The sequence below is a fragment of the Amborella trichopoda genome, chromosome 1 (genome assembly GCF_054954075.1).
Source record: "Amborella trichopoda isolate Santa Cruz 75 chromosome 1, AtrichopodaSantaCruz75HAP2 v2.0, whole genome shotgun sequence".
NCBI classification, from domain to species: domain Eukaryota; kingdom Viridiplantae; phylum Streptophyta; class Magnoliopsida; order Amborellales; family Amborellaceae; genus Amborella; species Amborella trichopoda.
In genome coordinates, this window is record NC_142336.1 from 42,782,274 (window position 1) to 42,926,452 (window position 144,179).

Sequence of the window (144,179 nt, forward strand, 5' to 3'; positions counted from 1 at the left end):
CAGGCTGTAATTGAGTAAATTAAATAAAATTGAATATCGTAAATGATAAAAGAAACGATAAAGATTTAAAACCCTATAATTTTAACTGATTATTTTCAAAATATGGACTGAAATTGATCAAATGGCGGGAAAAAAAAAAAAACGTAGAGTTCTTACCTGGTTTCGTGAACCCGTGGCTTCAATCTCCAAATTAATCTGTTTTTCTCAAAGATAATCACAAATTCGTAATAGAAATTTCTAATGAACACATTTACGATCAATATGCCTCAAACTTTTCACAGATTCATGCCCCTATTTGGCATGAAACAAAACGAAAAGCAGAAACCGTAAAATCCGCAACTTTCATGATCCAAAAAATTTTAATTTTTCCACCATTTTGGCCTAGATATCGACTGGTAAGGACTCGCTCGGTTCGACTCGGGAATCGGTATTGGACGTGCCGATTCGAGCAAATTATACGGAATCGCCCGGTTCCAAAGAGAACTGGGCGATTCTGTACAGTGACTCACCGATTCACTGTACAGAATCGGCGAGTCTCGTGAACAACACGGGCTGCACAGTGTTCTTCATGGGATTCTTCAAAATTTATCATTTTTTGATCATTTTTCTTATTTTTTGTGCCATGTGATCGAATATACACGCTTTATGCGGCTTTTTTCATCTTTTCATGGATTAAATGGTGGAGAAATTTCATGTTTTTGGATCATAAAAGTTGCGTTTTTAGGGTTTCCGCCTTTCCTTGTGTTTCATGCCAAATAGGGCATGAATCTGTGAAAATTTGTAGGCATTTTGATCGTAAAGTTGTTCATCAAAAAATTCTGTCACGAATTTGTGATAATCGTTGATAAAAACAGAGTAATTTGGAGATTGAAGGCTCGGGTTCACGAAACCAGGTAAGAACTTTGGGTTTTTTTTTTTTTCCGCCATATGATCAATTTCACTGCATATTTTGAAAATAATGAGTTATATTTGTAGGGTTTTTAATCTTTATTGTGTCTTTTATATTGTGTCTTTTATCATTTAACATATTCAATTTTATTTAATTTGCTCAATTACAGCCTGATTGTTTAGATGAACACAGTGATGTCTGTGAAAAAAATTTCTGCTGTTTTTTTTTTTTTTTTTTTGCCGCTTTTCGATTTTTTGTTCACGATATATTACAAATAATGTGTTAGATTTCTAGGGTTTTTAATCGTTATAGTCTTGTTTATAATCAAATGTATTCAATTTGATCTGATTTATTCAATTTGAGCTTCATTTTTTAGATTCAATGACTGTTATCTGTGAAGAACTACGTTTTTTTTTTTTTTTGCTCAATTTAATCGATTTGATTTGATTTATCGATGATAATGTGTTCATAAATTAGGGTTTTGATTCACTATATTGTTATTTATCAAAAACTGTACTCAATTGGATGTAATTTATTCGCTTGGTGGTGGATTTTTGAGTTAAAATGGCTGATGTAAGGTGGCTCTGTGAAGAATAGATTTTATTTTTATTTTTTCTTTTGTAATCCATGATCGAATTTTTTTTGTAATCCATGATCGAATTTTTTGTAATCCATGATCGAATTGGTTTTTTTTTTTGTAATCCCTGATCGATTTTTTTTTTTTTTTTTTTTTTTTTTTTTTGTAATCCATGATCGAATTTATTGTTTTTTTTGTCATCCATGATCGAATTTTTTGAAAATTTGTTTTTTTTTTTGTAATCCATGATCGAATTTATTGTTTTTTTTGTCATCCATGATCGAATTTTTTGAAAATTTGTTTTTTTTTTGTAATCCATGATCGAATTTTTTGTAATCATTGATCGAACTTTTTGTAATCCATGATCGAATTTTTTGTAATCCATAATCGAATTTTTTGTAATCCATAATCCATGATCGAATTTTTTGTAATCCATGATCGAATTTTTTGTAATCCATCATCGAATTTTTTGTAATCCATAATCCATGATCGAATTTTTTGTAATCCATGATCGAATTTTTTGAAAATTTGTGGTTTTTTTTTTCTAATCCATGATGGAATTTTTTTTTGTAATCCATGATTGAATTTTTTGAAAATTTGCTGTACTTTTTTGTTTTTATCCATGATTGAATTTTTTGAAAATTTGCTGTACTGTTTTGTTTTTATCCATGATCGAATTTTTTGAAAAATAATGATTTTTCGAAAAGATGTAAAAATCGTGACAAGGTTTTGATTATCATGAGGTATTAAACCATATTTTTAATTTTTATTGTTAAAGTTTATGTTGAAATGTTTTTTATGTTGATAGATTATTTATGCAAAAAAATGCATGTTATTATATTTTTAATGCAAAATTGTATTTTTTTAATTTGTTGTTAATACATTTTTGAGTTGGAATGACTGATGTTAGGTGGCTTTGTGAAGAATTGTTTTTATTTGTTTTTTTTTTAGTACATGATCGATTTTTTTTAAGAATCGTTATTTTTTGAAAAGATGTGAAAATAGTGACCAGGTTTTGATTATCATGAGGTATTAAACCATATTTTTAATTTTTATTGTTAAAGTTTTTGTTGAAAGAATTGCATGTTGATAGAATATTTTGGCTAAAAACATACATGTTATTATTCTAATGCAAAACTGTATTATATTTTTAATGTAGGTTTGCATTAAAAATGTATTTTCAATTTTTAAAATTTTGAACGCAAAAAATACATGTTGTTAAAGTGTATTCCATGATAATTCTATGTTTAGCCTTTTGTGTGACATAAATTAAATGGTAAATAGTAGTAGTTCATGCAGGGAAAGAACATATCAATATTCGCATATTCATGCAAAAAAATAAAAATTCTTAATGGAGTACCCTCATTTTTTATTGAATTCCTAAAAAAAATATTTGTAATGAATTTTAATAATTTTTACGGAGTTTTTTGAATCTTTAATCCGACTGATTCACTCGATTCTCGATCCGGATCGCCGATTCACCGATCCGGATCGGTTTTTGAGGTGCCCGATTTGGGTCACCGATCCGCTTTTTAAACCATTGGTGAGAACACTAACATCACAAACGTCATTAGAGAAATTAATTCCGAAAGAGTTTTGGTGCGTTCACGCCTTTCCAAATCCATGGATTTCGAACTTAGTTTTTGGAGCCAATAATCTCGGCTACCAAATAATGAATTTTAAAAAATAAAGCAAAATTTAAAACCTAAAAAGCAGAATTTCTTTTGGCAAAATGTTCAAGTAAATTATTTCAAAAAATTTAAAATGTATGCTTTAAAAAAGTTCTAAGTCTAAAGTATAAAATCAATCTATTTTAATTCTTAATTTTTTTCCTTTTTTTTTCAAATTCATCATCATCATTATCATGGTCGAGAGTAGCAGTGTGTGCCCATTGGATTCATCTCTAACACATCCCGAATTATTAAGGTTAGTTAGTAAATACCATCAAACAACCCTCTCTTTGCATCCTACCTCTTGATTTATTCTTTATTTTTTCTGTTGCATTGCTGTTTTTTTCTTGTGATTAGTGTTTAGACGACTTTTTTTTTTGGTCTTATAATTGAGATAAGGCTATGATGATGACGATGATGATGATGATTATGATGATGATGGTGATGAACAATTACAAAAGGCCACTGATGATGATGATATTGTAACGCTTCTAGAGTCACTTCACTCTCTTATGCCTCTTTTTTTTGAAAGCATAAAGTCTTTAGCCCTCTCTCTTATGCAATCAGGAGGATGTGTTACTGCGAGAAAACAAGATAGTAAGCCTCGTGCAGTGTTATACTCCTTGTAACTCTTCCTCAAGCCTGGCTTTGATGGAATAGTTGAGCAATAGTATCGCAAAGACTCCTAACCAATGGCCTATGGGCATCAGAAGGCAAGCCAAATATGTTAGTGCCGCGAAGATTTCTAACCGTCAGCCTACGGGCATCAAAAGGAATGCCAAGCATGTTAGTGTCGCGAATACTCCTAAAAGTTGGTCTACGGGCATCAGAAGGTGAGCCAAGCGTGTTAATGTCGCGAGGACTCCTAACCACCAGTCTATGGGCATTAGAAGGCAAGCCAAGCGTGTTAGTGTCGTGAAGACTCCTAACCGTCGGCCTATGAGTATCAGAAGACGAGCTAAACGTGTTAATGTCGCGAAGACTTTGAACCTCCAGCCTACAACAATCAAAAGACGAGCTCGGAATCCGTATGGTCAAGGGCAAGAGCCAAGGACTTTGCTATGGGGCACCCGAAATGTCAATGGGTTGTGGTCTTCACTTGGACACCCCATGAGCTCTTGGGTTACGTTTCTCCTCCACAGATGTTGTGAACTTTGAGGGATATCGTGAGCTCCCTTGCTTCAAAGAGGTTTTGACAACACATGCCAAAAGTTTGTTAGCAGACCTCCCCTCACAATGCTTGAGATGACAATTGCTGCTCACAACTTGTCAATGAAAACTGAGATAAGTCAAAACCACTTGAAGTGGTCTACTGCCCAGAATGAGATCGACTTCGGGTTGAGACGTGAGCCTCATCTTGGCCTTGGACGGTTGCGGTCTGTATTTTTGTACCACAACCATTTTCCCCAGTGTGCTTGGGTTAGCCAGCGTTGTACTAAGGGAAGACTGGCCTATCAGCATGAAGTACGTGAATGCGACGTCCATAGTCTCGACTATGAAAGATGTTGTAACAACAACCATCTAAAAATGATACCTTTGACAACCTGTGAAGAAAAACAAAGTGGATCGCTTGTCAAGGCAGATGTATAATAGTGAATAGCGAGAGTAAATGAGAGAGAGAGTGATTGTGACATAGGGTAATTCCTAAAGAGAGAGATGTTATTTATTTTCTTAAACCCAACTCAAGATGAAAGGTGAACTGTTCCCCAGTGGAGTTGCTAGAGATTTGGACACTTCGAAAAGTGCGACGATTATATTGATTGAAATGTTTAAATAAACATTAGACTCAAAACAATGACAATAGGGCATCACACTCGGGGGCCAAATTCACCTGTGCATTCCATATCATAGAAACACATGTTTTTATATTATATATTGAGAACAAAACAGTTCCAGAGGTTTAATCGTCTGTTATAATTTACATCAGTCTAGATCTAGAACAAATACTCTTGATTTGGGCCTTGAAACCTATACATTCTTTTCTAGGAAAGAAAATATACAGACATATGAAAGAAATGAACAATACCAATAGGCACATCGGCCGATACACCTGAATTTAAACATAGGAATGCCATTCCTTGGGTTTGCTCCTTCTTCAAGAACAGGCTTCAAGTCAGTCAAAAGCAAAGTAAGATAAAACCGTATCTCTCTATCTCTCTCTCTCTCTCTCTCTCTCTCTCTCTTTATTCACACCCTGTATACATAATTAATCTTTCTCTCTCTCTGTCTCTCTTATGCTAAATGCAGTGATTCAATCTAACAGAGTCTAAACTCAAAAAAATTAAGACTGATGCGAACCCCTCTTTGATTGAAAGATGAGTTTATATAATTGTCCTTAATAGATAATGATGAATTTTTAATTGATAAGCACGATAATCTTCAACATCTATCCATCTGTTAATCTGCATCCTACACCTTCAGGTGTTGATGTTTACTACGCTGCTTCAATTGGATAACCATATATTTAAAATGAATTTGGGTGCACCCATATCTTGGTCAATGCTCATCTTTATAGTATTTCAAAATTTGAACTTGTGGACTTCAGTTTTAGCAAAGATATGACATGAGCAAAATCTGGAATATGTTATTTCTTGTTACCCGTCAGTTAGGCTTCTGCAGCGCAGCTCTGATACATATTTGTAGTTCTCCAATCTCTTTCTGATGATGAATCCTTTGATCATGAAATATGGATAAATGAGAGAGGACTCAGAGACAAACCCAATGGTTCAAGTCTCGTTTCAAATGGACTACAGATGGGCGAGATAGCGTCTGCCAAAGTTACTATGTTTTGTCAAAATTGCGTCAACAATACCAATGTATTGTGGATGTAACCGCTTCCTTCATATAAATCAGAGAATGCCACACCTTTTAAGGGCGATAGGATATCGAGTCAAGAATTCAATTATTTTGGTCTCATGAGAAAATCCCTCATATCAAAAGAGAAATATAAATTTTGGTGATCAGGGGTCTTCCTGGCTATGGCATACGAAGTATAAAGCTTTTAAGGCTTTAACCGTCGAGGTATATGGATGATGGCTTAAGCCATATCAAAATGATATAAAAATTCAAGGGGAGGGATGTCATGCCTCAAATATGATTCCTTGAGAGTCTTTGCTCAATCACAAATCATAAAGTTTTGGGACATTGGTCAAGGCATATCTTGACTGATGGTGGATATGGACACTGTGTTCAGCCAATTTTCAAATTATGCCCAATTTGTATAGTCCTTAGACATAGAGGCATATCAAGCCTCATAGTATATATAAGGATTCACCTCATCATGACATCATATAGCGAGGTATTCTTATTCTTTATTAGTTAAGCCTTATCTCCTTAACTAGATTAGTAGAATTATTTCACTCACAATTTAATAAATGGAGAAAAAAGGAAAATAGAGGAAAATGTTTCTTTGATTGGTTAAGGGACACCTTAAGCCAACATAATATCCCTATTCCTGACTTCGAAATAAATACATTAGAAACTCAATATACAGTATTCAATACTACAGAAGGAAATACTATCAAATCTATACATCCTTCTGAACAAAGCTTGAAAATACAAGGAGTTGCTACTACAGTACCAACTGCAAAAACTCCAGAACAAACTGTAGGATCCTCATCCACAACAACCCAAATGGTTGTATATGAAACTGTGGCCACACCATATAAACTTAATAATGCCAATATAGCTCGTGTAGAATTACTCCCACACATAATTGAACAAAATAATTATACAAATCTTTGTCTTCATACGCTTGGGCAACAAACTAATAGAATAGAAAATTTATTACAACCTCCCACCTACAAGGAGAAAAAACAATTATTTTTTAAACCACCTCCTGACCTGAATAAAGATAAATTTCATATTGGTGATGATAATACAACACTTATGGGTCAACTAATCTCTAAATTATCTAAATTAGAAATAAAAGATCCCAAACCAACAATCATCCTATCAGATAATGATAAAGGAAAAACAAAGATCCCTGAACATGATAATATGACTCTACAAGAAGAAATACTTTTCCAAACTACTGAAATAGAGGAACCACCAATTGCCAATACAATACAAAATATACAAACAGCTTTTTCCGAAATACAACTTACTCCTGATAGTATAAATCGTATCAATTATAATAAAAACTGGCAACCAATAAATGCCCGACCATATTATAAAAGACCAACCCCAGTTGATATCCAATTAGAAGAAGATCTAACAAGTCATACTTCTACATATACAGGTCGAACAATTATAGATTGGAATATTGATGGAATTTTCGATCACCGAATACTAGATACAATGAAACACATGACTATGTATGCTTCAGCATGTAAAATGACTGGTAGTCATGACCAAGAAATAGCAAAAGCTATAGTTTCAGGATTCACCGGATGGCTAAGAGGATGGTGGGATTCCTATCTTAATGAACAAACAAAACAACAAATATTAACAAATATTCGACAATGGACAGCAAAAAATGAACATAACCAAGATATGGTATATTCTGAAAGTGATGCTGTCAATTCTTTAATATATACGATTGCCCTTCATTTTATAGGAAATACTTCAATACTTGCAGCACGAACTGCTGATCTTTTATCTAATCTACGATGTCCTACACTATCATACTATAAATGGTATAAAGACGTATTTTTCTCTCGATTACTTATTCGAGAAGATAGTCATCTTGACCACTGGAAAGAAAAGTTCGTAGCAGGACTACCCTACCTATTTGCAGAAAAGGTCAAAGAACGTCTAAAAAATAAGAAAAGTGGTGTAATAAATTATTCCCAATATACATTAGGAGAATTATCCTAAAAAATTTGTGCTGAAGGCCTAGCCCTATGTATAGATCTGAAACTCAAAAAACAACTTGATAAACAAAATCTAAGTGGTAAAAAAGAATTAGGAGATTTCTGCTAACAATTTGGCTATTATATGGACCAAGGTCATATAGATAAAACTAAACCACATAAAATCCATAAAGTATATAAAAAGAAAAAACATCGAAATAAACCAGACAAAACATATAAGTCTTTTCCAACCAAACAGAAAAAATATAAGAAATTTACAAAACGTTTTGCTTCCAAAACATCTCTGAATAAAAAGAAATTACCTGTCTGTTATAAATGTGGCAAAGTAGGCCATTATAAAAGTCAATGCAAGGTTAAGCAAAAATTAGACTCTATTACATTAGATGAATCTATCAGAAATAAAATCTATAATATTATTCAATTATATGATTCGTCCGATAGTTCAGATTCAGATACTACTTCTTCCAGTAGTGATACTTCCTTTATAGGAACAATACATAATGACGAATTTTATTGGTCTGATAGTTCGGATACAGAAAATGAAATATGTCAATGTCCTATTACATCTTCTGATATTCATACATTAACAAGAGAAGACAATCTTATCTTAGATTTAATAGAAAAAATACCTAACTCTAATGAGAAAAGAGAAATAATTACTCAATTTATCAATTTAACTAAAACAAAAACAAAACATACACCATTAGTTAAACCTCCTGATAATTATAATTTCTCTTATATCATGAAACGAATCAGTCAGCATGAAGCCACCCAAAAGGAACCTACTATTACTGACCTCAAAGCTGAAGTTAATACAGTAAAAGTAGAATTAGCTCAATTAAAAACAAGGATTCAAATCCTTGAACTTCATGATAATACTTCCGAACCACATACTGAAGAAAACATAGTAGAATTCAATCATTTACTCAAATCATATCATCCCAATGATTATTTAGATCAAATGGATCAAGGCGAATCATCAAATAGACATTCAGTAAATGTTTTAAATAGAGTAATAACACAAAAATGGTTTGTATTAATAACCATAGTAATAAATGATGAATATGAATTCCAATCCCTAGCACTAGTAGACTCAGGTGCTGATTTGAATTGTCTTAATGAAGGATTAGTCCCTACAAAATACTTTGATAAGACTACACAAATCCTTAATACAGCTGATGATAGTAGACTATTTATTAAATACAAATTATCCAATGCCAAAATTTGTACAGAAGGACATTGTTTTCTTACACCATTCATAATGGTTAAAGGATTAAGTCAAGCTGTAATTCTTGGCGTACCTTTTCTTACTTTGTTATATCCAATTATAATTTCTCATACATGTATTGAAACAAATACTCATGGTACTCCTATCATATTTGAATTCCTTGATAAGCCAAAAATTAAAGAAATTAATACTGTTAAACAAGATATGAAAAATAAAGAAAATTTCTTAGGATCTTTACAACTTGAAATCAAACACAAACTTATCAGTGAAAATCTCCAAACTCCTGAGATAGTACAAAACATACAACATCTCAAAAGTTTTATTGAAAAGGAAATATGCAATGACTTACCAAATGCTTTTTGGCATAGAAAACAACATATTGTTGGACTACCATATGAACCAAGTTTTAGTGAAACAAAGATACCAACAAAAGCTAGACCAATTCAGATGAATACAGAATTATTACAAACATGTCAGCTTGAAATAAAAGATTTACCCCAAAAGAAGCTTATACGTCCTAGTTCATCTCCCTAGAGTTGTTTTGCTTTTTATGTCAATAAAAATGCTGCACAGGAACGAGGAGTTCCACGATTAGTCATTAATTATAAACCTCTTAATAAAGTCTTACAATGGATTAGATATCCCATTCCAAATAAAACAGATTTACTTGATAGACTTTTACATGCTGTAATCTTCTCCAAATTTGATTTAAAATCTGGTTTTTGGCAAATCCAAATAAAAGAAGAAGATAAATATAAAACAGCCTTCAATGTCCCTTTTGGACAATACGAATGGAACGTTATGCCTTTCGGTCTTAAAAACGCTCCATCTGAATTTCATAAAATAATGAATGATATTTTTAATCCCTTTTATAAATTCATGATCGTCTATATTGATGATGTTTTGGTCTTTTCTGAATCACTTGAACAACATTTCAAGCATCTTCATACTTTTATTCACACAGTAAAAACAGCTGGGTTAGTTGTTTTTGCTAAAAAGATAAATCTGTTCCAAACAAAAATAAGATTCCTAGGACATAATATCAATTAAGGAACAATCATTCCAATTGATAGATCTATTCTTTTTGTTGATAAATTTCCTGATAAAATTTTAGATAAAACTGAATTACAACGATTTTTAGGATGTCTAAATTATATAAGTGATTTTTACCAAAATCTAGCCTTAGATGCTAAACCATTATATGATGGATTAAAAAAGAATCCTCCACCCTGGACTGATATTCATACTTTGGCTGTACAACGACTTAAACTCAAAGCCAAAGAGCTTCCATGTTTAACTTTATCTGATCCAACAGCTTTTAAAATTATTGAATGCGATGCTTCTGAAATAGGACTAGGAGGTATATTAAAGCAATCAATTGATTCTAAAGAACAATTAATACGTTTTACTTCCAAGGCTTGGAATCCGACCCAAAAGAATTACTCTACTGTGAAAAAAGAATTACTTGCAATTATTCATTGTGTCTGCAAATTTCAAACTGATATTCTCAATCAATCTTTTTTAATTCGCACCGATTGTAAGGCAGCCAAAGACATTCTGCAAAAGGATGTCCAAAATCTTGTGTCAAAGCAAATATTTGCCCGATGGCAGGCTATTCTATTTGCTTTTGATTTTTCTATTGAACATCTTCACGGCTCTTCTAATTCTTTGCCTGACTTTTTGACCCGTGAATTTTTGCAGGGGGGACCATATAACACAACTTAAGGACGATACAATCTCCTCCTACGGTTTTTCCTCCTACGGTTTGCAACTCTTTCTTTCTAATAAGAATATCAATAAGAATATCAATATGAATCCTCAGTCTTCAAATACCAAAGGAAAACAACCAATGGATTTAGTCCCAAGCAACAGGTATGGGCCTCTTATGCCCATCCATTCCTCTCTCAATTTAACACCCATGTCGCCTCTTCGATCCTCAAACGTACCTGAATATTTAATACAGATTCCTCCACAAAGTCCAATATCTACTCCAAGTCCGGCGTTTTCCCCGGCAACATACCCACATAAACAGACCTCAACCTCTGCCAAGTCAATTTATATAGACACTACTTTTCTACCAGATATAACCATTTCTGATGCTCATGCACAACTCGACCCAAATAAAATAGCTCCCCTTTATCTTGTAAATCACTTGAATCCATCTTATGGCATCAAAACCCGTGAATGGTATGAAGCCATTCTCATGGAAACCGGTTCAGTCTCTATTGTCCATTTTTACCAAGGTACGACTAAATTATATGCTTACTCTAAATTTCAAATCAAAAAATTTCTTTCTTATGAGGATTGGGGATGTAATCCCCTTCAAGGGAAAAAATTATTAAATCCGGAATTCCAATATAAATATTATAAATATTCTGAATACATTGATGCATGGCATAAAGTATTTTCTTATCAAAATCCAAATAATACTCATTCCTGGTACCTCCAATTCAAACTCCCTGTCCTAGAAAGATTCCCTAGTTGGTTTCGTCATTGGTTTTAGTATGGGGATCTCAGACTCAAATATTGCCTGATACTTTCCAGACTTTACAGACAAAATTTACACATTATAATACTTGCACAGACCAAGATGATTACCATCTTTACTTCATGGCAATCTATCAAATACCTTGGATTTTAAAATGGGAATACTCTATTTCCAAAAATAATACTAATAACCATGAGTATATTCCCACGCTAGGAAAAACCCTTAAAACCAAATGGTGGGATATTTTCAGTACCAATCCTGCCACTTTACCTCTGAAGAGAATACCTCAGCAAACCAATATCCTCACTCCACCATCAAATAATACAGTTAGTCTACCTACATTTTCAGCCTATCTAAAAAAGTTGAAACAGATACATCCTAATGCTACTTTTGAAGAAATAGAGCAAACACTTCTTCATGTATTTGCTCCTGATACTATTGCACCAGCAACAGCCGAAGAAACTGTCCAATCAGGTAATCCCTTATTGGATGATTTCAGCCAAAGGCCCACAGAATAACTCAGCCCGAACCTAGCCCGATACAGTCCAAAAATCCGACAAAATATTCCCTTTCTCCCTTTTATTATCTACTGATATGACCCCATCAGAAAAAGAAAGATGCTCGATAGAAGACGACAATATCCTCCAATAATTTCGACAGCAAACGACAAAAGGCGAAATATTCCCTTCGACAGAAAAGACAAGAAGGCTCAACAGTAATATGCTCGTTGAACGATGTGACTAATTTAGAGTCACATCAGCTCCCATCAACCGATAATCATTCGTACAAACGAAGCACAACCATCGTCGATCACACGTATTCCAACTATTCAAGATTCCCCATCACATCATCGACCTCCTGGCAGCTTCCCACGTCTACTCCGTCGTACAACATTCTTATTCCCTTACTCCTCGCAGAGTGCCACGTATCCTTCATCGATCCTTCATCATCACGTTAACCAATTTCAACCACAAGTTCCTTCTGGCCAATCCGAAGATTCCTTCGTCAACAAGGCTTCATCCTGAACCACTCATTTTAGGAGGCTTTGCTCTATAAATACCCAGGTAACCGAATGAAGAGGCAACGCATCAAGGATAGACACAGCAGCAGTATAACAGAAGCCGAATTTCTCAAAAGCTCTCAATAGTTCTATATTACTCTCTTCTCTTCTCCTTCTCTTCCTTTCTTCACTTTCTTTCTTTCTTTCTTTCTTTCTGTAGCAGTAAGATAGTTACTTCAGCCACTTGTACATCGATAAAAGTCGGTAACGTTCATATGACTTTTATATTTTCAAATGTGTGATTGTCATCTCTCTGCTTTACCTTCTTACTATCCTAACGAATGGAGAAAGTTTGCCAGCCTTTGTATATGTAATCAGTAAGTAGTTATGCAATTCAAATTTGTGTTTACAATCAAAATTAGAGAATATACTCATACTTCGTGGATCGTATTTGATATTTCTTTGTTTCCTGTTTTCATTATTATATTTGCTTTTTTATATTATGTTACTCTATTGCAACAATTAGTAGCTGCGAACTCTGCAATCTTCTCATATTTAATATAAATAGTAGTAAAATTAGTAGTAACAGCTTAGGGTAGATCTTAGGCCGAAAATGGTATCAGGGCAATCCCATCCCCTCCTAGCCGACCTCCCATATCAAGGTCCCAAAGGGCACAAATCCCACGTTACGCTCGAGGCATTAATCCATACAAGAGCTGACGTTATGAAGGTCATCCAAGCCAACGATAATCTCGAGGACTCAATAGCCCGAATCAATAAAACCCTTAGTCAGATCATGGAAAGGCTCAAGGAGTTCGATAATGCTAGGCGACCTGGGAGTTCATCTTATCATGAGTGCAGCTCACCCCTCATACCAGCATCCATGGAAGAGGTGAGAAGACCACCAACTCCTCAACCGACACAGACTCCTCCCCCTCAAGCCATGCCAAGTGCTCAGGCTGCTTCTCCCATAGTCACCCAAGGGAACATTCAATCCATGGTTAGCCGAAGCCTTTGGGGCATGCAAATCTCAAGGATGCAAGAGACGATCTCATACAGAAAGCCATATTCGGCTTCCATTGATCAATTGCCGTTTCCCTCCACTTACCAAAAGGGAATGTTATCAGTCTTCAATGGCACTAGTTCACCTCAACAACATGTGGCACACTTCGTCTCTGCATGTCAAGAATCAGCGTCAGATAGTAGACTCTTCCTTTGTCAATTTGTGGAGACCTTGGATGGGTCAGCTTTTAAATGATATGCTCGCATGCCATCAAATTCTATCCACTCTTAGGACGAAATGGAGCACTTGTTCTACAAGTGCTTCTATGAAGTCGAAAGAGAGGTTGAGGCTATAGAATTTCTCATATGACCCAAGGGCCAAATGAGTGGGTTGACAAAGTCATCAAAAGATGGAGGGAGCTAGCCGTTAATCAAAGCAATCCTATGCCTGAGGCTAATGCAGTCCAAATCTACGTTCGAAATATCAGACCAGAGATCTGAATGCATGTCGAGGCATCAAATCCTCTCACCTTCTCCGACATGATCTCTAAAGCAGTACGCATCAAGAGCCTGTTTAAACACCATTATTATACCCAGCTGCAACCCTCGAATGGAGGGACGAACCAAAGTTCTAATAACATTTGGCCTAACCCATGCATGAACTAACAAAAGGATGTGGTTAGCACGATAGTCACAACCACACCAACTGATCCCCAAACACCCGCTGGTCAGACGCCTCTTAAAACTATGGAAACCTCTTGTGAAATGCCACAGTTGAGAGCTCAAGGGGAGCCTCACCCAAAGCAGCAGAGCTTCAAGTGTATAATCGGGTACCTCCGCCCCCAAACCTTTATCGATCTAAGTACTTTGAAGAAAGAATGAACAAGCAGTATACTTTCGATAAGGATTGGGTCTCGACTATTCTGCAAATGTTGTTGGAACAAGGGACGATAGCCCTTCCAGAACAAAAGGCCGGATGAGGTGGGCCTCACCAACAATAAGAGATAGTGCATTTATCATCAGATGGTGAGTCAACCCAGTCCAAATTGCTTTCGCCTTAAAGACCACATCGAAGCTCTGTTCCAAAAGGGGCAAATTCACTTGGGCAATCTTAAGAAAGCATTTGTGGCAATTAAGGCCCTCCCATATGATTGTAGTCGAGGAAGGACAACCTCAAGGCATGCATCTAAGAGAAGGGTCACTTGATATTTTCCCCGTTGTATTTGCGATACTCATAAAAGAAGAAATGTTCCTCTCACACCCATCCAAAGAGCTAAGGACTATGGCTCAAGGGTGTGAGAACCTCTGGTGCCCATATCACCAGTTGAGAGGTCACAACATATCTTAATGCTTGGGTTTCAGGTCCATTATGGAAGAACTCAAGACAAAGGGGCGAGTGATTGTAGCAATACCTGCACCCACGCACGAAGAGCCCGACCAAGTGCTCGACCCTACAGACTACAAAGCCAGCAAGGAAGCACCACCATGTGAAGATGTACCTCTTGAATCCTGCAACCCTCCAACATCTAAACCTTGGCAGGTCTACCATGGGTGTAGTAGGACGAAAGCCCTTAAGAGAGAGGCAATTCGGCAAGCAAACTTGGCACCAAGGCCATACCACCCTCACTAACCTGCCATGTCAATAAGAAGGGGAGTGAGCTTCAAGAGTCGCTCGTCAAAAGAGAAGGATACCGCAATCCCCCATGTTAAAGCGGTATTTCTTCCTCCGGTGCCTCCACTTCCTACTCTATATGTCTTCATCCCACAACAAGTTCTTTTGTTCGAAGGTGACCAAGCCTAAAACATGGGTGGTCATCCTTAATGTGACACCTACTCATGCCATTATGTAGAAGTCCGATATGGGTGACGACTCTAAAAGCACCCCTCAACGGTCTATTTGGGGTAAAGACCTAAAAGATCCTCTATATCAGTCTAACAAGGGTGAGGACTTTAAAAGAACCCCTTAATGATCCATTAAGGGTAAAGACCTAAAAGATCCCCTATATCACTCTAACAAGGGTGATGACTTTAAAACCATCACTCAACGGTCCATTCGGGGTAGAGACTATAAAGTTCCCATGTATCCGTCCAACAATGGGTTATGACATTACGAGATCATCCATTACGTCCAATGAGAGTGAGTACGTTAAAAGCCTCTTTGAGTCAAAGACAGGTGAGGACCCCAAAAGCTACCTGGTTCAGTCCAATGTGAGCGATGACCCTAAAACCTCTCCCCCTTTTTCAATCCCTAATTCTTCAAACCCTTCTTCTCCTAACACATCTCTCTCAAAACTTACCCTCGAATGCCAAGATTTTGAGGCTGTTGATGAAGAGCTCGAACATTGCAACAACAACAGAAGGCATCGTCAACAATTAAGAAAGATGGTGGCTCAAATGTCTGGTTTCCTGAGTGCTGGTGATGCCTTAGCCTTCGCCGCCAAAAAGAAAAAACCAAGCCCTACTAAGGAGGAGTTAATCGAGGGCTTCTAAATCTTGAAGCTCAAAAAGTCTCGTTGGCCCCCAGAACCAGACAGGGAGCATCAATGGAAGGATATGAGGGGAGAAACTTCCTCTTCTCATGAGGCATGCTACATGGTGCTCATCACTATGGGAAACATGACAATAGGGGTTGGCCAACTAGAGTTAAGATCGGGAAAAAGACTCCAGCCCACTTGAAACCCAAAACGGCCAAAGCTCTTGAAGTACCCAAGTCTGCCACTGGTTCCTTACCCAAACACACCATCCACACAATCCAAACATCCACCTTCCCTAAAATATCCAGGCCCCCCACCATTTGTCCCTTATCCAAATCCATCTTATTCAAAAACCCTGAAGCATCACGATCCACAACTTATCCTATCCTACCAACACCTACCCCGACTGTGCAAACTAGCCAGGCATGTCTTGCTCCTCCTATAGCTGCAGGTGATCCTCCCCCACCGAGAGCTGCTCCACTACCCCCTGTACCTCCAAGAATAGTGGTAATCCAAGGAGCTGCGCATTCCGATGATGATAATGTCAAATATGATGTAATGGGAAATCTAAGGAGACTTTGAACCTTGTTGAGCATCTATAATGCTCTCATACTCTCGAATGATTTTCGTATGGCTTTCATTCAAGCTCTTTTCTGGCCTGAAGTGTATGAGACCGAGATTGAGCGAGTTGGAGTGGATCTTGCAATTCTCAATAATTGCATGGCTATCACCTTTTCAGATTATGATCTCCAGTTGAGGGAAAATTTCCATAACTGACCTTTGTTCAAAAAACCATTTTTTGACATACTTCATAAATGATAAGTAATCAAATGGACTCCAAATCAAGGGTTTTTTGTTGCAAAACGATCACAATGACTTCCCCTTCGATTAGTGATAAAAAATATGACCAAGAATGACACAAAGCATGCAAGATCCAATATAAAAAATCTCAAGTTTATGAGTTTGGTTGGATTTTGGAACGAAGGTCAGAAGTTCGATTGAAGACTCAAAACTTATATCAAAACAATCACCTTGTGATATTTTACACTTCTATGGAATTAGAGCGCTCAGAATGTTGTCGGAATGCACCAAAAATAGGCCTGAACCATGGCAAAGGCAAGAGGCCCCTTTGAAGGGATGGTTTTGTCATTTGCACATTTCTATGGAGGGGCAAAATGGTCATTTTTTCTTAAAAACGAAATTCCTTTTTATTCATTTTAATTGTATTTTTTGTCAACTAGGTTTCGTTTTGCACATCCATCCATGTTTTTGGATGACTCTGTATAAGCATTTTTACTTCATTTTGTAATAAAGCTAGTTAAGTTGATATTAAAATCAAGCATTTCCTTTTTTGAGCTTGTGTTTTTTCCTTCCTTCTCAATTCAAGAGAGGGGAGAGAGAATACTTTCCCCATTAAGCTCCCAACCCCTTGGACCATCAATCTCTCTCCTCTTGCTCTTCTCTCTCTTTCTCTCTCGCCCTCCCCCTTCTCTTCCTCTCTCTCTTTCTCCCCCTTCTTTCTCTCTCTCTCTCTCTCTCTCTCTCTCTCTCCCCTCACCCTTTCTCTCTCTCTTTCCCTGATTCTCTCTTCTTCTTCTACTCTCCCCTCCCCTCTTATCTTCTCTCTTCTTTCTCCTACTCTCACTTGTTCTCTTCTCTTTTCTTATCCTTCACCCTTCTTTTCATCTCACTCCAACTCTCTCGCTTATACTACTCTTAGGGGGACCTTCTAAGGTGTATGATGACGTGGGCTTGTCCCCCAACATAGCGACCTTAAGAATCCTCTAGGTATTTAGGCCTCAGCTTGATACTCTTTCTGTCGACCCCGGTAATACCTCATGGGGGATGGGATGCCGGAAGACTGTCCAAGTCTTGAGAGTCCTTATTTGTTTCTCATATCTTCTTCCTTATTCTTCTTCACTCGCTTCCCTTTCTTTCTTGTTTTAGCCACTCCTCACATCTTCACTTATTACTCGACTGTTTTTAAGGGGACCTTTTTGAGCCCCCAACATAGTGACTTTAAGAATCCCCTGGGGTATTGAGGCTTCGGCTTAATACTTATGTCACTGTTTTCAATAATACCTCTTGGGGGAGGTAGCACCGGAAGGCTATAAAACTGACGAGTGATCTCCTCCCCTTCTCTCTTTTTCTCGTCTCTTCTCCTTCTTCACTTTCCCCCTTACTCTTGAACCCCTTTAACCCTCAAACCGAACCTTTTAACACTCAAACCTAACCTCTTAATCCTTAAACCTATCCCCCACCACTCTCAATCCTATAAGGACGAGCCAACATGTGATTCAAGGCACAACGCAGTACAAGGGAGCCAGAGCTAAACTGAGCTAAGAAGGTAGGGAGGCTTTCCGCATTGTGGTCTAAGAGGGCTCAGTACCTTAGTGTGTCTCGACCCCAAATAAGCGAGGTAAGCCTTACCTCATGCTTCTTTTATTTTGTTGGTTCGAACCGTACTTACCATACACCTGACCCTTATCCTAGTGTGGACACCTTGATCTCGATTCCGTAAACCATGGCGAACTAAAATACCCTGGGCAAGCCACCTCGATGCTTGAGCCACTCACATTCAACTTAACCCATCCGTAAACTGGCCCTTATGAGCCTCAAATCGCTTGACAGAGCTCAAAATACTGAAAAATTCCACTGAAAGGTGAAACACGCAGATTATAACCAAGAACTACCAAGTTGGAAGTAGTTTGGAAGAATGAAGTTTTGGTTAGGAAGCAGAATGTTCTAGTCAGGAAGCAGAACGTTTTGGATAGGAAGCAGAAAGTTCTGAAGCCAATGCCAATGGTGCCAGTGCCACTTCCAGTTATGAAGCAGAACGTTCCAGTAAGCAGTTTGTTCTGAAGCCAGTGCCAGTGCTAGCACCACTTCCACGGGCATCAGTAAGCAGAAACTTCCTGTTATGAAGCAGAAAGTTTTATGGGCTAAAATCAACACAAGGGGAACGCAAAAACAAGTGGATCGCATAGAGGTTACATAACGTTTTTGAATCTCATTTTCCTCTTGCGATTGGTGTGGCTCTTTTAGCTCCTTTTGTGCATGGTGTCTCTGGGTGGAGCGTTTGAAGCCTCATGCCGACTTTTAATTAGGATAACCGCATAAATCCCAACCTTTGGTGGAATGCCTGATAGTTATTGAATCACCAATATGAGTTTTTTTATTCTTGGATTTCTAGAGAGAGAACACTAGGTGGAGAGCAAAGAAATGCTCCCTTTTGAGAGGTATGCGACTCTTTAGAAGACTTCTAAGTTTTTTTTTCTTACCTTGATTCTTTCTTATAGGAATGTCCAATGAAAAAATCTATCCAAAAAAGAAATCTTTTTATTGTGGATAATATTCAATCTAGCTAACTTTACGCCCTTTGAAAAGCCATATCATATAGGATTCCCTTCTCTTATCTCGTTAACGCGAATAAATCTAGTAATACCATAGATTCCATCCTCTCTATTAACCAATAAAAAACATAAAACATACAATGGAGTTCCTTACACCAATAAGGGGCGGACTCCAAATCTGACAGTGAGAAATTGGAGACATGGAGAGTCCTATTGAACATGTACTCACTCTCATTTGCACATAGAAAGACACGGTTAATATGGTGGCATGCCCCATGAGAATATCTAAGACTAAAATCTTTTGTTAAATATCATCTTAAAGTAACCAATAATGGGAAACCAAGAAGGAAAAACCCTTTTGTTGACAATCTTAAATTAATCGCTCACTTGTTGTCTTGTGCAACCAGCCTCATATTTTATAGGACACAAAATTTTACTTAGTAGGAGTTTATTTGTTTATTGATGAATTCCTACCTTTGAAAGAGAGAGAATTTGTTTCACACCATGAAGTAGAGGACTGATGGAGCTCTTAGTTGTCTTTTAAATTTCTTTATTCTCAACATGAGTCATTGTTCCAACTATAATTTGGAAATGTCATCTCATGAAAGCTTTTATTTTCACTTAATTATTCATTAGCTAAGGACCACAAGAAGACCCTGTTTGTTTACATGCAACTACTCGAACCTCAGCCGTACACGTGTCCCTTCATTAGAGGGTGGGCGACCAAGTGGGCCTTGACATCTCACGTGAGAGGTGGAAATAATAAGCGGAAGCACAAAGAAGGAATTTATGTCTGGACTTAGGGAATGGGTTTAAATTTTGATGAGGAATTTTTCGTAATCCTAAAATCCATATTAAAGACTAAGTAAGAGAAATTAAAGGATATTAAGACGAGTAGGAGAGGGGCAATGCCCGGGAAAAGGGGCATGTGAGTGAAGCGTGGTCGCATTAAATGCCTGTGTTCCCGCCGATTCTTTCGCCTCAAAGAATCTATTTATGGCAAAGCATGGTATATTAACAATTGGGCTTTGTTGGACCTTGGTCTTACTAGGTTTCATTATAAAAAATTAAGATTTTTGGAGCCTGTCTCTCTAAAAATAAGGCTTATATAAAAACCCATCAAAAATATTATTGTCACATTAAAAGGATTTAATCTTCCAATTGATCAATCTTTGACCATGGCAAATCCACCCAAGTAGATATATTATACTTCTATGAGACTGTAGTATACGCTAGTTATTTACGTTTTTCTCTTGTTTAAGTTATTTAGTTATTTACTTTTGGGCACCGGAAAAAGGAAATCAAAATAAGCATAATAATTTAATTTTTTTTAAAATATTGATAAGGTTTGCCCAATTTTATTTAACATGTCGGAAGAACAAAATCAGCTGATTAAACTGATTACTACTAGTCAAACACTAACCATGACTGATTTTAATAAAATATAGTTTTTTTCATAGACTAAACTCGCTAAGGAAACTCGACCGCCGGTTTGGCGGTAACTACGGTTTTGGTTACCAAAAAAGATTGTGGAAATTAAGAAAATTAGCAATTCAAGCTAAGCAGCCCTTTAAAATATGATTGTTGTAGTTTTGCATGCAGGGACGTCACCGATATAATTAAATTCCGTGCAAGAATCTTTGGCCCATTAAAGGATTTCTTTTTTATTTATTTTTAATTTTCTGAGCCATTAAAGAAATTGAAGGTCAACTCTCATGCGGACCACACGACAAAAAGACGTACTTTGATTACACCATACACTAGACAATAAGCATGAGACTGATGCCCTCCCAAAGAAGAGCATAGTTATTTATATAAGGATACCTCACCCTTTTTCAAGATTGACCAAAGCAACCCTCACCCTCTCATTAAACCGTTTTTAACCTTTTTATCAAAATCCTACCTAATATAAATAACTTTTCATTACAAAAACAATAAATTGAAAAAGGATGGATTATTTTGTGAAAGAATCTTTAGCCTTATTTTAGTTAGTGGTCGCTAGTAGATATATCAATATATATATATATCTAGGGTGCGGTTAGTATAGACTCGATGCTCTAAACAATTAAAGTAGATCACACCTTCAAATAATGTCGAGAAATGTACTTGCAATGCTAAAAATATTTGTGATATCTTTAAAACATATTTTTTATATTTAATTATAAAATTTAAAGCTTAAAAAAAAAGTGTAAATTGAGCAGATCTATGAAAACTTAAAAATCTTGAAAGTTGACGGTTTGAAAAAGCATTACAATATGCACTATTTCCAAAATTCGAAATCCATATTTTTCTCATGTCCATGCATCTTGATATCGAGATGATCAATTGGAAGATATTTGGGCATCAAAACAACTTCTTCTAGTAAAATCTTTTAAGAGCACTCTAATTTGATTGTTTAGAGCCTCGGCTCTATGTGAACTTTATATATATATATATATATACCTCAACTTTATACCACGAAAATAAGGCATGTACCTCAAAAACCCATAAAAATTATTATTCTAACATTAAAAGAATCCTCCAATCGTTCATCTAATAAATCCACCCAAATAGGACTTTTGATTGAGGGAGTAGACACATGGTATATGCTAGTTATTTACCCTTTTTTTTATTTAGTTATTTAGTTATTTACTTTCTGAATCTGTGGAAAAGGAAAGTTGCTGAAAGGATCACAAATCTTGTAACAATAACTCCATGCAACATTATCTTATACGAGAAAGGGTTGATCGACCAGTACAATATTTAAGGATACAACCACACCAAGATTATCCAGCTTATCTGCAAAGCTGTTGGGCTTTCTCTTTCAATGAAAAGGAAGTGCGTTCTTCACAAGAATAATTTGAGTTGTTCCACTTTACAACATTAATTTGGTAGACTTCATCTAAACTTGTTAGGAAGTAGTTTTTTTTTTTTTTTTTTCTTTTTTGGAATTAATTTTGCAATTTTTAATTGATTTTTTAGCCATATGAGTTTTTGTGGATAAAAAAACAACAGATTTTTCGTCAAAATTCAATGCAATCAGTACCAATTTGATTCAATGATGTTGGTGGAGAGTAGTGATCTATTTTTTTTGTTTTATTATGCTTTCAATTGGTTAAAGCCATTTTTAGGTAGGCTTTTTGGCGTTCAAGAGGGAAATCATCGCAACCAAAAAACATATGAAATTTTCTTTATTTGTGTTGGTATAGGGGGTAAATCTTTTATTAAAGATGTGAAAGAAGTAATCTCTATTCAAAATCTTGCACAGTTCTAGGTGATTTTCTACAACATTTAACCTGTGAACAGTGCCATCTGCCTCCCCATGACTTACTTTTTATCTTTCCCACAAGCTTTCCCATTGTTGAGTCTAGTATTCCAAACCCTTGCTTTTCCCATTCAATAAAGTTAAAAGGAAAAAGAAAATAGTTGGATAGGGCTTCAACCCTATCAAAACAAATAAAGCTTCACCTTATAATTCATCAAAAATTACAATTCAAGCATTGGAAAACCTTTACATCGATCATCTCAACTTAAAAATATTAGTTGTAAAAAAAAAAAAAAAAAGGATTTTAAACTCTAAAAATTATATAGATTATAACAAATTATCTAGACTGTCCCTTTAACCCTAAAACTAAGTGCTTATAGATGCTCAAGATTTGGACCATTTTTTATTTTCAAATTTTATTTATCGGTGATTGGAAATTGATTTAAATCCATTATGGAGATTTCCGCTTAAAGTGCTTTCAAAACAAGGATTTGAGATAAGGCTTTATTTTGTTTGCATAAAGCGTAGACTTTATAGAAACTTCATCCAAAAAAAATAAACACTTAAAGATATGATGTGGGGTACTTTTCCAAGTAAAATTCTCCCGTGAAAAAGAAAAGAAATTCGGGTGACCAAGCTGTCCCTCACGAGATTGCACAGGACCCCACGTCTTCTACAAAAGACTTGGTGCATTAGTTTAGTCCTTCGAATATATGTCTTCATCCCCATGGGAATCTCCAACAAGGAAGGTTGGTGCTCGTTGTTTTTGCAAAACCCTAATGTCAGAACTGTGTGTCCTTTAGCTTACCACCTAATATCGACACCGATTCCCACTGTTTGACCTCTTCTTCTCACACCGATCTCAAGGCCCTCCTGCCCTTTATTATTTCACATGAAGACGCAACCACCAATTCCTTGCCCTGTCTTTCTAGCTTTCCATGTAAAGTAAATGCTTGGATGCTAGGGAAAAAGATGGAGATGGGGACAATGTCTTAGAATAAGATTGTAGGGAGACAAGCCATTCTCTTGTGGATCACAATTCTTTTTTTTTTTTTCTCTTTTTTACGTGCATTTGGGCCAGCAGACTGCATGGCATAGTGACCTTCTAGGTAGGGGCAATGAGCTAGGTGGCCTAGCCTGATCTTTAAAAACTAGGGTTTGGGCCACAAAATGTTGCCCAGGGCTAAGCTTGGGCTAGGCCCAGATAGGCCGGCCCTTATTTTTGCATCCGTTTGTCTTTGTTTTCCTTTGATTCTACCCGGTCCGGCCCTAAGGGGAATGGGGCCAAACTAGGGCTAGGGTTGGCCTTGCCCATTGCCAGCCTTACAAAACTGCTCATATTCTCTTCAAGCCTACTTTTTTTTATTTCTTAGTTTTGAGTTGGTGAGTTGGGTTTGAATAGAGCCTTAAGGGTGAGACAAGAAGTGCCTTTCAATTGGAGCTTTTAGGGTTTTACTTGACTTCCCCTACTCGAGTGGCGTGTAAGGAGCGGACTACTATTCTATATTTCAATCCTCTGCAATTCCTTCTTCCATGTTGAAGCACAATGGAAAGTGAAATGACAAATTTTTTAGGATTTTTCTATTAAAAAAAGGGAATGGAAACTCAATTGCCCATGAAATTCCATGTTTTCTTTGGGTATTATTATCCTAGTACTTTTAAAGGTCTTCTAAAAGCCGGCGTATGCCCCCCCAATGAATATGATTCTCTATATATGGAATTCCATTTACTTCAAAATGGTCATATTAATTAATATATGAGACATGGAATTAGGAAGGGCCGTCCCTATCAATAAGGAAAATAATAATTTCTTGTAGTTAGAGTATAGGGGGGACAGCAAATGGCGTCTATTGTTTATGAAGAAACTATGACCATTCCTTTTGACTAATGTAATAACTTCAACCCTCTATCAATTCCAATCTTGAATTTATTTACTTGCTAATAATCGATTGTAGTTTCTGTCCAAAGCCTGGACTGGAAAAACCAGTCTTCGAAAAATCTTGACTCGGCCGAGTTACTCGAGCTCCAGCCCTTGCGGAGCCTGAGTTGGAGGTCCAACGTGGGATTCTTCACAAATATTTCAAAAACATTTTAAAAATCGCAAAAAATATTTGTAACATGTTTATTTATGTTTTCTATCATTCTGAAAAATATTGGAAAGTATTTTTGCAATGGCTACTTATTTTATATTTTCTAATCTTTTTTGGAAATGTTTGAAAATACCCCTAGTCACAATCTCAGTTTTAAAAATATGGTTTTTTTGCTAAATTTTTAACCACAATTAGTTGTGTTTAGTTAAATTTTACTTTGAATATATTTTTCCTATTTTTCCTATTTTGAGATTTTGAGATTTTTTAATTTTAATAGTTTTTAGGTGCGCTAAGTTACTCAGACTCACCGAGTACTCAACTAGGGCATTGGCTAAGTAGTTGGCCTGAGCCGACATTTGAACAATGGGAAAAATATACAAAATAGCTTTAGCTTAAGCAAGAGGAATCACCTATCTCCATGATAGATTCTTTCTCTCTTCGTATAATGCATAAGAGATTGTTAGTAGTTTTGGTTTGAAAAATACTTGTGTGTACTTTAAAACAATAATATGGTTGTGGTTCCTTCTTAAACTATTTTGTAGAGTGACAATGATGTGGGTTTGAGTTCCACATTGAAGATGAGAGAGTTTATTGAGCTGTATTTAAGAGAATACATTCCCATGCATTATACTCTTAGTACAGAGGTGAAAGAGATGGTGCATGTGCGGAGCACGAGAAGCGTGTGATGTGCGTGTGTGAGGGTGCATGGTATTTGATAGCGCACTTTGCACTTCGCTCGCATCGGCACGAGAGGGTATGGGTTAGGGTTGAAGCTCGATCTCTTTTTGTGAGCCAGCTAAAGCTCGATCTCTTTTTGTGAGCCAGCTCATGTGGGATAGCCAACAGTCATGTAGTCGTTGATACGTGTGGGATATCCAACTATTATCCAGCCGTTGATGAGATGAAGGCTAGTAACAACAACCATCAAATGCATGTAACTTGTAGCTGTTGGTGGTGCATGTTACCTCCACTACACTAAATGAGTAAGTGTATGTAACTTGTAGCTATTGGTGATGCATGTAACTACCACTACACTAAATGGGCAGCCTCTTGGTGCTTTATAATAAAGGCACTCCTACCCATACGAGTTACACACTTAAAACATATTTTTGAGCCTCTCAACGTCACAACTTTCTCTGCAATTCCAGGGAGAAAAAATAGTGGGCTAACCCCTCTCTCTCTAATCGATTTTGTCTCTTTCTCTATATAAACTATTGAGACTTTGGGTCTAGTGTGTGGGTTCCAAGCTCGGGTACATAGAGCTTAGGAACATCAAAGAAACCTCTTTGTTTTCCTGTATCTTAGGGACGAATTGCCCTCCTTATGCATATCACATATAGTATCGAATGTGGCAAATATCGTCTTGAGATAGCGCTCATGAGTGCCTGAAAACATGAAGAGTTCAAGCTTATAATTTTTCAAAATTATACCGTCTTTCCCCCATTTTAACTACTAAATTTCCAACTGAGATTACCCTAGATTGTATAATCCATTGTCATACCAACCAAGAGAACATCTTTAAACCATGATTTCGCTGCAAGGTTATCAGATTTTAGTTTAGCATTGCCAAGCTTTTTGGTAAAGAAATAAAGAAATTATCCTCCACAACTAGATGAACCAGAAAATGTTTAGCACCAAAACCGTAGCTGGTATTCCTTCCAGCCGATAGTTAAAGCTACCGGCATGATGCTTTAGGAGATCATTTTAGGGCGCCAAGAATTTCAGAGGAGTGATTTCCTGGTTCTGATTCGCCTTCCTCGGTGTCCTTTTTGAGGTGGGGGAGGGTTCTGCAACTTCTCTCCTACGTAAAAGAAAAGGAGAAAGACAGAGAGATTACATGAGTTAAGGCACACATGGACATGGCCAATTAAAGTGGTCATATCTTGGAAAAAGAAAAATGGCAAATGGAATAGGGTCCAAGAAAAATATGATTAAACTGTAGGGCCACCTCAAATGAAAAAGAAAGGGGGAGGCTTCTTGTAAGTAGACAGTTATATGATAACTTCTCTAATATATTAATGGACGTATAGCATTAACCTCAACCTGCATTTTCTTCAAATCCAATATGTGTTGGAGAGAGACACTACATAAAACTCAAGGTCAAACTTTTTGACCCGGTTTCTATGTGGTCAAGCCCGTAAGTGTAGAAATGCAGGCCTCTTGATAAATTTATTTTTGAGATGGATTTTAAGGCTTGATTTTTAAAGACATGTAATCACTAACACGGAGATCATGAATATGAAAAAAAAAAAAAAAAAAATTTAAATACTAAAAATAATAATTCTAATAAAAAAAACATGGGCAAGCTTTCTATGCTTCCCCTACAACAGAAAACTTATATACTTCCCCTTATCCAACCGTCCATTCTGAATGGAGGGCTAAGATTGCCCCAATCACAATGGCACGTCTTTACACTATTTTATTTTTAAATTTTTTCTATAAACTATTTTGACAATAAATTTTGTATGTCTAGTCCTCTATTAAACTTGCACTAGTAAAAAATATAAAAAACATATTTCCAATAAAATAAAATGACCAAAATACCTCTGAAAAATTTGAGGGGTATTTTGGTCATTATATTTATCGAAAAATTATTTTTATTATTTTTTATAGGTGCGCCCCAATGAGAAGATGGCACGTACCAAATTTTATATTCATACAATTTGTATAAAAAAACTAAAAATAAAATACTTTGAGACGTTGGATCTAGGATCTAACGATGAGTGGCTCTCTTGATAAAAATTGGATGGCTAGATGGTAGGGGAAGCATAGATCTTTTATGCTATAGGGGAAATATAGAAACTTTTCCCAAAAAACATTTGGATAGTTAGTTTTCATTGTTTTTAGATGGAACACCTACTTGCATCCACCTTTAAGATGAGTGCTTTACACGTTTTGGACCACATATACGGAAATGTGGTCCAGCCCGCATGAAACAATTTTTCAAATTTTTTTGCATTGAATTAGTTACAACAGAGTGGTGGTCTTTCAAAACGACCATGGTATTATTTGGTGGCAATAGAAAAAGCAAAATGTTTTGATAGGGCTCTAGCCCAATGACAATAACAAACACTGCAGTCCTCCACGCCGTCAATTAATTTGAATGGTCGATATCTTTTTCGTGAGTAAATTAGAGAAACCGGGACACCCAACGCCCCGGTTACCACTGTGTTTTATAAAGTGTTTTTCTTTTTTTTTTTTGCTCTTAAAACCTTCTACCATCCCGCAGAATCGCTTTCCCTCTAAATATCCCCTCTGGTTATCTCTATGCCTCTCTCCCCCTTTAACTACCTCTCTGATTCTGATATTCTTATTTTCTCTCTCTCCTCTCCCTGCCTACCTCTCTATCTCCATACTTCTCTCTTCCTCTCTCTTCCAACTGGCAAGCTTTAGCTATGGGTTTGTTTCTCTCTTCGCACTGGACATACACCTGCAAAGAAGTTTAGCTCTCTAAGAACAAAATTACTTTTTCTTTGTGCACGTGATACTCCTTGTTGGAGAGAGAATTTTAATACCTCTCAAAAATACTCTATGTTTCTCTCACAAAAATCAATTAGTTGACAGGATTCTATAAATTTCAAGTGTCTATCTAGAGATTATAACTCTCTAAGAATTTGGAAGTCCCCTTCATTACGGATGGGAGGCTCTTTCATCTGCAATTGAAATTCGAATTATGTCGTGGTGTAGGGTGAAAATCATCGCAAGTCACCTTCATTAAGGATGGGAGGCTCTTGCATCTTCAATTGAAATTCGAATTATATCGTGGTTCTGTAAGGTGAAATCATGGCACTAACAACGTCTCCTATGCTCATCAACACTCAATAATAGAGCTACAGCCCTATAGAAACTGCATCCATATAAAAATGGTTACTTTCTTAAGTTAAAAGACCGCACAGTGACAATCTTTCATTGAGAATTTTTATTTTTTTTAAAATACTTTTAGTTTTATTTAAAATAAACATTTAATTAATCAGTCGTGATGAAGATGGTGATTATAGCCATGATCATAATGACGTGATACAGATCTCCATGATCTTCATTGTGGTCCTCCTTAGGCCTAAGTACTTAGGCAACATGATTATCACGCAGAAATGAGTAAGAATGCGCAATATAGTAAAACTTTGATTCGACGAGTGAAGTACGACTTTGATTCGACAAGTGAAGTACGCGTGTATGAAGCAAAGAGTTTATATTTCCCCAAAAAAGGTCAATTTGTAATTTAGAATGTCATTTTAGAATAATTGATGAATTTGAATTTGGCAGAGATATGTTTTTTATTTTCTACTCCTTGATGTTAAAGAATGTCAAATATATCATTCAGGGTTTGTAGAGGAAGGATTTTTAGAGGAAAAATATCTTTATTGGGTTGTAGCTCTATCAGAATAAGTAAAGCCTCACCTCAAAACTAATTGAAAATGCAGTTCTAGCATGGTTAAATCAAGCATATGATCCTTGACTATTATGGTTGTGAAAAATAATTAGGATTTGAAGCCCTAAAAATAATATCTAGATCGTCTATTTTGCCTTAAAGTAAGTGTTCATGGATCCGCTAGATCTGTACTATTTTTTGAAGTTCAAATTTCATATTTAATGTTGGAAACTGGTTTTAGAGATATCAATACCTAAAGTCCTTTTCGGATAAGGATTTGTGGTGAGGCTTTGCTTTGTTTTTATAAAGCCTAGGTCTTATAGAAACTGCATCCTTTCTAGAACATCAAAATTATTAGCAAAAGATGGTCGGTAATTGGTAAGTATTAGGATACAAATATATTTCATATATAGGGAGATGGCAATTGTTAGAATAAAAAAATTCATTAACAAGAGAATGTTTCCATGTGAAATTGATAGAAGAGGAATAATTGCCGAGTATATGGCAAGAGATACATAAAATTGTTGTTTACATCATGTATAAAATTTGAGAGAATGAACAATAAATTATTAGAGGAGTAGTTTTCTTGCCTACCATGTGGAATACGTTACTATAAACATGTGAACACAAAGGGAACCAAATTAATGATGAATCTGGGAGAAATATCAATGGCGCCCAAACTTGAAGATGCAGTGATGTTCAATCTTGAAGTCACCATAACCGTGATATTCCAATGAATTCCTAGAAATTCTCTTAAAAATAATTTAAAGATTGAATGGGTCAAGAAGGTATTTGAGTCTTTTCCAGGGCATGGGTCAAGCGTATATTTATATATAGGTATGTTTTCGAGTAAATTTATATTAGCAAAGCATAAGGGATCTTTACCTGCTCCACCTATAATACTGCTATTTATTACGTTACGTGTTCGAATCCTAAAATTAAGTTCTCTCTCTCTCTCTCTCTCACTCTGCTGTTTTCGAATCCTAAAATTAAGCTCTCTCTGCCTCTCTCTATTATGCCTGTACTGTGTATAAATATGGAAAATAAGGTCGTATACAATTTTATGGCAATATTACGCGCAAGTACTGATCCTGCTGGCTTTTGTGTCAAACACCTATAGGGTGTTGTTTTGTTTTTTTTCTCCCATTTATAGCCCTAATTTTGCACACACATTTTTTTCATCCTCATAATCAATCCTACAAAAAAAAAAAAAAAAAAAAAAAAAAAAAAATATCTCCATATCCCCTATATTTAAGTTTCATTTTACGTTAGACCCAATATTTTAAAAGATATATTGGAGCTTAAAAATTATATATTTTATTTTTTCTAACCCCCTGAGCTAATTTAAACTTGTATTTTAGACCAAACAAATATAAAAAGACATGCTTTTTTTAAAGTCATCCTCCCACACTTTTAGAGAGAAAGGCTTTATGGATGCGAGAGGTTATCGGGAGGAGAGAGAAGTGCTTGAAGAAACACAAGAGGAGTGAAGAGAGAGAAAGATAGAAGTTTGAGATATGTAAGTGAAGAGAGAGAAATGATTGGGTTTAAAAAGAGTATGTCTTTTTCACATTTGTTTAGGTTAAACAATAGATTTAAAGTGTTCAGGGTTAAAAGAAGCGCTCTTTTAAAACGTTGGAATTATCAATAAAAGAAATTTAAAAATAGGGGATACGGAGATATTTTTTTTAAAAAAAATCAATTTGCATTTTAGATATGGTCAAAATTAGTACCCATCTAACAATGAATCTCGACCATCCATTTGGTGAATTTCAATATCTAGGCCTTAACAAATACAAAATCTTTTTTTTTTTTTTTTAGCATTATTAATCTAATGATGATAATACTATATAAAAATTTTGGAAATAAAAAAATGCTTTCGAAGCATATATCTAACCATCTCAATAAAATGGGTGTAGGATGCATGATTAGAAGGCCAGGAATAAATTTTTTGGCATAACAAATTAAGGAGCCCTTTATGGTTACAAAACTCAGGCCTCTGGTTTTCATGGCGGAAATTAAGCGTTTGTTGAAAGGGGACTCAATACTGTAACATCTTCAGACCCCCAGTCTGGTTTGATGGGGTTTCTGGGTCCCGTTTTGCTCTGTCACAGGCCAACCAAAGAGAGATGGATCAGAAGAAGCATTCATAATGAATGATTCTATGCATTTCTGAACAATATTGCTGGCTAACTCTCTGTAAAATGGCCCCGTTTTGCTCTAGTTTGATGGGGTTTTGGGTGGGTTTGGGATTTGCTTGTTGCTGGGTTATGAGCCTGTGAAGCCTTCCGCTTCTTGACAACCACAGGAACTTTAGAGAGAGAGAGTTGGTAAAGTTTCTTTTGATTTTGAAAAGACTTAACGGTTTGTGCCCAACGAATTCAAAAACTTTAGAGAGAGAAAGTACTTCCTTGGATTTTTTATTTTGAATTTTGCAGAATGATCCTTTCTAAATGCTGAAATTGTACATGTAGAGAGAGACATAGAAAGAAAAAGGGAGGGGTGGGTCGAGAAAGAGGGCGGGTAGAGAGATAAAAAGGCCTGGTACAGAGAGAGAGAGTGAGAGAGAAAGCAGGTAGAGAGAGAAAGAGAGTGAGAGGGTAGGTTGAGAGACTGAGAGAGAAGTGCATTTTCATTTTAATTTTGTTAACTTTTGGACTGAAGAGTATATACAAGAAAAACAGTATTGAGGTCTAGGGTGATACTAAAAAGTATTGGGGAGACGCTGTCGACAAAATTCTTTTCAGCATGTGTATAGTTTTCTAATATTTTTTTAATTATGTTGTGTGTGGAGTAGGAGGTCCGATGTTTCAAATCTTGAGGGAAATGATCTTATGAGACCCTCTCAGACTCATGTGTGTAGGACCTAAAAAGATCACTACTAAATTTGGTATAGATTTTTAGAAAAGTAAAGTCCCATACCGATGTTATGACTTTTCTAAAAATCTATCTAAATTTAATAATAATATTTTTGAAGTCCTACCCATATAGGCGCTTTTATAAAAATCTATCCAAATTTAATAATAATCTTTTTGAAGTCCTACATAGGCGTTGAAAGGTCTCATATGATCATTATTCAAACCTTGGACGTGTCTTGATATAAGTTGTTCGAGACTTGAAATTGACCGTGACTTCACTCTCTATCGCCCAAAACAACCGGCCTGAGATAAAGAACCATGGACCGCTAACACTTAGAATATTACCTAATAAGAAGTTGCAAACTTTTAACTACTCAGGATATAGCTGTGTGAAAACCAGCGGCAGATATAGTTTTGTGAAAAACAGCGGGCCAAGATTATAAATCTTGACTGCTTTGGAAAATACATCAAACTTGCAAGATCGTGGCCCAATACTTAGGCTATCCGATGTTTTGAACATCAAATAGCCCTATATATATATATATATATATATATATATATATATGCTTTTCCCAACATCCTGAGAGCCCTACGGATCCCTACCTTTTATATATATATATATATATATATATATATACACTGTACTATTGGACTTAGGGACAAATTTGTCAAAACAAGAGTAGACATCCGCATAATTTTCACATAAAATTGAATGAAACTGTAGATTGAAATAATGTGGTATGGATGCCATTTTTCATATATATATATATAGAAACACACTACAAAACACCTATAGGTGAAGTTCTAAATAACTTTACATAAAGAAACACATTATTCGGACTATTCATTTTCAAGATTTCCGTGTATTTATAGATCTACTTAATTTGATCCATTTTGAAAGTTTAAAATTCTATAACTTGAGATAAAATAATACTTGGGCCATCTTAAAACGTTTTGACACCCGAATTGTATCTCATGACAGTTTGAAATTGCATTGTTTAGGGCTGTAACCTTTTGCAAACCTCTCCTGTATATCTATATACAGACATAAGGGGAGTGATATCGATGGTTGTATACTAACATAACAAAACAATATTCAAAAATTATATTAGGGTTATTTGTTTGATCCCAAATTTTTTATATACACTCAATCCATTCCACTAAACGAACACAAGAAAATAAAATTTGAAAATACATCTTAGAATGTGTTTTGTAACCCAATTAACATAGGTCTTCTATTATGGTAAGATGCTTAAATCTATGCCAATTCTTTCTATCCAATATTTTTGGATGGCTTTATTGTCATTAGATGAACAATAGTAAAACAGAAAAAAATGATGTTGAGTCTTAGATCTTGAAATTCACCAAATGGATGGTCTGGACTCATTCTTGGAGGGGGACTCATTTTGACTGTATTAAATTGATGTTTTTTTCATATTGATTTTTAGGATGACGAGAAGGTGTATGCAAATTTTAAGATCACACAAATACCACAAATATGATTTTTCTAGAAGTATAATTTTATTATATTACAATAACATGAAATCGCTCCGTTATGTAAAAAGCTAGAATGATTTACATAAAGACCCTATTTTTTCCCCTAAAATACGAAATACTCCATTGTAGGTAGAAATTACCAAGAAGCTCGGTCAACCACCTTTTTTTTATTTTTTTCAAAATTGCCCCTCGATCCGAGGGCATTCTCGAACCATTTTTTTTTTTCCGTTAAAGGGCACTACCCTAAAGCTTGGGGCACTGCCTTACTAACAAAAAAACCTAAAAAAAATAACAATAAATTAAAATTCGGATTGAGGATTCTATCCTCAGACGGAAGGACAATTAAAAAAAAAAAAAAAATAAATAAATAAATAAATGCAGATTTACCAACCTTCTTTGTAATTTCTACCTATTAACCAAACATTTTGTATTTTAGAAAATATTTTAAGGGTTCATATGTAAATCACTCAAGAAGCTATACTCCCTCTTCTTTTCTTTTCTTTTTTTTTTTTTTTTTTTTTTTTTTTTAAGAGAAAAAAGCTATCCTCCTTTTCTCTTTCCAACAAGCAAATGATAAAACTGCCATGCGCCCTCTGTCCACACATATACATTTCACAAAAACAAAAAAAGAAAAGGCCCAAATGGTAAGTAAATGGTGATGAGTTTATAGGGGAAACTTAAGGTTAAAACTCTCTCAATCTCTCTAGCCACCAAAACAGAAAGGACTGGAGAAGGAATATATTTCAATGCTCATTTCCTCTACATGTGTGGAAGGATGAATACGCTGCATGGTGGCCGGACCCAAAAAGGAAGAGAAGAATTAAAAGTTGGGAAGAGAATAAGCCATAACCCGTGCAATCAGAATCGCCTACTCACGGACATGCTGCACAGAATTAGATAGGGCGCATCCGTCTTTCTTTCTCTCTCTAAGCAAACACATACTCTCTTTCTCTCTCTACAACATTTACAACGAACACCGACAAGTCGAAATATTCACCAAAAGCTACAAACATTCACGTGTTCATCTCAATTCCCCTCCTCACATTACATTTTAGAGTGGTATTTCTCGTCAATGGGGGCAATTTAAAAAAAAAATAAAAATAAAAAAAATAAACAAAAAACAAAAAACAAACAAACGACGGTAGACCGACCTTCTTTTGTTATTTTTGCATATAAATAAAGTATTTCGTATTTTACCTAAATTTTAAGGTCGGTACGTAAATCACTCTTATATTTTTTCCCTCTACTTACCCTCCATCATCCGGGTAATGAAGGGAGACTGCCATCTCTCTCTCTAAGGCTGTAAAATTAAATGAAAAATAAAGATGAAAAAATTAGAACCAGGGCTGATCGGGATGGGCCTGTATTGGCCTAAGCCCGCCCTCGGGCCGTATTTGTTACCCATGCCCTAATTTGTTTTTAGGGCCGGGCTGAGCCACCCTACCGTTGCTACCCCCTATCCCTCTCTTTCCCCTATCCGTTTCTCATAGTTGCCCAAGAACTTCGTCTGGGTTTGAGGGAAAATATGTGACCATTTCTTTGTCATAGAAAAAAGAAGATATGTGACCATTTAGCTGTGGAGGATTCCTGTTTGCATATATATATATTTCATAAAAAAAATGTCAACAGAAAAAGTTTATAGTAGATGAATACACAGAGCCAACCAGTATAGCACAGAGTGGTATGCTTATTTATTTATCAATCTTTCCAGCTCTGTCATGCTTCTCCAACCCTTTTTTTTTCTCTCGCTTGTTGTCCTTGCTCCAGAAGTCGTACATGAGTTCATTTTTAAACTGTATTTCTCATCTCAATTTCATCTTGGGACTACACACAGGAATTTACAGCCGTGACAATCAGTGAATTTTCTCACTGTTCGTTGTTAGTTCAAAATTTTAGTTGCTCCTACTTCTTTTGAGCTCTTCAGCAGTACCTACACAAACTTTTTAATCTCCCACTCCCCACCCCCTCTCTCAATCTTCAACTCGTTTACACACATGTAGTCCAGAAAAACCAAGTGCCAATACTTGGAACCCAATGAAAACTAATCAATATTATTTTTCATTACTATTATATGATAAATAAACACAGGCACTGGTGCTCGATCTTTGGACATTCAGCGTCTAGCTAAAAACAAAATAAACATAAAAATTGCATCGATTTCCTGCAACTTCGCAGAGATTTTCTTATTTACGTGAACCTAGAGAGAGAGTCCTAAAGGAAAGAGAGAGAAAGTAATAAAAGATTACGTATAAAGAGAGTAGTGTTAATGAAACTGAGCGATCTAACGGCTAATCGTTTGGTTAGATTGGAATCGGCTACTGGCTGGTTTCAGTTTTGGTCGCTTTCGAAGCTATGTCCGGTCAACCCTTTCAGTTCGATTCCAAGAACTCTGAGACCGAGAGAGAGGGTAAGAGAGCGTAAAAAAGAGAGAGAGAGAGAGAGAGAGAGGAGAAAAGTGGTGAAAAAGGGTGGGAGGTTAGGCGGACTGAACGTGAGAGGAGTGTGACGTCATGCCTCGCCAGCAATCTTGATGGTCGGGTTTATCGGCAATCCTCATCCGTACGATTATTATACTGTGGTGGACCTTTTTCTTTAACGCACCCCATTTTACTGAAAATATCGGAACTACCCATTGAGTTGAAGGGTTTAGAACTTCCCCCATTACGATATCGAATCCTTCATTTTCACCGTGTTGTAAACTTAATTACATGAAGAATTCAAACTTATAAGTATAATGCAGTAGAGAGAAATCAGATAAATTCTAGCGTTTAATCGAGTTGCAAGTGTATTATTTGAACGAGGATTCACGTATATTATCAAAGTTTTATTTTAATTATAAAAGATCGGCTGCACGAATCTTGTTATGTCATTATCTTCTATCAAATACGAGATGTTATAAAAACAACCAGACAACTGAGTTTTTCAAACATTTCTTGTAATTTAATAAAAAGAGAGAAACATTTGAACTTCGGAGTCAAAATGGGTTCGGGCCAATGCGCTAGTGGAGTGTTCTTCTTGTCGTGACATAAACCTTTCAAAGTTAACAAGGGCAGTTTAGTTATTTCAGAAAATGATGCTGATTACAAGGGCACAAAGGTCAATTCTAGAACCATAAAGGACGGGCAATATGGATATTTCTCCATGAGTCGTGGCCTAAGGACAATATGGAAATTTTTGGATGAGTCACGGCCCAATTCATGCACCCATCCTCCTGAATTCAACCATCCCATTCCATAGTTACAGAGGCCAATCAATGTAGCATACACTCGTTAGCCTCCCTCTTAATTATTTCTACTACCTGCCTCCTACTCTCTCTCTCTCTCTCTCAGCCCTAATCTCTCTCCTCTTTCCCGTCCTTTAAATGGCCGGAAGAAGTGTTCCCGTCAAATTTCCGGCGTATAGCTCTCAGGTTTAATGCAATGGAGCTCGGAGAAGAGAGAAGTGGAAGCAGTAGCAACGATTCCTCTGGAGAGAGGTTTCCATCAAATTCCAGAAAGAGGTCAGTGGATTCCTGCGACCAGAATTCAGAAAGCTGGGTCAAAGAGAGAGACATGAAACCAGCAACGACCGGAGGAGTGAGGCAATATGTGAGATCGAAAATGCCTCGGCTTCGATGGACACCTGATCTACATCTTTGCTTTGTCCATGCGGTAGAGAGACTTGGTGGCCAAGATAGTGAGTGATCACAGAGCTTATTTTCTATAAATTTGTATATTTAACAATAAAAAAGTGAGATCTCAGAATTTTAACAAAGATAAATGTTGGGTTTTTTGCGTAGAATCTTATTGAATGTTTGATCCATTTTAGATAATTATTTGTAATTAATTTAATTTTTTTGGTGGTGCAGGAGCAACGCCTAAGTTGGTTTTACAGCTGATGAATGTGAAAGGACTTAGTATTGCTCACGTAAAAAGCCATCTTCAGGTATGAGAATGCTTGGATCATCTTCAGGGCGTTTAAGTGAAGAGATCTTGGTTCTTAGACTTTTTAGTGTGAAGCTAAAAGGCTGGTTTTTTTAAATTTTTCTAATAAAATTTGATTTCGGGTTTTTCGGGTTTCAGATGTATAGGAGCAAGAAGGTCGACGATTCTGGGCAAGGTGAGGCACTCAAAATTTTTCCTTTTCCTTTTTCTTTTTTAAAAAATAAAAAAAACCAATTCAATCATTTTCCTAAGATAAAAAGGACACCTTTATTTCATAATGTTTAACAAACAATCTCAAAAAAGTACAACATGGAAATACAGTGCAATTTTAGAGAGTTAATAAGAAGAATAAGAGATCATTTGATATTATATACAGTTGCTCACCAGTTTACAGAAACCCTAGCTAATGATCCATGTTTCCACTGAGTAAATGCTAAAGAAGAGTCATATTTGGTTCTCTTCTTCTCTGTTGTACTATTTCTGATAAATTGGGGTTGGTGCTCGTGTTTTACACAGTCATATCGCAGCCGGACAGGCTGATACCGGGGGAGGATCACTACTATGCAAGAGGCAGCAGTCTGCAGATGCAGCAGCAGTTCAGTAAGGACAACGGTACCCTTTTTGCAGCAGGAGGAGGCAAGAATATTCACGATCCTGATCATCTCTACGGCCTCCTCCATCGACCAATCCTCCACTCCTACGATCACAGAAGCAACAATTTCAGGTATCTCTCTCTCTCTCTGTCTCTCTCTCTCTCTCTCTCTCTTTCACACACACTCTCTCTCTCTCCAGTATTCATCTGCTCACAGGACCAACTCTCTCAGGTTTTGCATTATTGTGGTTTCAAAACCTCTCTCTCTCTCTCTCTCTAGGCCCAATCTCATTTTTTCTGATTTTGACATTAAAGGCAGCATGATTGGGTATTCAAACCATATGGATTCCAAGGTATAGGTGATAATCATGGGGGATCAAGATCAACCTTTCATGTCCTAGGCAACAATATGGTACAAAATACAGTGTTCAGAGAGAATGGCAACAGGTCAATGCAAGAGTTGTTTGCAATAAGGGGAGCAGCCACCTCAGGTGGGCCTCTTAAATTAAACCACAGCATAGAAGAGAGAAGATACCCCAACATTCAGAGAGAGACAGGAATTGGGTACAGGAGTGAAGGAATTGGAGTGCAAGGGTTTGATAGGCAAATTCCTCCAAATTTTGAGTGGAATTGTTCGGGCCAAGCTCGAGCAAATGTCGTGGGTTCTTGTCAAAGCTCCATTGTTGCAACCATGGATCAGTCGATTTTTGGAAGGAGTATTGCTCATAATACTATGCTCACAAATAGATCCCATGAGGCTTTAACTGCTTCTGATAGGCATGGATCGCAATTTGAGCTCTCTTTGCAGCTCCCGGTAAATACTCTCCCCTCCCCCCCCTTTCTCTCTCTCTTCCCCCTCAGAAACACAAAGACATGCACTTGTTTCAACTGATTTAAATATATAAAGAAAATTATAATTCTTGTTGACCTTGCTAGCCAAATGTATCTGTATTTGCTTTCACTGATTGATCTACAAATTTACAGTTGCAGCAACATGGAAATGACAACCTTGGTATGAACCTTCTGGATAAACCATGCGAGGATACGAGTCCAGATGGGAAGAGATTGAACACTTCTGAGCTTGATTTGCAATTAACCCTAAACCCGAGTTTGCAGAAACCTCACGCTGAGGATATTGACAGTAGTCTCTCATTATCCTTATGCACCCCCCCTTCTTCTTCAAAGGAAAACCCACAAGAAAGTGGGCAACCTAGAGATACCATGAAAACTGATTTAAGACTCTTAGAAAAAGATAGCAGTGGGCAGGCCCCCAGGAGGCTGAGTACTTTAGATCTGACCATGTCAATTCGGGCATTGGAGTGAGATCTTCAAAGTACTTGTCTCAGAGGCCTATGTTACTTCTCAATTTATGTACTTCTCAATAAGGTAATTATCATTTCCCTGTGATCATTTTCTCTTCTGCGACATTCTGAAGTAATTTGTGTAGGGAATGAAGATTTTGTCGGTCTGGTTATAAACCATCGGTAGTGGTTTCTCTTTGGCATTTCAGATTGCTAGCCATTGAGTTACTGGTGACACTCTTCGATATTCTTACAATAAAAACCTGACCAAAAATTCTTTGAAATTAGGGTAATATCATTGAAGATTCTAGCTTGGGTACACAAAATTTCTTAAATAATTCTCTCTCTCTCTCTCTCTCTCTCTCTCTCTCTCTCTCATTAGACACTCCGGCTAAGAAATGGTTCATTTCTATTCAGTTTGTAGCGAAGTACAAAGTGGAGTTTACAAAGTATATAAATAGTGTGCTACTTGTTGTTTATCAGCAGCGTATCACATGTAGTGCAGTGTGCAATCATCTCTTCTTTGCTGGTCTTTTTGAGAAACATCTCTTCAGAGGTTGCAATGCTGCTGCAGATTAGTTATCAAAATTTAAGATGTTTGGTATAGGTTTGCAGAGCATTTGTGTTTAAATTAGCCTTGCTTGTTTGGGTGTGCCTCTTGTGTGTGTAACACTAAAGTGCATGTATAGTATGCTCCTGCGCGAGCATAATGTATATGTATGTTGAGAGACCTCCTGGAATCACTAGACGATTATTCTCAAAAGAAAAAAAAAAAAAATTGAAATTTTAGTTTTCTAGCACTTAAATATCACCCTCTAATAATTGGACGGTCTCTATTCAATCTTGAGATATTATTTTTTTCAAGTGTATAGAGGGTGCAATTATAAGATATATATATATATATATATATATATATATATATATATATAGTCTTGTAGCATACTAAAGTTCACACACATTTGCATGCACGCATATGTACATGAAGGCACATATTCCTCGAAGTAATTTGGAGAATGCTTCTTGAGTTTACCATGACTACAGATTTTGTAGGTCAATTTATGTTTGGGGTTGATTTAATTTTCTTAAACATCTTAGATTATTCTCTTGCTTTACCGATTTGTGTGCTTATATGCACTAGTATTAGCGTAAAGTGAGCATATTCGAAATATATTTTTTTGTGAACAATTTTCTCCAGTACCATAAATTTCTTTTTCTTAAGCTCTACTACTTTTGCTTATTTAGTGTTAACACAAGCAAAATATCTTTAATGTACATTATTAATTACGTAAGCATAAGAGCAGAATGGCAGACCAAGATTCATGTAGCTAACCTCAAATAGTTGGAAAAAAAATATGATGATGATGATTATTATTATATGAGTAAAATGCCACTCACTCTTCAACCACAGTCTATTTTGAGATCCATATCCTAAGCAGGGTAATATTGCTTTAGATTGGTTGGCAAGTTAGGGATATCTTTGATAGGCATCTAGGACTTCTTCAACGCCTCAAAGTAATGTGTCCATCAACCAAAATGACTTCTAGCGAAGGGAAAGTTTGCTCTAGCTCTACTTTGCTCTGTTTGCAATTAAGGTACACAACTTTGACATACATGTGTGTGAGCAGGTTTCTCCATCATCACATAATTTCACAAGCTCTACCGTTTTGTGTGTCATTATTTGTTCATCTTAGCTCAAAGGACAAAAATCTGATACAGTCAAGTATGAACCCGAAGGCATTCTTCTTACGTGTTCTGTGAACAATATACGTGGGGATGATAATATAATTGGAGATGGGTTGGCAAATTAATTATTTCCCAAATATGAGTTTCAAATTTTCCCCAAAACTTCTATATTTCTTGCTCTGTACCACTTATTTACGTATGCTTCTTCGTGTGTATTAGAACGACATAGACATATTTTCTGCACATGGATTGTATGAGCATGAATGCACATATTGCACATATCCTCTTTCTTTTTTTTCTTTTTTTTTTTTTTTTTGGAGAATGTGTGGGGGAGATGGGGGGCGGTTAGGGTTGGCGGGGGCGAGGGGTTTGGCAGATTCTAGCCAGCGTTCTGGTGCTGCAATTGTAAACACCCTAAAACTTCAAGACCCGTGCATTCATTCTTCATGCTCAATCTATTTTTGGAAACATAGTAATGTGGCTAAAGATTGCTTGGCAAATATGTAAAGTCTTTCTTGGGGGTTCCTCAAATTTCTCTAGCATTTAAGAATATTTTTCCCCAGTTCGGTTGGGCCACAACAATTCTCAATGCCCTAAAATTTTAAGACCCATCCATGTATCTTCACACTCAATTTATGTTGGGAGCCTGATGAAGCTAAGCAATGGAGGTACCACAACTTAGTGAGAAAAAAACAACCATAAAGAGAGAATGTAGAGAGAGAAAATAGGTAGGAGACAAGCTCTACTAAACGCTATAAGCAAATTGCTATATTTTTTAAAAGAAAATTATATAATTTGAATTGAAAATGGCGCACCATATCCTTTTTATACATGTTGTTTCCACATTTTAATGGCCTTTTAAAAGCCACTTGATTTCCTACCAAAAAATCAGAAGTTCCGAAGTTTATTCCCACTCCCAAATCTAGAAATTAAAGTTCATTGCGACTCTCTTTCCCCCATTCAAAGCTTATGGGAACTAGTAGTCTATGTTGGACTTTTGGGTCTCCGGCATATCCTCCCCGGGATCGAGAGAACTCGCCTTCGTGTTTGTATTCGAAACACCATAATACTCAATGAGATCTTTCACATTGAAGGGGGGTTGTAGGAGTTATCATTGATCCTCTCAAGCATGCGACATGGTCCAACCTTCTTTTCTTTGAGCTTGTGGTGGTCACCTATTGGAAAATTTTCTTTCTTTGAGTATACCCACATAAAATCTCCTTTATTAAAGACCTTTTTGTGCCGATTGGTGTCAGCCATTTTTTTGTATATTGTATTACTTTCTTCAAACCTTTGGTGAACATTTTTATGAATTGATCTGATACCACAACCTAAGCTTGCTGACAAATGGACCTCTCAACGATCACCCAAATAGATGGGTTTAGCTCACTTCCAGGACTCAGAGACCATAGGCACCATTAGTTGACTATTGTAAGATATTCTAGCAAAACATTCTCCTTCGAATCTTTTTGTTCAACCCTGTATTTCTAGGACTCTATGCCTTAGGTGTCTACTTGTTTGCCGCCTGTTTCACCCAAAGTGTGTGACATGAGTGACAAAGAGAGGCAACTGTAGACACCCCATTCTCAATTGAAGGACTTCCTGAACCAAGACCATGGAAACCTTGAGTATAGGCCTAAACTTTTCCTAGACCAACCCCTAATCAAAACCCTGAAATTCACCCCACAGAGAACCTATCTTTCAGCCTAAAACTAGACTAGGGACCATATTATTTCAATACGCCTTAGGACCACTATTCCCCATACACCATAGCTCATAGAATGAACTCCCACATTTAAAACTTAACTGAATTAGTTCAACTAGCTTAGTCCACTAAACCATCTTAAACCTTGCTAAATGAGCACTTGACCTCCCTAAGCCTTCCTAATCAAGCCTAAATAATCTTTAAACTTGATAAAAGAAGCCTAAACCTACCTAAAATGGCCTGAACCAATCTAAAACTTACCTAAATTAGTTTAAACATGGGCCAACACCTTTAATCCTAGGTCAAACCCTAATAACACTATAACCCCTACTAAACCTTAGTTTGACCTCACTCTTATGACCCTTAAAACTCCTTATTTAAACCCATTACCACCACTAAAATGCACCTAAAATGACTCATTTACATGTTGAAAGATCCCAACAAACACAACATGCCAGGTGACAAGAAACCGCAAAATTGTGGGGTCCACCGTGTCTGTGTAACACTTATTTACGAACGCATTTGAGATATTTACTTTAGTGTAATCTTGTGTTTCGTTGTTGATCAACGGACCAGATTGCGTCGCCACTTGTAGGAGCCATTAGGTCCTAGCCTATAAATATAGACCCTCACCCATAGCATTAGGGATCCAAACTTTAGAGAATTAGGCGAAGCCCTTCCACTCTACACACTTAATTCCAAACCCTTAGAAACCCTAAAGCCAAGAACCTTAATTTTCCCTCTTATAGACCCTTGAGCCTACTTTGAACATCTGAAATCTTATCCTAGTCAATATATATCACAAGCCACTAATCAAATTATAGATTCTCAGTTGCATACATGGACCCTAGGCTTAGTATCCAATTCAAATAAAAGTTAGTACCAACTCAACCTTACCACTGTTCAATCTCAATTAGCGAACTCTAAGAGGTGAAATAGGTTGTCGCAACAATCTCAGGTATGAGCTAGACCACCAACACAGGGTCTCGGGTCTGTGGGTCCGGTTTCTATGTAAGTTCATCTCTTTTGCTTTTCTTTGCATTTTCATTTGCATAATTAGTGTAGTTTAATCCTAATTCCCTATTTCAAAACCATTTCTTAAATCAAAACTTCTTTCTGTTCGTGAATTAGCCCGCAACTATCAGTGGTTCATGAGAGAGAGCAGTTCTTATGCCTACCTCACGTTTGGATAATAATTTGACGAAGCTCCAATATTTTTTTGGTATTGTTTTGCCTTCCAAATTCTGCATATTCTCATGCTATCTGTTTTGTTTCCTCTTCAATCATGCCTTCTTCTTTAATTACTTTATATCATTTCATTGAAAAAAAGGGGAAAAGAAAAAGAGAAACTCCAATCACTCAAAATTCGGCACATGTATTCTCCAGTTCAAAAGTCTTAAGGTCAGTCAAACACAACTACCCAAACTTCCTCAACATTCCAACAGGTAATCAACTACAAGTACCCAAAAGTTCCTTAACCTTCCAACAGGCTATCAAATACAGGTATCCAAAACTTTTTTAAGCCTTCCAAATGATAACATTCCACTTCTCAGAAAAGAAGAACTTCCTGTTTCCAAAAAGCATTTATCTTCCAATAAACAATTGTTCCCTTATAGAATTCTTTAACCATGATATCTCCAGATGACGCCCCTTGATGTCTTTGGGCACCAAAGTAGTATTGACTTGAGACTTCTAACATTGTCGTACTTTTCTTTGGGATATTGGACCCTTATTTCTTGACATTCGAGAAATTTTGAGCGCCTTATGTTTTTTTTTAGAAATTGTTGATCTCCTTTAACTTTTTGGGATATTTTTTTCCGTCACTCGCATAGGATTCCTTTCAGCTTTTCATTCTCATGGATGCTCAGGGATCCCTTTGGATTGTCAGCCGGGTGGAATATATTTTTTGTCCACAGGCGGCTGAAGCATTTGACTTGAAACTTTAGCCGGCTTTACCCTTTTGACGTTTTGCTTGAAGATGAGGTCATTTTTTTACTTTCTCCTTTCTTTAAGGATTGAGGATGCTTGTTTATTGTGGCACTTTGCCATAGGACTCGAACAAAGCTTCCTTGTATCCCCTTGGGAATGTGATCATCTTACTCATTCTTCAAATGGCAGAGTGGTTCTAATCGTATTTACCCTCAAATTTCCTTTGCCTGTAGTTGATATCCAATAACTCTTTGGTGATGGTTTCCAAATACCTGTTGAATCCTATTTGAATTTCTCATTTGAAACTCAAGTTGTCTGATTTGGAATCACTCGTACTTTCTTAGTCATTCATTCTCTTTGATGGGTGGCTAAGCTCATCAATTTTATGCGCTTTTTAAAAGGTGATCAATGATTTCTTAGGCATTAACGCTCTGGAGTATTGTGCCTAAGAAGGGCTTGAATGCCTCATTTGGCTTAAAAGGTGCAAGTCGTCAACCTAGTCCTTTTCGATGGTATATTTCGGTTAGAACTTCATGTTACTCTTATGAAAATAATTTCATAATAGGCTCCTCTTCAATACTTGTGTAGACACCCTCACAAAATTCTGGCTAAAAGAACTACTAAAAGCCCCAATTTTGAACCTGTAAAACCACAAAAACCCTAGTAGACCATAGGAAACTTAGACCCCAATATAATTGCCCCAAAACTTCCCAAAACATATCTCAAATTGAATTAGACCTTAAGAGCTTTCCAACGGTTTGCGATTGCCTGAATCGGACCTACAGATAAAAAGATTCAACAAATAACAATTTAGTCCATATGAGACTCAAGTGTCAGGCCGCAGACCACCATGACGTGGCATGATGACGTAGTAAACATGTTTTCTTTAATTAGATAAGGATAAAACTTCAAGATAAATCCAAAAAACTCCGCAAAATTCCAAAAAAATCAAACAAATTACAAATTGAATCCTATAAATACCCCCCCTCTATAACCCAAAAATAGATAAAGAGGAAGAAAACCCTTGAAAGTACCCAAATTAGGAAAATAACCCAAACATAGCCAAAAATAGGAGAAACCCCTAGAAAATTCTTAAAAAATTTAAAAACAAATCCCAAAAAAAATCCCCAAAAATCATAGAAAATTCCAAAATTCATATTCAACCTTAGGAGATCCCAAAACCCTTGAAAACTAAGGAAATTCTCATCCACTACTAAAAAAAAGCCTATGTAGACCCTACCTAAAATTTCCAGATTTTCCCCTACCATAGGAACCCTAGATCTAGGGAAAAGAACCTTAGATCTACCAACTTCAGCAATCAAAGGCATCCAAAAAAATGGAGGCCCAAATAGGAAGAGTGGCCTGATCTAAGCTCGAAACTTCAGGTTTCGGGTCCCTAGAGGCAAGTATCTCGTTATTTGCTTAATTTAGTTTGTTTTTATGTATTTAATCTTTTATTTTATTTTTTTTAAGAAATTAATTTATTATTAGATTTAATTAAATTTAAAAGTGTTTTTTTCAGTCAAACTACGGATTTGAACTGGGGCTACCATTGGACTCAGAAAAAGACTAGATCTATATAGATCTGGGATTTTTCTGAGCCCATAATTCAAGCAACCCCACTTTCTCTATCTTTTTAAAAAATAAACCAGTTTTGTAAAGATTTGAGTGGATCTCATCCAAAAGATCAGCATAGATCAGAGTATAAACAACTTGCATCTTGGTGAGACACTTGTATGAGAAGAGTGGTGGAGTTAACACCTAATAGCATATTGGGATTCATTGAATAAGGCCATGATCTCAACTATTGTCCCTGTTATATTATCTTCTTCAAATGAGGCTTCCTTAATCTTCATCAGACGGGAAGGCCTCTTTGAATTTTCTTCAATTGTGGGGATGTGTTTCACTAGGTGAATCATCTTAAATATGGGTTTCCCAATTAACGGATTCATGCAACTACCCCTGTTGAGTTTTGAGAGTAATTTTTTATTTTATGATCCTCTTAAGTTTGTCCTCCATTGGACTTTCCTCAAAAGTTAACTTAATATGATCTTTAAGATTTGGCTTTTCATCCTAGAAAATCTTGTGAAAGCGGTGCTGGTGGTCCCATTAGAATTTCTAAGCGATCAAATTTTTCTGTCGCTTGTGGAGGCGGTGAGATCGAATCTTTAGGAGTCATCAAATTCATTTATGTCACCTCTTCATTATAAACAGCCATGCTAGCCTTAACGGGTTGAATCCTCTTGGCTTGGCTCCTCATCCCAAACAGGTGGGTCCGCTAGAAAATCTGATGAAGTTGGCCTAAGTGGACCTCCATTGTATTTTTTTATATTTTTGTGGTTAATAGAGAGAAGGACATCTATAATATTACTAGATTTGTTCATGTTAAAGAAGGAGAAGAGAATATGATATGATATGGATTTTCAAAGAGCATAAAGTTGGCTAGATGAAATACTATCCAAATAAAAGGATAACTTCTCTTTTGGATAGATTCCTTCATGGGACCTTCCTATAAGAAGGAGTCAAAATAAGAGAAAAAAACTTAGGAGTCTTCTAAAGAGTCACATACCTCTCAAAAGGGAGCCTTTCTCTATTTACCATAAGAAGGCTCCCCTCTCTCTCCACCTAGTATTCTCTCTCTGAAAATCCAAGAACAAAAAAATTCATATTGATGATTCAATAACTCTCAAGTCTTCCATCGAAGGTTGGGATTTGTATAATGCATATAACACTTTTAGTTATCGTAATTTAAAGTTGGCATAAGGCTTCCAACTCTCCACACATGTATCAACATCACTGATCTAAAATCTGTGTGATAAAATAATTTTATTAAATTTTTCATGCCATTGTTTGGGTGCTTGCTTCAGACCATATACGAATTTCACAAGTTTATAAACTTTGTGCTCTAGTCACTCAAAGATAAATCCCTCAGGTTGCTCAACATAAATTTATTTATCTAGTTCACCATAGAGAAAAGAAGTTTAGATATCCATCCGGTGAATTTCTAGATGGTATATAGAAGCCAAGGAAAAAAGTACTCGAATGGTAGCTATTTGTGCGACTGAAGTATAAGTGTCAAAGAAATCAACACCTTTTTGTTTAAAACTGTTTGCAACCAGTCTAGCTTTATATTTTCAATAGTACCATCTGTATTAATTTTCTTTCTGAAAAACTATTTACATCTTAAGGGCTTATGATTAGAAGGTAAATCCACCAATATCCAAGTATTATTTTCCAAGGATTTCATCTCATCGTTAATAGCATCCCTCCACAAAGGAGCATCACGTGAGGACATGGCATCTTGAAAAATTTTAGGATCTTCTTCCAAAAGATACATTTGAAAATCAAGACCAAAATCTATTGGTTCCTAATTCTCTTACTTCTCTCGGGTTCTAAATCCTCAAGGCTCCTATGCACATCAATCTTACGTTCATTGCATTGTTCTTCATATTCATTATCTTGCTTACCAATAAATGTGTGTTAAAAAAACTTTGCATCCCTGGATTCTATAATTACATTAAATTCCAAGTCCAACAATCTATACGCTTTGTTGTATTTAGCATAGCCCTCATAACCACACTTTACAGCTCTAGGTACAATTTTGGGCCATTTAAGAGCCTTACTTAGGCCGCACAACCCCAAACCTTGAGGAATCCTAAATGAGGTTTTCTTCCTTTCCAAAGTTCATATGGTATAGCATAAAATTTTAAATATAGTATCCAATTTAAAGTGAGCCTCTCCCCAAAGATTTGCATAGAGGTTTGAATTGATGAGCATGACATTCACCATATCCATAAGAGTGTGCGATTTTTCCTTTCAGCTAAACCATTATGTTGTGGTATGTATGGGGCAGTAACCTGGTGAATTATTCCATTTTCTTTACAGAGATTAGTGAAGTCAGTGGAACTATATTCACCACCTCTATCACTTCTAAAAACCTTAATTCTTATATTTAGCTTGTTTTCAACTTATGTTTCGTAAATCTTGAATTTTTCAAATACTTCATTTTTAGTTTTGATAAAATATACATAAATAAATTTTGAGAAATCATCTATGCAAGTGACAAAGTATTTCTTCTCACCACTGGTCTATAGGTCTCTCAAATCACAAACATCTCTATGTGTCAAGTCCAGTAGCTTGGAACTTCTTTCCACTTTAGAAAAGGGTTTTCTTGTGATCTTAGACCGTACAAATACGCCACACAGAGTCTTTTTAAATTCGTACACTTAGGAATTAGATCTAAATTACTCATTCTTCTTAATGATAATTAACATGACCTAATCTACCGTGCCATAAAGAAAATGAGTCAAGCATATACACAGAAGAAGATGTACTTGTTTCGTTATATATACTGAGCTTGAACATGCCTTCCGAGGTACACCCCATTCCTACAAAGGCTTCATTTTTTGATAAGATAAACTTGTTAGACTCAAAGACAAGTTTGAAACCCTTCTTGTTCAAAATGTATGCACACACCAAATTTTTCCGGACTTCAGGGGCTGTGAATTTTACTTCAACTATCCCTTTATCAAATACCTTACAAGATGAAGAATTGCCCATATAAAGGACAATATCCTCCCCCACAATTTCATAGGTCCTAAACGTTTTTGTTATTACAAACATGTCTGGTAGCTCTAGTGTCCGCCCACCATTTTGTAGTGCCCCCTAATGCATTTACTTAGGAAATCATAGCGACTAGTCTTTCTTCGCTCACATTAGCATGAGCCTGCTGTCTCATTCTGATTCTACAAAAAAAATTCATATGGTCGGCTTTGCCGCAAAAATTACATACCATGGGTTTCTTACCCTTATCCTAAGATGTCTTTGTATCTAAAGGTTTTGGGTCCTTCTTTTCTTCAAATTTTATTCCTCTTTCAATATTCGGCTTCTTCTTTCTCGGACGTTCTATTGCATGGGCTTTGACGACCATCTGAGACTTATATTCTTTCTTATCTCGGAGTCTGGTTTCCTTTCAATCCTCAGATGGGTCATCAACTGTTCAAGACTAAAGTCTTCTGACTTGTGCATCAAAGTGTTTCTATAGTCTTTCTAAGAGGGCGACAATTTATCAATTATTGCCCTGATATGGAATAACTCATCAAATTTCATGATATTAGATGCTAATTCATTGGCTATGATTTGGAAATCATGAATTTGAGCCAATACCGATTTTTCTTCTATAATTTTGAAATTTAAATATCCACTAATGAGATAGTTCTTTCTACAAGCATCTTCTACTTTATATTTGGCTTCTACAGCCTCCCAAAGTTCGTTTGCTATTGACCTTTCGGAGTAGAGATCAAATAATAGATCACTTAGTGTATTCAGAATATATCATATGTAATCATTTTCTTCCCATGCTTCAATTTCTTCATAAATCAAAAATATGATCTGAATTAGTCTGATCACCAGTATTTTTCGAGGGGCAATTGGAGCAACGAGACGTGCATTCCTTAGTACATACTCAACTTTTAAGGATTTTAGCGAAAATATGACTTTAGATTGCTATCTTCTGAAATTAATTCCTTCAAAACGAACCAGCATTACAAAATCCTAAGTCATTGCTTTCAGCAAGCTTCCAACGACCATTTCGTAATAGTTAAACACTTCAAAGTTGTTATTTCGAGATACTAAATATATCTAGGGTCTGGAGGGACGAGAGGAGTTCACTTTATTCAAAGTGTTTAACGCCCCTGACTCAATTAGAAAACCGATATGCAAACGGTACCAGCAAGAACACTCTCAAGATACAACTAGATCAACAAGAAATTCTTGAATTGCACGCTCAAAGATTAGGACAAAATCACATAACTACTAATCATGCTCCCTAAGAGTCGAATGCGGTCTCCTTTTTCTTAATTTTATTAAAGCTATTCTCTCCGGTATTTCGCAGGAAAAAAACTCCTTGTACTTACTCTTCTCTTTTTAATTTTAAAAGCATCCGTTTTTTTACTCTCTATTCCTCATTCTTCACTTCTTCTCTTTTATATGAAAGAGAGAATAAAATATTCAATATAATCTTAAATGAGATGAGGTGGTAAAAGAGAGTTAGCTAACGTGAAGGAGGTGAAAGAGTAACTAGCATAAAGCCACATCAATAGGACGTGGCATAAAACGAAACCAGGATAAAACGTGTGGGGCCCACAATAAGATGAAGAGATATTAATGTAAAAGAACAAGATGATGGTCCATAGAGACCATTAAATTAAAGTGGACCATCAAACAAAAGGAATAAATAAATGTTTTGAAACTAAAAACTTAAATTATCAATTAATTTAATAAACAATTCCAATTGAATATCCAAACACATTGGTTCTTCATCAAACTTAACTACATCACACTCTGGATCATGAGACTCCCGACATGGAGCATTGGTTTGGAACGAGTTCACAAAAAATAGCGCCCAACTCACTACCGTCATCATAATGTGTCGGAGCTGAATTTTGCACCAAGCGCTGGGTCAATTATTCCACTTGTTTTTTCAAATTTTCGTTTTCTATATCACGGAGGTCCTGCTTTCGCTAGATTGACTCATTCGTGACACCTTATTGTTGAAGACATCCATGAACCATGATGCCTTTTTGATGAGCGCCGCGATCGCACAAGAATCAAAGCTTTGATACCACCTAACGCAGTATAAAATTACCAGCGACTAACACCCGATAAAAATAACTATGTTTGGGAGAGAAATAAAAATAAAATAAAAAATTGTAAAGATCCAAGTGACATGCTATGAGCCCAAAAGTACAACAAGAAAGAAAGTACCCACAAAAAGGCCACTCTCGACTCTACACGATCTATAAAGATCGATTTATGTTTTACGAACCAAAAATCGTCGTTTTACAACAACCTCCTGTTCTATAACTTCTCCAACACCTTTTCCTCACGCAGCTTCCAAAAGATTACTACTCTTCCCCTTATGATCACAGGATAAGCAACGTCTAGCAGCTTGCACGTCCTTATCACAAGGACAAATCTTCTAAAACGCAATCTTTCCTAAAAATCAACTTTATCTCTTTAATAACCTAATTTATATCTTTTCTTGAAATAAATTCAAATCCATGTGCCTACTCACTACCCACAAGATAGGAATCCCTTTAAGTTTAAAAGACGATTAAAATAAAAATACGCTAAAAATAAAGAAAAGATATTTCTTAAAATAAAAACATTATCAAACTAACCCAAAACAAATTCTTATTAATCCTATTTTTAAAAATTCATTCTAATAAAATAAATAAAAAATCTACCCACTTTCTTAAAAAAATTAAAATATAAAAAATAAAATTAGATTATGAAGCAACCCGTTTTTTATCTACATCACTTGTATCAGTTTTCATGGTATCTCTAAGCAGTTTTCATGGTATCTCTAAGTAGCCCACTCTCTTGCAGGTTTTCCTCAGTTTTCATGGTATCTCTAAGTAGCCCACTTTCTTGCAGGTTTTCTTTTGAAGAAGAATGGGGTTGAATAAGGATAGTGAGAGATTACTCTCCGGTTCTTTAATATCCTAAGTGTGAGCTTTCTGCAAACTTGGGTTTAGAGTGTATTTCAAGTCAAGCTCAACAGTATGCAATCTCTTCTCATCTGGAATCGTATCTTCGCTTAGTTTATCCAGCAGGTTCATACCAAGATTGTTATTTCCATGTTGCAGCAACTGTAAATTTGTAGATCGATCGGTGAGAGCAAATACAGATATCTATGGCAAGCGAGATCAACAAGATTTACAATTTCAATTTATTTTTAAGTTTATGATTCATCGAAACCGCTGCTTAACTAAAATCAGTTGAAACAAGTGCATGTCTGTGTGATTTTTAGGGGGTAGAGAGAAAGGAAGGGGGAAAATATTTACAGGAAGCTGCAAGGAGAGCTCAAATTGTGATCCATGCCTATCAGAAGCAGTTGAAGCCTCATGCGATCTATTTGTGAGCATAGTACTATGAGCAATACTCCTTCCAAAAATTGACTGATCCATGGATATAACAATGGAGCTTTGACAAGAACCCACGACATTTGATCGAGCTTGGCCAATTCCACTCAAAATTCAGAGGAATTTGCCTATGAATGTTGGGGTATCTTCTCTCTTCTATCCTTCATTCCTTACCCAATTCCTGTCTCTCTCTGAATGTTGGGGTATCTTCTCTCTTCTATGCCGTGGTTTAACCTAAAAGGCCCACCAGAGGTGGCTGCTCCCTTATTGCAAGCCACTCTTGCATTGACCTCTTGCCATTCTCTCTGAACACTGTATTTTGTATGGCATGAAAGCTTGATATCGATGCCCCATGATTATCACCTATATACCTTGGAATCCATATGGTTTGAATACCCAATCATGCTGCCTTTAAAGACCAAATGAGAAAAAATGAGATTGGGCCTAGAGAGAGAGAGGTTCTGCAACCACAATAATGCAAAACATGAGAGAGTTGGTCCTTTCTGAATTACTGCTGCATCTGCAGACTGCTGCCTCTTGCGTAGTAGTGATCCTCCCCCGGTATCAGCCTGTCCAGCTGCGATGCGACTGTGTAAAACACGAGCACCAACCCCAATTTATCAGAAATAATACAACAGAGAAGAAGAGAATAACCAAATATGATTCCTCTTTAGCTTTTACTCATGGGAAACATAGATCATTAGCTAGGGTTTCTGTAAACTGTTGAGCAACTCGTTTTAATGTCAAATGATCTCTTCTTATTCTTCTTATTATCTCTCTAAAATTGCACTGTATTTCCATGTTGCACTTTTCCATTGTATGAGATTGTTTGTTAGACGTTATGAATTTAAAGTGTCCTTTTTATCTTAGGAAATGGTTGAATTGTTTTTTTTTCTTTGTTAAAAAAGCAAAAGGAAAAGGAAAACTTTCAAGTGCCTCACCTTGCCCAGAATCGTCCACCTTCTTGCTCCTATAAATCTGAAACCCGAAAAACCCGAAATCAAATTTTATTAGAAAAATTTAAAAAAACCAGCCTTTTAGCTTCACACTAAAAAGTCTAAGAACCAAGATCTCTTCACTTAAACGCCCTCAAGATGATCCAAGCATTCTCATACCAGCACATGTTTCACATTCATCAGCTGTAAAACCAACTTAGGCGTTGCTCCTACACCACCAAAAAAAATTTTAATTAATTACAAATAATTATCTGAAATGTATCAAACATTCAATAAGATTCTACGCAAAAAAACCGATCATTTATCTTTTTTAAAATTTTTGAGATCTCACTTTTTTATTGGTAGATATACAAATTTATAGTACACAAGTTCTGTGATCACTCACTATCTTGGGCTCCAAGTCTCTCTACCGCTTGGACAAAGCAAAGATGTAGATCAGGTGTCCATTGAAGCCAAGGCATTTTCGATCTCACGTATTGCCTCAGCGCTCCAGTCGTTGCGGGTTTCATGTTCTCTCTTCGACCCAGCTTTCCGAATTCCGGTCGCAGGAATCCACTGACCTCTTTCTGGAATATGCTGGAAACCTCTCTCCAGAATCATCGTTGCTACTGCTTCCACTTCTCTCTTCTCCGAGCTGCATTGCATTAAACCTGAGAGCTATTTGCCGGAAATTTGATGGGAATTGCCGGTAAATGGCCTTCTTCCGGCCATTTGAAAGGAAGGGAAAGAGGAGAGAGAGAGTAGGAGGCAAGCGGTAGAAATAATTAATAATTAAAAGGTGGGCTAATGAGTATATGCTCCATTGACTGTTCTTTGCAACAAGGGAGTGGGATGGTTGAATTTGGATTAATAGGAGGATGGGTGCATGAATTGGGCCATGACTCATGGAGAAATATCGATATTGCCCTTTCTATATGGTTCGAGGATTAGTGTTTGACCTTTGTGACCTTGTAGTAGCAATATTTTTAGAAATGACTAAACCGCCCTTGTTAACTTTGAAAGGTCGATGTCAAGACAAGAAGAACACCCCACTAGGGCATGGGCCCGAACCCATTTGAATCTGGAGTTCTCTCTATCAAATTCCAATAAATCCTTGAAGACAACACTCAATAGAAATATTGGTTGCTAGGTTGTTTTGCAAGTAGTATGGCATTTGATAGACTAGAATGACAGAATAAAACACGTGTAGCCAATCCCAGGTTAGAACAGAAATGAAGATGATGAGAAAGAATTTTCATGCAAGTAATACACTTGTATTCTCTCTTTATATGTGTAAGTTTGAAGTCCTCAAGTAATGGGTACTCAGCTACTAAAAAAGGCTTTCGAGTTTTCCGGGGTGACGTTTGAATTCTTCAAGTAATGGGTACTTAGCTACTATAGAAGGCTTTGGAGTTTTCCGGGGTGATATCTTCACCCCTAAAAAACTTGTGGCCTTTAATAATTCTCTTAAGAAAATACATGGTGGTGATTGGAACCCTCCGCCAGAGAGCTCCTTAAAATTCAACTCCGATGGAAGCTCTCTTAGAAATCCAAAGAAAACGGGTATAGAAGGGATCTAAAGGAATCATGAAACATATCTTATGCTAGACTCTATAGGCTGGCAACTACAAAGTTTGCAAAAATGAGTGCTCTCCTACAAGGCTTGGAGATCATTCGAAGTAAAAGGTCTAATGGGGGCTATCTTAGTAGAGGGAGACTCTTTAAATGTTATTAAATGACGTAAAAAAAGACAAAGGGTTCTTTAGTCTCTTGGACATTTCTTCAAGAACCGGTCTTCACCTTTTATTTGATCTAACCTTACAGATCGACTTGCTAATTTATCTTCCTTGTACGCTCCTTATTATTTAATTTCTTCTATGTAACTCTATGCTACTACAGTCTTTATCAATAAACGTTACTTGATCTTCTAAAAGAGAAAAAAAATAAGGAAAAAAAGAAAAAGAAAAGGAAAGAAAAGAGAAGAGAAGAGAGGTTCACGACCACCGGTCGAAATGAAGGCTTCCATGCAAGTTCGATACCTTTCAACTTTGGGGTCGTTCAGATATTTCCAGAAAACTCGGGTGCGTTAAAGAAAAAGGTCCACCACAGTCCCTGTGTTTATTTACCATATATAGTAATGAAAATAATAATATATTGGGACTTCCTTTTTCCTGGACTTTATCTATGTAAAAGAGTTGAAGATAGAGAGAGGGGTTGGGAAGTGGGAGATTAAAAGGTTTGTGGAGTTACTGAAGAAGAAGTGCTAAAAATAACTACATGAACTCAAATTTTGTACTAACAAAAAACAGTGAGAAAATTCACAAAACTCACTTATTTGCTTGGCTGTAAATTCCTGTGTGTAGTCCCAAGATGAAATTGAGATGAGAAATACAGTTTAAAAATGGACTCATGTATGACTTCTGGAACAAAGACAACAAGCAAGAGAAAAAACAATTCAGAACATAGGTAACAAAATATGGCCCGAGGCCGGGGTTGGGCCAAGACTGGCCCATCCCGGTCCACCTTATTTGGCCCTTATCTTTCAATCTTTGTTTTCCTTTAATTTTACTTGGCCCGGCTCAGGTTTCCAGCCCTAGAGAGAGAGGGGGGTCTCTCTCCATTACTGGATGATGGAGGGGTAAGCAACTAGGGGAAAAAAATATATATAAAAAGTGTTTTGCCCATTGACGAGAAATTCCATGAGGGTGGTGTTTTTCTCCTTCTTTTGAGTAATGTGAGGAGGGGATTTGAGATGAACACGTGAATGTTGTAGCTTTTGGTGAATCTTTCGACTTGTCGGTGTTCGTTGTAAATATTGTAGAGAGAGAAAGAGACTGTGTTTTTTTAGAGAGAGAATGAAAGACGGATGCTTTAATGTGCCGGCTGGGGTGATGAGAGAGTAAACCCCCCATCTAATTCTGTGCAGCGTGCCCGTGAGTAAGCCCTTCTCATTGAGAGAAAGTAAGCCTTTGGGTGTGGTTTCTATAAGGCTGCAACCTTAAACAATCCAATTAAGGTGCACCTTTAAAGTTTATCATAATATGTAATTTTGATGTAATAAATTGTTAGGTTATCTGAAAATCTATTTGCATTCTAATTATAAAAAGTTATACTTCAAAAATAGCTAAAATCAAATAGATCTATAAACATATGAAAATCTTGAAAATTGACGGTCTAGATAATATTTTACAGGATGCACTATTTTTGGGACTCAAAATCTTTTTTTTTCATATTCATATATCTCGATATCGAGATGATCAACAAGAGTGTTTTTCAATATTAAAACAACATTTTCCGATGGATTTTTGAGGTGTATCTATAATTCTACATTTTAAGGTTACAACCTTATATAAACTTTTTCCTTTATTTTTTTGTTTGTGTGAATGTATATTTGTGGATATGGAAGTCTATGTTAGAGAGAGAGAGAGAGAGAGGGATTATATGCCAAAAGATAATTTACCGTTGATACAAAGAGATCACAAGTACTTATAGCCTGGTTTTTGAAGTACAACCATTGCACGAGATCACTCCCCTTATCTATATATATAGATATACATATAGGGGAAACGTTTACATAAAGTTACGACTCTAAATAATCAAAATAAGGCGCAATTTCAACTTTGTTGTAAGATACAATTTGGGTTTCAAAACTTTTTAAGATAGTACAAGAATCTACTTTTATCTCACGTTATAAAATTTTAAACTCTAAAAATAGTTCAAATCAAATAGATCTATAAAAGCACAAAAATCTTGAAAAATGACAATCCGAAAAATGTGTTTCTATATATACAATTTTTTAGACCTAAAATCATTCCTTTTCCCACATTCATACATCTCGATTTCGAGATGATCAATTAGTTGGTTTTCCAACCTCAAAACAGCTTTTTCCGGGTTTATGAGGATCACCTTTTTACAATTTAAGGTGTCAACCTTATATGAAAGTTTTGTAATAAATAGCCGTATAATAAGTGGAGCGGTTAAAAATGCAGTATGGTTTGCTAATATAAATTTACTCGAAAACATACCTCTCTGCCTATTTATAAATATACGCTTGACCCATGGCGTGGAAAAGACTCAAATACCTTCTTGACCTATTCAATGTTTAAATTATTTTTACAAGAATTTCTTGGAATTCATTCGAATATGACGGTCATGGTGAGTTCAAGATTGAAGATCACTCCATCTTCAATCATGGGTATTATTAATATTTCTCCCAGATTCATCATTAATTTGGGTTGCCTCTGCTTTCAAATGTTTATTCCACATGGTAGGCAAGAAAACTACTCTAAAAATTTATTGTTCATTCTCTCAAATTCTATGCATGATGTAAACAACAACAATACTTATCTCTTCCCATATAAACATCAATTATGCCTCCTCTATCAATTTCACATAGAAACATTCTCTTGTCAATGGAATTTTTTATTCTAACAATTGCCATCTTCCTATATATGTTATATATTTCTATCCTGATACTTACCAATTACCAACCATGTTTTGTTAATAATGTTGCAAGGATGCAGTTTTTATAAGGCCTAGGCTTTATGAAAACAAAGCAAAGCCTCACCATGAATCCTTGTCCGAAAAGTACTTGGGTATTGTCTATGATGTTTCTAAATCAGTTTCAAACACTGAATATGAAATTTGAAGCTAGAACAATGGCACAGATCTTGCGGATCTATGAACACTTATTTTTAGAGAGAAATAGACAGTCTAGATGTATTGCAATATACATTATTTTTAGGGATTGAAATCCTAATTTTCTTCACAACCATAATAATTAAGAACAAGATGATTGATTTAAAGGTTTTCCGATGCTAGAACTGCAGTTTTGGTGAGTTTTGAGGTGAAGCCTGACTGCAGCCCTATCAAAACATTTTTCCTTCTAGAAATCCTTCCTCTACAAGCCCATAATAATAAATTAGACATTATTTAACATCAAGAATAGAAAATATAGATGCACACCTACATATAGATCATATCTTTATCAAATTCAAATTCATCAATTTTTCTAAAATGAAATTCGAGATTACAAATTGACCTTTTTTTGAGTAAACTATTAAATATAAATTGACCTAATAGTTATATAGCCCAACTCTTCTTCATGCAGGCATACTACACTTATCGAATCAAGATCTGACCATATTGTGCTTTTTTATTCATTTCTGCCGAATAATCCTGTGGCCTATGTGCAATGGCCTAAGGAGGACCACAATGACGATCATGGCGATTTCTATTATGTCATCGTCATGGCTATAATCACCATCTTCATCATGGCATCAGTGATTAGTTAAATATTTATTCTAAGTAAAATCAAAAGTATCTTGAGGGGAAAAAAAAAAAAGTATTGTTAATGAAAAGATTGCCAATGTTGAAGCGGTTTTAACTAAGGAAGGAAAAATACCACCACTCTGTTAGTGAAATTATCATATAATTACCAACTGCCTACTTGCAAGAAGCCTCCCCTTTTTTTTCATTTGAGGCGGCCCTAAAGTTTTATCATATTTTTTCCATTTGCCAATTTTCGTTTTCCAAGATATGACCACTTTAATTTTCCATGTCCATGTGTGCCCTAACTCATGTAATCTCTCTGTCTTTCTCATTTTCTTTCACGCAGGAGAGAAGTTGCAGAACCCTCTCCCACCTCAGAAAGCACACCGAGGAAGACAAATCAGAACCAGGAAATCACTCCCTCTGATATTTTTGGCCACCTGAAATTATCTCCGAAAGAATCATGCCGGTAGCTTCAACCATCGGCCGTGAGGAATGCCAGCTACGGTTTTGGTTCTTTAACATTTTCTAGTTCATACAGTTGTGGTGGCTAATTTCCTTATTTCTTGACCCAAAAGCTTGGCAATGCAAAAGTAAAATCTGATAGCTTTGGAGTGAAGTCATGGTTTAAAGATATTATCTTGGTTTGATATGACGATGGATTATACAATCTAGGATAATCTCTTGTGCATCATAGAGAGAGAGAGAGAGAGAGAGAGAGAGCTATTTTGTATTTTTTTGTCCCAGTAATAAAAATGTCAGCTCGAGCCGATTACTCGACCATTGCCCCAGCCGCGCGAGTCCGAGTAACTTGGACCCAGTGCTGTACCAGCTGAAAACTTTTAAAAAATAAATAATAAAAAAAGGCCCGAAAAATAGGGAAAATATATTCAAAGTAAAATTTTATAAAACACAACTAATTGTGGTTAAAAAATAACAAAAAAATAGATACTGAAAAATGAGGTTGCAACTAGGAGTATTTTCAAAACATTCCATAAAAAGATCACAAAATATAAAAATAAATATTCATGCCCAAAATATTTTTCAATCTTTGTCAAAATGATAGAAAACATAAATAAACATGTTAGAAATAAATTTCATTTTTCTTTAGATTTTTTATAATTTTTTTAAAATTGTTTTTAAGATCCCTGAGTTGGATTTCCAGCTCAGGACAACTCGGGCTCAGCAAGGGCTAGACACAAGCAACTCGGAACTCGGCGAACTCTTCGAATAATGATTTTTCCGGTCCAAGCTTTGGACAAAAACTACAATAGGTTATTAGCAAGTAAATAAATCAAGATTGGAATTGATAGAGGGTTGAAGTCATTACATTAGTCAAAAGGAATGGTCATAGTTTTTTCATAAACAATAGACACCATTTGCATTCCCCTATTGCAAGAAATTATTATTTTCCTTATTGATAGAGACGACCCTTCCTAATTCTATGTCTCTTATGGCATTTATTATGGCCTTTTAGAAGTAAATGGAATTCCTAATGTATAGAGAATCTTATTCACTGCCGGCTTTTAGAAGACCTTTACAAGTATTAGGATAATAATACCAAAAGAACATCCATTCCCTTTTTTTTAATAGCAAAATCCTTATAAAATTTGTCATGTCGCTTTCCATTGTGCTTCAACATGGAAGAATGAATTGTAGAGGATTGAAATATAGAATGGTAGTCCGCTCCTTACACGCCACGCGAGTAGGGGAAGGCAAGTAAAACCCTAAAAGCACCAAACAAGTAGTGTTAGACAAGAGGGTTCAAACCTATGTAGCTCAATCGAAAGGCACTTCTTGTCTCGACCTTGAGGCTGTGTTCAAACCAACTCACCAACTCAAAAGTAATAAATAAATAAATAAAGGAGTAGGCTTGAAGAGAATATGAGTAGTTCTGTAGGGCTGGCAATGGGCCAGGCCAACCCTAGCCCTAGTTCGGCCCCATTCCCCTGCCCCATTCCTCGGGCCTGGTAGAATTAAAGGAAAACAAAGCAAAAAAGATGCAAAAATAAGGATTGGCGTATCTTAAAGGCTGGGCCTATTTTGACCTAGCCCAAGCCCAGCCATGCACAACATTTTGTGGCCCAAGCCCTAGTTTTTAAATACCGAGCTAAGACCACTTATCTCATTGTCCCTACCCTAGAAGATCACCATGCCATGCAGGCTGGCTCAAATGCACATAGAAAAGATTAAAAAAAGAAAAGAAAAAGGGATTTCTGATCCATAAGAGAATGGCTTGTCTCCCTACAATCTTATTCTAAGACATTGTCCCTAACTCCATCTCTGTCCCTAACATCCAAGCATTTACTTTTCATGGAAAGCTAGAAAGGCATGGCAAGGAATTGGTGGTGGTGTCTTCATGTGAAATAATAAAGGGAAGGAGGGCCTTGAGATCTGTGAGAGAAGAAGAGGTCAAATAGTGGGAGTCGGTGTCCAGATTAGGTAGTAAGCTAAAGGGCACACAGTTCTGACATTACGGTTTGCAAAAACAAAGGGCACCAACCTTCCTTGTTGGAAATTCCCAAGGGGATGAAGACATATATTCGAAGGACTAAACTAATTCACCAAGTCTTTTGTAGTGGACATGGGGTCCTGTGCAATCTCGTGAGGACAGCTAATTCCTTTTCCTTTTTCACGGGAGAATTTTACTAGGAAAGATGCCCCACATCTTTTTTTTAAATGACACCAAGGTATGGGAAAGGACCTAAGGCCTAAATAAACTTTTCCTAGTTTTCCTTTGAACTTTATTGAATGGGAAAAGCATTTCAATTCAAGGTTTAAAATATGGGATTGTCTACTATTTATCTTTTGTAAAAAAAAATTCTCGAATTTTGGGACTCATCTTAAGCCATCCAATTTGACATTTAATGAGTGGAAATGATTATGACATCCACATACAAAGATAAATTGGTTCTTTGTAGACAATCCCTTAAAATATTAAGTTCAACAATAAAAAAGTTTGTAGGAAAGATAAAAAAAGTAGGTCATGGGGAAGCAGATGGCACTGTTCACAGGTTAAATGTCGTAAAAAATCACCTACAACTGTGCAAGATTTTGAATAGAGATTACTTCTTTCACATCTTTAATAAAAGATTTACCCCCCTACACCAACACAAATAAAGAAAATTTCATAGGTTTTTTGGTTGAGATGATTTCCCTCTTGAACGCCACAAATCCTACCTAAAAATGGCTTGAACCAATTGAAAGTATAATAAAACGACAAAAAATAGATTACTACTATCCACCAACATCATTGAATCAAATTGGTACTGATTGCATTGAATTTTAACGAAAAAACTGTTGTTTTTTTATCCACGAAAACTCATATGGCAAAAAAATCAATTATTCCAAAAACGAAAAAGAAAAAAGAAACTACTTCCTAACAAATTTAGATGAAGTCTAACAAATTAATGTTGTAAAGTAGAACAACTCAAATTATTCTTGTGAGGAACGCACTTCCTTTTCATTGAAAGAGAAAGCCCAACAGCTTTGCAGATAAGCTGGATAGTCTTGGTGTGGTTGTATCCTTAAATATTGTACTGATCGATCAACCCTTTCTCGTATAAGATAATGTTGCATGGAGTTATTGTTACAAGATTTGTGATCCTTTCAGCAACTTTTCTTTTCCACAGATTCAGAAAGTAAATAACTAAATAACTAAAAAAAAAAGGGTAAATAACTAGCATATACCATGTGTCTACTCCCTAAATCAAAAGTCCTACTTGGGTGGATTTATTAGATGAACGATTGGAGGATTCTTTTAATGGTAGAATAATAATTTTTGCGGGTTTTTGAGGTACATGCCTTATTTTCGTGGTATAAATTTTGGTATATATATATATATATATATATATATATATATATATATATATATATATATATATATATATATATAAAGTTCACATAGAGCCGAGGCTCTAAACAATCAAATTAGATTGCTCCTCAAAAATTTCACTAGAAGAGGTTGTTTTGATGCTCAAATATCTTCCAATTGATCATCTCGATATCAAGATGCATGGACATGAGAAAAATATGGATTTCGAGTTTTGGGAATAGTGCATATTGTAACGCTTTTTTGGACTGTCAACTTTCAAGATTTTTAAGTTTTAATAGATCTGCTCAATCTACACTATTTTTTAAGCTTTAAATTTTATAATTAGATATAAAAATATATTTTAAAGATATCACAAATATTTTTAGTATTAATAGTACATTTCTCGACACTATTTGAAAGTGTGATCTACTTTAATTGTTTAGAGCGTCAAGTCTTTACTAATCGCACCCTATATATATAAATATATATATATATATATTGATATATCTACTAGCGACCACTAACTAAAATAAGGCTAAAGATTCTTTCACAAAACAATCCATCCTTTTTCAATTTATTGTTTTTGTAATGAAAAGTTACTTATATTAGGTAGGATTTTGATAAAAAGGTTAAAAACGGTTTAATGAGAGGGTGAGGGTTGCTTTGGTCAATCCTCAAAAACGTTGAGGTATCCTTATATAAATAACTATGCTCTTCTTTGGGCTGGCATAAGTCTCATGCTTATTGTCTAGTGTTTGGTGTAATCAAAGTACGTCTTTTTGTCGTGTGGTCTGCATGAGAGTTGACCTGCAATTTGTTTAATGGCTCAGAAAATTAAAAATAAATAAAAAAGAAATCCTTTAATGGGCCAAAGATTCTTGCACGGAATTTAATTATATCGGTGACGTCCCTCCATGCAAAACTACAACAATCATATTTTAAAGGGCTGCTTCGCTTGAATTGCTAATTTTCTTAATTTCCACAATCTTTTTTGGTAACCAAAACCGTAGTTACAGCCAAACCGGCGGTCGAGTTGCCTTAGCGAGTTTAGTCTACAAAAAAATTTATATTTTATTAAAATCAATCAAAATTAATGTTTGACTAGTAATAATCAATTTAATCAGCTGATTTTGCTCTTCTGACATGTTAAATAAAATTGGGTAAACTTTATCAATATTTTAAAAAAATTTAAATTATTATGCTTATTTTGATTTCCTTTTTCCGGTGTCCAAAAGTAAATAACTAAATAACTTGAACAAACGAAAAACGTAAATAACTAGCGTATACTACGCTCTCTTAGAAATATAATATATCTACTTGGGTGGATTTGTTATGGTCAAGATTGATCAATTGGAAGATTAAATCCTTTTAATGTGACAATAATATTTTTGATGGGTTTTTATATAAAGCTTATTTTTAGAGAGACAGGCTCCAAAACTCTTAATTTTTTATAATGAAACCTAGTAAGACCAAGGTCCAACAAAGCCCAATTGTTAATATACCATGCTTTGCCATAAATAGATTCTTTGAGGCGAAAGAATCGGCGGGAACTCAGGCATTTAATGCGACCACGCTTCACTCACGTGGCCCTTTTCCCGGGAATTGCCCCTCTCCTACTCGTCTTAATATCCTTTAATTTCTCTTACTTAGTCTTTAATATGGATTTTAGGATTACGAAAAATTCCTCATCAAAATTTAAACCCATTCTCTAAGTCCAGACATAAATTCCTTCTTTGTTCTTCCGCTTAATATTTCCACCTCAGCACCTCTCACGTGAGATGTCAAGGCCCACTTGGTCGCCCACCCTCTACTGAAGGGACACGTGTACGGTTGAGGTTCGAGTAGGTGCATGTAAACAAGTAGGGCCTTCTTGTGGTCCTTAGCTAATGAATAATAAGGTGAAAATAAAAGCTTTCATGAGATGACATTTCCACATTACAGTTGGAACTATGACTCATGTTGAGAATAAAGAAATTTAAAAGAAAACTAAGAGCTCCATCAGTCCTCTACTTCATGGAGTGAAACAATTCTCTTTCTCTTTCAAAGGTAGGAAATCATCAATAAATAAATAAACTCCTACTATGTAAAATTTTGTATCCTATAAAATATGAGGCTGGTTGCACAAGACAACAAGTGAGCGATTAATTAAAGATTGTCAACAAAAGAGTTTTTCCTTTTGGTGTCCTTTATTTGTTGGTTTAAGGTGATGCCTAACAAAAGATTTTGGTGTGAGATATTCTTATGGGGCATGCCACCATATATCTGTGTCTTTCTAAGTGCAAATGAGTGAGTACATCTTCAATAGGATTTGAGATTTAAAATCTGCCCCTTATTAGTGAAAGGACCTCCAGTGTATTTTTTTTATTTTTAGTGGTTAATAGTGTTAGGATTTAAGAACCCTTTTAGATGCAGAAACAATAATTCAAAAGTTGGATTCTACCAAGATCGTGTACTTATCCAGCTAGAAACAAAATAAGAGAGAGCACAACCACAATACGAAAGTAAAGCATGAAACACACATACCACAAGAACAAAATGATTTATGTAGTTCAACTCAAGAGGGCTACATCAACGGGCATGGCAAACTAAAATCCACTATACCAATGAAAGTTATATTATAAATTTTGGGACATAGAAACCCAATCAAGCAACCCTTTTAGACCCACTCTCCTGATCAACACAACCCGCCGATCTCTCATCTCTATTCCATAGCTAAACTACTGTTCAGGAAGAGATCATCTCCATTTCACAACTAAACTATTGTTCAAGGGGAAAACCTTGAGAGCAACCGAGACTTTCTCTTACTAAAAGGGGAAACTACCCAAAATCTTCATGAGCACCGCTTCTCTACAAGACACCAGCCTCTCAATATGTAGGAGGCACAACGTGGAGCAATGTTCGTAAAATTGAACAGAAACGGTTAACCGACCATGGCCCTGAAAGTAGTTTAACCTGCTTAACCGGTAAACCGGCCGATTCAATCACTCTAACCAGGCAAGTCTTGAGCAGTCAAAAAAGTATTAAAAAAATAAAAAAAAAATGCAAAAAAATATACTAAAATATGAAAAACATATAAAGAATGATTAAAACAAAACACATTCAAATGAAGTTGAAATTTAAAGAAAAAAATGGATTTTAACCCATTTTATATTTTCCAATGGCTATTTTTAAAATTTTCTAAAAAAGATGGAAAAATATAAAAATGAGTATGCATGACCAAAACAACTTTTAATATTTACCATAACGTAATGAATATTTAAAAATGCATTACAAATCAAATTCCTTAGTTTTAAGAATTTATATACATTTTTTGAATTTTTTTTTTTTAATACCTGTTGATTAGCCTATCTCAAAACCGGAATCAGCCAGTGGCCGGTTCCGATCTAACCGGGCAGTTAGCAGTTAAATCGGGCGATTTTGCGAACAATGGCATGGAGTTTCTCTCCATAGGAAGTTATCTTCTCTCTAAGGAGAGGCATTGCCTCTCATACACAGGAGGCCCTTGCTTCTCTCTCTAGAGGAAACCACATTTCTCATATGGTAACCCAAATATTCTTTGCACTTTCATCCTATATATATAAGGTTAAGAATCCACATCAAATAGGAAACTTCTTATATGTTACATATATCTCAAGAACCACGAGATATATCCAGAGTCCTAATCTTTTTGGAATTTTATTTCCTTTAAAAAACTTATCAATATCAATCTCCATCCCACATGATATGGGATTTTCTTATGTGGGTAATTTTGGATGATCAACATATCCAACAAATAGAGAGAATGACATCTATGGTATTGAGAGTTAGACAAGATGATCTAGCACGGTATATATAGATTTTAATTTTTTCTCTTTCTCACCAACTAAAACACTTACAAAAGTTCAAATACAATTAAAATCACTTGAAATAAATAATCAAAAGTAGTATCCAAATACAATAAAACTCACTTGAAATAAATAATCAAAAGTGGTTCTCATTTGTTGCCACTAATTACAACTTCTTTTATTCAATGATTAAAACTAACATAATGCTTATGGGAATAACATCGGGTCTCCTCTTCCAATAACGCATGGGTTCCATGGTCAGTCTCAGATCTACAAAGTATGGAAAAACTTGGTTACAGCCCTTATCAATATGAGAACAATGGAACATCTATGAGCAGAGCCTAGACCCCAATGTCTAGAAGTAGTGGGGCGTGCCCCCTACTTTGCTTACACTAATGGAGAGAGAGATAAGAGAACTAACTTAGAGAGATGAGAGAGAGAAAACCCTAGGGTGTGGCATGCCACCCTAGGAGAGAGAGTACAGAGAGAAAAGATGAGCGATAGGGATATTAGAGGGAGTGAGGGCCACTATTTATAGAGTTTTTAGGGGTTAGGGTTTTCTTAAGGATAGACATTCTTAGTGAGATTAAATCCAGACCATTGATCATAGAGGATCTATGGGGTGAGAGATCCGAGCCATACAGTCCTTAGATCAGCCATCATGATTCAAAGCAAGATGTTAAAACATTATGCTTCAGCTTCTTAAACCTAATCCCGTCAAATAATAAAATATAAAAAAAATATCATACTTACTTTTATTTTCTATAATTTTCTTTTATATATTTTTAAATCCCTTTAATTTCAAAACCTTTCATTCTTGGTTCAATCAAAATCTTTACAAAACACTCTCCATAAATTTTCAACTTGATTGATTATCTTGACTCACATGGCTAGAAAATAAGAAAGTACCCCAACAGTTCTCGTAACCCACAAACTACTACAGGGGTTCATGATTTGGCTACCAAAGTAAGCCAATATGCAAGGAGAAACAATCATAGTCTATGGATTACAGGTTTTCTCCTAAAAACGAGTCTCAAGGTCACATAAACCTAATGCAACCACAGTTCTATGGTGTATAGGGATAATCTCTTGCACATGTACATGCTTCACCCTTAATGGTGACTCGCTTTCTCGATACAACTATCATATGTACATGTCGTATGATGGTTTAGTGTTGAAGCTTTGGCCTTCGTCTCCAGAGGCCCACCATCACACACAAGGGTCATATGTTTCTTTGGCTCACTCTCCTGAGCAACTTCGACCTCATCAATAGATCAAACCCTCACTATTTTTGTTCCAGGCCCAGATAATAGGGGTTTTCCAACTCGACTAGCCTAGCACATCAAGCAAAGTCTGAGTATCGATAAATAGCATTTGCTTATCTTAATCCTTCTTGACTATAATCTCTTGGTCCCTTGGACCACAATCTCTTGGTCCCTCTAGACCATATTCTCCCTGTCCCTCAAGACCACATTCTCTTGGCCCCACAAGACCGCACTCCCACTAGATTTTTTCGTTCCATTGTATCCACTATTGATTACATGCTCTCATAAAGTCTTTAATAACCACAAAAACCCAACAGGTATTACTGGATTTGTTCACGTTAAAGAGATAAGAGAAGATAATCCTATATGATATGGGTTTTCAAAGGGCATTAAGTTAGCTAAATGAAATATCATCCAAAATAAAGATAACTTCTCTTTTGGATAGATTCCCTCGTAAGATAATCCTATAAAAAGGAATCAAGATAAGAAAAAAAATGTAGAAGTCTTCTAAAGAGTTGCATACCTCTCAAAAGGGAGTCATTTTCTGCCTACCATAAGAAAGCCCCCCCTCCCTTTTCATCTAATATTCTCTCTCCAGAAATCCGAGAACAAGAAAACTCATATTGGTCAAGAACTCTTGAACCTTCCATCAAAGAGGAGGATTTATGTGGTGCATAATGCACTTTTAGTTACCTTAATTAAAAGCCAGCAAGAAGCGTCAAACTATCCATCCGAGGCACCATGCAAAAAATAAACTAAAAGACCCACACCAACTGCAAGAGGGAAATGAGATTTGAAAAAGGTATGTAATCTGTATTCGATCCATTTCTTTTTGTGTTTTCCCCGTGTTGGGATTTGCCCATAAATCCAATATTGGTATCAAAACTATTTTTTTTATAGAGGTTTGCCTCTTGGATCTGATAGCTACGTGGTTGATATGCAAAAACACAAAAAAATCCTTATGTTCATGAGTTTTTCGGCCTACTTTTCTATTTTCCAGAGTTCATTTAGTAAAGGATATAAGGTTGCAACTTTAAAATGTACAAATAAAGATGCACCTCAAAATCCATTAGAAAATGTTGTTTTAATGTTGAAAACCCCTCTAATTGATCATCTCGACATCGAGATAGATGAATATGAAAACAGAAAAGTTTTGTGTCATAGAAATAGTGCATCTTGCAACACATTATCTAGACCATCCATTTTCAAGATTTTCATATATATTTATAGATCTACTTGATTTTAACCCTTTTTGAAGTTTAAAATTTTATAATTAGATATAAAAATAGATTTTCAGATAATCTTTAGAATTTTGTACGTCAAAATTATATATTATGATAAAATTTGGAAGTGCACCTTATTTAGATTGTTTAAGGTCGCGACCTTATAGAACCACACCCTTTAGCAAAATGGGTCCATGGGGATGCGATATGGACCCCAAGGGAGTTATAGATTTGCATACGCACTTTTGACAGCATACAATAGGCTAAGAGTATAGCTGAACTCTAGGCTTCGTAATCCATCATGGTGATCTCCGTGGTACACCTGACCGTGATGGACTAACGCCCAAGAACTTGGCGTAGAACCGAGGTGGTCTCATGTGACCACTATGCACAGGTGATCCTACTTGATCACGGTGCCCAGGTGATCACAGTAGACCATAGAGATTTTGTAGTCCCTCGGACCACTTATAGGAGGTGGTCCCACAAGACCACATATGATAGTGATCTAGCATTGTCATAAGGAATTAAAAAAAAAATGGGATTTAAAAAATCAATGTGAATGACAAATGTGGAGACTACACATGTGAACTAGCATGTGTGGTACAACACATGCAAAATGATTTTTTGTGCAGCTGCGGCCACACGGTTTCGTGTACAGCCTTGGCACTGGCCACATTACTGCATAGAAAACTGTGCGCAGCCCCAGTCTTGTAGACACACTATGTAATGTCAAATAAGAGCAAATTAGGACATTGCATCTAGATGTCCGTTACTCGACATAGAATATATGATTTTGATGTCTCTCATGAAGTAGAACGTGATTGTTGGGATCCCATCTGCTGATTGCACATCTATAACCCTTCTTATGGCCCAAAACATTTGAGGGGTTCTTTTATGTCACCATCATATACTGTCGGGTGACTATAATTAGTCTGCACAGAATAGTGGGATTTTGCATCTAGGATGCCACACTTGAAGATGAGTTTCAGAAGCCTTACCCCCAAAGTCCTTAATGTTGATTACTTGTCCTAGCCTCATTCATCTACATAAACCTTTGGCTTCACTTTGCTTTGGAAGTGTGACTGCTTTTATTCTTAAATATTCAAGAGAGTGCTAGAAACAAGTATACAATAAATGTACGAACAAACTAGAAACCCATGCACTTTATTGTGATATCATTTTCATTGGAGTGGAGATATTACATGGTAGAAGTTTTGATACGTGTTTTCTATTACCTACTTGATAAGCAAGCAGTACTTGAGACTCATACCATCAGCATAGATCCCTGAGGAAGACCACACAGCTCGAGCTAGTCACTTTATGGAAGCTGTGCACACTTATTTATGTGCACACTTATTTATGTTGAGTAGCACAGAAAAACCAAATTATGCACTCATGTGGGCATTTAAGTTGGATTAAATGGCACAAATTTTCTCCATTACAAAGCATTTCAGCAAAAATGTCATAAAGATCTATGACATGAATATTGATGGAAAATTTCTAATTAAGGAGCAATCAATCATAGTTTTGCTCTAGTCATTTTCCTCGAAACCAGATGAAGACATTGATGATGCATATTTGAAATGTCGTTCATCTCATCATCTAGAGTTAGAGGTAGGGCACCTCTCTATGAGTAATAGCAGCACCACCATGGCTATCGTAAAGACCTTAGCTTGGGACGTGCGATCTTGTAAAAGGCAGGCCTAGAAAACCTCCCTTAACACACCACCCGACTTGCCGGCCCGCCCCATGAGTGCATAGCATGCGCCTATGCTACTTCGCAACAAACAACATCCACTCAGGGTAATCCAGTTTTACAAGGGTGGTGTGAGCCTTGGGTCAACTAGGGAGCCAAGGTGGACAAGGAAAATGCGCACCATGCTGTATCGGAGCAGAAGCCTACGGATCACATGGTGGCACAACTTGACGTTGGGTGAAGTGAAGGACCAAAGCACCTTGGTTGCGCAGGCAACGAGTTTGAGTTCAAATTCAAACTCACCGAGGGATGCTACGACGTGGTTGAAATGGCTACGATATAAGCCACTAGAAAGGTATTGACAATTATGAGGCTTGACCAGGCTGACTGGCTGAGTGGCCCCACCCCAAGACGCGGCTTGAGGGTGGCAGTTGATTATGAGGTATCTTGTAACTGCTCAGGACGTGCACCAAGTTACCTTGACCGGGCCATGCACACTGGCTGGTCACTTTATGTAATAATATAAATTGAATGAGTTGGTTGTAACTCACGCTCTAAATATACCCCTAGCCCAAAGTCTTGGTGGGCATTTGTGGCAATACACTTGTCACTGTACAGTTTGAATAAAGTGGTGTATGACCCTTTGACTGATTTGTCTTGCTTGTGAGTGAGTCTGCACGTGTTTGTCTTTAATTGGTGCACATAGAGATAAGCTGAACTTGACCCTTGGAGGCTTGACTAAGAGTCAAGACCACTTGGTGCTAAATGAAACAATTAGCCCCTTGACCGTTGATATTAGAGTCTTGGTTCCACAATGAGCTCAGAGCATGGCTCCAACATTGAGTGACCGTATGAGCATTACGAAGGAGCAAATCTTGCTGCTGGACAAGATGGTGGCTCGAATGGCTACCTTGGAGAAGAGAGCCCAAAATCTTGGCACCTGACTTGATGGTCTAGTGAATACATAGGAGGAGCATGCTTAGTACCTGAGGAACCCAACTGGAGGACCTGAAAGCTAACATTGCTTCCTTGATCGAAAGCAGAGCCTTAGTACAGCTCAAGTGGTAGAAGAAGGAGAAGAAGAAGTTGTGAGAACGACTCCTCTTCAGCTTCTTGCAATACGAAAGGTAGGAAAAGATAACTTTGCTAATGGCGGCCTGATGTAAGTCAACATCACCCTAAATGGGAAAGACGTGAGAGCAATGGTGGACACTGGCTCCACTCAACTTTGCGAATGACTGAGAGATTACACGACTAGGCCTCAAGCAAGCTCAGGACACCAACAAGATGAAAACAAAAAATTTTGCACCCCAGTAAGTTGTGAGGACTGCTCGTGATGTCCTAAATGTATTATACATATTATATAAATATATAAATGTATAATATAATATAATTAAAATAATATACTGCGGTGAATGTGGGAGCCTGGAGTGGGTAGATCACAATTATTATAGTGCCCATGGATAACTACAGGGTCATATTTGGGTTGGAGCTCTTGATGATGGTGAAGGCTGCAGTGGTGCCACACCTAGGTGTGGTGACCATCTTAGCTGAATTTTGCCCTTGCATGGTCTCGTTTAAGGGAAAGGGAAAAGGCAAGATATTGTTTGCCCTACAAGTGAAGACAGGGGCATAACAGGGTCATGCTACATACTTGGCAACTCTAGTACTCAAAGAACCCAAAGAAGGTGTCTCAATGCCCCTTGCAGTTGAGGTGTTGCTAAGGAATATGCAGATGTGATGCCCTTAAAAGTCCCTAAGTCCCTTCCTCCATGGAGAGCTGTGGACCACCAGATTGAGCTTCAGGCAAGTGATCAACCACCAGACTCGTGCCCCATATCGGATGGCTGCATCAGAGTTGGTTGGAGTATAGAAGCAACTAAATGAGCTTCTGGATGCTAGGATGATTCAGCCATCCAAATCTCCTTCAGTGCCCCAGTCCATTTTCAAAGAAAGCAAGACAGATCCTTACAGATGTGTGAATTACCGCGTCATGAATAAGATGATGGTAAAGAACCATTACCTACTATCCCTCATCAGTGATCTTTTTTACTGACTGACTAAGGCAAGGGTCTTCAGCAAGTTAGATTTGATTTCGGGCTACTAGTAAGTCCGCATAGCAAAGGGTGATGAAGAGAAGCTGGCTTGTGTACTTGACTTTGAATGGGTCTTCAAAGTTCAAACCAACGAATCAAGCCAAGCAATTGGGGATGTTCTGATGCAAGGATACCTACTCACCTTTGAGAGACAAAAGCTTAATGAGACAAAGCAAAAGTACTGAGTTAAGAAAGAGATGAAACGCTAGTGCATTGCTTGTAAGCATGGCAGCATTACTCCTAGGAAGTAAGTTTGTGGTTCTTGCTGATAATGTTGTTATAAACTACTTCACTACTCAAAAGAAGTTGACACCCAAAAAGGCCCATCGAAAAGAATTTCTGATGCAATTTGACTTTACCTCAAACAAGGCAAAGCCAATGTTGTAGCAAATGCCCAGACCAGGAAGGGTGAATATTTCGACGTGATTACAGCCAGAATTCGAGTAGAGGGGGAGACTACTTGGACAGATTCACAAAGAGACTATGAACAACCCATTAACCAGGAAGTTGTGTAGACACACAATTACCAAAATGAGCATTGGACCATTTAAAAGACTGTTCCATGATCAATACGATCACAATAGAACATTCCAAAGGTCAAACTTCAAACGAATTACTAGTGAAATGACTGCCAAGTTTTGAAATTACCTGGGAAGCGCCAACCTGGTCAAACCAACCACCCACCATAAAATGGTGGAGTTGGTATCCGAGCAACATGGTGTGTGTCATGCCCCCAATGCATAGGCATCATTGTGAATTGGATAACCCTAATCCCTTAGTGCGGCCGTTATAAATAACCCACTTGAGACCAAGTGAGGATCTTTTGGCACGTTGGAGTGTGCTTGCACCGTTTTTTTAAACAAACTCAACATGTTACAATAATCTCCAGACACCTTTTCCAAATCATTTCCAGCCTGAAATAACCCCCTTGAATAAACCTCGCAAGCTTCCAAATCGAAGGCAATATCAGGCATACAAAGCACATCTTAGACAGACATTATAAACCTCCAAGAGAATAGTCAACTGACTGCCAATCCCCACCAAGTGGGCATCTTGTTAATTCCCTCTCAGACAATGATGGCCATTTGACAGAAGTGACAACCCCAACCACTCCTATAGAAGGGTACATTGTTACCCTAATTACAAAAGGACTAGGTGAAGAAGATTCGAGCCCACTCCCTTTTCCTAGTAGGGACATAGTCATCCCATCCCCCCCTGTACCTCATTAAGACCACTTAGAGATGATAAGAGGGCCACCCTCACAGTACATTACTAAAAACACAACTAAGTGGGATGAAGAGCTGATTCACATAATAGACCCAAATCTAGGGATAGAAAAGTTTGATGCACCCTTCTCTTAAGTGTGACCCTCACATCACCTTATTTATGATCCACCTAAGTGGGATCTAGAATTCCATGCCCTATGAGACAATAAAAGTAAGAGCAGGAGCAGATCATCACTAACTGAAATCCCCCATCTCCAAGGTAGTCCACCCAATAAGGTCAGGATTTCCACTTCCACAAACAAGGGCAATCAATGAGGCTGAGGCATCATGCCACGACCCCCAACACACTGGTTAGTACTTGAGCCTCACCAATCTCATTCTCCTTCTTCAAGGGTTCTATCAAGACCCAAATGCCGAGGAGTAACCCACTATAGAGGTAAATCTCAGAACTACCATTAGAGGTCCCTAACCAAAAAGGACCATCTAATGTAGACAATAAAAGTGAATTCACTAGCATTTTGTGGATTGTATTTTCCTTTTTGTGGATTGTGTTTTCCTTTTTAGTTTTTTAGGTAAGATGGTAGTATTTTCGGTATTTTTCTGTAAGCGACTTTTTTGGAATTTCTAAAAATCAGGGGTTTCCATTGTTTGGGAATGGGGAAAATTAGGAGGGAAATGTTAGAATATGAATTTAAATTCGCTTAGGAAAAGGCATTGTACTTGGCTTAGAAAAAGGTATTGTGCATGGCCTAGGAAGGGGTATTGTTCATTAATACCCATAGGAAAGCTAAGAGAACTTTGGCTTTGGAGCCAAGTCAAGTTGATAAAAAGAGGAAGACTTTTACCTTATTGGGAGATTTCCCTTTTTCTATAAATTTAATAAATCAAGAACATAATTCTCGTTTTGGATGGTCCTTGGACCCTCATAAAAGTTATTGAAGCTAGCTTCGTTAGCTTCAGCCCCTTGTTAAATCCAAGCTGAAATCCCAAGTGTCTACACTATTATGAACGATTTCACTCTCCTCTCTATTCTACATCAGGTGGTATCAGAGCAAAAATTCCTACTTTTGGACCTAGAGTTATGACCAATAGAGGAGGCCATAGAGGCCACAGACGAGGTACTATGCTAAGGGCAGAATATGAAGAATTGTTGAGGAGGCTAAATGGAATGGGACAATTAGTGGTTCATCTTGCCTAATTTGAATAAGAATCAGTTAAGAAAGTAAGGAATCAAGTTTAAGAAATAATAAATCCTTCCCATAACTGAAGGAGGGATAACCTCTCATTGGAAGATAGGTTAGTTTGTGCCCTAGTGAGGTCGGATATGAGAGTGGACATTTCTGAACTTTTGGGAAAAGTTTAGCCCAAATAAGTTCTTGGAATGGCTAGATAGGGTGGAGACTCTTCAAAAGGAAAGATTACCCACAAGAAAAGAAAGTCAAATTTGAGGTGACCCGACTCAGATATAGTGGCAGCAAGTGCAGGCCGGTTGAGTACAGAAGAGAAAAGAAAATATAACACAGGAAAATGAAATCGTGTCTTAAGGAGAAATTCGTAGCAATAGGTCATTTGTACTAATTGTACCACTAATTCCAGCATTTGTGGAAAAGGAGGGCATCCAGTAATGTACAGACAAATTTTTCCTCATGAGATGGAATGAAAGTGATGACAAAAAACGAACTAGCTATATAGTGGATTTTTAGTCTTGACAAAGTTTATCTAATGGCCTTGAAAGATGTATCCAAATTGAAAAATAGGCGCTCTAGTGGCTAGAAATCAATCCCAATTCAAATGAGATACATGGCAAATAAAAAGCCACAAGCAGTCGAGTCCAACTCACATACAAATAAGGCATCTAAAGGCCAAGATCAAGCTACCAATAGGCCCTTCCAAACCCTATAATAGGGTGTGCAATGCTACAAATGTGGTGAGGTGAGCCACTAGATGTATGGCAATCTTTTCAATTGCTTAATGAAATTCTAATATGATTTGAATACTCAAATGATATTTTCCTTAAATTCTATATTAAGTTTTCCCATCATATCACATCTATGTAAAACGGTTTACTCATGCATGCCACTGAGGACAAGCTGCCATATTCAAGAAGGCTCTAAGCATTATGGGATCATAGAAGCTCTAATAAGGGAGAGAGGCATTTTCACCAACGTTTCATTTGGCAGTACAAGGAATTTCCCCGATCAACTCTAGCTTTTTTAGAAATCCATCAATTCTTCAGAAAGAAATAAAACATTAGCACTAAAATCTTAGCACTTACATATTTCATAATCAGATATGTACTACACCACAAAAAGTGCAGCCAATCATACAAAATATCAACAAATGAAACCTTCTGTCAATGATACATTATTCACAAATAATAACTGAAAAATGAAAGGATAAGAAAGAGGACTTGGTTCAGTTGATAAATCGATTCAAAACAGTTAACTGTCCAGAATCTCCATTCAATAGAAAAACTTCAAGAGGGGTATAAGATGAGGGGCTCGCCAGTGAAGATTCTAATTTGGAGGTAGGTTGCAGAATCATGCTTCCCTTAGCACATGGAAGTGTAAGAAGCCTTGGGCCCATGCGCATCTTCCAAACCTACAAAAGTTCCAACTTAAGCAGGACATCAAAACAGAAGAACTAAAATCAGTTTCTTTGCTAGTTAGCACTACATTGATTAGCAATACTCTTTCAAGTATCACAATTGCAATCCTCTCTCCTACATATACCAATCCAACTACTTAGGCAGCCAAAGAAGTTTGTATCTCAAACTCAAAGTGTGTGCATGCAATCTTTCATGATCTGCATGGTATTTCTTCATGGGTAAGGGGTCTTCTCAGTACTCATGTCAACTTTGTACTAAATTGCTGAACCAAGCCAATCACATAACCATCAGAATCTATTAAACATGAAGAGAACAAACAAATACTAATTCTTCAACATATTTTTCCTAACAGGTGCCTTTGATTACATTTGTAGTGGAAGAATCACATTATTATTGAATTGAGTTGCAAGGGGTAATTCACATTTTTTTAGAACCCCACTCTATCATTTGAAAGAGGGAACAATGCACAGCTATATCTTAAGAGAAAAGATATCAGGGTGAACATAAGATCGAAACCCATGTGATCTCCTTTGGAAGAACTAAGATGCTGATTGTGTTATATATCGGTTGGCTTAAGCCCCGAGTGTATCATTTATCATGGCTGGAATGTTTTCATATCAAACTCTGATTGAAAAAAAGGCCACTATGATACTATTTATGATAAAGAATGCCGAGTCCTTACTTCAGAAGAACAAAATCTCACAAGTTGCAAGAGAGTGAATCTCATCTAACCTACCAAAAGTGGAACTGGTTGATGCACAACAAAGAAAGATTCGTTCAACAAATCTACAACAGCTGACATTCTCGAAATAAGTTGGAAACATTAAATTTTGGTCCAGCATGGTGAAATGTTATAGAATTGAAGGATAGAACTGTTGGTGTATTCCAAGGAATAGCCAGGACACCGTGTATGAGCATATCTGAATTAAGGGTCCCGCACAATAGCTCCATAAACTGATATCAAGCCAACAGTGGAAGGATGGATGTTGTCTTTAATAACTAGCCAAGGGCTGGGGAAAGGACCGATTGTCGTCGTGTCTTTAAATATAGAAAGCAATCACCTATTGGCAAGGGGAGGATGTTTTTCGACCTTAACAATAAGGTGCATTCTAACGGAGGCCTTGGGTAAGCTCGCCCTCTGGACATCTACACGCAAGCTCTTGGCGAAGGATCTATAAAAAGCACACTTGTTTTCCTTGCATAAAATAAATTATTTGACTTGGTTTCACGAGCAAATACAATGTGTTTGGACCGGCAGCCACCTTAGGACCCACAATCGATAGAGAGATTCTTTGTGAGGACCAATTCAGTCACCAACTTACTTCAGTGAGAGCCACTTCAATCGCCAACTTACTTCAGTGGGAGCCACTTCAATCGCCAAGTTACTAAAGTGAGAACCACTTTGGTCACCTACCACTTTAGAAGAACCGCTTTGGTCATTTGCCTAACTCAGTCATGTATGCCAAGGATCAAAGGGTCTTGGTGAAGCATGACGAGGTCAACAAAATGTGGAGAGTTTATTTTAAAAAATTATTAAATAAATGACGAACAAAATGCGAATATAGCGATAGAAGGAACCGTTGGCATAAATGAGAGTGGAGGTTATAGATACATCCATAGGATTAGGATATCAGATGCAAGGGTTCAAAAAACGCTAGGTGGCCCCTAGGCGGCCTTTCTGGCACCCAACACCTAGGCGAGCGCCCTGTAGTACAATTCTTAGCATATTTTTATATATTTGCTATCCAAATGGACAGATATTCATATACTTGTGTCAATTTTGTAATTTATTCCATTTGAAAATATCGCAAGTTCGCAACATACGTTTTTATATACAAACATATCACATATCTCAGGTTGAGATGAGAATAAACTTGTTCAAAATTTCAAACCATATAAAACATTTTAAAGTCTAATAAGCTATTGTAAGGTCTCCATCTCTCATATTCTCCAAATTCCATATCCATAAAACCATAATAACATCATAGTCTCCAACTCTCCAAGTCTTCAACAAATTGACTTCCAAAACTATAAAAATCCACACAACAAAATAGTCCAAAAAGGCAAAAAATATAAACCACATAAAAAAATAGTCCAAATGTCGAAAGCCCAAACCAAGATGCTGCAATAAAGTTATTACAAAAGAAGAGAGAAGACATCAATATGAATCAGAATCATCATCTTCATTGCTTGCATCTGCATCAAAATCGAGGCCGTCATCATCAGAATCATCACCCTCTTCAACATATTCCTCTTCTTCCAAAGATTCTTCTGAATCTGCCTCCTCTTCCCCTATCTCCCTCTGTGAATGTGAAGTACCAATAGAAGTCGTTGCTCAAGTGGCCCTCCTAGGATCAGAAGCTTGCCCCGAAGCCTCCTCGACCATTTCCCATGTCAAACCCTCCCCAAGCAAGACCTCCTCAGTACCAGGATCACCAACTAGCCAATCTGAAGCATTGTCCATGTCTTTCAAAGAGATGGGATCCTTCTTTGGCTGGTTTTTCTTCTCCTTGAGCCTTTGATTCTCTCTAACAAAAATCAAGTCATTGAACTTCTTTTGCTCAAGCCTATTTCTTATCTTTGTATGCACCTATAAGGAAACATGCATATAACAACTCCTTTCAGTAAAATGTTGTAGCCTTGTAGACGAGCTTTTACTCTCACACCTATAAGGAAAATGCATACAACAAGTCATAGTAGACTCATAGCCTACTATGAGTCTATGATTTTCTTACCTTATATGAATCTATATTACAAAAATGAACTTGTAAACAAGAAAAGCATATAAAATTGTAAAATAGTAAGATATCATCTCAAACGAACTCCAATTGCGCTCACAACCAGAAGAGGTAGTTGTCAAACTCAAGATTCGTATAGCCATCTTCAGGAGGTTTGGAACGCTACTCCCATGATGTCTCCACCATTGAGCTGCAATATGTGGGCAACTTTTTATAATTAATTTTGGTATTTAACGTTATCACACATAAATTTAGGAACTAAAAACTAAAAAGAAAATTATAATTTATAAAACCTAAGTAAAAAGTATATTACCTAGTTCGTCTTTGTTTCTCTGTCTTAATGACATATCTTTCCCAAATGACATCAAAGAACACTTGTATGAAATAAGTTCTTATCTTGGATATATGGAACGGGAACTAATTTCTCAAGACACTCAATAAAACCTTCTATAATTATCCCTTTTGACTCAATATGCGTATCTACATAAAATAATTTGGGGTTCAAATAGTACCCTGCCGCATGCAATAGTCTATGGAGATGCCTATCCCATTTGTCATCAATAATCCCCCAACTTGGGTTCGTACTTGGCTGCATCATTGCCCAAATTCTTTGCATTCTCATTCTTAGCCCTTTCCATTGCCTCATATATAAAGCCCATGGAGGGCTTATCAACATCAACCAAGCGCAAGACCTTCACCAAGGGAAGAAATACTAATATCACATGCTTCACCCCACACCAAAAATATTTCGAAAGAACAATATCCCGTGCCTTCTTTCCCTTGGCATCTCTAGACCACTTACATCTACTCCACACCTCTGAAGCAAACACAGACCTTAATGCGATCCTCCCCCTATACATGCTCTGTAGACTAAGGTAGGCAATGGCAAATCTAGTGACCCCAAGCCTCACTAGCTCTCTCTTCTTTATAAACTTGCGCAACATGCTAAGGGTAAGTATATGACTGTGTATGAAGATTGTAACCTCCTTAGCTTTAAAAAGAACTCCTTTAATAATAGGCAAATCTCTAATGGCCTCAATCATAAGATCTATGCAATGTGCAGCGCAAGGAGTTCAAAATATACGAGGTCTCTTTTGTCGAAGCAAATGACCTGTAGCTAGATTGGGAGTAGCATTATCTGTGACCGCTTGAATTACAAGTTTCTCCCCAACCTCCTCAATGCCCTTATCAATGAAAGAAAATACATAATGAGCAACATGCATATCATTGCAAGCATAAATTGGTCACAAAAAAAATGTACCCGAGGGACAATTTACCAACAAATTCATGTTACTCCTCCTCCTATCACTCCACATATCTGTCATTAAAGAAATCCCAAATTTAGCCCACCCCCCCTTACGGGTCTTGAGATATTCGTTAGTATACTAAACTTCTTTCTTCAGTAGTGGCCCTCCAATCTCATATGGAGTTGGACCTTTCAAATCTAGCCCAATTGCTTCCAACATTGTATGGAAGCTATTAAAAGAAATGCCCGCATGGTAAAATCACTGAACAATAAACTGAATCAGTCTGCCTTTATCTTCTTTTTTAAATCTATTTTCAATTGTCACTTGTTTTTTCCCATTTCTTCCTTGGCCTTTCTTAATTATTGTCTCAGGGCTAGGTGTAAAAAAACTATCTATAAGCCCTCTCATATGAGGCGTCTTAGACCCAAAATCCCTCTTGCTCTCAGAGCTCTGAGTACCAATCATGGCTACCTCTTCTTCCCCCTCTTCATCCTCTTCTTCAGTGGCAATATTATCATAAAAAACATGGAGCCTTCACTTTAATTATGTTATATCCTTTTGTTTTGAAACTTTTTTACTTTTTTCACCTTCAATGTATTTAGAAATTTCTTTCTTTACAAGCTCTGAGACTTTCTTACATGGGGCAACACCACCTCTAATACCCACAAGATGTTTCTTAAATCTATTTATGCCGCCATTAGAAACATGTCCACAGAAATTGCACATAATTTTATTCATATCATTCTTATATGAGTTAACACAATATTTCCATCTCAGATTGCCACCCCTAGCAGACACCGTAGAAAATATCTCAAATTGGAAAAGTAAAACTCAAATAAATATTACAAACTGACCTTTTCTGCCTAATCTATGTTCTTCGATGTTGGTTACCTCAATTGAGTTACTAATTAACTCAAAGTCTTCTAATGCCACCAATAGCACCCTAAAATAATTTCAATGAGAAAAGAAAATTTTTTCAATCCAAAAAAAATACTTTCGATTCTCAGAAATTACTTTAGATTCTCATAAATAAGTTTAGCATAGAGATTGAGGTTTTTTTTTTTCACTTTGAGGGTTACAAATAAACCCCATAATGTTTTTATACAACCTTGGGGGTCAAAATGACCCTTTTTGTCCTTTTGGGGGATTTAAAAAAACAAAAAAGGGCCTACGGCCCTAGGCACCCGCCCAAAACTGGGCGCTGGGCACAGCGCCCGCCCAGGTAATCCGCACATGTAGAGCTGCCTGGGTCTGGGCGTGCGGTTTTTTAGTCCAGGCCGCCTAGGCGGGCTAGAAGTGCGGTTTTTTGGTCCAGACCGCCTAAGCGGGCTGTGCGTGCGGTTTTTTGGTCCAGGCCGCCTAGGCACTGGGCAAACCATTTTTTAAAACATTGATCAAATGTGAAAGAAGCTTTGAAGATGATCAAGAGAGGAAAGGCTTTAGGACAAGATGGTATTCCGATAAGAGATTTGAAAGTGCATGGGAGAAATTAGCAATGACTACCTGACCAAAGTGTTCAACAAAGTATTGGCAACAAAGAAAATGCCAGACAAATAGAGAAAAAGTATTGTGGTACCTATTTACAAAAACAAAAGAGACTTACAGAATTGTGCGAACTATCGAGGTATCAAACTTATGAGCCACATCACGAAGCTGTGGGAGAGAGTGAGTGAGCAACGACTAAGGCATGAAACAAATGTATCAGAAAACCAATTCAGTTTTATGTCAAGGATCAAAGGGTCTTGGTGAAGGACGAAGAGGTCAACAAAATGTGGAGAGTTTATTTTCAAAAATTACTAAATGAAGAACCCAATGAGAATATAGCGATAGAATGAACTATTAGCATAAATGAGGGCGGAGGTCATAGATACAGTCGTAGGATTAGGATATCAGAAGTGAAAGACGCTTTGAAGATGATGAAGATAAGAAAGGCTTTACAACCAGATGGTATTCCGATAGAGGTTTGAAAGTACATGTGGGAAAATGGCATTGACTGGCTAACCAAACTACTCAACAAGGTATTGACAACAAAGAAAATGCCAGACGAATGGAAGAAAAGTATTGTGGTACCTATTTACAAAAACAAATGAGACATTGTGTGTACTATCGAAGGATTAAACTTATGACCCACAAAATGGAGTTGTGGGAGAGAGTGATTGAGCAACGAGTAAGGCATGAAACAAGTGTATCAAAAAACCAATTTGGTTTTATGCCAAGGAGGTCAACAATTAAGGCTATTTTCCTACTTTGGCAATTGATTGAGAAGTTTCGGGAGAAGAAAAAGACTTCCACATGATCTTTGTTGATTTAGAGAGAGCTTATGATAAAGTACCTAGAAATTAGATTTGGTGGGTGTTGGAAAATAAATGACTCTCCAGACACCACATCGACTTGGTGAGAGATTTGTACGAGGGAACGCTAACCAGTGTATGAACAACTATTGGATAAACGAGTGAGTTTTTACTAACAATAGGTCTACATCAGAGGTCAGCATTGAGCCCATAAGTATTTGACTTAGTTATGGATGACTTAACTATGCACCTACAAGATGAGGCATTGTGATGCGTGTTGTTCGCGGATGACATAGTTTTAACAGATGAGACCCGAAATGGCGTCAACACAAAGAACTTTGGAGGGATGTTCTAGAATATAAAACTTTTAAAATTAGCCAGACTACGATAAGAGTATATGGAGTGCAAGTTTAGTAATAATACGAATAGAGATGAAGAAGTAGTTAAGATTGACGGCCTAGAAATATCAAAAAGAGCGCATTTTTGATATCTTGGATCGATAATTCAGGAAAATAGGGAGTTTGAGTAAGATGTTACAAATAGAATTAGAGCTGGGTGGGCAAAGTAGAGATGTACAACCAAAGTTATATGTGAGAAGCTGAAGGGTAAGTTCTATACAACAGCTGTGAGAACAGATTTGCTTTATGGGCCAAAATGTTGGGCGGTCAACAAACAGCATACTCAAAAAATTGATATGGCTAAGACACGGATATTGAGACAGATAAGTGGCAACACAAGAAGGGATAGAATTCAAAAATGATGGTAGAATTTAGGTGTGGCACCAATAGGCGATAGAATGAGAGATAGTCAATGTTTTAAAAAACGGTCCGCCTGGCGCCTAAGCGCCCGCCGAGGAGGCCTGAACAAAAAAAACCGCACGCCTCGACCCTGGCGGCCCTACATGGGCAGTTGTACCTGGGTAGGCGCCCAGTTCTAGGCGAGCACCCAAGGCCGTAAGGTGTTTTCCGATTTATAAATTCACACAAAAGGGCAAAGGGGGTCATTTTGAACCCCAAGTTTGTATAAAAACATTATGGGGTTTATTTTTGAACCCCCAAAGTGAAAAAAAAAAAAAACCCTCAATCTCTAAACTTATTTATGAGAATCTAAAGGAATTTCTGATAATCGAAAGTATTTTTTGTGAATTGAAAAAGTTTTTTTTTCTCATTGAAATTATTTTTAGGGTGTTATTGGTAGCATTAGAAGACTTTTGAGTTGATTCGTGGCTCGATTGAAGTACCAACTTCGAAGATCAAAGATGGTGCAAAAAATGTCAGTCTGTAATCTTTATTTGAGTTTTATTTTTCCAATTTGAGATGTCTTCTGCCGGATCTAGTAGGGGTGAAGATCCAGGATAGAAATATTGTGTTAACCTTGATAAAACTGATAGGAATAAAATTATGTGCAATTTTTGTGGACATGTTTCTAATGCCGGTATAAATAGATTTAACAAACAACTTGCCGGTATCAGAGTATATGTTGTCCCATGTAAGTAAATCCCAAATCTTGTAAAGAAAGAAATTTGTGAATACATTGAAGGTGAAAAGAGTAAAAAACTTGCAAAACAAAAGGATATAGCAAAATTAAAGTCAGTGGTCTATGTTTTTTATGATAATATTGACACTGACGAAGAGGATGAAGAAGGGGAAGAAGAGGTAGCCATGGTTTGTACTCAGAGCTCTAAGAACAAGAGGGCTTTTGAGTCTAAGAAGCCTCGTATGAGAGGACCTATAGATAGTTTTTTTACACCTAGCTCTGAGACAGTAATTGACAAAAGCAAGGGAGAAAAGGGGAAAAACCAAGTGACAATTAAAAATAGATTTAAGAAGGAAGATTTAACACTACTCACTTGAATAGCTTCCATAAAATGTTGGAAGCAATTGGGCAATTTGGGCTAGGTTTGAAGCTCCAACTCGTTATGGGATTGGAGAGCCACTATTGAAGAAAGAAGTCGAGTATACTAACGAATATCTCAAAACTCATAAGGAGGGATCGGCTAAATTTGGGGTTTCTTTAATGACAGATATGTAGAGTGATAGGAAGAGGAAGAGTAACATGAATTCGTTAGTAAATTGTCTCACGGGTACAGTTTTTTTGCGCTCAATTGATGCTTCCAATGATATTCATGATGTGCATTATATATTTTCCTTTATTGATAAGGGCATTGAGGAGGTTGGGGAGGAACTTGTAATTCAAGTAGTCACAGATAATGCTGCTCACAATCTAGTTGTAGGTCATTTGCTTCGACAGAAGAGGCCTCGCATATTTTGGACTCCTTGTACTGCACATCGCGTAGATCTTTATGCTTGAGGCCATTGGTGAATTGCCTATTATTAAAAGAATTCTTTTTAAGGCTAAGGAGGTTACAATCTTCATATACAGTCACATACTTACCCTTAGCATGATGCGTAAGTTTACAAAAAAAAGAGAGCTAGTGCGGTCTGGGGTTAATAGATTTGCCACTGCCTACCTTAGTCTATAGAGCATGCCTAAAAGGGGGATTGCATTAAGGTCTATGTTTCCTTCAAAAAAATGGAGTAGGTGTAAGTGGTCTAGAAATGCCAAGGGAAAGAAGGCACAACATATTGTTCTTTCGAAATAGTTTTGGTGTGGGGTGAAGCATGCGATATTAGTATTTCTTCCCTTGGTGAAGAAGGTCTTGCGCTTGGTTGAAGTTGATAAGCCCTCATGAGCTTTATATACGATGCAATGGAAAGGGCTAACAATGAGATTGCAGAGAATTTGGGCAATAATGCAGCCAAGTATGCCCCAATTTGGGAGCTTATAGATGACAAACGGGATAGGCAGCTCCATAGACCATTGCATGCAGCGGGGTACTACTTGAACCCCAAATTCTTTTATGCAAATACGGATATTGAGTCAAAGGTGATAATTATAGAACGTTTTAATGAATGCCTTGAGAAACTAGTTCTTGATCCATATATCCAAGATAAGATATCAACTGAAGAGCTAATTTCGTACAAGTGTTCTTTGATGTCATTTGGTAAAGATATAGCATTAAGACAAAGAAACAAAGACGAACCAGATGGTATACTTTCGACTTATGTTTTATAAATTATAATTTTCTTTCAAGTTTCAACTTTCAAGTTCTGATAAAGTTAAATAACTAAATTAATTATAAAGGTTGCCCACATATTACAACCCAATGGTGGAGACAACATGGGAGTAGCGCTCCAAACCTCCAGAAGATGGCTATAAGGATCTTGAGTTTGACAACTACCACTTCTGGTTGTGAACGCAATTGGAGTTCGTTTGAGATAGTATTGTACTATTTTACAATTTTATATGCTTTTCTTGTTTATAAGTTCATTTTGTAATATAGATTCATAGAATGCAAGAAGATTATAGACTTATAGTAGTTACTTATGCATTTTTGCTTATAAGTGCATACAAAGAGAAGAAATAGGCTTGAGCAAAAAAAGCTCAATGACTTGGTTTATGTTAGAGAGAATCAAAGGCTCAAGGAGAAGAAAAACCAGCCAAAGAAGGATCCTATCTCTTTGAAAGGCATGGAGAATGCTTCAGATTGGCTAGTTAGTGACCCTGGTACTGAGGAGGTCTTCCCTGAGAAGGGTTTGACATGAGAAATGGTCAAGGAGGCTTCGGTACAAGCTTTTGATCCTAGGAGGGCCACTCGAGCAACTTCTTCTGCTGGTACTTCACAAAGGGAGATAGAGAAAGAGGAGGCAGATTCAGAAGAATCTCTAGAAGAAGAAGAATATGTTGAAGAGGGTGATGATTCTAATGATGACGGCCTCAATTCTGATGCAGATGAAAGCAATGAAGATGATGATTCTGATTCTTATTGATGTCTTCTCTCTTCTTTTGCAGTAACTTTATTGCACCATCTTGGTTTGGGCATTAGACATTTGGACTATTTTTATTTTTTTATGTGGTTTATACTTTTTTTACCTTTTTGGATTATTCTGTTATGTAGTTTACTGATTTTTTATAGTTTTGGAAGTCAGTTTGTTGAAGATTTGGAGACTTGGATGTTATTATGGATATGGAATATGGAGAATATGAGAGTTGGAGACCTTACAATATAGCCTATTAGACCTTTAAATGTTTTGTATGGTTTGAAATTTTGAATAAGTTTACTCTCAATCTGAGATATGTGATATGTTTGTATATAAAACGTATGTTGCGAACTTGTGATATTTTCAAATGGAATAAATTACAAAATTTGACACAAATATATGCATATATGTGCATTTGGATAGCAAATATATAAAAAAATGATAAGAATTTGCACCACCGGGTGCCCAACATTCTGGGCGACCGCCTAAGCACTGGGCGTTGGGCACCAGGCAGGCCGCGTAGCATTTATTGAAACCTTGGAGAAAGTAGACATAGGTGGGCGGGCCATGTATGGGCAAGGGAATGGCTATCCCTTTAGGAGAGTACTAGTATGACACGTGACAAGATATGCTAGCCAGGTTTCACTTGCATGAAGCAAGGAGTGGCCGCATGTCTCTTAGATGGGGCAAGTCTCTTACCACCAAGATCAATAGGAAGGACAAGGACCTCCTAGAAGCTAAAAATGTGGTACAGTGAACTCAAATCATATCTTAAGGACTTACACCAAGGAGGTTTGTATCTTGGGGTCTGCTTCAGGAATTCTCATGCACTATACTTGGTTAACCACCGGATAAAGAGGAAGTACTAACGTTAAGTCCAGATAGCTTCTCCCTTGAAAGCTCCCTCTGTGTAGGTTTGAGACCCTAGAAGGATACTGAGACTGTCCAACGCACATGATACCAGTTTCTCACTCTAACCTCTGTGCTGTCTTCGATGTTGCTACTTTATAGGTCGCAAAAAATAGGAAAATTGCACAAGCTAGCTCGTGACAATGACACATCGAACTGCCATGAATTGTTGAACAGTGAAAGAACCTCCAGTCTAGATGTATACAAAATTTAGCTCAAAATTTTTTGTACTTGCAAGAAACTAATGTATATGAGACTGGTACCGCTGTGTATACACCGTGTAACTGCAACTTTCAGAAATCTCGCACTCTCCATCTTATCCATCAAGAACAAACATCGTTTATGACAATATGCTTTCAAAAAGTGCTAAAGAAATATGGAGTCGTAAAATAAGGTTGTAATGAAAAAGAAGAATGTGGTACTGAACATATTTAAGAAGAAATGCTCAGTATTGCCAGACAAACCAAGGCCCTCCACTAGAAACAACAATAGAAGGCTACACAAATGTATTAAAAAATCCTCATTGGCAGACCAAAAATGGGAAACAGCATGATCTCTACACCCAAAAACCAGAGTATAGCCATCCAAATATTGTGCCTGCCCTGAGTAACACGGAATAGACGTCCTCATCAAAGACCTTTTTTCTATTTAAACCCTCTCCATGCATATCAAGTGCTTGACAGTAATGTTTCTGACGAGCAATTTCCAATGTTTGAAATTTGTAACAAAATTAACAAACCCGTCTGAAAAATGCTTAATTTAACTCTGCCAGATTTGGAGAAATTTACTTTATTGAAACAGACAAGCGAACTCTTGCACATGCCAAAGTTAGGAATGAAGGGTCTGTTGGTCTGCAGATAATGATATGTACACAATTCCAATGAAACCCAATCTAGCATCTCACAGAACTAGCCCAAAATGTGGTTGAAATTTTGTTGCAATCAAGTCCTTTTCCCAGGATGGTGAAACTGGGAGCGGAGGAGACTCTGAGCAAAGAGAAGACAAATCTGGAACCTATATTACATAGATTCTTCTGTTTGGGTGCCGCACCTGTGTCAGGCACATTCCAACACACACAGACTCATTCTTCTTCTTGTTCACAAACCATTGACTACATTTGAGAGACTAGAACTTCTTCTGTTTTGAGGAGACAACTTTCAAACCATTATGGATTCAGCCAACTAAGGCATAATACATTTCTCAATGTTGGATTCTATTGTCCATTTCAAAATCACCTAGTTGCAGAATCATGTTCTTCATGGTATGAGGGATCCAATGCCCCCACCAATGTCTGATACTGAGATTAAGTATTCATGTCCATGCAACATAGGCCTAGACAAGATGTGGAGAAAACAAATTTCGAGTTCCCAGGTTATTCCAAGCTGCCCTTGATTTTAAGTGGTTTGTGGATGAAAAAAGTACCACAACAGGCACCCAAACATGCGCACCAATGAACAGTATCTCATGCCCATTTTTATAACCCTATTGCAGATATCACCAAGGCAGTGGTCTCAAATTCAGGCCCTAAAGGCATCTTTTCATAATTAACAACTGAAGAACAAACAGTTCACAGATTGCATTCGGCCAGATAAGACTTAACACTAACTGAAAAATCACATTTTCTAGACACTAGTAATGGTGTATAACAAAGCAATCTATTTTTGAATCAGAAATTTCATGTAAATAAGGGCAGATGTGTGATGTGGGATGGGGAGCATTTTTTAAACTATCATTATAGAGATTGTGAAGTTAATACCCAGCACAGAAGCATAGAACAACTGTTTCAAACCCCGGCTTGGTGGGCTTGATCATCCACCCGACATTATCCATGTCGAATAGCTGGATTGGTGATCCGGATCAGTCTAGAATGGTCTGAATCGGCAATCCATATAATATTGAAAATTAAAATAAAAATTACAATCGGGGTTAATGGGGTGAGGATTTAAGGGGACATAAGAAACATTGAATATGCTTAAAAAGAACAAGGAAAAAAAAATACAATATGATGGGTTTTAGGGGAGAACAGGGCAAGCATCAATACCTTCTAAAAACAGGTTCAGTCCCGGCCAATTCCGGGTCCAGATCAATGATCCAGATCAGGGATTGCCAGGTTTCAAAACACTGCATAGAACAATACAATGCACTGCAAAGAAGCAGACCCAAGAGCTAGGCTCCAAAAAACCTCAAGTTGAAAGTAGTACCTCCACTACTTCTCTTCTAGGAGCATGAATAGCTAAGCAAAGGCAATAGTCACTCTTTGAATTTCCATATTCAACTGAATTTGAAGGCATGTCTTTGCCAACAAGCATTTCCATGAAAAAACAGCATGCATCACGATATCCCTGCAAAGGATTTACTTAGTAAAGGTAGTCATCAATTGAGGAAACTGAAATGCTATTTCATTTCAGATGAGAGAAAACCTTCCACAGCCGTATTACGACAAGGGCTTGTGTGTCTAGCAATAGAATACGTCCAAGGGAGTCTGTTATAACAGCAAGTGAACCACCAGGAGATAGTGTAAGTTTCTCTCCCTTCCTTGGGTGATCTTTCAGACATGTCAAAAGCGATGCTGCCTCAAAGTACATCATCTCATATTTCAGTTAATGGGTACATTACAAGATCCACATAAACAAGAAACAAGTAGCAGTGAAACAAAAACAAAATAGGTTGCATACAATGGAGGAAAAAAGCCTCTATGAACGAAATGGTTATTCAACTGTAACCATAATGTCAATATCTAGAACTTATCCATACGCCACTAAAATGGATCACTTCCATAATCACTCCCAGCAGCTAAAATATATAAGCACAAAGTCATACAGCTCAACACTAAGCATGTGTTAAATTTGATCAAATGCATAGAATTGGACAGATCAACAGTATGCATGTGTTATATTTGAGAAAATGAGCACCTAAGTTGCAACAACTTAGCGGTGGAAGGTATGACAGATAATGATATATCTACAATAACCAATCCATATGCCACGAAAATGGATCACTTCCATAATCACTCCCAGCTTGCATGTCTTAAATTTGATCAAATGCATAGAATTACACAGATCAACAGGATGCATATGTTATATTTGACAAAATGAGCACCTAAGCTGCAACACCTTAGCAGTGGAAGGTATGACAAATAAATTACCTGCATACGTTTTCTTTTCTTTTATATAGTCTGTGCATAATTTTTTTTTTTTAATGAATGAATCCATGCATGGTTTAAATTTTTATTGAATCTAATTAGGACGCACCTGAGTCACCCAGAACTGCCATCCTGCCAGTTCCCAGACAGCCTCCAACTTGCTGGGGGAACCTTTTTTCACTAAATCCCCAGGTGACTATACAGGCCTGGGAGGTTCTGTGGGGCTCAGGTGGTTCCGAGTCTCCACAGACTCGCCAAGTCCAAAAAAGTGGGGCAAAAAATCAAAAGTGCTTTTTTAATTTTTGCAGCCACATGGGGGATTTTAAGGCTTGAAAAGAACCCAAAAAAAAAAAAAGGGTCTAGGGCGATTTCAATGCCCTCTCTCAGGTCCAATGCTTAGATATAAAAAATGAAACACCAAATCACACATCAAAGATTTTGATTTTCAATTTAGGGGTTTCCATGAAACTTCTGCAAACTTTGGATGAAGTAGGGCAGAAGTCAAGCTTAAAGAAACTTTAGTTTATGGGGGTTTACTTCCCCAAAAAAAAAGTTTTATGGGGGGTTTGATTGATGGTGCTTGTTCAATTTTGCAGCCACATGGGAGATTTTAAGGCCTGAAAGGAACAAAAAAAAAAAAGTCTAGGGCAATTTCAATGCCCTCTTTCATGTCCAACGCTTAAATTTAAAAAAAGGAGCCCCAAAATCACACATCATAGATTTCGATTTTCAATTTAGGGGTTTCTGTGAAACTTTTGCATACTTTGGATGAAGTAGGAAAGAAGTCAAGCTTAAAGAAACTTTAGGGGGTTTTGATTGGTGCCATTTGTGGACTTTTCTTTCAGAGACCTCAGTTTGAATGGAAAAGAAGTTTGAGACAATTGGCTCCGATACTTCAGCCAAGAGAAACTGGTTTCTGTTTTTCCTATTTTAAACCCTCAAACGAATTTTTCTTTGGAAAATTATCTTGAGTTCTTTAGATATCTAGTTACATTTTCTTCATCTTGTTTGTTGCATTCATGCAATTTCTTCATCAATTTCTTGTGCAGTCCCTCAAATATAATAGAAATAGTAAAAAACCCTAGAATGAATTTTTATTTAAAAAAATATCACGAGTTCTTTAGATATCTTGTTATATTTTCTTTCATCTAGTTTGTTGCATTCATGTAATTTCTTCATCAATTTCTTGTGTAGTTCCTCAAATATGAAAGAAATAGTAAAATCAGATAAATAATCTTGTAATTAATTTCTTTTTCACATTTTCTCGCTTTTCCTGTTTTCTGATTTTTCCATTATTTTTTCAATTTTTTGCTTCTTCTTTGGTGGCCTCATACAGGCTGTGCTGACTCAAGACAAGGGATTAGATTTTTTGTTATGGTTAAGGTTTATGTAGAGATGGTGTGGCTGGTCAGTAGTGGATTAGATTTGTTGGGATGCAACTTTGTTGGTCTTGTAGGGTGATGGATGGGGCGTGGATGTTAGAGCAAGAGGATGGTGATTATGGTAACATGGGGATGAAAAGACGGTGACTGGGAAGTTTGGGTTGAAGAGAGAATGGATAAGGAGTGTGGATGGTATGGAGATGCAGAAGATGGATGGCATAGCTCTTGAGGATGAAAAATCAAGTGCAATTAACAGTGTTCTACAGAATAAGCACTATAAAAAACTTGGGTTTCACAGAATCAGCATCTCAAATGGTTTGTGGAATCAGCACCCCAAAGCATGGAAAAAACAAGTCGTATCGCTGTGTGAGAATCACTTATGTCTGCTCCAAGCCGAAGGAGTTTTACGACTTGTCAGAGGCTGAGACCTGAGCAATGCTTCCTGGCCCTAAAATTGTAATACCACATTGGCATTGCCCCCAATGGTAGAAGGTGAATTGCTTAACACCATTAGATGGGCCTGAGCTGCGAATGATTGTCCATGGAGACTCATAGAGATAATGGAGGATTGCTAATTTAACCAACCATCTGTTTCCTCTCACCCTGTGTCTAGAGAAGCAAATTTTGTAGGCTGATTTACTACCGATAGAAGCAGTACCAAGATAGTCACACACCATGTTTACTACACTCCCTCTCAACTAGATCATACCAGTGTTACCCCCAAACTCCCATTTTCTTTTGGTGTCACGTGTCAACACTTGTAAACATTGCCTCGACACCTTGATCATACATGCTGGATGATTTCATGGTATATTAGTATGTGTTGGCCTTCCATAAGAAGTCTCTTATATAATATTATTACAACTAAATCCCATGGCATACGTGGCAGAATGGACTCTAAGACATTGACATGGTTTTGGGTTAAAATCCCAGTGAACAAAACTTTTCATTGGTCTAAAATTTTTAGTATGTAATTCAGACTGTAAAAAACAATTCACAAACCTCTTGAAGAGGTGTAGTGAGCTCTTCCACCACATGACTTGCGAATTTGTTTGTAAAGTGTGCTATTCAATTTAAAAAATGCACATCACAAGATTGTAATGATAATTGATTATATCTTTAACTGCACTTACAAACCCCAAGAACAATCAACCTCCAGAACAACACTCCAGACAGGTTGGAGTAATAGCATTACAATCTCAGTTCTATCTTCCCTGTTGAATGGTAATATATATCCTGAACTACATTTACAATCCAAACAATTCCAAATTTTACAAAAGAAACCTACAATTAAGAAACAAATACCAGTGAAATTCTAGTTCAGATTTCACTATGAGAAATGGTTGAACCCCAGGAAAAGATGCATCTGGAGAGGCTAAAATAGCAGAGAGAATGAAGGGAAAAAAATACACATAATATAGGAAATTAACTGATTCCAACTAAATAAACAAGATAGCTTTCAGTGATCAGGCCACGAATTCTCACCTTTAGCAAATGCTTGAGGCTTCACCTCAACTGGTCTTGTTGAGGCTTCATCACTACGCCAAATCATTTTGGACAAGGATGTGAGTGTTGAAAATGTAGCTGGCACAACCTTTGACAGAATTGTTCCTACCAAAGACCTCTTCCGGTCTTCTGAAAGCCTGTGAACCATATGCATAACAAGTTAAAGGCACATACAGTGCAGTTACTTTCCAGAAATAAAAGGAAATAAATAATAAAAACATGTAAAGAAGAAGAAAACAAGCAGAAACTCACAGTGCCCTTCAAGTATATGCAATTTCTTTAAATTTAAAAGGCGTGCAGTTCCAACTTTTGATGGAAAAACGGGAATAAAATATTCAAAGGGAAAAGAGCAGAAATAAAACCACCTGAATGCTGAAATTACAGCATCATGCCCAATAATGACTGCACAATAATAACGCTGGCTTGACTGCTCAACAATAAAAGCAGCTGAATTCAAATACCAGAATACCTTCAGATAGCTTCCTCTATTCTCAACTAGAACAACTTAATAAACAGTATCAGAGAAGTACAATATATGAATCAGAGGCTGGTATGCTTAAAGAAAATAACAGGAAGCCTTAACTAAATATTTCCTAAAAGAATAAGTGCACTAACAGACATAAAGCATACAGAAAATACGGTCAAAAAATAGCATGTATCATACCTCATATTCCATCAGCGGAGGAGGCATTATACCAATTACTGCTGCATCAACACAAGGTCCAAACTTGTTAACGTTCCAAAGCTGATGAGGGAGTCTCCCATAAGAGTTTCCGATATCCTCAGCTTCTCTCTTTTGCATTTTATCTCCCCACAATCGAGAACTTCTTTCCTGGAACCATCTATGCACCAAGCTCTACACCTCATGGGTGCAACTCATGTTAGGTTCATGCAGTTTCCTAAAAGAATTTTAAGAGTCAGATGAATGTCACCAAATATTATTTAGTATATATGGCTATAAATATGGTTCATCTTAAAGGGGCACAAATATATGACAGAAGCTCATAACACTTTCAGTTAAAAATTAGGAAAACAGTGCAGCTCCAAAAGAAATACGACCTATTCCTTACAGAAAAAGAAAGTGCTAATATCTGGAATCAACAGAAACCCCCTTTATAATAACCACCAAGAGAAAATCAATAGAAGCCCCTGGATTTCCGTTCCAATATCAATGCATGATCTAAAAGAGTACAATTGCACTAATTTATATCAATAATACTACATTGTACATAGCATACATGTGACCAAAACTTCCCCAACAAAGGGCAAAGAATTCCCCTATGGACTTGAGCTACAAAGAAGAATCACTTTCTAGTCAATGCAGAGAAGGGTGTTTCATTATCACAAGATATCTAACAAGTTTCACTTCCTTAAACAAGATCGAGAGCAAGAAGATGAGGTACAGAGAGTGACTGGCAAATTACAAACTCAGATAGCAATACCCTATGTAAAACAAATCATGATTCACTTAACGTCATGAGATAGGACATTTAAAGTGATGGACTACCCAAAATATTTTGTAACAAATGAATTGGAGGGAATTTTCAGGATAAGTAATGAGGTCAGTGAAGCAAATGGTCGGGCGAGATCCTTCACCTAAGAAAGGCAGGAGAATTCTGTCTCAATTGGGGGAAACAATTCCTCTCACCTTACTTTTATTTTCCAAGTTCCAATTCTTTTGTTTTTTTTAACAATTTCCAATTTCCATTTCCTTTTATTTTTATTTTATCTTCTCTGTATTGATTGATTCGTGTGCCTTTAAAAGTGCATGCCTAAGGCAACTTGATGTAAACCTCATTACTCAATACTATAGCGATAAAAAAATAGTTATTAAAAAAAAAATCATTGGGCCCACTTGGGACTTGCCCAAGTAAGTCCAAATCGGGATCCGGTGCCATGACGATTCTAGGGGAGAACCCTCACATTATTTTCATTTTCTTTGTTAAAATAGCGTCAGTCTGATTCAGGACCACCCAAGTTCGATTAGGTGACTCAAGATCAGGACACTAGCGAGTCCTAACCACGAGTCCTACTTCTCAATCACTGATAAAAACTAAAAATATAAATCACAACATCAAAAACTAGGCCACATTCATCAACGGGCAAAATTAAAACCCTCTCTACACCCAACTGAGAAGGTCTGGAGGTTTCAAAGCCCCTTGCCCTAAATGAGATTGGCTTGATTGACTTTACACCAAAGAAATACCAAATTATTCATGGGTTTTCCAGTCAATTAGAGAGCTTAATGGTACCAGCGTTTCAAAAAACACTAGGTGGCGCCTAGGCTGCAGGGGGGTCCAGGCCGCCCAGCGCCTAGGCGGACGCCTAGAACCTTGGTGGCTCAGTAGAAAGAAAAGTGTCCATAGTCAAACAGTATAACTGTATAACACATAAGACAAGAATTAAGGACTTAGGGCACATCAAATGTCTATAGTACACAAGTCCACATAGCACATAATCACATACACTCCGCCATACTCCATAAGTCCATATCCAATTATCCATAGTCCACACTCCACACTTCACACTCCACACATAATTAAAACTTAAAACAAACCAAAGTTACCAAACCAATGAACCACAAATCCACAATACACAACTAAGAGGAGGACAAAGAAAATGAAAAAAATATAGTATATAGACTTGAAGACTCAAAAGAATCTTCAATCATCATCCATCATTCATCATTCATCAGTTATCATCAGAAAAAGTAGGGTCAGATGCATCTACATCATATGCATCGGAGTCCAAGCCATCATCATCGGAATCATCTCCCTCCTCGACATAATGGTTGTCCTCCTCTGTCTCTTCTAAATTGCCTCTGCTTCATCCTCTTTCTCCACCCTTGCCCTCTGGGAAGAAGATCTAGTGGCCCTAGGAGGGTTGGCAGATGTCCAGGAGGCCTCCATGACCATATCCCATGTCAATCCTTCATGCCCCTCGACCTGATTATCATCAACCAACCACTCCATATCATTCTCCATATTTTTTGATCTGAGGGGGTCTCTGTTATCTCTCTTAGCAAACTTGTCCTTCAAGTATCAATTATACTTGACATAAACTAGGTCATCGGGCCTCTTAGATTTAAGCTTGTTCCTTTTCTTTGTATGAATCTAATAAATCAAATGAAAGTGAAACTAATTAAAATAATCAAATATATAATAGGTAAGACTACAAAACGACAAATTTACAACTAACATAAGTAAAATAACTAAGAGTCCAAGACTAAGTAACTAACTAACTAAACTAATAACTACTAAAGTACTAAATTATTAATACAAATTACCATCTCAAAAGTACTCCAATTCCGCTCACAACTAGACGAGGTAGTGATTAGGCTTAAGATTCGAATGGCCAACTTTTGCAAATTTGTAGCACTACACCCATGTTGGCTCCACCAATTGGCTGCAAATTGATTTTGAATTACAAATTTATAACTGTTAACTATATATGAAATATTAAGATATAGACTAATAGAATTATAAATTTACAGAGTATGGAAAACGAACTACAAACATGAAATGAAACTTGAACTTAAGGAACTTAAGAATATTATTACCTGAATCAATTTTGGTCATTTGCCTCATCGCCATTGGACTCCCAAAAGACTTTAATCCGCACTTGTAACTTATCAGCTCATCAACGCATATAATATCCTGGATATTCTGATTAGGGACTAGCACATCTACACCCTTATTAAATCCAATCATTTGTGTGTATATCCCTATCAGCATAAAAAAAATCTGGGTTCAAGAAATAACCAGCTGCTGCAATGACCGATGTAGCTGCCTATCCCACTTCTCATCAATAATCTCCCAAATAGGCTTATAGCGGCTCACATCATCATCTAAATTTTGGGCTATCTCTCTCTTGCATCTCTCTATAGCCTCATATATGTAGCCCATAGAAGGCTTATCACTATCAACCATGCAAAGGACTTTGACAAGACGAAAAAATATCTTAAGAGCGCCCTTCACCCCTCGCCAAAAAACCTTAGAAAGGATAATATCTCTCCCCTTCTTCCCAACCTGATCCTTCGACCACTTGCATGCTCTCCAGTCATTCGAGGTAAACATCTGCCTCAACTAAACTCTCCTCAAATGTATGCTATCTAGGCATAAGTATGAGGTCGCAAATCTCGTGACCCCAAGCCTCACAATCTCTTTCTTCTTTGCAAATCTACGCATCATGCTAACGGTGAGAGTGTGACTATAAATGAAATTCGTAACGTTGCGTTCTTCACTGCACCTGAAATTTCACTCAAACTGCCAAGAGCCTCAAGCATGAGGTCTATACAATGTGTTGTGCATGGTGTCCAAAAGATTCTAGGGTAAACTATGCGCAACAAATTAGCAGCAGCAACATTTTATGTGACAACCTGTATAACATGCAGCTCCTCACCTCCTTGATTCCCTTCTCCATAATTTGGAATATGTAATGGGGTATCATGGCTATAATCAGAGGCATCAATAGACCTCAAAACAAAGTCCCTAAAGAAGAAGTCACCAGCAAATTCATCTGGCTGCTTATCTTCCGATCACTGCAAGTATCAGTCATAACAGAAACTCCATACTGAGCCCATGCTTCCTTCTTAACATCAACAATATACCTCATGATGCCCATTTCTTTTTTCAAAAGACGCTCTGAAAGCTCATATGGGGTTGGGGGTTTTATCTTAGGCCCAAATTGGCCAATTGCCTCTACCAAGTTGTAGAAACTGCTTAGGCGAGCGGTAATGAAAGGAATGCTCGCCTCATAAAACCATCTAGCAACATATTGGCACAGCTTTCTCTCTCTCTCTTCGTTCTTGAGTTTATTTTCAATGGTGGTTCGCTTCTTTGTTTTTCTCTCCTGCAACCTCAAGGTCAGACAGAGCAAAAAACAAACCATAGGCCCGAACTCCAGACCTCATCTCTACTATGGATGCCTATCTCTCATCGTTTTTTATTTTTACAATAGTTGTAAGAGAATTTATCTCCTCTTTAACAGCATCAGAAGCGTTTTTACACAAGGCAACATCCCCCCTGATGCCGGTAAGATGTTTCTTGAATCGGTTTATGCCCCTCTTTGTATCCTTTTCACAAAAATTGCATCTTATGCAATTTTTATCCAAAGGATTCGAGTTGTAGTCATATTTCGAACCCAGATCACCACTTCGATTAGCTCTTGAAGAAGACATCTCAAAATAATACAAACAATCTAAAAAATAAAAATTTTCACTAAATTAAAAATTTTCACTAACTTTGATTGTTTTATCTCCAAACTTCCACCTTAAGATGTTTTCTAAGGTCAAAATCTTCTAAAAGACACTCTAATAGACTAATAAAACTTCCAAAACTAAATCTAATATCAATAGATGATGCTTAGATTGATTTCTCGTAACTTTGAGAAACCCTTCAATCCTATGGCAATCACAAAAAAACTAGTTTTTTTGGAGTTTTTCTCTCTCTAAAATAGACCCTAATGAAGTTAAGGTTTCAAATGAATCTAAAACCCACAAATTTTGTCCTTTTTTTATTAAAAAAAAAGCCTAAAAATGCCCCTCAATGAGAGGCATTTCCACCCAGTGCTAGGTGTTGAGCGCTCGCCTAGGCTTCTTAAGCGCCTAGGCCACCTAGGGTCAATCTGTCTATTTGGACCGCCTAGGCCGCCTAGGGTCAGTCCGTCTCTTTGGACCGCCTAGGCGTTGGGCGATCCGCTTTTAAAACAATGAATGGTACATGGTCTTTATGGGGCAAGAGTAGGTAGAAAGAGTGAGTGTTGATCATCCTTCAGTTGCATGACCTTATACATTGGTGCCATTGCCACTTCTGAAACCCTCCTAAGGGAATTTAGATTTTAATGAAAACAGTCCCTCCAGCTGCTCTCCGTTCATACTTCCATAGACATTTCCTAACAGTTAAGGTAACTAGGGATCACTATATAGCTGACTCCAATTTTAATAGGCCTAATTGGTCGAATATTTAAATTACAAACTGCTGGGAGAAAAGTAGAGCTCGCATGGTAATTTTGAGAAATGGAGTGTTACATTTGTTGCCAGGCAAGAGATTGTCGCTACAGTGGGATGCCCAACCAGGTGACATGCTTTATCCAGGTTGGACTATGGAGAAATACTTGAGAGACAAAAACCTGTACATGTGTTGATCACTTCGTTGATGTCTTAAGCGGTGTGCCGAAGATCGCCATGGGCCAAGTACTTGCCACTGGCCCTAGGGGAGTAACTCATGTGAGTCCAAGTGACTCGCCAAGTAATCGCCAAACACTAAATTAGAAAAATTAAGAAAGATCCGAAGCAAAAAGTGAAAAAAGAAGGAAATAGTTGTTTAGAATTAAATAAATAACTAAACAAAGAAAAATGGAAATGTGGTTTGCGATCATATGCCCAAAGAGAGAGGGCACGTGGCCAAAAGGAGCCACGTCTCTCTCTCTCTCTCTCTCCCTCTCTCTCTCTCTCTCTCTCTCTCTCTCAGAGTAGGGGTGGCAATGAACCCAGACCCAACCTAGGATCCACCTGGGTATACCTGACACGGGTCTCAGTATGGGTCCAACATTTGGACCACCCGGTGGGTCGAGGTCGGGTCCGGGTCCAAAACCTCGACCCAAACACTATTTTGGTCCGGATCCGGGTCCGGTTGGATCCGACCCCATACTTATTCGTTTGGGTGTATTAAAGATCGTATACAATAAGAACTCGTAGTCATCTTTAGTTATTAAACGACAAATCAGATGGCTTGAAATCTAATGGCAGGTGATTATGACCTTGTTGCTAATAATATGGGTATATGATGGTAAAAAAAGGGCACAAAAAAAAAAAAAAACTCATAGTGGGTTTGTCATTAGACCCACCGGTTACGGGTATGGGTCCAACTTTTGGACCCGACGGGTCGGATCCTGGTCCAAAACCTGGACCCGAATACTATTTGGGTTTGGGTCCAAGTCCAGCCGTACTCGACCCGTTGCCACCCCTATCTCAGAGGAGCTCTCCCTCTTTCTCTTTACCAATTACTTTGTTAATAGCTCTCTCTCTCTCTCTCTCTCTCTCAATCACTCTATGTGGGTTTGGAATAGGAAAAACCAAAAAAAAGGTACTCTTTTCATGGTAGATATTAGAGAGAGATTGGCGATGGACGGGAGACCATTGGTTCAAGGTTGCAACTTTTAACTAAGGATCTTTGAAATGTAGATGAAAGGAGTTTGTTAGAAAGTAAATAAGTTTTAAAAGGTGAAATGAGGAGATTTTCTAGAGAGATAAAAAGGGTACCCCCTTCTATTTTCCAAATTTTTCTTGGTACGTGCCCCCAACTCAAGGCTACTCAGCATCGCCAATAGGGAGAGGCCAAGTTACTCGCCCGAGGCCGAGTGGACTCGAGTGAGTCACACTGGTCTTAAGCCTTGCAAAGCTTGAAGCCCAATCAATATGGAGGCTTACCAGCAGTGGACCTGGTTATCAATAGCTCATAGAAGTTCACAATTGAATTGACAAAGCCTCTTAGCCTACATCATCCACTGCAAAGAAGACAAGAACAAGTTCCACTGCAGAGACAATTAAAGCAAAAACACTCACCAAAGCCTGCTATCAATATGACATGTTCTAAAATTTATAGGGATAGTTCGTTCCATTTTCAAGCCCGCAACATGAGAGCTTTCTGCGAATGATTCAACAGCAAAGAAATCATGGATGAGGTAGCGACATTTCAGATGATTGTCAGAATGAGCTTTAAACTCATTGATATATATATACATATAAGATGTAGACCCATTAACCTTGTAGAGAAGACCAGATTCAAACATAGAGTCACTAGGTCCTTCCACAGTAGAATTTTGAATACGGCAAATAACCATGGAGGGAGAGGTTACAGATAGCGTTTAGAGAAACAGTACCAACACCCAACACCCATTCACATACCAATATACATAATAGTCAGGCCAAACCGTAATGGAAGAGAGAAAAGAAGAAAGGAAAAAGGAAATATAGAAGAGAAAGATGAGTAGATTCTTTCTTTTCATGATTAGACGAATAAAATTCTAATCCATTGAAATATTAGGCATCATACTTTCTAGTTTTTCCCACTACATCATTCATGCAGGAGCAAGGAACTCTGGCACATCTGTCACCCAGTGAAAGCAGTCAAGATGAGTAGTCCAAGAACTGAATATAATAGAACTGGCATGAAGGAAGAAAACATGATAAGTGTGCTAGGTAATTGGATATTATAGACCGTGAAGCATACACAACTTTGGGAGATCTATTCTATTGAGATCCAAACATAGCAAATCCTGGATTTTTAGGCCAATGATTCGTGGTTAAGGAATCATCATCTATGATTGAACACAGCAAGTCCTGGATTTTTAGGCCAATGATCGTGGTTGAGGGGTCATCATCTATGATTCTGTAAAATCCATTGACACGGATTTCCATGGGAGCAAAAAAGTAAATGCAGGTTCACTATTCCTTTTCTTTTTTCTTTTCTTTCTCCTCATGAGGACTCCTTTGGATTAGGGATAGCAGAACTGACTCCAATCAAAGTATAGCACTTAATTTTTCTAAATTATCCATTTGCATAGGAAGAACCAAAAAATAGATTGAAAGAAATCAAAATTCATGCAATAGTTATTCAAGATTAATGTGATAATTCAAAGGGTTTGAATGTAAAAGTGAACATACCTCAATATCTGAAGCATTAAAACGCACAATCACACTAGGAAAAACGACACAAACTTCAGCTGAAGAGTGATCTTGATGAAAACCTTGCCTATGTGTACTTCTTAGTTTAATAATCCGCTCGGGGTATAACATCTGTTTGCAGAAAAACGTTGTGAGTTGTCTCAAAAGCTAGAAAGAAAAAAAATCAGGAACCAAGAAATGGAAAGACTCATTAGCAGCAACTGTGAAACAAACATAATTTCAAAGAACTATTTTAAATAATGATCGAGGTAAATTATCTAAATCAGGAGAAAAAGAATCAATCATTGAAATACAATGACACTTCTAAGTGCAACACTAACAAACTAGCTTATCAACGCTTGCTTTATACATAAAACAAAAATTCATAAAAAAGAAGATAAGAAAACATGCAAAAGCATAGAGAAAGAAGTTTAGCGGAAGCAAAGATGATTGAAAGAACTAGAACGAAAATGCATAACATTTTTATTTTCTCAAAAAAAGAGTGTAGAATATATTTCTTCAAGATTTTAGGGGAAAAAATAATAATAATGTAGCATTCATTACAAAACGCATATATGAATATTCTTACCATTACAAGAAAACTCAATTCAACATGGGCTTCATATGAAAGACCACATAATTAAACAAATGATTAAGACTCAGCATCAAAAGCACTACATGAATCTGCAACAAAGTAGTCCAAGCAATTTGGATGAAATCCAGTTCTGATAAACGGAAACAACGAAATCCAGTTCAGATAAAAGGAAACAAAAAGGCCAGCATTTTTACCAATAATCCACATTAAAAAAATACCACAAACTAAATCCGATAACTGCATTTGGAGACATGATAAAACCAACATTAGAGACATATGGAGCCCAAAAAGCGGCTAAACAAGGAGAGAAGAGAAAGAGGGCTCAAACCTGTTTGTGAATCAATTCAGAGGCCAACGAATAAAGTAGCAGGTACCCCTGAGATGTTGCTAGGGCTAATACGCGATGATCATCAAAGATCAACCACTCAATCGCGCTTATCTTGCCTTCATGTGACAAGAAAGAAGGCCGAATTGTTATGGGCCTTGAATCATCAATCCAACCAAGCACCAAAACCAGGTTTTCGTTAGCAAGGGCAAGCGAATTCGAATCAAGAGCATGGTAGAGGTTAGGGCTATCGAGCCATCCTTCTTTACCGGCCCCTAGTTGTTCAAGTTCCTCGCAGACTATGCAGCCGAGTTCAGTCAAATGAGCTCTCCTCCCCATTAACAGCCACAGCAACTCATCTCAGGAATGGCACAGAGAGAGCAAAAATTGTCGGGATCGCAGAGAGAGAAGATAGAAAATGGTTGAATTAAGCAATCAAGTAGAGGAATGATGAGAGGAAGTGAAAAGTCGATCTCGTAGAGAGAGAAAGGTGAGAGAGAGTGTGAATCCGAGATCAGGGGAAAGCCGGTGAACAAATCCTCTCGCTAAGATTTCACCGCGATAAAGTATGATTCCTACTTTGATCAAAGCTTCGTATCAAATCCATGCCCGGAAAGCACTTTCAGAAACAGAAATATCTGTGATGGATCTAACATCATTTTTGAACGATAAGAATCAAATTCGAAGCTCAAAATAGTATGCGGATCTTGTGGATCTATAAACACCTATTTTTAATTTAATTGGATAGTCAAGATAATTTGTTACCATATATACGCTTAAATTTTATTTTTTTTTTTCTCGCGACTATAATGTTCAATCAAAGATGATCCATCTAAGGCTCCTGAATTGCAATTTTCGATGCGTTATGAGGTTGATGCTCTACTTATTTTGACAGGTCGGCCGCCCTATCAAACCATTTGCACTATTGATAACCCGCTTCTAGGCATTATTCTTTTCGATACTTTTGATACCCAACATAAATATTGTAATCTTCTCGATACAAATAAGCCTTCAAATTGAAAATTTGAACTTTCTCAATATATATTTTAGGAGTAATGATTATACGAGACCCTTTCGCATTTATGTGTGTATTGGATTTCAAAGGATCGCTACTAAATTTAGCACATATCTCTAAAAAAGTTATCACATAGGTTTATGGCTTGATTTTTTAAAAAATATGTGTTAAATTTAATGATGATCATTTAAAGTCCTACACACATAGATGTGAGAGGATCTCATAGGATCATCACTTATATTTTAAATAGCAATGGATAAAAGAAATAGGTAATTTATGAATGGATCCAAAATAATTTTCTCGTAAAAAGTAGTCATCGTACAATCTATGGAGAGGCCCAAAGTAATCAAACTTTTTATTTTCATTTTACCTTAGTTAGAAAATCGAACTTTCGATTCATCCAAAATACAAAAACACTTATGGCATGTTTTATTTTCATTGTAACTCGGCCTTCTTTCATTTTTCAATTTTAATTTTTGGTCATATCAATATGAAAATTTGTGGGTGACTTCGCCTCGTTAGGGCTTATCTAAAAAAAAAATATCGTTAGGGCTTATTTATAAAAACAAGAAATATCGTTAGGGCTTATCTATAAAAATAATATATATATATATATATATATATCAAAATGATTTGCCATTTTAGGAGTATTTGGGTCATTTTCTTTTTTCAAATTATTTTATATGTACTTTTTACAGGTGCATGTGGGTGAGAAACATAGATAACCCAATTTTCAGCTTTGTCTAACCTACCAAAAAAATAAAATTGAAATACACAATCATGCTTTCAAAATTAACTCTTTTTGCAGATCTCCAAGTGTAGAAATTTATAGGTTTATCAAACACAAGTTTCAACAATTCCTTAGAATACCAAACAATTTATCCAATACAATATTTTCTAGATTGAGATGTCAAATCTTCTAGCTTGTAGACTCCAAAACTTCCCAATTTCGAAAATACATTTGCCAAACGGTCGTGTGTTTTGGCTAATTTGAATATGCAACTTTCGAACCACCTAATCACTTTGTTGTTTTTTGTGTTATTGGCGGTTCAAAATTTAGTCTTTTAAACTAGGGGCATATTAAGAATAAAAAATACTTAAAAATTTTAGACTTCACTGTGAAATAACCAAAAATATAGACCACTTTTAATTTCAAATTTTATTTTAGGACCTTGCATAAATTTCCTGGAAAAATTAAGCTTCAAAAATAGAATTTGTAACACATATTTGGATTATCTATTTTATAGTGCTTGTAGATCTCTTAATTCCGGACCATTTTTTGAACTTTCAATTCCACATTAGTACAGAAATGATCTTCTAGGCATCATGCTTTTGGGCACCTAAATTTTATTTTTCTAACACAGTTTCGTGGTGTAATTTTACCTTTTAGGTATAATGTGAAAATTCTTATGTTTTTAGAGTATTTAAACAAAGAAAATTTTTTCATGCGGGGTGAACCGCATGACTACATATGCAGTTCAAAAATTGTAAAAGATCCATCTTAAAGATAGATGCAAGTAGGTGTTCCATCTAAAAACAGTTGAAGCTAAAGGTCCAAATGTTTCTTACGAGAATTATTATTTCTATTTTTAAAAATTTACAAAATGTTTCTTACGAGAATTATTATTTCTATTTTTAAAATTTACTTTTTTTTATATATTCATGGTCTCCATGTTAGAGATTACATGTCCTTAAAAATTATTCCAAAAATCCATCTCAAAAATAGATTTATAAAAGGCCTGCATTTCTACATATGCGGGTTTGGCCGCATAGAACCGAGTCCTTTAAGCAATGTCCCCAAAATTTTTAATTTTCCCCAAAAATCCATTTGCTCAGAAGCGACAGTTTTCAACCAGCTTGTTGGTTATCTTTCCTTGTTCTAGGTTTGGAACTAAATCTTGTTTTCATTAAAATTTTGGTTAAGAAAGTTCTGAACTGAAATTTTAACCAAAAATCTTGTTTAGAAGTCTTTTTTTTCAGTTAACTTTCTGTCTAGAACTTAAAGTTTAACCAAAAAACCTGATTGAATTGCCGAGGTTTGGTGTAGATATAGAAGATAAAAACTTATACATATGATGTAGAAGATAAAAACCAAGGTTTGGAAGACATAAGGAAAAGAAAAATAGTGCAGAAAAATAAAATAATAAAGACACAAAGATTTATGTTCGGCAAGGTGCCTACGTCCATGGGTAGCATAAATTCTCTTCCACTAATTAAAAAAACATTATGTAAGCATGGAGAGTATAAGGGACTATAAGCTCTCTCTCTCAAACCCTAAAACAAGGTATTTCTCTCACTAGAATACCCATTCAAAAGGACTAAAGAACTAACCATTTTCTCTCTAGATTTTTCCTTGCATAATTTCCATGTGTTTTATTCTATCTTTATACATCTTATATAACCCAAGAGGGTCACGTCAGCCTCTCTCATCCCTTTGCTAATTGGACTAGATTTTCTAATGGGATTTAGTTTCCTAGACAATAGAATTTTATTTCCTATAAAATAGGGAGTCTACAAGATAGGATTTGTCTTACCATAGGATGTAATGTGATCTCTCCAACCCAAAAGTTTCACAGCCCATAGAAATAGGATATAGTTTCCTATAGAATACGACCACATAAAAGATCATGTAGCTTCCCTAATAATTAGGAACTCATATAAACTAGGAAATATGATTTCATCGCCAACATTCTCCCACTTGAAGACATATTTCCATTTTAACTTGTCTACTCCAAGAAATTTCTGCCCATCAGTTACTAATCATCAAGTAACCATAAGCCGCAAGGAAGTTCTGGACTAAGTGAACTTCCCCTTCTGTATGGGCTTAATCAACATATCTACTAGATTGTCATTAGTATGAATTTTCTGCAATAAAGTTTTAAATCTTCTACCACATCACGAATAAAGTGATAATAAACATCAATATGTTTAGTCTTGACATGGAAAGTTGTATTCTTTGTTAAAAACAAGACACTTTGGTTATCACAATGAAGCGGTATACCTTCTTGCACAACTCGAAACTCACCAAGTAACTTGTTTAGCCAAATTGCTTCTTTAGATGCATGAATAAATAACATATACTCAGCCTTTGTAGAAGACAACACCACTACAGACTACAACCTTGATAAGCAACTAACTACACCACCTCTCAAAGAAAAAACATATATGGTAGTAGACCTTCTTTTATCCAAGTCACTTGCAAGTCAGCATCGACATAACCAGTTACTTTCAAACCTATTCTATTGTAACAAATACCAGCATCACAAGTTCCCTTCAAATATTGAAAGATCCATTTCACAGTAGGCCAGTGATCATGGCTAGGATTTGTTATATATCTGCTCACAACTCCCACTGCTTGTGCTATGTCAAGTCTGGTGCTAACCATAACAAACATGAGGCTCCTTATTGCTGATGAATACGGTCCTCGAGACATCTGTATCTTTTGTACTTCGGTGCTAAGACATTATTCGAAGACAACTTCATATGCATAGGAAATGAGGTACTAACTGGTTTGACATTTTGCATATTCAAGCGCCACATAACCCTCTTCACGTAACTCTTCTGAGTTAACCAGATTTTTCTGTTCTTCCTCTCTCTAAGTACACTCATCCCAAGAATTCAATTAACGACTCTCAATTCTTTCATTTCAAATTCCCTAGCCAACTGAGCCTTAGGTGTTGTAATATTATCATTGTTTGGTCCTGCAACAACCATGTCATCGATATATAATAACAAGATAATAAAGCTTCCACCATCATATCCACGAAATAGGTACAATGGTTAGCTTCACATCTATGAAAATTCAAGCTCAACAAGAAAGATTTGTGCCAACACCTCGGCGTCCGTTTCAACCCGTACAATGATTTCTTGAGCCTACAAACTAAATTATCTTTACTTTCCTTAATAAACTCTCAGGTTGGGTCGTATAAATTTATTTTTTTAGTTTTCACATCTAATTGTTCTAACTCTAAATCAAGAACAGCAGCCATAGCCAAAACAGCTCTAACAAGGGACGTGTGCACAACAGTAGAAAACAATCTTATCAAAATCAATACCTGATTTCTAAGCATAACGTTTATTACAACGAAATATTGACTTTGTCAAGTCATCCGAGAAAAGTTATTCAGGACTTTGTCAAAGTTGTTGTAAATATTTTATTTGAATTCCCTTCTTCTATGAGATTCTATGTACACGCTTGTCTATTTATACCTATTTATACGTTTCTTCTCTAATAAGGTATGGTTTTTGGGTTGTATCTAAAACCCATGCATCAGACAACGCCCGTCTGCCGTCATTCCCACTGACAGCCACAAGGTACCGCTGAAATACCATAACCATTGCGTGGCCATAACAGGGTCCTGGACTTGGCCCTTGAACCCCCACCTTGTTCCACCGAGATTTGGCACTTGTGATATCGAGCACATAAAGATCATCAGTGGAATGCCCTGTTGGCTCTATCCCTCCCTGATCACTCGCTGATCCTTAATCCTGTGCCATCTCACCCATCAGCACCAACTCCCTAATCATGTGCCATCTCCGCCCCTTCCTCCTCCCTGCCATCCCCATTTTCACCTCCACCATCAACGATAGTCCAGCCCCCATCTCACCAGCCCTCTCTCAGTTGTCCACCAACCTGCTACCCCCTCTGCTACCTCCCACTTTCTCTCTCTACAAACAAAAAGCCCAACAACGACTCTTTCTCTCTCTGTTCTTCACTGCTCTTTTTCACCCACTGTTGTCACCACCTTCCCTCTCTTATCCTTTTTTTTCCGCCCACCACTAATGTCGAATGATCAAGTCAACAATGGTGCTTCTACGGGTTCTGTTGCAGAAAGTTCACCTTTCTTCCTCCACCACTCAGATAACCTCGGGATGGTGCTTGTTACACATCCCTTAACTGAGGACAACAACCCTCTCTGGAAAACAGCTATGCAAACAACTCTCTCAGCCAAAAAACAGTTTCACTTTATCGACCGTACCTTCTCAAAACCAGAAGAATCCGTAGGTACCTTTCAATCTTGGAGCCACTGCAATACAATGGTTCTTTCATGGATTTGGATCGTTGTTCACAAGGACCTTACAAACATCATAATCTACTTTGACATCACTAAAGATGCCTGGGATGATATTAAAGAGTGCTTCTCACAAAGTAATGTTGCTCAAATCTATCGCATTACCCGCAATATTTCCAACCATGTTTAAGATCAGCTCTCTGTTTTATTCTACTGCACCACTCTTAAAGGGTACTGGGATGGGTTGGATTCTTTAACCACCATAACCACGTGTCCTTGTTGTGCTATGAAAGATGTCTTACCGCTGAAGCAAAATGAAAGAGTTTTCAATTTCTCATGGGATTGAATGATTCTTTCTCCAATGTTCGAAGCAAGACCCCTTGTCATCCTTGAGTAAGACCTATGCTCTCATTCTCCAAGACGAAAAGCAACGCAACATGCATTTGTATGTTTCTCAACCTCTGGAAAGTGATGCAATGGCCTCCATTCACACTAACAATGTTGGCCATAGATGAGGTCGCACTAATGCTTTCTACCATCTAAACATAATGATCGAGGCCGTGGGCATGGCTCTCGAGGACGAGAACATCCACGCTGCGACTACTATGGTTTCTTTGGCCACATCCGTGCACAATGCACCAAGCCTCATGAATCTCAACGCAAGCTTCACGACAAATCTGTTGCTGCTGTAGTTAATTCCTGCTCCAACGTTCCCACCAGCTCCGAAGCACATGATCCCTCCATTTGTTGTGCATCTCTCACCTACTCAACGCTCTCAACTAATGTCTCTCCTCAATACTGAACATAACTTCTCTTCAGCCAACTTAGCTGGTATGAAAATTTCATGTGCTTCTCTGTCTTCTCTGTCATCCTCTTGGATCATCGATACCAGAGCATCTGATCACATGGCTTCCTTCTCATCTTACACATCCATCACAACACCTCTCCCACAACCCCCAATCTATTCGACTTCTAAATGGTGATATTGTTCATGTCTCTCAAAAAGCAAACTACACTCTTTCATCTAATATTCATCTCATTGATATCCTTTGCATTCCTTCTTTTGATTTGAATTTACTTTTTGTGAATAAATTAATCAAAACCCACAATTGTGCTGATGTGTTCTTTCCCGACTTTTGTGTGTTTCAGGACCTTACCACGAAGAAAGTGATTGGTCTGGGTGAGGAACGAGATGACCTCTACATTTACAAGGACATACAACCAGCTTTCCACTGCTCTCAAGTTTCCTCCTTTTAACTTTGGCACAACAAGCTTGGACATCGATCCAATCAGCGTTTGCACGACTTATCCAAAGATCTTTCTCTTTCTTCTTTGCATAATAAGTGTAGTCCTTGTACTATTTGTCCTATAGCAAAAAAAAACCAGAGAGCATTTTTCTCTCAGTTTTAATAAAAGTTCTATTCCTTTTAACCTTATACATTGTGATATATGGGGAGCCTATTCCACACCCACACACTGCACATGGACTTGTCTAATGAAATTCAAATCTGAACATTTTCTTATATTAAACATTTTTGTGCCATGGTCCAAAACCAATTCGGTTTTACTATCAAACTATTCGTTATGACAATGGAACTGAGTTCCTCTCCCACCAAATGCAAGCCTTTCTTCTTGAAAAAGAGATTCTTCACCAGCGATCTTGTGTTAACACACCCCAGCAAAGTGGAGTAGTCGAGCGCAAACACCGCCACTTGCTTGAGGGAGCTCACGCACTTCGCTTTCAAGTAGGCCTTCCCATTATTTTTTGGGGTGAGTGCGTATTAACAGCCACCTATCTCATAAACAAACTGTCTTCGCCACTTCTTCAAGGCAAATCTCCACATGAAATTTTGTTTTATAGCAAACTCAACTATAACCACCTTCCCGTATTCGGCTGTTTATGTTATGCTCATATCAAAACATCCGACAAACTTAGCCCTTGTCCTCGCTGCTGCATCTTTATCGGTTACCCCTATAGAAAATTCATGACCTTGATGAACAAAAGTTTTATGTCAGCCGAGACATTACCATTCATGAAACGAATTTCCCTTTCAAGGAGGTCCCCATTTCATCCGCCATTCATCAACCCTCCACACCTCTCCCCATCATTGAGGACGTTGACAACTCCTCTTCTCCAGCTGTTCCAACTGCTTCACCACCACCACCAGCTGTTGACACTACCCCATTTCATCCACCATCATCGCCCCCCACCACTTCCACCCATTCGACACCACTCATTCCCCCTTGCAAATCTGACGGACCGCATTGACCACCTAGCTGGCTTGCCGACTACTCATGTTCTCCTGCCATCTTTTCTTCCAACACCTTGGACAATCACTCTTCTTCGTTGGTCCCTCACACAGGTACTTCCTACCCACTCTCAAATTCCATTTCTTACCATAAATTTTCTCCTACTCATCGAGCTTTTCTTGCATCCGTTAGTACTAACTATGAACCTAGGACTTTTACATCTGCCATGAAAGATGCTCATTGACGAGATGCTATGACAGCAAAAATACATGCTTTAGAGGCTAATCATACTTGGATAGTCACTCCTTTACCACCTGATAAGCATGTCATTGGATAAGTGGGTGTATAAGATCAAATACAACGTTGATGGGAACATTGAGCGATACAAAGCTCGACTGGTTGCGAAGGGCTTCACCCAAGCTGAAGGCATAGATTATCATGAGACATTTGCACCCGTTGCCAAACTGGTCACTGTTCGCTGCTTACTTGTCGTTGCAGCTGCATGAAATTGGCCATTATTTCAACTCGATGTCAACAATGCTTTTCTCCATGGAGACTTAGCTGAAGAAGTCTACATGCAACTTCCTCCTGGCTTCTCTCATAAGGGTGGGTATGGAAAACATCTAGTTTGTCGGCTCACCAAGTCGTTATATGGCTTGAAATAAGCTTCAAGGAACTGGTTTGCCAAGTTATCCACTACCATTCTTCAGGCCGGCTTTCACCAGTCTCTGACTGATCACTCTATGTTCACCTTGAAGGGCACTGATCTACTGACTGTTGTCCTTGTTTACTTTGACGATAACATCATCACCGACAATGACTCTTTTAGCATCAATTTCATCAAAACGTTTTTGCAGAACAAATTCAAGATCAAAGATCTTGAACCACTGAAATATTTTCTTGGCATAAAAGTCACCCGATCCAAGGAAGGTATCTTTTTATCTCAAAGAAAATACACCATTGACATTCTAGTTGAATCCGGCGTTCTTGGAGCTAAACCATCTGCATTTCCCATGGAACAAAACCTGAAGCTTAACTCCGATGATGACATTCTCCTTCCAGATCCAGGCTCCTATCAACATTTAGTTGGAAGGCTTATTTAACTCACAGTTACAGGTTACTGCACTTTTCTTGGAAACAACCCCATTTCCTGACGCAGAAAGAAACTGAGTACTGTATCCCGCTCCACTGTTAAAGCAAAATATCGCGCTTTGGTGACAACCACTTGTGAACTACTTTGGCTTAAGTATCTCCTTCGTGACTTGGGAGTTGCACATGCTCACATGCACCTTTATTATGATAATCAAGCAGTGCTACACATTGCTTCTAATCCAGTCTTCATGAGTACACCAAGCACATCGAGCTAGATGTCATGTTGTTAGAGAGAAATTACAAGCAGGTCTCATCCAAACTCGTTATCTCTGCAACAACAATCAACGCGCGGACATTTTCACTAAACCTCTTGGTAAAGAACAATTTCTACATCTTTGGAGCAAGTTGGGTGTTCTCCACCCTCACACTCCAACTTGAGGGGGAGTATCACAACTAAGTATTGACTTTGTCAAGTCATCCAAGAAAAGCTATTTATGACTTTGTCAAAGTTGTTATAACTATTTTATTTGAATTCCCTTCTTCTATGGGATTCTATGTACACCCTTGTCTATTTATACGCTTCATCGCTGAATAGAAAATATACTCAATTCAGAGTTATCAACCTTTCACAACCAATTGAGCTATGTCCCTTTCAATAGTATCATCAGGACCTTTATTCTTCTTGAAGACCCACCTGCAACCAATTGCCTTTCTCTTCTCTGGTAATTTGACGAGGTCACATGTTTATTTTTTCACAGGGCCTCCATTTATATTTTCATAAATGCTCTCCATTGACCGACTTCATCGACCTCACATGCCTCACAAAAAGAAATTAGCTCACCCTCTTATGTTAGGTCAGCATAGGATAAGACATAGTTGTTAAGCCTCACATGAGTTGTTTTAGGTCTATCAGATTCTCTTAATTCAATATCACATAAATATTCTTTAAACTCTAGGATAATTTCAGGTTTTTGGTCCTAACCACTATCTAGCTAGTTCTCATGGGTATATTCCACCTCAATAGTTTTTGCATTTGGGTCATCTTTCTTTTTCTACATGGAATTTTCAATGAAAATAACATCTCCACTATATAACCAAGTGGTCAGTAGGATCCCACAATCTGTACCATTATGTACCATCAACATAGTCAAGAAAACACACTTCTTGAATTTTTAATCCAACGTAGTTCTTTTCTCCTTTGTAATCAAAGAATATGTATCACAACAAAAAACATGAAGGAAAGAATAATTAATGGGTTTAAATATCCAAACCTCTTATGGTGTCTTGTAGTTAATATCAGAACTGAGAGACCTATTGATTAGGAAACAAGCTATACAAATTGCTTTTGCCCATAAACACTGCTCTAACCTTACAGCACTCAACATACACTTGATACGTTCCATAATGGTATGATTCATCCTCTCAACAACACCATTTTGTTGAGATGTTCTAAGAACTGTCAACTACCTAGGAATACCATGCTGACTACAAAAATTATTAAATTCACCAAAACAAAATTCTCCCCTATTATCAGTTCTTAGACATTTGATGCTCTTACCTTTTTGATTTTTTGCCAAGGCCCTAAATTTTTTGAAACAACTGAAGGCATCTTATTTATTTTTTAGGATATAAATCTACACGTTTTTTGAAAAATCATCAATAAAAGTGACAAAATATGCACCACCACCCATAGATACAACATGTGATTGCCATGTGTCCAAATGAATCAATTTAAAAAAAAATCCTTATTTTTAGCTGCGGACAAAGCAAAGCGCAATTTGCTCTGTTTTCCAAATAAGCATAACTCACAAAATTCTAAATTAAAAGATTTTAATCCAAGAAGAAGGTTTTTATCGAGAAATGCCTTGAGTTCACTCTCGCTCATATGACCCATACGTGCGTGTCACGTCATGGCAAAGTCTATGTGGAGTTATGTGAAAGGATGCACCTGAATCAAATATCCAAAACTGTAAAACTTCCTCACTTATCTACAAACAGAACTTCTTCATCTTCAGAAAACTCAATTTCTTCTACTAAATTTCCCAGAGATCCATTTGAACTGTGCTTCACATCAGAACCAAATTTAGGGGCTTCCTGGTTCCCTTTTTGTGTCATACAATCTTTCCTTACATTGCTTAACTTTCCACAGCTCAAACACTTCACTTTCTTATGCTTTCTTAATTTAGATATTGATTGATATCTACCTATAATTCTTTCCATTGATCTTCTCTGTGCTATAAACATATTCCCATAATAGAAACACAAAGATTTACATGGTTTGATAAGTTGCCTAGGTCCACGGGGCTCCAAAAGTTCTCTTCCACAAATAAAAAAAACATCATGCAAGTATGGAGAATACAAGGGATTACAAACTCAATCTTACTTAAGCCTTAAAACATGATCTTTCTCTTGCTAGAATACCTGTGGAAATTATAGTAACTTGCACTTATTTTTTGGTACAATATTTTCCTTCCTTTTATGTGTACTCATATTAAGAAGATGACTCATTGCATACGTTACTTTTTTTAGTAGTACACAGTTTTGTAACTCTATAAATTGGGGTTCTTATTCACAGCTTCAATAAGCTTTGAAATACATCTTCTATGAGGGCTTAAGGCCCAAATATACAGAAATACAATTTCTCACATGGTATCAAAGCAAGGATTCGGTCTATCAGTTTGATCTTGCTCGGGTGGGCAAAGAAAAAAAGTTTTCTGCTCTAGTGGGCAAAGAAAAAAAGTTTTCTTTTCTTTTGGAGAGAAGTAGGGCCCTCGATTTCTGGTTGTCTTGATGGAAATCGATATGTCGTTAATAGTTTTCTGGCGGTTGGTACCATTGCGCCTTTTCTTTTTCTTTGACTGAAATTTGATTGTCTTATTTATTCCGGTTGATTTTGTCTTAGAAAGCTCACGAGAATTTTTCGTGGTACTGAGATTTTCGCTCTGTTTTTCTTTCTCTACCCTTCGCTCTCTGTTGTTTTATTGGGGGTTGTCTATTGTCCACTCTCTATTCTTATTTTTCGGGTTGTATCTGCTCTTTATCCTGTTCTTTTTTTTTTTTTTTTCGAGTTCTATGTTGTGGGTTTTGTTGGGAACTAAAGAGCTAACCCACTTTTCTCTAGATTTTCCCTTGTATAATTTCAATGTGTTTTGTTCTCTCTCTACATAGCTTATATAACTCAAGAGGGTAGCCTCTCTCATCTCTTTCCTAATTGGAATATATTTCCTACATCTAATGGGATTTACTTCCCTACCCAATAGGATTTTATTTCCCATCAAATAAGGAGTCTACAAGATAGGATTTATCTTTCCATACGATGCAAAATGATCTTTCCCACCCAAAAGCTTCACACCGCATACAAATAGGATGTAGTTTCTTATATAATAGGACCACATAAAAGATCACGTAACTTCCCTAATAATTAGGAACTTTTCTATAAAGTAGGGACTATGGCTTCATCGCCAAGATGTAGTTTATTTCACAAGGGGCAATTCACAACTTGGACTTCCAAACCAAGGTTTTAACCGCGAATCTTGTTTGCAACTCCAGGTTTTGAAAATTTTTTTTAACAAAATAAACAATTCGAAACCTCAAGATTTGAATCTAGAATAAGGGCAAAAAAACAAATAAGCTAGTTTAGATCTCCAAGTTCCAAACCAAAAGCATTTTGGGAAAAAAACAAAAAGAGGAAAAAACATACTTGCTCGTAAAATTTATTTATAATTTAAAAATAAAAAAGTTTAAATATCTAAAAGAAAAAAGTCTTACATTAATTTCCCTACTTTTTATGGGTCATTTGGGGCTTGGCATAGACGCAAAATCAGGTTTTGCAGATGTTGGTTTTGAAGGGTGAAAGTATGTGCGTATCATTTTGTTAGAATTTTTTTTTGCTCATTCATAAAATCCCTCAAAACCATCATATGCAAATGTTTTTCCCAATTCCTTCCATTACTCGGGACTTGTGTGTTAGGTTTATGTGGCCTTTAAAGGCCTTATGAGAGCTTATCTAAGCATTTTATGTAGTGGAACATAAACTCAGTGGAAGTGTGGTCTTTTTGTGAACCATAATCGGCAAATGTTAGTTGCTGATACTCGGACTAGGTTCGACGCGGTAGGCCAGCTGAGATTTGGAAAAACCCAAGATACCTGAGCTTAGGGATCTACCGAGAAGGGTTTAGTGGGTTATCCCTTGAAGAGTTGGAATATGCTCAGATGAGAGCTAAGGGACTGTGTGGCCCTTGCGTGTGATGAATAACCATTAGAGACAGGGCTAAAACCTAATCATTATATCATCACACGGCATGTACATAGATAGCCGTTTTGAGATTCACCAATGAGGGTGAAGCGTGTACATGTACGAGAGATTACTCCTATGCACCATAGAGTCATGGTTGCATCATGGTCTGGAGAACCATAATTTTTGTCTCTACGGGAGAACCTGAAATCCATAAATTGGGATAGCATCCCTTAGTTTATTGGCTGACTTTGGTAGTCCAATCATGAACCCCTGCAGTAGAGTGTGGGTCATGGGAACTACTGGATCAGTTTGAGAAAGTTAGGCGGATCGTGATTCGTAGTTGAAGGTGGAGTGCTCCCATGTATTGATAATTTCCTAGATCTAACGAATCTGATTTCCATTAAAAATAATTAATTTTACGTTATGTGATTTTTAAAATGTTTATTTGAATTTTTGTGAATTTTCTGATATTTTATTTTTATCATTTGAATTTATAAATTAAGAGAAACTAATTTTTCAATGTTTTAAATAAAATATAAGATTTATCCTCTTCGTTGGCTTATCTTTCTAGGTATAGCCAACTTATATGATAAATAAATAAAGATTTAATATATTAAAATATAAGCTTTTCTTATTTGATGGAATAGATTTAAGAAATGGAGGATAAGGCTCTAGCTTATCTTTTTGAATCTTGATGGTGGATCAAAGAGATCGATAGCTCAAATCTCTCACCCCATAAGTCTCCTTAGATCGACGGTTGATATTTGACCCAACGAATTGAGGAAAAATCTATAAAAGGAGGTCTCCCTTCATAAAATGAGATACACATTCTCTTCTCTCTCTTTAAGAATTCTCTCTCCTTGCCCCAAAATTTAGCACTCTCTGGAAAGGGCCTGGGATTACAAAAGGGAGGTACGCCCCAATTTTATCTCTCTCTCTCCAAGTTATCATTAGATATATTTTTCTCTTTGGGGAATTCTCTTTCGGTGGCACGCCTAAGCCTAGGTGGGATAATCTGCGGCAATCTTACATTTTTAAATATTTACTTCTCTTCTCATAAAGCAATAAATTCTAGTTTTGTTTTTTGAATAAAGAATTGTATTTGAAGAGGTACCAATTGAGAACCGATTTTATTTTTATTTTATTTATTTCAAGAATGGTTTGATTATAATTGGATATTGTAAGAGATCTTGCAGGTGTAGGGGTAAATACTTTGTTAAATATGTAGGGGTAAATACTTTGTTAAATATATATACACCGTGCTTTATCCTAAAAGTCCTTTTATTGTGCCCCTAGTTGCCCTCTTTCATATTATCTTTATACTTTTTTCTACTTTATATATATATATATATATATATATATATATATATATATATATATATATATATATATATATATATATATATATATATATATATATATATATATATATATATATATATATATATATATATATATATATATATATAGGGAAAAGATGCTGTCAGCCCACGGGCTGAATACTACAATATCAGCCAATGACCTAGATTGAATCTAAGCCGATCTGACAGTCAACCTTATTTTGTATTTGAATTTTCATTTTTTTTTTCTACAAATCCAAATCACTTAAAAATTTAAACTTACCTTCTACTCATCAAGGCACACTCAATAAAAATAAAAAAAAATAATTCGTAAAATATAAATTGATTAAAATACCCTAGAAAAGTTTTAGGGTTATTTTGATCAATTTATACTTTTATAATGATTTGTTTAATATCTTTATTAGATTATATTATTTTTTAAGAATAGACGCTCAAAATTTCGAGTGATTTGGATTTGTATAAAAAAAATAAAATTCAAATACGAAATAGAATCGTGACCATTGGATTGGGCCCAAATTCAATATGGCCCATTGGCTTATACTGTAATGGTCAGGTCATGGGCTGACATGATCTTTTTTCATATATATATATATATATATATATATATATATATATATATATATATATATATAGTAAGATGATTCAATCTTTTCCTGTGAGCTAGTGGACTCACCCAAACTTTTTCCATATATACATTAAGTGAGAGCAATACCCTATCTATTCTTATGCCACGTGTCCTTCTCTTTTTCCTACAATCTTTCTCCCTCTCTTTTTCCTTCAATCTCTCTCCCTCTGTCTCCCTCTCTACAGTTTCTCCCCCTCTCTACAATTTTTCCAAGTCTCTCTTTTCTAAAATCTCTCACCCTCGTTTTTATCTACAATCTCATTTAAAATCTATTATTATTATATCTTTCCTCAAATGCCTCTCCCCCATATTTTTCTCTCCATTATATTTATCAATATTCTCAATTAAAATCTCAATCTTTCCTCAAGTTTCCCTCCCTCTTGTCTAAAGTCTCTCTTTTTCTCTGATTATTTCTCAATGTTATTTTAGAAATGTCTCCATCTCTCTCTTTAAAACTCTCTCTCAATATTCATTATCTCTCCCCCAACGATCTGTCTCTCTTCTCTCTCCTCTCTCTCAAGGGTTTCTCATGGTAACTCCTTATTTCTCAATATAGTATTTATTAGTTATCTATACATTGTTACTTATCTGTAAAACTCTCTCAATATTTATTCCCTCTATTTCTCTAACTCGTCCCCTCTCAACGAACTCTCTCTTCTCTCATTTATTATCTCTTTTCCCTTTTAACGGGGTCTTTCTCCTCTTATTTATTCTCTCTTTCCCCTTTGAATGTGGTCACTCTCTTCCCATCTCTCACATCGTAATCTTTCAACAAGGTTTTTCTCTACAACTTAAAAGGTATACATCTTTCTCTCTCTTAATGTAATCTATCTCTCTCTAATGCCCAACCCTAACAATCTTATGCTTCGAATTTGATTCTAAAAATGAATTATTTTTCAGTTTTAGGTTAATTAAGTTGTAATAACTTAGTTTTCAATTTTAAGTCTACTACAGTTAACTTTGATTTTCTAACATTGTTCTTCCCCATGGCTTGCCTTTGATGCTTTCTCTACACAGGCAAATCACATAATTTACATGGGCGAGTAGAGATGACCCTTTTAGTATTTTCTTAGTTTTCTATTTCCTTCCAATAATTTTTCTATGGAATTTTCATTGAATAAAATTTTCCTCAATCCTTCATATCATTTGGAATGGTTGAAAATGACAAATTGTTAAATTGTTGATAAAATAAAAAATACTCTATGAGCATAGACGCATACTATGAGTACATTTCCAGACATTATTTTCTTGAAACTATACCTCTATGTATGTGCTCTAAGCATGTCAACATTTCAATTTTCCTTGATTCCCATCAAATTTCAAACGAAATAGGAGTTACAGATAATAATTCTTCAAAGGCATAAGGGATCATAATTGGGTAGAATTTCCTAGAAAAGTATATTTAAAAAACTATATATAATAATTTTTTTCTTCATTTTTTTATATTTTCTGTTTTTTTTTAACTTTTTTTTTTTTTAATTATAACTTCTAATACCATAAGTATAATGATTAAATAATTTTCTTTTTAAATTCAGTATTGACGGTTCATATCATTTTTGTTTATAACAAGGCAAATGCTTTTGAAGTATACCTTAAGAGCTTAATACATTGCATATAGGTGTTAGCAAAGACCTTATGCCTTAAGGAACTATTACATTTAATATTTGCATTAGAACGAACCTATATTAATTTTTTTCTCACTTTTATTTATATAATTTGAATTCTCTATCACTTTTATTTATGTAATTTGAATTATTTAATTGTTTTTACTTTAATTTGTGCCCAATGGATATGTGTTAATTAAATTTTTTTTAAATAATGTATCAAATTTATAATTATTTGATATAGTATTCAATTTTAAAGATAAATTCCTTCATTTAAAATGTTTTAGTCTCCATATAATCCTATTTTATCACAATTAGTATATCTAAATTGTTATTATTTTTGTGGTTCTAAAGAAATCATAACTATTTAATAAAATTATTCAATTATGAGGCTAAATTCAATAATCTCTAAGACCATATTCTATTGAAAATATTTTCTAATGATAAATATTTTTTAATGATTAATATTAAATATTACGTGCAACGCATTTGCATATTACTAGTATATATATAATGTGCACGTGCATTGCACATATACTAAATATTTGTCACTAAAATAAATTATCAATCTTAAACTGACATATTCGATTGTAGAGAGATATAGAAAGAGAGAATTTGTTGGATCCATCTTCACAAGGGCTTCTATTAGATAATAGTTTTTTATATTTTAGTTATATTATTTTATAATCTGTTTTAAAATTATTATTAATTAAATTAATAAATTTTTTATTTACTTGTAAGTAAATATTATTTTAGAGAATTCCAAAAAATAAAAATATAAAAACATATCTTATAAACTTCAAAATATGATTATGATTCTATTTATGACTTCCATTGTGAGGTAATTATTTTTCTAAAAATAATTTTTATTACATTATTCACATCTTTAATTTGTATTTACTGTTAATTATTATCTTTTTTTTAGATAAAATTATTTTTACTTATAATAGTAGATATATTATTCACTTATAAGTAAGTATTATGTTAAACATTGGAGAAACTAAGAAGAAAAAAGAATAAAATAGAAGGAATTATATTTTTATTTGTTATATTTTTTATTAATTACTTTTTTATTTTATCTTTCTTTTTTCTTATTTTTAATTATACTATTTTATAAAATAATTAAAATTAATTTAAAATAAAATTAGCAAACACATTATTTACTTATAATTAAATATTATTCTAAAAACTGTAAAAAAATAAAAATACAAAAATATGCCACATGATATGCATAATAAACAACCCATGATAAATAGATATCTATTGCAAATACAATTAATTTGTATACATACCCAAAAAATTATATATATATATATATATATATATATATATATATATATATATATATATATATATATATATATATATATATATATATATATATATATATATATATATATATATATATATAAATATATATATATAGGATTTGTCTAGAGTTAACCCCTCAAAATACAAAGGTTCAAGTTAGAAGGAGTTGTGATGGGTGTATAATATTACTACAAGACAAAAGTACCATTTGTCTTGTAGTAATATTTACCTACAAAAATAACTTTTTTAAAAAAATAGATTACAAAATTAATAAATCCACCCTTCATAACTCTCTCTATCTTGAATCTTTGTAATTTGAAGGGTTGTGAAGTTTAGATTATCCCACACACACACACACACACACATATATATATATATATATAACTGGATATCAAATAATATATAAAAATTGACATCTTAGTAACTTAGATATGATAATTTTACAACTATAAATAAATTACAAATATAAAAAGGGGCATAACCCGATGTTGGTCCCGCCTATGTAGGGTCTACCTATGTAGGGTCTAGGGAGGGGTGAGCTGGAAACGGTCATTAACCTTTGGCTTTTTATGCAAAAAGTGGCCACTCTCGAGACACAAACCTGCACTCTTGTGCTAACTGCCTGAGCCTTTTACCGTCGCACCAAGTGACGCCCCCTAAATAAATTATAAACAATTTATTAATTGTAAACTAAATTAATTAATATAAAGTAATAAATTCTATAGATAACTTTAGAATTTGTTTACTATTAATAAATGATTACAAAATTATATGATTATGAGATATTCGTAATATTTAATTAGGATTCTAAATACTATTGTAATTTTTTTTTTTTATAATTATGCTATAATTAATTGTATATATCTATCACGTGAACATTCTAACAATTACTATTACTATTAATTATTATAACAAAATAATTAGTTATAATAATTCAAACAATTATTGATAAATTACAATATAAAAATAGAACACTTATACGTACATTTATATAATTGTAACTATAACATTATAATATATTGATATATCAAGTTAAAATTTGAATAGTGCTTCATAATGATCATTTTTTTGACAAAGGTTGCTTCATAATGACCATTTTTATTACTAATGAAACTATAATCGGTGCGGTTTGTATAGAGCCAAGGCTCTAAACAATCAAAGTAGAGCGCACCTTCAAATAATGTCGAGAAATGTGGTTTCAATGTTGGAAATCTTTATGATAGCCTTAAAATATATTTCCATCACTAATTATAAAATTTAAAGCTTTAAAAATAATGTAGATCAAGTAGATCTATGAAAACTTGAAAATATTGAAACTTGACGGTCCAAAAATGCATTACAAGATGCACTATTTCCAAAACTTGAAATTCATGTTTTCTCATGTCCATCCATCTTGAAGTCGAGATGATCAATTTGAGAATATTTGGGCATCAAAACAGCCTCTTCTAGTGAGATTTTTTATGTGTGCCCTAATTTGATCCTCGTACTTATATAAACTTTTTCCAACTATAATTAACATTTAAATAATTAAACTTATTTTAATTATGGTGAAAATTACTGTTGAGAGAGAGGAGAGAGAGAAAGAGAGCAGGGAGAGAGAGAGAGAGAGGGAGTGCATATGGGAAGAAGTTAAGTATGGTAATGTGGTAATAACATGTTGTATGTATGATTAGTTTGGTTACTAGACAATTAACTATTTAAGCACAATTTTTAATAAGATCAATATAGTGGATAAGTCTAGTAATAACCTGTATGTAAGTAGATTGAGTTAAGTATTAATGATGGTTATGGACTATTTATAAATTAGACTATTTAAAATATAAAGGCACTTTTGATAGACACACCTATATAAGTTTGCAAGTGAAGCTGCTACTTATGAGATGCGACTCATCTCTAGAGCACTATCGAAATTAGGACATAAGCATAAAGCCCATAATATGGCGATAGTTAAAGATACCAGAGATGCATAATATTTGTGAGTTATACTACCAATCTGTTGGATAACGTATGTGGTTCAAAGCTATAAATTACCATGGAACTTGATGTGACTTTGTAGTGTATGCTCAAAGTGATGATTCAAATCGAAAGATACTTTCATGATATGTAAATATTATATTGTTGTCTATTGTTTTTCAAACGATAAAAATTTATAACCGGAGAAAAAAAAAAAGAAAAAACCAGAACTAGACATTTAATATTAAAAAAATAAAATAAAGAACTAGACATCTAACCATCCATCAGTCCGTAAAAGTGTTCACATCGTATTAGCGACACTATTGCCGTGAAAGCATCCATCTTCCCCCATTGCACTAGTCGTAAAGACTTATTTATTTGAGAGAAGAACCAAAGGCTCTAAGAGTAGGGTTTCATGTAACAAAGCAGAGTTAAATCAACTTACAGAATTACTAGGTAATTTTTTTTTATAGCCCTTTTATTTTCAGTTTTTTTTTTTTAACCCTAAGATAGAGTTTTCCAATGCATGGAAAGTTGGATAAATTACCAGTAAGATAGTATTATTTAATTAAAGTGAAGAGAAATCACGAATGAAATTATGGGATATGAGATCCATGACCTAGGTTTTTGTATTCGAGGAGAGTAGTTCACGGATATAAATTAGGGTTATTATTTTTTATAATGTAGAAAAATGATTCAAAGAGAAAAATGAATCAATTTATAAAAATGCCGGTATCTTTTCTTTACGTTTATAAAATATCTACTTTTCTTTAATCCTTAGATGCAATTTTTTACCAGTTGAATAAATTACCAGTTGTACTTATTATTCGTCATGGCCTACAGATTTTCCTTTTTACTATAAGATAGGTGTTATTTGATGGAAGCAAAGATGAATCATTTATGATATTATGAGATATAAAACCTACAACATAAGGTTTTTGTATTTGACACGGTAGTTCATAAAAGGCTTAAAACTGAATTTTCTAGGCCAAAAAACAAGTCCAGAGGAAAAAAAAAAAAATGTTATTATGTGGTTCTTTTCTACTTTATTAGATAATTTACATATTGTCTTAGTTTATCTTAGAATTGTTGCAAATTTTATAGCATGAATCTTATTTTGTATCAACAGTTTTCAATAGTGTAAACTTTTAGATTTTACAGCATCAATGAGTCCGGCCAAAAACACAAGGCACGATGCCAAACCAAAAAATTTTAGCAGCAACTTTATTTTAGTCATGGTGGGTGACAGTTTGAAATTCAAAATGTGAAATAAAAGTCTAGCCATCCAGTTCAATTCAACCACAAGAAACATGAAATCCAATTCTCCCCATACTGGTTAATACAAAGAATCAGAGTTGACCTCAATTCAGGTTTCTCTTCAGATATGCATATAATTGTACATTGCCTCAATTTCCAGGTTAAATACACTTCGTCTAATTCTCTCTGGCGTAGTTCTAAATGCTTTATATTTTATGCATCTAATAATTCAGAATATGAACAACAACAACTCATCTGCAGATCAATGATCACTAACTTGCTAAATTACACATATCCTACCTGATTTGCATAAGTATCAGTTGATCATGCCAATACGACCATGTTTTGCGAGCTAATTATGCCGAGATATTTACAACCCGTAGGCCACTACAGATGCCCCCCCAATGACACTGATTATTGCTACCATCATAAACAACATTGTTTGGCAAACCCTTTGATTGGCCATACTAGAGAAATATGATTGGAGCTTCTCTGATACATGTATGGTACATAAACCCCAAAATCTTCAAATAATGAGGGTAGGGCCCCTGTACGTTCCTCTCTGAACCACAAAACTATCAGGGGGCTGATACTCTTCTAACCAGGTCAGCTCAGACATCTTTATTCCAGTTTTCTGAACCAAAGCTACTGTAGAGATTGAATCGAGTCAGAACTAGTAAAGGAAAACTGAAGCGAAAAATGAATATGTACAACCACGTGTGTATGTGTGTATTTAGAGAGAGAGAGAGAGAGAGAGGGAGAGAGAGAGTCTTCACTCAAACATTAGAAGAAAAAAGAAAAAGAAAAAGAAAAAACATGTAATTAAAAACAACACACATGATGCACATGCACACGCACACGCACACACAGCACACTTGAGCATACGTGCACACACACAAAATAAATAAATAAAAAGGAAAAAATATGTTGTAATTAGAAACAACACACATGATGCACATGCACACAGCATATACGCATGCGCGCATGCACAAAGCGAGAGAGAGAGAGAGAGAGAGAGAGAGAGCGATGGGCACCATAATTACCAGGAAGATTCCTACTTGGTGAGACTCGGAAATAAGAGCAGTGCCGCCCATCTGGGGTTGAATAAGGGGGAGATAGAACATCAAGAATAGCACAGGGTGTTATGGCCTTGAAAGTGTGGATGTTCCCACCACTCGTTGGAAAGAGAACAGTGGTGCCACCGGATGCACTCATCTCGCAATCTCGGACAAGCTTCGCAGGTTTTGCTGCAAATTCCCACAACCCATTAAACTTAGTAATGCATCATCTTTTGTAGTTTGCAAACAAGTAAAAGAAATGAGAAAGCCATTGTGCATGAACCTAACTTCACTGGAAACATGGAGTTCAAACAGTGATTGTTCAGGATATCTGGAATTAGCTCAGTTGTTTCAAAAGAAAATGTGCTTTATCATGCTCATCTTCACTTTAAATTAAAAGCAATCAAAACAGGAATCCTTTCACAAAAAATTCAAAATCAAAAGCAATACATGCACAATATTTACTATGCCATGCAGTCTATGTACTCCACTGACAAAATGGGTCACTGAAATGAAGGAGTTCAATGATGAAGATCAAAGTAGTTTTGGTTGAACAGATGATTCCTGTCATCCACAATGATTATTTGAGCCAAGAAATAATTACTTAAAAGTTTCAATGTGTTAGAAAAAATAACCCTGTATAAGAACAAATAGCACATGACAGAATAACTCATTAGCCAATAACAGAATTACAGCCCTTTGATTCCACCCCATGAAACTAGAGTGCAACTTCCAAAAAGCAATAATTTGCATGTCAACTTCTCTAAGGCTTATCTATTCCATGTTCATCCAATTAGAGGCTCAAGTCAATCTATAATGGAAGCCAAGAAATTGCAGGACTGATAATGGAGGTCAAAAACTTGCAGAACTGATAAACGGAATATTCTCAAGAGGGCAAAGTTGATTGACTGAATCTAGGAATCTCCAAAATTATGTCTAAGCCATCTCCGACCCTCAATGCTTCACTTAAGGAAATACCAAATTTGTAAGATAGGATCTGAAGTATGTCTATATATGCCATGTGCCACTCACATGGCAGTGCTATACTCACAATTACAGCGCTACACGCTTTATACTCTTAAGTAAACATCTCAAAATATAATGTAATTGAAATACATGTCCTATAAGAGTGACATTGAAGAGCCACCCTAGCCAGATATAGAGATCCCTCATGCACATTTTCTCATATGCTATCAAAACCACCAACCAGGATAGGGCTTCCATAACAGATCTTATACCTCGCTTGATACCCTGAACGACTACACCAGCTGAACATCCCAATTCCTGAGCAATCCTGCTCCAATTACCTCAGGACCAAAGCGAAAATTGCCAACCAAAAGAATATAATGATTATAAAACCTACTCCCGGATTTTATCAAATCAACTATGCATTGCTCAGAGAATATACTGGTTATATGATTTGATATCCAAATCTAAAAACCTCAGTTCAAGTCAAATGACATATTCAGCAAGGTAAATCAAGTGTGAGAGGAAGCCCAGGCATAAAAGGCCGAACTTCATAGCTGTTAATCTATTAAATAAATCGAAAAGTTTAAATCTAAGTACTCTCTTGCAACTCCACATTTTGAAGCCCAACACAAATACTTCAACATAATACGATAAAGTAAAAAGTCATTTTAAATTTGGGCCAATCTACTAAATGCAAAGCAAACAGAAAAAGAAGCCATATACACTATAACTCATTATCTAACTCAAATGATCAAAATAATACTCAACAGATATATGTTTGGAGATAAGAAAACCACACCATTTGATGCATTGATGGCCTCTGGTACATCCAACCAATCATAAGACTTCGCATGTAGTGTACCATAAAGAAGCTTGCTTAAGACTGTCATCCCAGGATGATTATGTAGGGGTATAATCGAAGAAGGTGGCATGCAAAATATTCCAATCTGCAAAAAGAAATCATCATACAGAATCCGTCAACAATTTTGCGAACAGCACCAAGTTCAAAGAATTTAAGTGTATTCATCATGACTCATTAGTGGTAAAATGTCAGATAGGCATTAACAAACTCCTAACTTTAGCAAAACTAAAAGTTTCAAACAATGCTTGCTACCAAAAGTGCCTTTAATAATAGAACACCTTGGGAAACCAACTAAGAGAATAAATGGAACAAGACTGGGAAAACGTACCGAAAAGCTATCACACTCGTGTAAATGCAGGTAGGTGATTGGAGGTGGATAGTGGTGTCTTCCATTTCGTCCTTTCTTTCCATTAACACCATATGATGAAGGTTTCCATGCTCTTGCTAATTGTGCCTCCTGTTGGAGGCCCATATCAGAAGGATTCATGTCATCTGGAATAGTACAAAAGTTAAAAACAATGTGTTTTCACTGAATGGAAGGCTAAAGAGAACTGCAGCATAAAAGGAAAGTCAAAAGAAAGCAAATATTATAGAGACGTAATCCATCCCACTACCAAAGAACACATGGTACTACAAAAAAAAGAAGAGAAGTGTATGACCACGACGGGGCACTGTGCATACTGTTATTTGAATATTGCAACTCTATCTCTTTTGATAGTATTTGAACCTCGCAAGACTTGATATGAAGGAAGCTAAAGCTTCTGTCGCTCAATCAAAGAACCCGGTACGGGGGATGGAAGAAACCACCTACTAAGACCATGAGGATGAAGGAGCCAGGAACAGAACATCACGTCAAGGTGGCCGGACAGAGGAGCATTCAAGGCGAGGATGGACTGGAGATGGATAAAACCCCAAGAAATGTGGCCAGTAAAGGTGGGAAGGCATGGGAAATGACCAAACTATAGGTCTGCAAACTTTGAAGGAAGGGAGGGGTCAGTTCAAAACCTCTTATGTCAAAGAGAGAGGTTTGGCCATGAGAGATGACAATTGTCATAGACAAGAGCACCACAAGAAGCAAGTTGGCAATGCTGAATGCATGCTTGGTGGGGAGGTTGAATCCACCTGCTGACGAGATTAATACGATAGATAACTCGGATACTCAAAGATGGAGGTCAGAAATAATCACGTGGTTAAGGTTACTATTTTTCTATTATTTGTAGTCTGTGATGGAAGCGAAGAGGGTGCTCAGACATGGAGCTACAGTGCTACATATGGATTTTCTTACTCCGAAAAATTGGCATCTGGTCTCTAGGTTTATGGTAGGAAGTACCACAAAGTCTGGGCAAGCCTCAATGGCATTCCAATCACCAGGTGGACAGTTGAGGTTCAAGGAGAATGGTAACCTTATGGTGGCATCAATGGATTTTGGTTTACAGTGACCACCATGAAGTTGTGAGGATCTGCATAGGATTGAATTATATGACCGCCAATCTAGAAGCAATACCGTATCCACTAATGAATGGGAGTTTCTTGATAAGTTAAGAACAAATAATCCCGGTAGTCTAGATAATGGGGTGCTGGTGGATGATATGGTGAGGAACTCTCTGAGAAGGGAGGAGATACAGTAAAATTCGCAATGGTAGAATGAAGGTTTCAACAATCAAAAAATAAAATGGGGAAAAGAAGGTTTCTGCCTCATGACAGGCGGACAGAAGCTGGCTAGTTGTTAGAGGTCAGACAAGGGTCCCTAGCAATGGCAGGGCGCTAACATGGGAGATTGATATCAAATAGGCCATTGAAAGATGCGATGGCATGCTACAGAGACCTGTTATGCCCTTGTTAGAAGTGGAAGATCTCAGGCTGTGAATCTAAGTCCAATTGAATTCCAATAAAGTTTCACTGGCTAATAAGAGTATCAGAGCTTCAGCCTCAAAGTAGGCACCAAGAAATGGAAAAATGCTAACATATATCCACATATATCTCGAGAGTAATACATTCAAAATTAACTCCATGTTTCCTAAACATTACTGAAGAGGAAGTGACCATATCAGCACGAGTCTACCAAGCATATCAAATTGATTTGTGCACTCATAATAAATATCAGAAACATTACTTGAAACAAGGTTATATTTGCTATCACCAAGTGGAGGGGCATCAGGTTGAAAACAAATGCCAAGCCCAAAACTCAGGAATGTCAATGACAGAGAGAAAGTAAGAGTGCTACTACTCGTTCTAGGACTACCATTAATTTCCTTTCTGCATAATAGCACAAGCTTAGACAAGACAATAAAGTAATTCAATACTGGTAATAAAAATGAATCAAGCCACCTATGTTATTAAAAGTGGACTGAATACCTAACTAGCAAGGAAGAAGAAATGACAAGGAAGAGTAATACAAGCAAAATCAAAATCCCCAGTCTTTGATTCAATCAGAACTTTGAATAACTTGGTGTTTGTGTTACCCATATAGTTTTATTTTAAAGAAAAACAACAGTTTGGACCAGGTTTTGGCTAGCCATTCAAAGAGTTGATTGATTTGAGGCGTTATCCAGTTTTGCCCCCAGATGGAAAATCAGTTTATTCGGTTCTTGAGCTAAATACTAATAAAAACCCATAACACAACAAAACATCATAAATGAGACAAGTGCGACATAAAAAAGAAACAAGGTTCACACCTAGAATAGCATGGACATTGTTAAGAGCTTCTGCTGAAACTGGTCCATTTGAAGTAAAGGATACTTTGCAAGCATCATAAAGCCTTTGTACGGCTGGCATGGTGAATTAAAGAAAACCAATTTAACCAATAGATAATGTACAGAAGTTATAGAACTTCTAATAATTGTTTCTTCACCAGTTGTGTAAGAAATACATTAGAGCCATTGGCTACTTCCCGTGTCACCCCACCAAATCACAGAGAGTATGAGCTCCACTTTTCAGAACCTTGCTCCAGATCTCATTGATGAGATTTTAATTGCCGGCTATGTAAGGTTTGTTTTTCTATAAAATAATAGAGCACCAGGAACTATTCAACATTGTTGTTGTCTTTAATTCAATAATTCGACCATGAATGAAGAAGGAAGCTCCCGTTCACCTAACCCTAATATCTGTTCAGATCACAAAAAAGAACAATCGTTCTTATAAGGTAAGTTGTTATTATACAGTGTAGAGATTTGCAAGATAACTCTCTTCAAATGCAAAATATGAGTTCAAGTGAGCATGCATATGAATTCTTACATTTTCAAGACCAAATTAAAGAGGAGAGAATGCAATATTTCCAGAAACATTTTACACACATATTACCAAGGATCTCCAACATGCATTCCAGATGTAAATGCATACAGCATGGACATGGTGGGCTGTAAAACAATCATACTGGTTAAACATTCGACCAACAAACCCATTTGTGAAGGTTCAAGATAACATGGTGGTTAAACTTTATACCGAAACATAGCATACTATTTTAGAGCAAGGTGTGTTACTGATTGGAAACATAGCATACCATTTTAAAGCAAGGTGTGTTACTGATTTCCTTTTAAAAAATGAAAGGCAAGCATTAAGAAAAATACAGGAGATGGAGATATCAAAAGTAACCATAGCACTCAAAAAGATAGTCAATCTATTACTATCATAGTCCAAACAATGCATTACAAGGAATACACAATCCAAACCCATAACTCAGTAAGCAACTAAAAACGATGGAAGGATGTAACCAAAATGTACAATCCAAGGACGGAGTGCTTATGTCCTTAACTACAAGTTAATTTTGGCTCAACTTGCCATCTTTTCTGCAGATTGCAGCTTCACAATAGTTCATTAATGTAAATTTTCTGATCCTAAACATATTTTCCCCCAAATCATGACCCATACCTTGCGCCCTATCTCTCTCCACTAGCTTGCCATTCCAATTTTCTCCATATTTTGGATGACATTCATTTTTCCCTCTTTTTTTTGCGTTTATTTTACTTTCCACCATATGATCCACCAACAAGAAAATATGGGTAAAACTCAAATGTTTAACCAAGGGCTGGGCGAAAATTCAGCTACCCAAAGTGAATTGGGTAATAAGTGTTCCCTCTCTTCTATCTCTATCATACCAGCTTTTCTATACAAAAACCAGTGAAATTGGCCATAAAAATTCACGAAACCCTTAAGAATCGACTGTTCCAACCGAATACTTTCCATGACCAAAAGTTTTTACCCATAAAACTTGAAACTCTTATTTTTCTAATATTTTATTATATTCCCTTTTCCATAGATTTTCTTTTTTCTCCTTTTCCTTAATTTTATGAATAATTTGTTTTAATTCATTTTTTGACTTATATTTAAGGCACGAATGGACCAGATGGACTGTTGGTCGGATCGGTTTTTATAGGACCAGCCCCTGCACCAGTTTGGGCTCTGGTCAGGACCTGTTAACACTGGATTATAGAACCTAAGAATGAAAAGAACTGCTCCATGACATCCAAAAAAAAAAACTGCTTAACCTTTCAAAAGGGTGCCTGTTTGATTCAATTGCCAAAACTCCACTAAGATTGTTCCATACCTCACTAACTCATTTACAAACTTCATCATCCAATACACTACCAGTCTTGGTGGAAGCCCTAGACTTATGTACTTGTAAACAGACATTTAGTACATGGGAATGCTTGGAAGAGTGGATTGGATAAGTATCACTATATAGGGGATGAAAAGAAATTGTGCTTTTCAAGGTGCTGGCAATTTTTCACATCCATCCCCTATATCTGGAATCCCATCTAATATAACCCTCCCTCGTACAAAAGTCCCTTGATTTACATATAAAACCATCCAAAACTTCCCTCGACCTGAAAGCCAAAACTTAGCAGAGATCTCATAAAAGCTTCCCACCAATCCAATTGGTCTCAAATCTTCAATATCAATCACACCACACAGTTTAGGAACAATACGATAAATGTGGAGTGCAAGCAACCACTCAATCTCTCCATCAAGAAAAAGCTCCTATTCAATCAACTTTCTCATAAAAGTCTTCCATAAGAATGGAAGTACTGCTCCATAACATCCAAGAACGATATAATTAACCTTTCAGAAAGGTAACCATTCAATAAAAATGGTCGTACAATGCACTATAATCATTCTAGCCCTACAAACCTCTTTACAAACTTCCTCTTCCAATATGCCATCCATCCATTTTGGATCAACACGCCAAATAATTTTCCCAAAATAGAAAAGAATAGGTTGTTCTTGATTAGGGAGCATGCATATAAAATTACGATTAAGCCTTTTTGTTAATGTTTTGAGCAGGCACCCTGTATCCAACAGACCCAACGATCAAAGCCGAGATGGCCAATAGAAGTAAGGGGAATAACATAGTATTGTCTGATTCGTGGGGATAAGGAAAGGTGTCAAATATGGTTTACAAGGGTTGGTCTTCTTCTGTAGCTCCTAGTGTTCAATCTTTCAAGTAGTTGGTCTTTATTGACAAAGAGCTCACTAAGTATAACCTCTATTTTGTAGTTCACAATTTCCAAACTTTACTTCTTATATGAAGGTACAGAACTGTTGACTGCCTATTTTTGCACATCTCTTTAATCAGGCACATTAGGTCGTTCTTCTTCTATCTATTAGGGACCAACCCTCATCCCATGCTCTTCAGTTTCTTTGTCAAGGGCTTTGATTCCAGAGTCCAGCTCCAACAAAAACCAACATCTGTCTAGAACGTGGCCACTAACAATCTTTTGGGGTTTATAGCAGAAGTGAAATAGTCATATCTTTGACAGCCATCTCTCATTCATAGCAATGGTTGCAGAGAGGATCCATGATAGTCTCAACTCTCATTGCCAGGTATGTAACAGAGGTGTATCAGGGTTCTACACTATGCGATAGGCTAGCCATTGGTGGCCAGGGTTGTGGGTCCAAGAACTCCTACATCTTAGTTCCTCCTTGGAAGTCTCAAAGCATTGGAGAGAACCCTACACCTGGCAGGGTATTTTCTCAACCTTGCTTATTCGTATTCTAATTCTGAAGTAAGGAATAGGGATTTCATGGAAGCAATTAAAAAGTGTAATGTGAGGCTCAACCCCGACTCAAATGTTCAAGACAAAGTGTCTATGGAACTTGACTAGTATCGTCACTCTATGTTAACAAAGTGTCTATGGAACTTGACTAGTATCGTCACTCTATGTTAACACTTGGGATGGATTCTAACTCCTTCATGTTTAACTTGACTCTAATTTTCTAAATTCTAAATTTACTCATATACATACTCTATTTATTTTCATTTATTATAGTTTCATGGTGGGCCAAGTACGAACCAACTACGGACAAAGTGACCCCAACTTGCAAAGAATGGCACAGTGGATTTTGAGCTTGACTTGTGCATCATCGGGCTGGGAGCGACATTCGAGATGGTAAATTTTCCATTTACCCTCATCTCCATCACTCTACTGCACTAACTTTCTTTATATATTTTTTAAGTGACAAATGCTAATAGTGCAATGATGTACTATGAAACACATATATACAAAGAAGAGAAATAGACTTAAGCAAAAGAGATTGAACGACCTTGTTTCCATTCGGTATAATTAGGAGGTTGAAGGAGTGCCCATCCAGACTTGTTTCAAATTCAAGACCCTATAGTTGTGAATGATTTAGATCCAACAAGCGAATGGTTAGTCAAGCAGGATGTTGGGGATGAGCCTGTATTCGAGGGAGAGAGCTTGACAAGGACCCAAGTGCAAGAGGTGGCTGGTATGGCATCAAGCCCTATGAGAACTACTAGATCTCAAACCCAGAGTAAGGGGAAGGAATTGGCAAAGAAGAAGGGAAAGGGGAAGAAGGTGAAGGTGCATACGAAGGGGAGGAAGATGCATTTTACAGGAGACAAGGGAAGAAGGTCATTATGTGGAGGAGGAGGATGACTCTGATAATGATGGCCAAGCCATCATCATTATCATATTCAGGTGCACCTAATGCTGGCCTTGGACATGGACATCATCTTGCTAGTGATCATGAAAGTCAACCCTTTTTTTTTGAAACTCAACCTCATATTTGAGTTTATCATATTTGTGGGGTGAAGATGACTACATTTTCAAGTTTATGGCCTTTGATTGTCAAATGTGACTTTTTCTAATCAGGAATCTGTTGTGACTTTTCCTAGTTATAGCTAGTAATTTTCGTTCTTTTAATATTTCTTTTAAGTTTTAACTATTTTATTCACAATTTCAAGTCGTGTATGTTTGTGTTTGATCTGTAGGTCTGACTTCTGAATAATATATTATATACAAAATATATAAAATCGTATATATTAAACAAAAAAAAGTGGAATTCTATACACAAGAATAGGGGGGGTCAAAAAAAGTGGAATTCTATACACAAGAATAGGCCGCCCAGGTGTCTGAGCACCGGACTAGGCAGCTGCACCTGCCTTCTTGAACATTGCCACATGGTGCCGCCCTCCCCCTTTACAACTCACCAAAAAAGATATCTTTACTTGGCACAAATTCCTAGCAAAATCCCTATCAAATTCTTATTTCCTCACCAGTCCAAATTTCACATTCATCGACTTCTGAGGGCCACTCAGAGATCAAATCTCCATCGTCGATCTGTCAAGAACCCAAACCAAACACCACCTAGGATCCCAAAACACCCCCACATCTTGGAGTATTTCAACAGTGCCTTCAACCCATCCATCTCAAAGCATCTTGTACTACTGCTCTTGCAACCAAATCCCCAACCCATGGTTAATATTGCACCGATTTCTATCACTGGTACAGTCCATCCAGGCTCTAAAGAATACCTGGCACCCATAATATCATCATCTAGTAGGTAGACGTCGCAATTTATCCCCTCAACCTCAAAAAACAGCGAAATCCCCATCATTTATTTCAAAATTCAAATCCCTTGTGTCCATTGTAGATGTCAGGACTTGATGACCAAGAAGACAATGGAGATCAACCAGTCACCACCAATAACGCAATCAACAAAGAAGATGAGCCTGTAGTGCCTCAGGTGTTCATGGTCCCCAATCCCACCCATGCCCCCAGAGGGGGTTGTCCCAATCCCATGCACTTCCCAGCCTATTCTGGCCCCAAACCACAAGTGAATGGCCAGGATCATCTCGATGCCCCAATCCGCCCTCCCAATCTCGAGACTTACTGATATGTCGTCATCCTTGCCAATTTGAGCTAGAAAACCATATGTTGATGATGGGGCCATGTCATTCAAACTCAAGTGATGGCCAAGGGACACATCTATCATACATCAGAAGGCCTCCTGCCCAAAATACCTGCCTGTCATCGCTCCACTTGGATGGTCCAGCTGTCCCTATGAGATTCTGTAAGGGCATGGTGTCGAGATAAATGACATGTTTCCCTGGGCAATCCCTTTGCTCAACCCATCGGATGGACCACATTCATCTCCTCTGCTCGTGCATGGTGTGGAATGTAGAGAATGTAACCTACCCAGCAGCTTCCTTACATACGTGCAATTGTGACCATCCATGTGCAGGTGAGGATTGCACTGACTCGCCAACAAAAGTATTATTAGTTTTGATAAAAACAAAGTTAAATCATCTGACCTTGGCCCTCGTGTGGCAGATTTGGGATTAGTGTCAATGGCAGTGGGAGGTTGTTCCCATTCCAGGGGACCTTAGAAGGTACATGGGCCATTTGAAAACCATCAATTTCCCCTCTTTCTTTAGTCTTCTGAGGCACTTTCTTGATTACAGTTATGCTTTAGAGTCTTCAACAATTTCAGGTGGAAGTTCTCCAGGGTCTATTGCCCAAGTAGACTGAATTTAGGAGAGGCTTTCTGGGAAGTGTTGTACAAAGTCGTTTTCCTGCTGGCCCCCGAAAACAGCCTGGTGCATTGGGGGTCCAGTGGGATTTTGACGTTCCTAGGTGGTCGTTTGAGAAGAATAGCAATGGTCGCATTACAGTTAGCATGATCCCCTTATCAGAATTGTTAGTTCTGATAAAAACAAAGTTAAATCCTCTGACCTTGGCCCTGGTGTGGCAGATTTGGGGACAGCATCAATGCCATTGGGAGGCCATTCACGGTCCAGGAGACCTTAGAACGTACACGGGCCATTTGAAAACCATCAAGCTCCCCTCTTTCTTTTGTCCTCTGAGGCACTTTGTCACTCACAGTTATGCTTTAGTGTCTCCAACAATTTGAAGTGGAAGTTCTCCAGAGTCTATGGCCCAAGTAGACCGAATTTAAGAGAGGCGTTCTGGGAAGTGTCATACAAAGTCGCTTGCCCCCCGCCCGCCAAAAACACCCAGCTGCATTGGGGATCTAGTGGGATTTTAACATTACTGGGTAGTCGTGTGAGAAGAATAGAAATGGTCATCTAACAGTTAGCATGATTACCTTCTCTAATTTGATATTCTCAAATAGACTTTCCAACCTTCCCCTTCGTGGTGCTTATTACACCTGATCCAACCACACAACAAGCCCCAACCAGTCAAAAAATGGATAGGCTCTTGGTATCTTCTGATTGGGAGGAGGAATTGTTGGGCATTCACAATAGTTACCTCCTTAAGCTCATTTCGGATTGCATCCTCATCCTCCTAGACATCCAACAGTTTAAGCAGCAACAAAACCTTTCTGGTTCAAAATGTGGTGGCTCAACTATGCCGAGCTACGTAACTTATCCCTCCATGGTAGTTGACCTTCCAAGCATGGTTACCCGGGGCAGGAGAGAAAAAAGATCTGGGATCATGAGTGGAAGCACAAAGAGGAAGCCATGAAGTTCTGTGGTCAACAAAACGAGTTCTGTACAAGGGCAAATGCAGGGATCGAGATCCCTACCTTTGAGGGATAGAGTTCCATATCTGCAAAGGAGCGGATCCATTACGGGATGGGCTTGCCTTGCCGCGTTAGGATTGAAGTTCTCAAAGTTCCTTTATCAAGTGTGCTGTAATCTAGGAGCAAGTTACATTTAACAACATTTTATTAACATTTGCCAAATTCACAAAGGGATCTTTTTCAGCTTAAAATTTAAAGTAGTATTTTTAGAATTTGGAAGCCAAAAGATATTCTACTCCCTCCGGAGCACATTGTCCATTTACTCCTCCGGAAAAACGCCACCTAGGATTAGTTTTAGGACCCCAAACTTTGGGGAAAAAGCCTTTTTTAACACATAGGTTAACCTCAATAAAAAAAATTCCTAATTTCCTCAAAAAACAAAATTCCTATTCGCACCCTCTAAGCACTTGAAAAAAATAGTTTGGGTGAGATCTAAGTGCTAGAAAACTCAAATTCCAATTTATTTTTATTTTTTGAGCATAATCATCTACTACTTCTAAGGTGGTTACCAAAATTTCAGATTGAAAAGATCCTCCCAAGTACGTCATCTGAGCAAGGGTGTAAAAGTAAAATATGCTCCCGATGAACGGAATATACCTGCTCATTAGGAAAACTTTCATTAATACCTTTTATTTTATGCGATGATCAGAAAAAGTCTCACATTTGGCATTTTACGCAAATGTCCCCTTTTTGTGAAATTATTTGTTCTTTCAAAAACTCTTGGATCGCATCTTGGAGTTCTAACCTAGAACGTTTTGTCAAAAAAAAATAGACATTGAACTTTGATTTGGTCTAAAAAACTTGTAATTTAAGAATGTTCTGATAGATTGTTTCCAAAAAATAAATGCAGGCGATAGCTAAGTTCTCCTCCTTTGCAAAACAAGAAAATATGTAAGACCTTGACAAATAAAATTCCCAATAGCCCTCCTCCATCAAAGTTTGCTAGGGGCTTAATGACCTATACACAAAGAGACCTCGCATTTACAATCATACATGTTATTCCATCACCCACTAGGCAACCCCATGCGTGCAACAATTTAGTTAACCAACAATCAAGCGATAGAAGCCCTTTGGGAGGTGGACAAGACCCAATGAACTAGCCCTAAGAAAGTTTAGCATGTTTTTTGTGACCTCATTCCTCAATAACCGCAAAGCGACTATACTTTGTATCTCATCCCAACTTCTTCTTTCTCTCTCCTTGCCTTCTCTTGTTGCCTTTCTTTGAAACTAGACATAATCACAATTCACAAGGTGTGTAAAGTTGTGAACTATGAAATATATAGGAAACCATGGCATTTAGAAAGCTCATAGGTCATAAACAAATAGAGATCACCATTACATACGAACCAAAAATGGTACCATTGAAACTTGCACTCAATGATTAGGTTACTCGATCCCATGTTGGTGGAATCATGGTTCATCTTACTCATGAAACAATGATTTTTGATATACATATCTAAGTCCCATTAATATAGGATCGAGAACTTTGATTTCTCGAATTGAGATCCTTAGTATCAAAGAATCGCCTGGAACCAAGATCCCATGTTTTTTAGCACAGGACAAGATCCAAGAGCTAAAGCGACCCCTCCTTAGAAGATCTTGGTAACTTTGCTTCCAAGTATACGACATGGCAGCTTCTAGACAAAGCAATAAGTTAAAATTATTTTAGAACAATCTCAAATTTTGGAGTCACAAATCATTGGCATCTAAGAGTAAATTTTTTTGTAAAATTAAATAAATGACTAGAACATCTAAAACGAAAATTAGAGGCCTGTAACAAGTAGAAAGGGATAAGAGGGTAGAGCGTAGCATTTTGCAAAACTTCTTAAATAGAAAGAGACAGTTGTACCATCGCTCTAGGATTAGTTAGCTACGAGATGGGAATAGAAATAAAACTTTTTTTTTTTTTACAATACTGCAAACTGTAATAGGAGAGCCAATGGTATCATTTAAATCAGAAGAAGGATAAATTTCATGAGGAGCCCTCTAAAATCAATATGATCATAATTTGGTTTTCAAGAGACTTTTCTCTACTCCTCGTCAAGCTAGGCCAAGAATAACTAATCATTCGCTGCACGGCTTTACCTAGATAGAAGGCTAAGTGGCTTCAGAGGCCTTTTCACGAAAGTAAAGATCCGTAGGATGGTAGCTAAACTCGATCAAGATAAGGTCCATGGCCCAAATGGCTTGTAGGTCGCTTTATTTAAAAATTTCTAAGGCACCCTTGCCCCTGATGTCTTAACATTCTTCTTGAAATTCTTCCAAAGGGTATAATAAATAGAAGGCACAACACTACTCTTATAGTTTTGGTTCCTTCGTGGCAAGGGCGTAGAGAAACTGAAAGATTTTAACACTTTAGTTTCACGTGAAAGTATTTCCCAAGAAATATTTTCAGATGAAAGAATTTCCTCATATGGTTAGGTGTAGGAATCTTTTCACACCAATTTGCCAATTGGTATGAAAATATTCCCACATCTAATCACATGAGAGAATTGAGAGAATTTTTTCACGTTTCACGCCAACCAACGTGCCATTAGGTCAATTTGTTTGCAAAATTGTTCGTACGAACTTCTATCAAACAAGCTTGCTTCGCATCTTCAATAAGTACTCAACCATGCAATTTCCTAGTGCAAAGAGTATTTGCTGTCAAATTTCAGATGGAGCTTCGATTGCTCATGAATGCATCCATACTATACACCAGACAGAGACCCCAGGTGTAGTTTTCAAACTTGATCATGAAAAGATTCACGATTGTGTCAATTGGGATATACTCAACACAATGGTATATCCATGATGGGGTCTCAATGACCAAGGCAGGACGTAGATTAGGTGTTTTATCTCCCTCCTGTGGTTTTTGGTCCTAGTCATGGAATCCGAAAGAGTTTTTCTTCAAGAGGGCTTTGGCAAGGAGACCATGTTTCCCCTTTATCTGCCACCATGCTAGAGGATTTCAGCAACCTGCCTTAACTCTTTTCAACAAAAACCTTCTATAATTGTCTAGTTCATCCTAAATGGGTATGCCCATTTCCCGATATCCCACCTGCAGTATGCAACTGACAATCTAGTCTTCTACGACATGAACCCGAAACAGTCGATCACCTATGGTTGTTACTTTAGTGGTTCGAAGTTGCAACTGGTCACAAGAGAAACATGGCAAAAAATCCACTCATTCAGTGGTTTGCATTGAACCAGAAATTGTTCCTGAGTTGGCCAAAAGGCCAACGTGTGGGATAAGTCCTTACCACACACGTATTTGGACCTCCCACTCCACGTTAACAGTGTCATAAGGCTTAGTGGTATACAGTACTCGAGCTGTTTGAATGCCAGTAAGATGCCTGGAAGTGTAGGTTCCTGTATCTCGGATCCAAAATTACCTTAGTCAAACCTACCCCATCCAACATCCAAGTATTTTAGATGTCTCTCTTTAGAATGCCCTTGTCTGCGATCAATTTTCGTAATGGGGTAAGGTATTTGAAATCTAAAGGACTGTAGATTTGCACTTCTGGGCAAGTGGTGATTGCAGTTCATTAACCAGGAAGGCCACTGTGACAGCTGGTACGGGGTAGATGATTCGAGATGGCTACCCAGGGATCATGCAAGTGAATTGGCGCCGAAGCTTACAAAGCGACCACTTCATCCCATGCAGCGGTCATCAACATCTGCTGCAAGTTCAAAATTGGGGAACAGAGTCAATTATATTAGGACATCCAGCTTGGGGGTTACCTTAGTGTCTAGATTCCCAAGCATAATCTCCCTCGTCAGGTCCCAAGACGCTACAGCAGCCCAATCATATGAAGAAATTTGAGGACACCTGATTTGGTTTTGCTGTTTCCAAAAGTATCTCTTAGATCTAGAGATTCTCGAACTTACTGCCATGCTAGACCTCCTTAGGATTTAATACAATTCGAGAACCAAGTCCCCTAGGATGATCTAGATCTCTGCCTTTTTAAGAGATTTCTTGGTGGCCTGATTCTACCTCGTATGTCCTAAGTCAACCAGGATAAAAAACACCCTAGCCATTGCATCAAAATCCTGGTTTCAACCATCTGGTTCTTGCAAAGACAATTCTCATAATCAACAATCTCCAACGGAGGGCTTTACCCATACTCAACAAGGTTGTGTTGTGTAAGGAGGCTGAAGAACACATTAGAGCATTTATTCCTTCATTGTACTTTCATGGAAAAATATGGGCCTCAATCGTACAGCATTTCGGCTGATTGCAAGTGACTTCTCAAATATTCTAACAACTATTCATGGATTATTTAGCCCCCCTTTTCCTTCGTCGGGCCTCTTTATATGACAGGCAATGATAGTGGCCTAGTCATAGGCCATCTAATTAGAGTAGAATGCTAGGACTTTCAAAAGTTGGAGTCTCGGCCAGAACGGGTTGCGATCACATCTACACTTTTGTATCTTTTGGGTCTAAAATCGAAAGGAGTTTAGTTGTTAGGCCAAAGAAGGTTTCGAGTAAAACTAGATTGAAATCTTTCATTCAAGGCCAATGACAGGATCGAGATCAAACCCATGGGTTTCCCAGAGTCAAGCATTCATTGGGCTAAATTTGATGGTTACTCATTTGGTCAACCAAGTCTAGCTGAGGTTGGGGGACTTTTCCGAGATAGCTCATTTCATGCCCTACACTCCTTAGAGGGCTCAATAAGAGCAGTAAAGTCCATACTCACCAAAGCCCATGCCCTTCTGGCCACATAGTCCTTAGATTGTTCAAGCATAACAAGGAACACTCTCTTCTAGTGGAAAGTTACTCACAGAAGATCATATCCCAAACACAAATTCCTCCCCTATTCTTGGAGATTGGAATCCATTTTTCGATCAAATTTTGAGGTAAAAAGGGCCCTAAGAGTTGACTTTAAACATGTGTGGAGGAGGTCAATGCCAACGCTAATGCTTAGGCTAAGGAAGGTCTTGTGGCCCAAAATTTTGTACTAACTTCAAGGCTACTAAGGAATTTTTGGTTTTCTTTTTGAACAAACTATCCTAATCACAATTGTATAGGGATCAACATCTTGTAACTCTTTTTTACTTTAATACAATGTTGTTAATTATTCTCAGTACAATATTATTCTCAAACAAAGGAATGTCATCTTCATGCAAATGGCATAATAAGAAACTCTCACAGCTATATAAGTGAAGAATTGATTATGTCACCCAAGTTTCTGGATAAATCCAAACCAAAGTGCCTAAGGTAGAAAAATCAAGCATTTCATATGTATGTAGCAACAACTCAACTAGCCGGGAGGTAACTCCCTTGCTAAAAGCAAGAGTTGGGAGTCACTCCCTTTCCAATAGACAAACGACCATGATTGAGTTCTTGCATATTCGCCCTTTGGGTGCATCCTTGATTGACAACTACACTGAAAAAAACAAAGCCTCGGCGTGTAGAAGTCAGGTGCCCATTTGGTGGCAAGAAGACAAAGCTCCATATATGAGTTTCTTTCAAATATATATATCCATGGGAGAACATAATGAATCACAAAACAAGAAGTCTGAACAACTGAATTTCTAAATGAGTTTCATTTGTCCGTCCTTAACCCGAATAAACCTAGTCCTCGAAAAACCAACGCTTTTGCCCTAAACGCAAAGTCCATTAACAATTGCATATAAGTCAATTGCAGTAAAGATGGTAAACAAAATAGTACAGTGCCACAGAAAGAATTCATGACCAGAACGACAAGAAAACAATCATAATCACAGCTTGTTATTCATTTGAAATGCATCCATACCTGTGGCAAACCATTGGAGAGGGGCAAATAACCAGCATATGGAGCAGCCATTAGACCACGAGACGAAAATCTCTAGCAAGTGAAGCCATTAAGAGAGAGGAGAGGGAAATCGGGTAGAGAGAGAGAGTTTACAGATACGCCAGGGTCAAATTAGGCAACGATGGGGAGGAAAATAAAATGAAGGAAGAGAGGAAGGGCAAAAGGGGAAAACTTGGTCCTTGTGAAGAAGCGACGCCATCTTGGGGGCGCTGGCGATCCGACCCCGCTACAAACCTGTACGAGAAAGTAAATACTTCCTATTTTTTATTTTTTATTTTTTATAATGTTATAAATAGTTTCCATTATCTTTAAATTTTTATTTTTTTCGAATTTTTCTCAATTATTTGAAATATTTTGTACTATATTTAAATTTTTTATTTTCTCATTTTTTTTAGTTCTCAATTATTTGAATTGTTTTTTGCCCTGTTCTTGCAGCTAGATCGTCGATGACCGGTTTTTGGGATGGGCGTTCTGGGCCACCAATCAATGTTTTTAACGTGATAATGGGCTAAACCTTTTTGAATGGTGAATGCATGCTTGGAAGACATGGTAGTTGATCTCATTAAGCATGCGTGGAATAATACTCCATTCGCATAGATTTAGAGTATATAAGAAATTGTTGAATGTGAAGCACAAATTCCCTTGATGGAAGGAGGATGATAAATATTACATTAGGGAGAAGACTAATTGACCCGTTTTGAGAATTCAAGCCATAGAGCAAGAGATGCTGGAAATTGGTGTTATCTCTCAATAATTGGAAGGAGAGAGAGAGCGTATGATTAATTCATTGCATGATTTTTTTGTGTTGTAGGAGATC

General features: G+C 36.7%; 4 protein-coding genes and 2 long non-coding RNA genes across 24 annotated transcripts; 2 read left to right on the plus strand and 4 right to left on the minus strand.

The window, feature by feature from the left end:
- The first annotated feature begins 36,776 nt into the window (after window positions 1–36,776).
- LOC18442414 (hypothetical protein) lies at window positions 36,777–39,695 on the plus strand. Its single transcript, XM_020672298.2, has 6 exons — window positions 36,777–37,228; window positions 37,401–37,477; window positions 37,615–37,651; window positions 37,993–38,200; window positions 38,384–38,882; window positions 39,053–39,695. The coding sequence occupies exons 1-6, from the start codon at window positions 36,973–36,975 to the stop codon at window positions 39,389–39,391; spliced, it is 1,416 nt and encodes a 471-aa protein (XP_020527957.1). The 5' UTR covers window positions 36,777–36,972; the 3' UTR covers window positions 39,392–39,695.
- A 12,702-nt stretch (window positions 39,696–52,397) lies between these two features.
- Window positions 52,398–54,388, minus strand: LOC110007931 (myb family transcription factor MOF1-like). The gene is made up of 4 exons (XM_020672313.2): window positions 53,953–54,388; window positions 53,727–53,776; window positions 53,553–53,589; window positions 52,398–53,199 (listed from the first exon to the last, which is right to left on the minus strand). The coding sequence occupies exons 1-4, from the start codon at window positions 54,074–54,076 to the stop codon at window positions 53,120–53,122; spliced, it is 291 nt and encodes a 96-aa protein (XP_020527972.1). The 5' UTR covers window positions 54,077–54,388; the 3' UTR covers window positions 52,398–53,119.
- A 21,823-nt stretch (window positions 54,389–76,211) lies between these two features.
- On the minus strand, window positions 76,212–103,880 carry LOC18442152 (Rab3 GTPase-activating protein non-catalytic subunit). Of its 16 annotated transcripts, XM_088866223.1 has the most exons (9): window positions 103,194–103,880; window positions 102,271–102,402; window positions 94,270–94,461; window positions 93,971–94,032; window positions 93,585–93,742; window positions 89,996–90,144; window positions 89,777–89,917; window positions 79,411–79,497; window positions 78,555–79,159 (listed from the first exon to the last, which is right to left on the minus strand). In XM_088866223.1, exons 1-8 carry the CDS (start codon window positions 103,527–103,529, stop codon window positions 79,453–79,455), a joined length of 1,215 nt encoding a protein of 404 aa, XP_088722349.1. In that variant the 5' UTR covers window positions 103,530–103,880; the 3' UTR covers window positions 78,555–79,159; window positions 79,411–79,452. The 16 variants fall into 16 exon arrangements, 13 of the variants coding, with proteins under 13 accessions (XP_088722348.1, XP_006852398.1, XP_088722364.1 ...); XR_016055198.1 differs by lacking the exons at window positions 78,555–79,159; window positions 79,411–79,497 and adding an exon at window positions 76,212–76,562 and having other exon boundaries at window positions 89,617–89,917; window positions 89,996–90,057; XR_016055194.1 differs by lacking the exons at window positions 78,555–79,159; window positions 79,411–79,497 and adding an exon at window positions 76,212–76,562 and having other exon boundaries at window positions 89,617–89,917.
- LOC110007915 (uncharacterized) lies at window positions 96,222–97,010 on the minus strand. Its single transcript, XR_016055215.1, has 2 exons — window positions 96,892–97,010; window positions 96,222–96,718 (listed from the first exon to the last, which is right to left on the minus strand). It is a non-coding gene; the product is annotated as an uncharacterized LOC110007915 (long non-coding RNA).
- A 4,564-nt stretch (window positions 103,881–108,444) lies between the features above and the next one.
- Window positions 108,445–110,653, plus strand: LOC148783847 (uncharacterized). Its single transcript, XR_016044552.1, has 2 exons — window positions 108,445–110,048; window positions 110,367–110,653. It is a non-coding gene; the product is annotated as an uncharacterized LOC148783847 (long non-coding RNA).
- A 14,352-nt stretch (window positions 110,654–125,005) lies between these two features.
- Window positions 125,006–130,619, minus strand: LOC18442111 (2-aminoethanethiol dioxygenase, putative (DUF1637)). 4 transcript variants are annotated; one of them, XM_020672336.2, is made up of 5 exons: window positions 130,472–130,619; window positions 128,125–128,288; window positions 127,734–127,881; window positions 125,966–126,154; window positions 125,006–125,552 (listed from the first exon to the last, which is right to left on the minus strand). In XM_020672336.2, the coding sequence occupies exons 1-5, from the start codon at window positions 130,569–130,571 to the stop codon at window positions 125,434–125,436; spliced, it is 720 nt and encodes a 239-aa protein (XP_020527995.1). In that variant the 5' UTR covers window positions 130,572–130,619; the 3' UTR covers window positions 125,006–125,433. The 4 variants fall into 4 exon arrangements, with proteins under 4 accessions (XP_020527995.1, XP_011626253.1, XP_011626252.1 ...); XM_011627951.3 differs by having other exon boundaries at window positions 125,006–125,555; XM_011627950.3 differs by having other exon boundaries at window positions 125,951–126,154.
- Between the last annotated feature and the right edge of the window lie 13,560 nt (window positions 130,620–144,179).

Coding starts and splice junctions, on each gene's coding strand:
- LOC18442414 (XM_020672298.2), top strand. CDS start 36,973: ATGGAGCTCGGAGAAGAGAGAAGTGGAAGCAGTAGCAACGATTCCTCT. Junction 37,478..37,614: donor ACGTAAAAAGCCATCTTCAG/GTATGAGAATGC, acceptor TTCGGGTTTCAG/ATGTATAGGAGCAAGAAGGT. Junction 37,652..37,992: donor GGTCGACGATTCTGGGCAAG/GTGAGGCACTCA, acceptor TGTTTTACACAG/TCATATCGCAGCCGGACAGG.
- LOC110007931 (XM_020672313.2), bottom strand. CDS start 54,076: ATGAAACCCGCAACGACTGGAGCGCTGAGGCAATACGTGAGATCGAAA. Junction 53,777..53,952: donor GAGACTTGGAGCCCAAGATA/GTGAGTGATCAC, acceptor TTGGTGGTGTAG/GAGCAACGCCTAAGTTGGTT. Junction 53,200..53,552: donor GGTGGACGATTCTGGGCAAG/GTGAGGCACTTG, acceptor TGTTTTACACAG/TCGCATCGCAGCTGGACAGG.
- LOC18442152 (XM_020672155.2), bottom strand. CDS start 103,529: ATGGGGAGGAGAGCTCATTTGACTGAACTCGGCTGCATAGTCTGCGAG. Junction 94,462..102,270: donor TTAATGCTTCAGATATTGAG/GTATGTTCACTT, acceptor CATGAGGTGTAG/AGCTTGGTGCATAGATGGTT. Junction 93,743..93,970: donor GCTGTAATTTCAGCATTCAG/GTGGTTTTATTT, acceptor TATGGTTCACAG/GCTTTCAGAAGACCGGAAGA.
- LOC18442111 (XM_006852337.4), bottom strand. CDS start 130,571: ATGCCAGCCGTACAAAGGCTTTATGATGCTTGCAAAGTATCCTTTACT. Junction 128,289..130,471: donor CAATGTCCATGCTATTCTAG/GTGTGAACCTTG, acceptor GTACTATTCCAG/ATGACATGAATCCTTCTGAT. Junction 127,882..128,124: donor ACGAGTGTGATAGCTTTTCG/GTACGTTTTCCC, acceptor TTCTTTTTGCAG/ATTGGAATATTTTGCATGCC.